The sequence below is a fragment of the Rhamphochromis sp. 'chilingali' genome, assembly GCF_963969265.1.
Source record: "Rhamphochromis sp. 'chilingali' genome assembly, chromosome: 12".
In the NCBI taxonomy this organism is placed as follows: Eukaryota; Metazoa; Chordata; class Actinopteri; order Cichliformes; family Cichlidae; genus Rhamphochromis; species Rhamphochromis sp. 'chilingali'.
The window spans coordinates 22,319,731-22,462,488 of record NC_137939.1 but is presented as its reverse complement, the minus strand read 5'-3'; the positions used below and the strand labels follow the sequence as shown (position 1 = coordinate 22,462,488).

The 142,758-nt window shown below is 40.6% G+C and overlaps 8 protein-coding genes across 11 annotated transcripts in view; 4 read left to right on the top strand and 4 right to left on the bottom strand.

Annotated features, from left to right (window-relative positions):
• Positions 1–14,991, bottom strand: part of LOC308406979 (acid-sensing ion channel 1-like) — a 73,062-nt gene extending 58,071 nt beyond the window's left edge. Inside the window, exons 1-2 of the mRNA XM_080898332.1 lie at positions 13,973–14,991; positions 8,091–8,286 (exon numbers count right to left, since the gene is read on the bottom strand). Coding sequence (XP_080754458.1) covers positions 8,091–8,286; positions 13,973–14,334 — 558 coding nt within the window. The 5' untranslated portion in view covers positions 14,335–14,991. The remainder of the gene's footprint in view (positions 1–8,090; positions 8,287–13,972) is intronic.
• A 6,412-nt stretch (positions 14,992–21,403) lies between these two features.
• spryd4 (SPRY domain containing 4) lies at positions 21,404–24,815 on the top strand. The gene is made up of 2 exons (XM_080900097.1): positions 21,404–21,570; positions 23,902–24,815. The coding sequence occupies exons 1-2, from the start codon at positions 21,438–21,440 to the stop codon at positions 24,441–24,443; spliced, it is 675 nt and encodes a 224-aa protein (XP_080756223.1). The 5' UTR covers positions 21,404–21,437; the 3' UTR covers positions 24,444–24,815.
• Positions 24,581–47,006, bottom strand: gls2a (glutaminase 2a (liver, mitochondrial)). The gene is made up of 18 exons (XM_080900096.1): positions 46,667–47,006; positions 44,955–45,042; positions 43,089–43,210; positions 39,078–39,207; positions 38,912–38,991; positions 38,605–38,768; positions 37,833–37,891; positions 36,006–36,038; positions 35,848–35,906; positions 35,697–35,763; positions 35,530–35,580; positions 33,530–33,706; positions 33,284–33,415; positions 33,006–33,104; positions 29,666–29,727; positions 28,413–28,489; positions 28,179–28,242; positions 24,581–28,083 (listed from the first exon to the last, which is right to left on the bottom strand). Exons 1-18 carry the CDS (start codon positions 46,876–46,878, stop codon positions 27,927–27,929), a joined length of 1,833 nt encoding a protein of 610 aa, XP_080756222.1. The 5' UTR covers positions 46,879–47,006; the 3' UTR covers positions 24,581–27,926.
• A 7,262-nt stretch (positions 47,007–54,268) lies between these two features.
• Positions 54,269–77,788, top strand: LOC308408040 (uncharacterized protein). 2 transcript variants are annotated; one of them, XM_080900094.1, is made up of 54 exons: positions 54,269–54,577; positions 56,363–56,569; positions 57,726–57,742; positions 57,852–57,884; positions 58,537–58,569; positions 58,696–58,749; positions 59,013–59,105; positions 59,496–59,573; positions 60,149–60,193; positions 60,300–60,353; positions 60,661–60,714; positions 61,386–61,439; positions 61,533–61,586; positions 61,693–61,746; positions 61,849–61,893; positions 62,031–62,084; positions 62,227–62,271; positions 62,368–62,421; positions 62,826–62,924; positions 63,028–63,072; positions 63,179–63,277; positions 63,379–63,432; positions 63,538–63,645; positions 63,766–63,819; positions 63,973–64,071; positions 64,210–64,263; positions 64,608–64,706; positions 64,839–64,892; positions 64,977–65,030; positions 65,131–65,184; positions 65,450–65,503; positions 66,052–66,096; positions 66,251–66,349; positions 67,162–67,269; positions 67,429–67,482; positions 67,629–67,682; positions 67,794–67,847; positions 68,418–68,471; positions 68,569–68,676; positions 68,992–69,045; positions 71,473–71,526; positions 71,632–71,793; positions 71,930–72,037; positions 72,343–72,450; positions 72,574–72,627; positions 72,754–72,861; positions 72,942–72,995; positions 73,124–73,231; positions 73,321–73,374; positions 73,921–74,028; positions 74,128–74,416; positions 75,332–75,519; positions 75,617–75,859; positions 75,970–77,788. In XM_080900094.1, exons 1-54 carry the CDS (start codon positions 54,484–54,486, stop codon positions 76,114–76,116), a joined length of 4,464 nt encoding a protein of 1,487 aa, XP_080756220.1. In that variant the 5' UTR covers positions 54,269–54,483; the 3' UTR covers positions 76,117–77,788. The 2 variants fall into 2 exon arrangements, with proteins under 2 accessions (XP_080756220.1, XP_080756221.1); XM_080900095.1 differs by lacking the exon at positions 56,363–56,569 and having other exon boundaries at positions 54,270–54,577.
• A 1,429-nt stretch (positions 77,789–79,217) lies between these two features.
• aaas (achalasia, adrenocortical insufficiency, alacrimia) lies at positions 79,218–87,488 on the bottom strand. Of its 2 annotated transcripts, none has more exons than XM_080898311.1 (16): positions 87,348–87,488; positions 85,588–85,715; positions 83,604–83,659; positions 83,402–83,493; positions 83,261–83,307; positions 82,905–83,003; positions 82,350–82,493; positions 81,634–81,754; positions 81,427–81,551; positions 81,149–81,209; positions 80,966–81,056; positions 80,769–80,865; positions 80,065–80,132; positions 79,903–79,984; positions 79,699–79,783; positions 79,218–79,455 (listed from the first exon to the last, which is right to left on the bottom strand). In XM_080898311.1, the coding sequence occupies exons 1-16, from the start codon at positions 87,456–87,458 to the stop codon at positions 79,300–79,302; spliced, it is 1,563 nt and encodes a 520-aa protein (XP_080754437.1). In that variant the 5' UTR covers positions 87,459–87,488; the 3' UTR covers positions 79,218–79,299. The 2 variants fall into 2 exon arrangements, with proteins under 2 accessions (XP_080754437.1, XP_080754438.1); XM_080898312.1 differs by having other exon boundaries at positions 80,769–80,862.
• A 1,426-nt stretch (positions 87,489–88,914) lies between these two features.
• On the top strand, positions 88,915–100,332 carry map3k12 (mitogen-activated protein kinase kinase kinase 12). Its single transcript, XM_080898310.1, has 14 exons — positions 88,915–89,117; positions 90,295–90,818; positions 92,020–92,203; positions 92,290–92,481; positions 92,568–92,726; positions 93,001–93,159; positions 93,361–93,469; positions 94,565–94,674; positions 94,924–95,040; positions 95,144–95,278; positions 95,379–96,102; positions 96,189–96,256; positions 96,414–96,711; positions 97,197–100,332. Exons 2-14 carry the CDS (start codon positions 90,356–90,358, stop codon positions 97,350–97,352), a joined length of 2,874 nt encoding a protein of 957 aa, XP_080754436.1. The 5' UTR covers positions 88,915–89,117; positions 90,295–90,355; the 3' UTR covers positions 97,353–100,332.
• Positions 100,333–101,616: 1,284 nt separating this feature from the next.
• Positions 101,617–108,220, bottom strand: LOC308407915 (poly(rC)-binding protein 2-like). 2 transcript variants are annotated; one of them, XM_080899887.1, is made up of 13 exons: positions 108,061–108,220; positions 107,170–107,320; positions 106,806–106,829; positions 106,684–106,716; positions 106,448–106,564; positions 106,223–106,354; positions 105,983–106,111; positions 105,795–105,869; positions 105,537–105,596; positions 105,107–105,179; positions 104,966–105,021; positions 104,642–104,811; positions 101,617–103,555 (listed from the first exon to the last, which is right to left on the bottom strand). In XM_080899887.1, exons 2-13 carry the CDS (start codon positions 107,236–107,238, stop codon positions 103,519–103,521), a joined length of 975 nt encoding a protein of 324 aa, XP_080756013.1. In that variant the 5' UTR covers positions 107,239–107,320; positions 108,061–108,220; the 3' UTR covers positions 101,617–103,518. The 2 variants fall into 2 exon arrangements, with proteins under 2 accessions (XP_080756013.1, XP_080756014.1); XM_080899888.1 differs by having other exon boundaries at positions 105,555–105,596.
• A 10,873-nt stretch (positions 108,221–119,093) lies between these two features.
• On the top strand, positions 119,094–121,508 carry LOC308406730 (uncharacterized protein; the record flags this gene model as incomplete). The annotated part of the gene is made up of 3 exons (XM_080897916.1): positions 119,094–119,759; positions 119,838–120,102; positions 121,219–121,508. 3 exons carry the CDS (start codon positions 119,094–119,096, stop codon positions 121,506–121,508), a joined length of 1,221 nt encoding a protein of 406 aa, XP_080754042.1.
• Positions 121,509–142,758: the final 21,250 nt, after the last annotated feature.

Sequence of the window (142,758 nt, the reverse complement as noted above, 5' to 3'; positions counted from 1 at the left end):
AAAAAAAACCCATCTGGTCCTTAGCAGAGTCTAAAATTATTTAAATTCGACCTAAGAACAACAACAACACATGACATATACTGTGCTGTGTTTATGTTGTGGCCTTTTATGCAGCATTTCCTGGTATGGTTACATAATTTAAGAGTGTTCAAACCATTTGCCATTTTTCTTGCAAAAGATAAAGAAATGAGGGGAAGTTCAAGACTTTTGAAGACTACTGTAGATAAATGGTGCCAAAATACAGAAGTAAATGTCATGATTCAGGACCTTTAGCAGCAATAACTTGCAATAATTGTTTTTTGTATGACGTTATCACTCTTGCACATCACTGTTGTGGAGGTTTGGCCCACTCTTTACAATGTTGCTTTAGTTCATTGAAGTTTGCAAGCTTTCATCTATACACAGCTCTGTTAATGTCCCGCCACAGCAGCTCAGTCAGGTTGAAGTCTGGACTTTGACTGGGTCATTGTAGCACCTTGATTCTTTTCTTTTTCAGCCATTCTTTTGTAGATTTGCTGCTGTGCTTTGGATCGTTATCCTGCCGCATGACCTAATTTTAACCAAACTTTACTTGTTGGTCAGATGGCCCCACTTTTAACTCTGGATTGACGCAGTGACTGCAGTGTGTTCAGGTAAATCATCACCCCTCGTGCTCATCGTGCTCAGCAGTTATATGAACAGATGTTATGTGCTGATATGCTTTGTTTGCTTTTTGACCAAATGGGGGAAAAAGTGGGGAAACTTGTCTTACAGCAGAATATTTAAATTAAAAAAGATATCTGCTCATTTTTCTCTTTAGGAGGTTTAACCCTTGTTCTGAAGTTAATTACTGATTTTTTTGTAAAGAATGTCCTTTGTGGCCATCCAAGAAAAAGCTTTTACTTGGCAAACCCTCCAAACAAACCAAAATTGTTCTAATTATAATGACATGAACTTTAAAATTTTAAATGCTAACTGAGCCCTGTAATGTCTGAGAAGTAGCTGTTTATTTTTGTTTTGCAGTTTTCCTAAGCATTACCTGATCTGACCTTGAGTTGAATTTGCTGGGACAGCCACTCCCAGGAAGACTGAATGTTTTCCATTTGTTGGGGGAAAAAAAAAAAAAAAAAATCACCCAAGAGTGATGGACTTCAAATTGTTTGGAAATGACCTCCCAGATCAGTGGGCAGCCAGAATTGCGCTGCTGATGTCCTTCCACCTTGGCATCATGTTAACATACAGCTGAATGAACCAGACCATCAAAACGTCTTCTTTTATAGAGGTGATTGATTAATCCAATGCATTTGATTAGCAGCACTTAGGCGTTACTTATCCCCTTAATTCCTATGGAAGCAGTGAGGTTATTCTTAAGTTTTTCACAGGATTTTGCATTATGTTTTTCTTAAACAATTAATGATATGACATATGACATTTAAGATTGTATTTACCTAAGTTAAAGACATGGCAAGGATCAAATGACTTTTTAATAATGACCTGATAATAATAAAATAAATAAAATTTTAAAAAAAAACCCTCAGAATTCAAATAAGTTTATTTTTTCAATAATTTATATTGACTATATATAACTATATATGAAGATTTGTTTCCAGGTGGCCTCAACCTAAACCTATAAAAAGTCAACAGGTTTCACACGCATACGTACATTAATGCCAAAGGGAACTTCTTATTCTTGTCTTGTTTTTGTTTGTTTTTTTGCCATTCATACATTATTAGACCAGCACCCAATGTAATGTTTATGCCATAGATGCCCTAACAGTACTGGTAATTACCAAAATCATTCATAATTCAGCACATTAGTAACATTAGTATTTTTAATTAAAATGCCAAATTAGTTATTTACTTGCATTATTGAAAAGCAAAAAAAAAAAAATGTTTTAGTGGTTGAATGTTGTGCTTGATTAACTTTTGATTTCTCAGTGAAGTCCTGTGTGCCGGCTCAAATTATAAAAATATAGTAGAAGTATAAAAATGTGCATACAGAAACAAGTTTTTGACAGATGCCATAAAAACAAGACAGCAAATATTTTAGATCGTTAATATAAGCACTTTGCACACAATATTACAACAGTAGATGTTCAGATTAAATACTGCCAAAGTCTGACATAATAATGCAAGCAAATAAACCTTATCATCAATGACGTCAGGTTACAGACAACTGTATGAAATGTCCCCCCCCCCCCCCTTTCTGGTCACTCTGTATAATGTCATATGGAGGGAATATAGCTAATAAAATCATCTCTGAATCTTGCTGTACGACGAAAGTTACAGTCATCTGCTTAAAAAGGGGAAAAGGAGCCAGAAAAGAGTATAAACTGAGGGTATGTAGAAAGATCAGGGGCGTAATTTACAGGGGGGTTAGGGAGGTTATGCCCCCCCCCCCGATAATCAGACCTAGCCAATATAACCCGCCAATAAAATTATGAATTATCTTGCATAAACAGGCTGTTGATTTTCTTTACTCATCACCAGCAAAATAGTTGCATGTTTAATCATCTGGGAATTTACCCAGATTTATTCATTTATTTATTTAGACAGAGATCTTGACAACACCAATGTTCAGCACAAACTTATGCCCATGAACAAGATCTGACATTAAAGATCATTTTGAACTGAGAACCATGCAAAGCTTCTCTGTCAGGGCTTAAGAATAAAAATACAGAGCCCAAAATGACATCCCCCTCAAAGCATTTTTAAAGGAGGGAGAAATCACTGTTTAGAGAGGAAATTACTGTCATGCAGAGCAAAAGAAACAGTCTAAAGAGTCCAGGAAACAGTTAAAGAATTAATTAAAACAACAGAATACAACAGAGATAAAAGATTAAGGAAATGAAGCACTGGCTTTAGAAAGGATATAGCACATCAAAATACTAATACAATTTGTGTAGCATGTAAATTGCTATTTAAATATTCTGTATATGTGCAGAAATAATTAGCGCTCTGCAGTAATAATGAGGTAGAAGTCAGGTTTTCATTTGAAAGAGAAAAAGACCTTAAGTCTTCATTTTTTTCCAGTTCTCCAGTTAATATAAAGTCATTGTTGTCTCATTAAATTCGGTATAATGCCAGTTTCCATCAAGGAAAGTTTCATATTAACAGTCTTGCAGGCTTCCTTTTAATGTGAAAAAACAATAGAAGCTTTAAATCAGGGGACTAAGAATATGAAAATATAATTTATGTTAAATGGAGAACAGCAGCAGTGTGGAGAATGTAACTGTTGTTGAACTGATGGACCTAATACAGAGGAAATGGGCATTATAATAAAATAATAAACTAAGTAATTTCACCCTCTTAATGTTTTTTTTTAAACTCTGTCTGCATTAGTGCGCTGCCCCTCAGCTGTTATTTCATAGTCCTGATTTGAATGCCCTAGGAACACATATATATATTATAGTTTAGATTTTTTCATGCAAGTTAACTTAAGGCTGCACCTGTAAGCTCAAATAGCTCATCTCTTTAGGTATTCAAAGAGAATTTCTCTCTCTTCACACAACTTACTGTGTTGGATTGAGGAGAAACATTTCCCACTAACAACTCAGCCCTACAATTTAATGAATTGAATGATGTTCACTGAAGTTCCTCATTAATCACATTTTCGTCATCTAGCATACAACTGTGTGTCTTAGCATAAGTAGCAGCGATTAAGCTACAAATATGCGACTCCTCATTACAAGAGTATTAAACATCGTCTGTGAAGGTTCTCAGTCATCCAGGTCATCGTAGTCAAAGGAGCTTGCAAAGAAAAGCGTCTGGACTTCTTTAAGTTGCTTGAAGACGTTTCACCTCTCATCCGAGAAGCGTCTTCAGTTCTAAGGTCAAGTGGTGGGGAGTCCCCACCTGGTGGGGCCAGGTTTCACAATGAACTCACCCGAAACTCTGGCTGATTGGGACCCACACCCATTTTCACACCTTGGCTCAGGCGATTAGAGGATCATCAGGGGGTCCCTTTGTCCCTCTTTGGGGGGGATACTCCCATTAGGTTTAAATCTGGGACTCCCCACCATTTGACCTTAGAACTGAAGAAGCTTCTCGGATGAGAGGTGAAACGTCTTCAAGCAACTTAAAGAAGTCCAGACGCTTTTCTTTGAAAGCTCCTTTGACAGTATTAAACATCCATTTCCCATTTGTTGCTTATCAAGCTAGGCTTGCAAAGGGCTGCAAAAGGCTGTTTTGAGCAAGAGTTGGTCTACACACTGGTCAGGTCACCAGACCATCAGCAAGCTAACGCAGAGAGACAATCATGCACGCCCACGGCCCATTGACAGTCACTAGTTGACCTAACAGACAGGTCTTTGGACTGTAAACTGGAGCAAACCCACACATGTGTAGGGAGAATAACACACACTACACACACCTCAGATCTAAATCCAGAACCTCTCACCTATGAGTGGGGAGCACTCACCACTGCACCACAAACCAATACATATTCATAAAATCATTTATTTGACCCCTACTGTAGAAAAGTGTGAAAGGACTATTGTGAGTGTGCCTTTAAGTGTGACCTCTTTGAACAACTATTTATAATACCAGTATAATTAAGCCACATTTAATTCCAAGCTTGATTGCACAGCATGACAAAGAGACTTCTTATTTCCTTAACACACCTGTCCCTTTAAATCTCACCACTATAAAAAGGTAAAAAAAAAAAACAACAACAACAACAACCAAACCAAAAAAAACCTCAAAGCAATAAAATTTATTGAAATAGGAAGGACACTACTCAAAGTGTCTCAATAAAAAAAAGAAACAGACACCAAAGTGAGGAGCTAAAATATCGGTTGTCATATGCTGCATGTAAAGTCCTTTAATTAAGGCAATTTGTCATTTGGGCTATATCAATAAACTAGACTTGATGCACAATACAAATAGTGTGGGTGTGGAAAATGAAATATGAAATCAGAGGTTTAGCAGCCACAATCTTAAAGGTACAGGCTCTTTTTGTTTTAAGTCTGGAGTGAGAAACAACCCAGAAGCTTGCTTTAGAAGATCTACTAACTACTCTAATGCAAGCAAGGAGAGCTGTGACTGCTCTGACCATGCAGAGATCTAAGAGGTTTTGTTTTTTTAAATTTGAAGATTGTTGAAAGAAAAGAGGGGAGATGAAAATAGATCAGAGCTGCTGCGACTTGCTACCAGGCATGTCTGTTTTTTAAAAAAAGACACTCTAGTAGTGCTGCTTCCAACTACATGTGGAGACTCAAAAAAAGGCACCCAGTTGCTTTGCTTTTATTGGTTTAGCAGGAAAAATGGCAAAATTGCCCATAAGCAGAAATATCACTTCAAAGCTACTCCAGTGCAGCTGCTACACTAAGCGGCAGCTTTAAGAGCTCCTCTCTGGTGTCATTGTGGATGAATGCATGTCATTATATTCCTCCTTTAATCTCTTCGGACTGCACATGCACGCTTGTTCTTCCTCAAATCTGCTGGTTAGATCAAGGTAAAAACTCTTTGACGACTCGTGCGCCCGTGAATAATATCTGCCAGATAGTAACAGAGATGCTCACAGAAAGTAAACGGAAATCTTGTTAGGAAAACAACTACAACTGAACTTAATCCAATCTACTCAGCGAGCTCGCCGTTTCGAATGATCAATGTTCAGCTCCAAATTAAAAACCATGTCTGCTGCCAGTGACTTCTGGCTACAGCGTTTGGGTGGGCCGGCGTCAGCAGAAGGTTTTATAGCAGAGACATTACAGTCGGGCAGCTCTGCTCCTGTGCTGCAGGGGAAACGTACTTTTCCAGTCAGTCAGGCAGACATATATAATGTCAGTGGACTGCTTAAACAAATTTTGCCAGCTCCAGTGCATTATTTCACATCCATTCTCCACAAGGACATCTGTGCACATTGTTTACTGGTTTGTTTTATTTATTAGGATCCCCTTTAGCTATAAACACAAAGCACATCTAGTCTTCCTGGGGTAAAAATATACAACACATTTTCAAACAATGCCTCCCTTTCATTGTTTAAAGGATAAAATTAAAAACACTAAAAACCATTTTTATTTTAAAAAGGTAGACGCGAACATTTTTTTTTTTAAAAGCTGAAGGGATTCAAGCGAAATAACTAAAAAGCTCAAAACAATGCTTGATCATTTACTTTAACAAGAACTTGTTAGAAGACACGGAAGACTCACAGAAGTGAAAATGGGGGTTTTAAACATCTGCGTGCACTTGGGATTAAAAGAAATGGCGTACATGCCCATACAACAACACGTACTGTGGCAAATTTTGCCACATATATGCTTTAAAATATATATATTTTAGAATTGATCTAAATCTTACAGTATAAAGCTGGTTATTTTATCAAAAGCTTTATTTTCATGTTGATCTCTGTAACGATGGCTTTACACTGGATTTACCACAAGGTGTTTGTTCTGACTGTCAATGTTGCATTTGATTGGTTCAGTATCTGTGTGTGCAGATATGATTAATGGTTTGCAATTTCAATTTAGTTTCATTGGCTACATAGCAATTAACTATCCGAGGTGCTGACTTCAGCTGTTGCTCATTCCCATCTGGGATTCGAGCGCAGCCAACACAACTCCGCGTCATGATCTCAGTCCCTGGTTGGCGACTTTTATCAGTCTGGTCATTTGCCAACATAACAACTGGAGCCATAAAAGAAAGACAGCTAATGCTTGACACCGCATCCTCTGTACTTTAATATAGGAGAAACAAAATAGGGGCTCTGTCAAAACAGTATAAAACATTAAATCCCAAAAAAGCACATAACTCAAGGGATGAGCCAGTGTTGCAGCCTGTTGCAGAAAACACAATTTGTTCCCATTTGTTTAGTTGACTGTCCAAAAAGAAAAAAAAAAGAAAAAAAAAGCCAAAGATAGCAAAGAGGAGGAGGAGTTGTTCAGGAGGGAGGTACAACAGTGGGTGTCTTCAGCTATCTGTAAAACACGGTGGAGGCTCTGTTATGGTTTGCCGTTGCATTTCAGCAAGGAGTGTTGGGGATTTTTTTCAAAATTGATGGAATTGGGAACAGAAGAAAGTACCAGCCAATTTTGATCCACCATGCAATACAATCTGGAAAACATCTGATTGGCAACAGCTTCTCCTTCTTCTTCTTTTTTAATGTATCGACCAATTTTAAGTGTTTTTTTTTCCCCCTTTATTATTTTTCAGTAGCAGAGTAGAGTAGACAGGAAAGGAGGAAGAGAGTGTGGGAAACAACAGAGAGGAAACAGCCCAGGTTGAAATCACATCTGGACCCCTGCTGAGCTATACCAGCACTTCAGGTAACACTTACAGCTTTAATACCAAACACACTACCAATGCAGTAAAGGCATACCTGGATAGAAATAAAGCACAAACACACACACCATCAGTGATGGACTGGCCTCTTCAGAGCTCAGACCTCAGCATTATCATCTTGACAGAAAACAAAACAAAAGGCAGCCAACATCCAAAGAAAGGCTTTAAATGTCCTTCAAGAAGCATAGAGAATATTCCTGAAGACTACTTAAAGAAATTACATGAAAGCTTGCCTAAGATACTTCAGGCTGTGTTGAAAAGTAAAGGTGTTCATACCAACGAAAGCCTTCTAAGCTTGTTAGAATTGCTTGCACATGTTTCATTTCACATTTTCCTGACAAAATATAAAGAAGTGCAAAAGTGAGTGATCATCCCATGCACAGTTACCATTAAAAGTTGTGAAATTTGTTGACACTGAGTGTAGTGCACTGCATACTGTAATATGCATGTATGGATGAGTGTGCAGAACTGCTGATGACTCAGTATGGGAACCACTTGGGTCAGCAGGCATGCCCATCAAAATGCACTGAGGAAATTGTTTTTTTTAAAGTTTAACACAGTAATTTTTATCTCTGTTTTGTCACAGCCTGTTTAATAAAGCACTCTATCAATTAAATTTCAGCTTCAAAAAAGCCTGGACTGACATAAAACATCAATGTTTGTTCACGGCTCTGCAGACAGTTATTCTGTCAGATATATGAGAGGTTTCAGAAAAATTCCCAGCTATAATTACAGCTCGGTTGTTGCAAACTAGCAATTATAGAAACAATGTGACTAGAGCGTAATCCTTTAATAATCTTCTGATCAAATCTTCTGGAGCAATGACTTACCACTTTGAAGTCCTCTGCTCTGCACTCGGTGCCGTGGAAGTGGCAGGAGAGCAGCATGTCACTGATATCGTGGCCGGTACGGTCGTAGAATTCCCGCATGTTGAAGGGTCGCGGTTTAAAGTTGTGGAAGTCGGCTTTGACCTTGAGACTCTCCAGAACGCTCTCCTCCACCAGGTGCATGTCTCTGATCTCATACCTTTGAAATCAGATAGAGAAGGAGAGTTCATAGAAATGTTTCAGCAATTGCAAATTTCATGTCTCGTAGTTTGGTATGGACTCAGCCGCTTGCTTGAGCAGCACATCCCAGCAGTTCACAATCACTCCCTTATCACAGACTTTGTAAAGGTGCCTTTGTACACTTCCAAGAAAATTTATGAGCGTCTACACCAGTGAACCTTTACTCTCCTCAACCTAAAAATAATACTGCACAATGAATCATAAGGTGCAGAAACCAGACGATAAAAATGTACAAGATGGTTTTTCTGTGGCATTTTCCACCTCTCAGATGACAAGGACTACCAAAGTGTAAAGCTTTATTTTATATTACAGTGCATTATAAAGTTGAGACAGGAGCTGTACAAGGCCATTAACCCAGTAGTCCCTTCACTGCAACAGTTCCAGGCTGCATGGTATTTCAATTTGAACCAACCTTATGTTGACTGGATTATGTTGCCTGTCAGAACATTTGGTTAAACTTTCATGTGAATTTTTAAGCTGACTGTCTCCTTCAGAAGTAAAAGTAACTAAATCTTTTAAATCCATGGCAGAGGTATGGTGAAAAAAAAAAAAGGGAATTTTTCAGAACAATGGAATCATTAATATATTTCTGGGTCACAGTTCAGCTGGTAGAGGAAGCCATAACAGAATTACCACCATGTTTGAAAGATGAGACATTATGGTGGGAAACGTGATGGCTTTTTGCTTCACATGGTGCTCTTTCTATCATTTTGACAGAAGCTCATTTTTGTTTCATCAATCAACAAAACTTAGTTTTGTTACTTAGATTATGGACATTAGCAAAGAAACATGTGCACCCACATCCCAGAGAGCATTCTCCAGCTAGCAGTTCATGAACATACTCAAATACAGTCATGGTCCCTGTTATATGTGCTGGTTTGCTGTCCTTTTGCTGAATTTTCTCCTTCCTTCTGTGCTTCCCCATCAGTGTAAGCTATTTGTTATTTCCGGTTTTACTTTGAAGTCTCGTTCTGTGTATCTCCATGCTTTTGCTCCTGAGCCCTCTGGCTCACCTTAATTGTGTCTCTTTCTGAAATCAGCCCTCTAAGTGTGCATACACACATACACACCAGCCAATTCATTAGCTACACCTTGCTGGTACCAGGGTGCACTCTTTGTCTTAAAAAGTGCCTTAAATTATTATGGCACAGATTCAGCAAGGTGCAGGGAAAATTCTGAGATTTTGATCCATGTTGACAAGATGGAATCACACAGTCACTGTAGGCTGAAGCATTTGAACAATGATCAACTGCCACTAAGGGGCACACCACCAAGAACCACTGGTACAAGGCAGGATGGAGCCATGCTTTCATGCTGACTCTACCATCTGAATGTTCCAGCAGAACTCGAGACTCATCAGACCACAACAGAGCACAGGTGAACTGTCGCCTCCATTTCCCGTTTCTGTCTGACATTAGTAACACCCAGTGTAATCTGCTGCTACTGTAGCCCATATCTTTCAAGGTTTGACTTAATGTACTCGCAGAGATACTCTTCTGAATAGTGGTTATTTGAGTTACTGTTGCCTTCCTAACAGCTGGAAACATTTTGACTAGTCTCCACTAATCTCTGGCATTAGGAATTCATTTTCTCCCAAAGCATTCCCATTCAATGGATATTTTATACTTTTTTGGGAGGGGACCATTCTCTGTAAAACCTGAAGATGCTTCTGTTGGAACCCCCCCCCCCCACAGCTTCTCAAAAACCCAGGCTAGCTTGTGTGGCACCACCAACAACGCCACTTTTGAACTTTTAACTCACGTTTCTTGCCCGCTTTAGCAAGTCATTTTGACTATGTCTACGTGCCTAAATGCAACGAGTTGACGCCATGTAATCTGCTGATTAACATTGAACGGGTGTATCTAATGAAGTGGCCAGTGAGTGCATAGTTTTGTCCTTTTATCAGATTGTCCGTTTACCTTCTGAATCTTTGTCTGTGCACTTCGTTCAATTATATCAAATACACATTTTAGTTAAGTTAGCAAATGTCAGCTAGCTAACAAGCTTAACATCAAAAAGTTTGCATAGTTATTGTAGCCATCTTGGAATATTAATAAAGTAGCATCCACTAACCAACCCTAGAGTGGCCACAATTGATATCTGTATAGTTGCTAATGGTGGGGACCTTCACAGGATGCCAAGGAAAAGTACAGTAAATAATAAAAAGCTAACTCTTTCCCCATAAAAACAGGTTCAGGTAGCAAACAATCTGACAATGAACAAAGGTAAAAATAAGACTACATATGCACAAAAAGCTGCTTAACCAAGTACGCACATGAGGAAACAATCAAACCAGGACAGACAGTCACAGGGGAAGGAAATCAGACAGCAGAAGGCAAGACACAGGCTGAAACAATCAGGCAGAAAGCGAAGATGCAGGCAAGGAAGTGATAAATAAATAAATGATAAATGTTAAACTAAGGTACGAGCATAGAAACAAGAAAGAGAGAGGCAAAGACAGGGAAACAGGAGACACTGGGAACATTAAAAGCAGAAGATAGTATATTAAACAGAAAAAAAAATCAAAAAGCCTAATTAGGTCTGTGTTTTAGCATTTAATACCCATATTAATGAGTTTCTCATCTGTAATATCATGTATGATGTTTAACATAGCTCTGCCTCACTGATAGCTTGGCATTCAGTTACATTTCTGTTGGTTTCGTCTGTTTCTCCTGACAGACTCTTAACTATAAAGGCCTATGTGTAACGTAGTGGGGAGCCAGACAACCCACATCATACGCAGCATTATCGGTAGCACTGGGAAATTTACTTTCATTTAATGGAGCTCACAAAAATCTGACCACGCTGCCTTGTATTAAAAGTGAGCAGAATAGCTGTAAATGCAGCCGCTCTCCAGCCTTGCTGTGATCTCCCACTGAGCTATTATTAAAAATGTCACCATTTTAATGGACTCACCAAAGAGCAGACTACTCCAGCCCCCCATCTCACCCCACCTCAAACGCTGCTTCAAATGAAAGGATTTTTTAGAAATTTCTCATATGAATGTACTGTGAATATGGTCTTTTATTGTGGCAAATACAATTAATACACACCATGTGTTTTATGTGCAACATGAATAAGAATGAGATCCAGTGGCTGCTTACTTTAAGAATGGAGTCGGTAATGTGCAATTATGCCAAGCTATTAAAATTTCTTATAAAAACAGGGTGCAGTAAATGCTTTTCTTTTCATTTTGCGGAAGGCAAAAGGGCATCCAACTAAGTGAAATCATCAAAACAACAGATCAATAACAACTAGCTTCATTCTGGTTTAAAAATAAGTTCATAGATTTTAGACATTAAGAAGAGCCTAACCTTATTAGGATGGGGCAGGGAGCGCTTTTGTTTGATTGAAAGTGAACTTAATTGAGGAGAGGCATTGACTCCCTGCTGTTTGTACTGTGGACAAACCTGCCAAGAAGGCACTTATGAGATAAAATCCCAGAAGTACAAGCCGACAGGATCAGCAGAGAGTGACACTTCAGTATGTGCACAGCTTAAATATCATGCCACAAGACATTTCCCAGACCAGTGACTCCAAACATGGGAAGTAGGTGGAGAATGATCTTAAATGGATTTCATGCAACGAGCACTTTCATTTCTGGCTGGGGTATAACAGCTAAGTGTGTTGTTGCATCGCCTCTCTACCTTGCCAAGGGAGGCAGGATAATGAGCACTAAACCTACTTCAGAGTGTAAGAGTTGAGATAAGTACACAAGGAAAGAAACTTAGAAGGAAATTCAACCCCTTTCTGATTTGGTGGCCAACTTTGACAAAAAATTCAAAGGGATTAGGAGATGAATTGATGTAGAAAAATCCAGATGGCAAGTGTTGATCATCAGCCACACCAGCCTCACAGGAAAACAAAGCTAATTTTACTCTTCAACTTCAATTTCTGTTAAAGATTTAGAATAGAAATTGTCTCCATCTCCATGTTAAAGTAAACCCACCAGATGCTGAGTCTTCTCCTTGATCTCTTTAACAGACAACATGTTCAAGCCTGGCATAATCTGAGGACACTTTCGTGTTTTTGATGACTCGGGTGAAACAACGGTCCAAACTCTCCTGAAATGCTCTCAAGCCCTGATTGTAGTGAATGTCAAAATCTTGCTAATTGTTGCATTATTGCTACCTCTGTTGACATTTGGAAGAAAAAAAAAATATTACAACACCACAGGGAAAGCAATCAAACAGCGTCTTAAGCAAGGATTAACGCAGCCTCTTGTTTTTGCCTGCCTCTTCAACAGCCCTGTGCGTGATCATAATCAGCATTCATTCTGAACACCTCCACGTAATATAACATTTAAAATCTACTGAGTAGATTTAATGTGCAGGAGGAGAATTTTTGGTGAGGTTTCACTGACATGAAGGATGTAAGTATGTGAACGACAAAAATAAATAAATAAATAAAAAAAAATACCCACAGCGTCTGCCATTTCACTTGCAATCAAAGGAAGCAGACTTTCCACATCTTTTCCTCCTGTGCATGCTGTACAGTACGACGCTGCTTCCAGCTCCATTACCCAGAGCCTTCAGCTGCACCAACAAGGCGGCTGGAGTTTTCTGATTAGTACGCCTTAGTTAATTCAAGCCTGCCAAGCATGCTCTCTCCAAGCCCTGAATCACTCAACAAGGTATGAACTATTAGGGCTTGCTGGATAAAGGAGTGCAAACTGCCAGTGGGGGATGAAGAACTCAATCCTATGCTTAAAACTGGGGTATGCTTTGAAGGTGGGGCCACTGGACTTTAAAAGAAAATCCAGATTAACCTTTCAGCACATTGTAGTTTAAGTGATCTAAGAAGTAACTAGACTACTGCACCTTCTCTAGCCTGTAATGCAAGAATTTGACCACAGAGGTCATAGAGTAGTAGAAAGTGGTAAGACATAGTGGCATAGTGGGTTAAGTAGAGTTCTTTCCACAGGAAAGCAGGTTTGGAATCCCAAGTGAAGCCAAAAGTCAGTGTAAACTTATTTTAGTGCATATGCCATGCTCATCAGGTGGGAGGGAATTTATTTTTCGTCTTTCTTAGACTTCTGCCAGTTTTCAGTAACAATGCTGCAAAATACAACCACTCTGTTACATTCCTGTATTGAAAATATCACCTAGAAGTATGTATGATTTATTCTAAAAATATGTCTAAATGGACAAAAAACAGAATATTAAAAGACAATTTGCTAATTAATCTGGAACAACGTTTGATAAAAACATTAAATGTTTTATCTAAACTTTGAAAGTGTGAATTACTTTACTAACTATCATAGGGTGAAAAGCAGGTACGCCTGTTGGGTGGTTGGTGCCTATCCCAGCTGTCATAGGACATAGTGTGCTACACCCTGGACAGGCCACTAGGCAGCACAGCTCATATTCACACAATTAACCTAGCGTGCATGTTTTTGCACATTTGTACTCGTTTGTGTGGGAGGAAGTCAAAGTACCCAAACTCCACCCTTCCGGAGTTCGAACCCAGGAATTTCTTTTTATGAGGCATCGGTGCTAACCACTGGTGCAGTGGGGTGTAAAATATGGGGCGTTTTAAATGCCCAGCTAAAAGGGCAATATTAAATGCAGTAATTCTCCTGTAGCGGAGGCAGAGTTGGAAATTAAATTCGGAGCGCTCTCTATTAACTTTTCTTTAACAGCTACCTTTGGTTGAGAAGGGCCAGCAGCTCCCCTGCGTGGTACAGGTCGTTGCGCGTCACGCGGCTGAAGCGGAAAGCGTTCAGGTTGCAGAAAGTGACGGCGGGGAACGTCATGATCGGGGTCGTGACCTCATCCAGTTTGGTGACGTGAGGGTACTCGAGGTAGAAGTGGATCCGGTCCACGCACACGTACAGCAAGAAGGTCAGAGAGCCCAAGAAAAACACGAGCCACAGGCAGCGTTTGACGCAGAACCGCTCGTACGTGAAGATGTGAGAGATTCCGTGCAGGGTCGAGCTGTGCGCAAAAACTTCTATGGGTGGAGGTTGATTTGACTCCATTTCTTCGGTTTCCACTTTGAGATCCATTGTTCACCGTGCAGCCCTCTCGAGTTGTATGCCAGAGTCAGAAAGCGGCTTCAAAACAGAAAATATTCATTCACCTGTGGCATAAATTCTCATTATCCACGCGAACAGGTCCAAACGTGCAGATAACCTCTCCGTCACCTGGTGCGGTTCGGACGCCATCGCTCATACACACCGACAAAACATTTTAAGCTTTAAAGAAAGTCAGGCGAGCGAGAGATGTGTGCAGAAGTAGCGCCTTTGAAAAAAAGCACAATGACTCCAATGCGTGCATAACCGAGACGCCAAAGCGAATGTCCATCACCGCTGCGCTACAATGATGTTTTGCAGGTTTCTCGCTGGGCTGCAGAAAAGCAAAGAACAATATAAGGGCTGACAAAGTGCTTCATCAGCCTGGAAATTCGCTGGTCGATTATAAGTCCAGTGAAGCACGCGTCGTTCCTGCGCGACAGCGAGAAGAAAGCCGGAGCTGTGGGAGAAATGGAAATCCTTCTTGGCACTTCAGCCCGTTCATAAAGAGTTCCTCTGTAGCTGCGCTGCACGCATGCCCCTTACAGTCAGTCCGCAGATTTTCAGGTCAGACCCGGAGATTTTTTTTTTTATACCCTACTCAGGAATCTGAAAACCTGTTTAGGAGTCAGACGGTTGGTTGTTGTGGTGAGTCGTGAGGTTTCCTCCCCCCGCGCGCTCATTTATGTCTGTCTGCAAGCAGCAGTGGACTGAAGCTCTGCTGTTCACCTGCGAGTTAGTTACTCCAGTTGTTTTTTATATGTCAGCACTACACAAGCTGGCAGCCGGGAGGAAGAAAAAAAAAAAAGAGAGCGAGAGGTGGGATTTCAGAGACTGTGCAGATTAAAGTGGATTTGTTATCTTGGGATATATTTATTTAAAAATATAATTGAATCAGTGATTTACACCCTATCGATATTTCAGGGATTCAATAGAATATTGAGCAAGTCATTTATACAGATTGTTAACTTTGGTCTAAAATGATCAAAGCATATCACCATCCTTAAAATATACAAACTTGCCTCGGGGCTTAAATGAGGCTTTGGTGATTCACTGGGCATATAAGAACAGCTACTTGGCATATATTTAAGTCAGTGACTGACTTAACTGTGCGTTTTCATTTTTATTTTGTCCTGGCTCTTAGACAAAGTAACGGACAAAACTTGTTTTTGTGTCTAGGAATTTTATTTTATTTTACTTTACGTTGCTGAGTTAAACTAACACGTTTCTAAATACTTAACCAGCTAGAGCAACCGAAAAAAGCAACTTTTTTCAACCCCCTTTGTTTTATCTAAGGGAGATGCAGTAAGTGCGTTGTAATATGTGTTGGTTTATGTGGCTGACTCAATTTTTGTATGTTTTTTTGTTCACATAAGATTACCTGTTTAAATGAGGGAATAAGAAGAAGAAGAAGAAGAAGAAGAACGCCCCCTCAACTTGGACTTGCAAATCAGAAAGTTGCAGCAGACCAAAGTACCCCAAGTTAGCAATCCAAGATAGCAGGACCGAAATAAACAGTTGTAAAACTGTAAACTTTTAAATGTGTACTGCAACTGTATATTTTTGACTCACTAAATAAGCCATACACCGAGCGCTGATCAGGCTCCATCCATGAATGTGTTTGAAACACAAAAGTATTATGTTGTACTGCTAGTATTACCCGAATGACTATTTTGCTAAGAACCAAAACAAATCCTTATTTTCTCACTTTTTCTAGAACAAGCTAACTCAGGAGTGACATGACTCCTGATTAAAACTCCCATGCCACTGGTTCAATCACTGTCTCATCTTGGACCACTTGCATGCCTCCCACCAGACACATTGTTAAAAGTCCTTTTTGAAGGACTTTGGTTCGAACTGGTGCATACATGCGAGAACACTCAAAATCCCCAAAACATGGTAAATGGCCTGTATTTATATAGTGCTTTACTAGTCCCTAAGGACCCCAAAGCGCTTTACATATCCAGTCATCCACCCATTCACGCAAAACATGCTTTTTTGGAAACTCTCTGGCCGAGTCATCCAGCAGTCACAGTTTGTCCCTTGTTTGTCAGCACTTCACAGATTCTTACATTTGCTCATTTTACCTTTTTGCAGAGCATTAACTTCAAGAACTGAGTGTTCACCTGCTACTCAATACATGCCTCTCCATGGCAGGTGCCATTGCAGAGAGATAATCAGAGTTATTATTAGCACCTGTCAGGGATTGTAACATTTTGCCTGATCATTTGGAAAACCTGAAAGGTGTATAATAGTAAAACTGACAAAATGAGTCATTTGGATGAAAAAAATTCTATTGCGATATTATGGCAGCATCCATCTGTCTGTCTGTCTGTGTTTTTTGTTTTCTTCTAGCTTTGTTTCTAGCACACTTGCGTTGTATTAAGAACTGATCAGCTGCTAGCTAAAATGGATGCTCTAAGCTGTGAGTCTACACAATACAGTACAACCTAACTTTTCCCACAGAATGGGAGTTAAAAGAAAAAGTTGTAAACTTCCCACTGTAATTGTTTAGAATCAAATGTCAGATCAAAAGAGCAAGACATTTACGTATTCAAGCTGAGCTGAAAGAAAGTAAATACCGGACCTATATTTGTCAGGCAAAATCCAAATGAATGAGAGAATAGTGAACAGCCAATTTGGCAGAAGGTTTTCAGAGAACATTATTTCCTGTTAAACAGAAACTATTTGGGTGCTTTGACTGTTTTTTGTTATAGGAGTAAGAGCTACATCTTCCAGCTTAAGGGAAGTGATTCCTTATGTGTACTGAAGTTCCTTTGAACTCTAAAAGAAGAAAAAGTTTGGGAGAAAAAAGGGGAGGGAACTGCATAATCAGTGAATCTTTGAAGTTAAAGGAACAAAGTGATTTGAATCTGCAAAGATATTCATGATTTCCACCTTTATAATATCAACCTAGAAGGTGATAGTTAACGCCATGTACGTTATTGCATTTTTAAAGAGGACAGACTCTCACATAGCAGATGACTTCACTCACCCTCTGTAATTTAAAGTCAAATTCAAAGAAAATAATTTCAGCACACAAAGGAGAAAACTGAATTTTCCACAGGTTCATTCCTTACACAGACAATCCCAACGCCAGGATTAAAGTCATATTACTCCTCATATGAATTAAAAAAGACATGAGCAGTTCTTTTGTTTGACTGCAGCCTCAGAGAGAAAAGAGCCTGTTATCCCTGTAGGGGATAAGGATATAGTGGGGTACATTACAAGGACTGAAATACAGACTTAAAGATTTAGAAAGATTGCTGAGTTTTGAGGCCAAAAACGCAATAAAGAAAGTCAATTTCAGTGGTATTTGGAACTAAACAGACCATACAAAACAATACAATAAAGTGCAATACGTTAAATAAATACTCCAGCAATTTAATATTCTACTTTCATAATAATACTGGTGATCTCCAAAGATGCAACATTAAAAAATAAAAACAAAACAGAGGTGAAATTAAGATGAAACTCAAAAGCATCTTTTATTAGACAGTCTAAAGATGTGGAAGGAGACTCTCCCCAAAACAGGATCATTATGAGCTACACAGGAAGGAAAAATAATGATATGTGCCACGTTTAGATTGGACCCATGAATAAACAATGACATTTTATCCTCAGCTGGATGTTGGCGTGAAAAATAGATCCGGCTGTGCAACATGGCTGAATCAAGCTTTGTTAATATCACAAAATATTTATCACATGTCATGAAAGATGCATTGAGCTCCCTAAATACCTCAGCATGAGAAGAAAAAGTCCTCATCTCTGACATTAAATGTCCTGTAACATTCGGCACTGTGCCTTGGAGCAGTTCTTATCTCAAATAAACAGCTATATGTGTTGCAGAATGTGTATTGAATTAAATATATATATATAGACATTTTTATGTGATTCAAGCAAAGCCTTTTCCACATGTTTACAGTCATGACTGCATGATGTCTCTCTTACGTACAGTCATATGGTGGAAAGAAACTGAATGTTTTATTCATGGACTGTACTGTACTACTCAAGAATAAGAACTGTAAGTATTTTACTTTAAATGGGTACTTGAGTATTTCCAATTTTCTGCTTTATATCCATATTTTTTTCTAATCAAATATATTTAATTATAAGGTTTATTTGCTTTAGTGATTGTTACTTTTGAATTTTGTCTCCTCCTTTGTAAATCAAACTCTCATCTGGTGCCTCATAAAACTATATATGAACTAGCTTAGCTTCCTACTACAGGGAGTGTCAAACATGTGGCCCAGGGGCTAGGAAAGGCCCACTAAAGGCTTCAATTTGGCCCACTGGATGGCTTTAGAAAATAATTTAAATAAGAGAAAGGAATACATTTTCCACTCGTAGCTATATTTTGGTTAGTTTTACAGTCTTCTCATAGCCTGGCAAGCTACACCAGAGTAAGTAAGTAAAAGATAAACCATTATAAACCATTAAAAAACAGAAAGGACCCTGTTTGTTAATGCTTACTTTAGAAATTTCAGTTGTTGTTGTTGTTGTTTTTTGTTTTTTGTTTGTTTTTGGGTTTGTTTGTTTTTACAGTGGTTCCATTGTAAAATATTAAAAGAGGGATATTTTCTCTGAACTAACAGAAAATTTCAGATTTTCTTCACAGTAATTAAAAACTGAATGGGCTGCCAGGTAATTATGATTAAAAAAAATCATTAGTAAAAGTCATGAAGGACCTTCACTTCTAAACAAGCTCAATGCTCAAAAACATGAAAGGAACTCGTCACAATATATCACAAAGATGATGCTGTTGGCAGCATATTGTTCACCACAGCATCTCCAGACTCTCTCATGTCTGTCACACGTGCTCAGTGTGAACCTGCTGTCATTTCTGAAGAGAACAGTGCAGTGCCAGTGGCAGACCTGCTGACTGAGCTGCATGCCACTGGTTTATGAGCACAGGTCCCATCAAAGGACATTGGACTCTCATGTCATGCTCACTGAGTCTGATTCTACTGCTCTGGCAGTGATCTTCCTCTTCCTCCTCGTGCAGTGGAGCAGATACAGGTCCCGCTCCTGGGCTGAAGCCCTTCTATGGCTCTCTTCCACTCACTCATGTAGCAGTCTGTCTTCTGGCATCTCCTCCACACTCTTGAGACTGTGCTGAGAGACACAGCAAACCTTATTGCAACAACACATATGGATTGTGCCACTCTGGAGGAGCTGTGAAACCTGACTAAGCTGCAGGTCTAATGCAACCTGAAGTGACAAGGGAACTAGCAAAAGGCAAGGCTAAAGAAAAATCAGTCAGGAGGGATAAGAAGAGACCAATGTTCTGTTCAAAAGCATTCCCTTTTGGGGGGATTGCCTTTTGTTGCCTCTGCAGTGCACCTGTTGTCACTTCCATTTGCAGCAATGTAGCTGAAATTGATGCACAGTGCTTTATACTTCCCTGAAGTTTATCTGGCCTTGTGTTACACTGTGATGGTCAAGTGTTCCCTTATTTTTATTTTTTATTTTTTTGAGTAGCATAGTTTACACTCTTGTAGTGGTCTTTTTACTTACATAAAGGATCTGAATATTTCATGTACTGATTCACTGCCTGGTTTGAAGCCGATGTTGTACAGAGGATATTTTTCCTCCATTTACTATTCTTTAAACAAATTCAGCTGCCACCAGAAACTGAAGTTGGCATTTGAGAGACGTTATATTTCACAATACAATCTCATATTATTTATGCTGTATATTAAGAGCTCATTATTACATATTTATATTACAGGGTGATTCCAATATGGTAACTGGTATGATTACTTTTAAGCTGTGGAAGTGGAAAATGGGAGTGAATAAAGAATTCACTATTTACCAACATGGAGCTCCTGGCAGTACCATCTGCATATCCTCCTTCACTACATCCATGAACACCGTCCCTCCTCTGCAGTTGTCCAAACCATCTCACCCTAGTCTCTTTAACTTTGTCTCCAAACTGCTCAACCTGAGGTGTCCCTGTGATACTCCCTCTGATTCTAGTCCGGTCCATCTTGGTCACATCAAATAAATAATAATAATAATTACTGATATATGATCGGAGTATCCACCTCCTGTCTTTTTATTAGTGACACTGTCTCCAAAACACAATTCCTAGCAGCTCTCACTACCATCTTGTAAACCTTCCCTTTTCCTCTTGTTGCTATCCTTCTGTCACAAATCACCCCCGACACACATCTCTACCTCCTCCACCCTGGCTTCACCTCTCTTTTTGTGCAATTCAATTAAATTCAGTTGCATTTATATAGCACCAAATCACAACCAAAGTTGCCTGAAGGCACTGAATATTGTAAGGTAAAGACCCTACAACAATACAGAGAAACCCCAACAATCAGATGCACACTGTCCCTATGTGTCAATTTGTGTGCTGTATTGTAATAATGTTTGCATAAAATGTATTTTGTACTAGCTCTTCACTGAAGTCGTGTCAGGTTTAATAGACCTTGTGGTCGGTACTGTATATAGAAACACCCGTCCATCCATCCATGTCGTTGCAAAGGCTGTATCCTGTCCCAGCTAGGCTGTTGCTGAGCCACTCCCAGAGTGACCAACAACCATTCATGCACACATTCAATAATACTAATAATAATTCAGTAATACTGAAATACATACATGTATTATCCATGCCACGCAGTGGGCTAAATCCTGTAAAAGTAGATTGAAAAATGCATGGAAGAAAACATGTTTGCTCTTATATACATCACAACTGCTCATAGAAAAAATACAGCTAGGGCCATAAATCACCTACTAGGCTGTTTAAAGGTTAAACTAATAATTAATATTGAAAATGTATTGTTGTGAATCTAATATTACTAAAATATTCCAAAAGTGTTGCTCCCTTCTGTTAAATGCTTTATTGCATGATGTTTATATTACTGTATGTATTATTTATTATGGATAGAATAAATAATATATAATGCATCAATTATGTAAGGATAATTGATAATAGGCAGGCTGCTGTCCGTGGTACTGATCAATGTTTTGGCCACGCGGGTGTCGGTGCTACTCTCCAGGCCTGCAGGGGGCGGCAGAGCGCGCAGCTGCTACATTTGATGAGCAAAAGGAGCTAAAACGTGAACAGCAGCAGCCGCAGCGAAAACATGGCGATGCCCGTGAGTGCGGCTCGTGTCTGTCGCCTGGCAGGACGCACTGTTTCCTCCCTGTCAGCCGGACACAGACGGGCTGTCAACCTGCCAGCGAGGACCTGCTTCATCTCCACATCCACGGCCAGCAGTGAGTTAATGTAGTGGTTAAATAAAGGTTAGCTTTTGAGCCCGCCCCCTTAGAGGTCAGTGTCTCAACAGGCGTAACCTGACAGCTAACGGGTTATGTTTGTTAGTGTGGATTCTCCGTTATGGCCTACCTTTTCTGTAGTAGTAAGGGCTGTAAGTGGTCATAAAATCCGATTAAATTTATATTTAAAGCAAAAACAAAAAAACAAAGAAAGCTGTGCGGATACGCCTGACTGATGTTTTCACACGGAGCCGTAGCTGTCTTTGTACCTTGAAATGCACGCCCATTGGGACTAAAATTTTAATAAACATAGACCATAGTATGTGTGAACAGTGTTGAAGTAATAGAAGTTTAAACTGAAATAAAAAGCAGCGAAACAAGTACTGTCCGAAAATAGGTGCATTAAACTCCTGCCTTCAAATGTTTTTCTGAGGAAATGTACCTTTAAATGAGCAGTTTTATTACTTTTCTAATGTCCATTGCATTCAGAAAACACTTGAGCACCTGTGCATACTAAGATCTACTGTAGTCAGGCTAGTAATTGTACGATAATGTACAACAGACCGATGGGCTTAAACCTGGGAGAAAAATCAGGGTTTTTAACATTTCGAGTTGCCAAGTAATGCACTGATAATTGTTGGCAAGTTTAGAAGATGTCTAAATGCAGAATGAATGATTTTCAAATCTCATAAACCTGTATTTTATTCCTAATAGAAAAGAGAAAACATATCAAATGTGTTTGGGGTTTTTTAATGAATAAATATTAGCTCACTTTGAAGTTGATGCGAGCAACGTATCTCAAAAAAGTTGGCACAAGGGGTGCCACTTTGGCTCAGTGGGTGAGTAGGTGAACACATAAGAAAAGACTAAGAAAGTAAGTGTTCATTAAGGGCATCTTGGAGAGGGCAGTTTCTCAGGAGTAAAAATGTGTAGAGGTTCACCAGTCTGCAAAACAAATCAATCTACACGTTGTGGAACAATTCAGGATAATGTTATTCGACATAAAATTGCAAAGACTTTGAATATCTCATCATCTACAGTGTATAATATCAAAAGATTTAAAGAAACTGGTGAAATCTTTGTGTGCAAGGGACAAAGCTCAAATTCTGTATTGGGTGCCTGTGATCTTCAGGCCCTAAGGCAGCAAAAAAACAAAAACAAAACAGGCATGGAAATCACTGTGAACACAGTTCACTGTGCCATCACAAATTCAGGATAAAGGTCTGTAAAGAAAAAGCTATATGTGAACGTGCACCAGGAATGCTGCTGTTTTCACTGAAAGCTACTTTAAAATGGACCGAGTCAAAGTGGAAAACTGTTCTGTGATCACCTGAATTGAAATTTGAAGTTCGTTTAGGAAAACATGGACATAACATCCTTTGATCTGAGGAGAAGAGGGACCGTCTGACTTTTCATCAATGCTCAGTTCAAATGCCTGCAACTCCGATGGTATTAAGCTGCTTTAAGTGTATATGGATCTGACAACTTGCACAGCTGGAATGCCACCATAGGTATATACAGGTTCTTAGAGCCAAGTATGTTCCAATCCGGTGACGTCTCTTCTTAGGTCTCGTATATTTCAGCAAGATAATGTTAAACCACATTCTGCACCTATTAAAACAGCATGGCTTTATAATAGAAGATCCCGGGTACTGAACTGGCCTGCCTTCAGTGATGCACATGCATTTGCAAAAGAGACGTACAGCACCTAGTAACTGAAGCCATATATTTTTAAAGCTGTCAACTTATTTAATCACTTCTCAGTGGTGTGTGTGTGTGTGTGTGTGTGTGTGTGTGTGTGTGTGTGTGTGTGTGTGTGTGTGTGTGTGTGTGTGTGTGTGTGTGTGTGTGTGTGTGTGTGTGTGTGTGTGTGTGTGTGTGTGTGTGTGTGTGTGTGTGTGTGTGTGTGTGTGTGTGTTCAAATACTGTTGGCCCGCGCTATCAGTGTCCCAGAATTGATTTAAATATTACTTATGAGTTGGGACTGCTTGCACATCTGGCCCCCCAATCTCAGTGTAACCACAATAAAGTGATAATTAATAGTCCGGATCACAGCATCTTCTGAGAATCGAATTCAACAGTATTAGAAAAGCTGGTATGCAAAGCGTCCAGGTTTCTTTATTGATATGAAAGAAAGGAGAAGGTGGTCAACTTTTTTAAAGGATTCACGTCTCTCTTACTTAGAACTTTTCTTGTAGCCCATGCTCTTTTGCTTTCTTTTTTCACAGGCAGGCAAATCACAGATGGAAGAGACTTTTTTTTTTTCCTTCCACTAAACTGATATCAAACTTGAGTCATGTAAAGATACATTCCTGTTGTCTTTATCTCTAGGTCTGCAGTTCAGGCTCGACGAGCGAACAGCCCACAGCAGTCTGGACCTCTTCAAGAAAGACACAGGCGTCATCTATCGCATGATGGGCCTTGACCCCAGCCAGGTCCAAGATGACCCCGAGCGTTTCCGGGACTGGGCTGTCGTGTTCGGCGACAAGAAGATCAGCAGCGGACGACACTACTGGGAGGTGACGGTGAAAAAGTCTCAAGAATTTCGTCTGGGCGTGGCCGAGGCGGCGATGTCCAGAGACGACTGCGTGGGCACCAACAGCTCCTCCTGGGTGTTTGGTTATGCTCAGCGGAAGTGGTTTGCCATGACCAGCAATAAGATAGTTCCTGTGACACTGGTGGGCAAGCCAGACCGTGTTGGGATCCTTCTTGACTATGAAGGGGGTTTCCTGGGGCTGGTTGACGTGGAGCAGCCCAGGATCATTCACACTGTTAGGGGTCAGTTCAAGGCCCCCCTGTGTCCGGCGTTTGGACTTTGGGATGGGGAGCTGCTCACACACTCGGGTCTGGAGGAGCCCGAAGGCCTAATGTGAAGCTGGATGGCGTGATCGTTGTAAAGGTCGGGGAAAAGTAGCAGGCTAGGCTTGTTACCATGGCAGTACTTATGAGAACAGTATCTTTAATAAGTGGAGAAAAGAAAGCAATATCTTTATGCATCATGTCTACCTTAATTTGTGTGTGTGTGTGTGTGTGTGTGTGTGTGTGTGGTCCAGATGTTTTCTAACCATCCAGTACTCTGTATGTCATCAAGCCTCAGGCAATTATAAGTGTACCTCATGTGCTACCTCTGAGAGGAACATCAGCTGCCAAGTTTTTGTTTTGTTTTTTACATTGAATGTGCTGGCATTACCCACCTTTGCAAACTTAAGTCAACACAAAGCATTTTTCAAGCTCATGTTCACACTCAAATTTAATAAAATAACTTCACTGATGCTGCCTCTACATTCTTTTATTTACAACAGTTTGTCATTTACAGTGACCTTAAGGCTTTAATACAAATCAGGAAACTGCTTTTTCATTGCAGGTAAAGCAGTTTTCACACATGAACTTTTCAGCAACAACACAGTCACGCTCGTCATTCAATCCCTCTTTAGAATGAGGAGACTGTGCAGGAAGCACCCTCACTTAAACCAGAATATTTCCAGAAGTGAGAACTGTCAGGACATGAACTTTCTCCTGTTGAATGCGGCATTTGAGAAAGGAAACTGGACATCATCCCAACATTTTCCAGACTTCATGTGTGTGAAAACAGTTCACGTTGCAAATGAAGCGCAGTGAAATCATCACAGGTCTGCATACTGATAAAACACAAGTTTGCGTTCATATATGTGCACAGCTTATATTCACATTCACATATTGTGTCAGCCCAAATGTACACTGTTCCCAGCACCTGACACATTCAGATATTTGTTTGACAAGAATATCCAATGAGAAGTGTTTTTCAAACTGCAAAAAAGAAAAACAAAAATCACATCACAGTCCATCAGCAGAGTAAACTGAAGCCTTGACAAAGAAGAGTGTTTCTCATGGGCATTAATACCCGTTTTATATGTTTCACATATAATCAACATCCTGGTTTTGAGAAACATGGACAATCCGCCTGACGTACTTCAGCAGAAACTTGAACAGTGTGGCATGTCAAAACCTTTTCTGAACATCTTGTGGCTGAGAAAGAAATCAAAACAACTGCACAAAGATGATCAGAAATTACTGCATGGTCATGTACACAGGAAAATAGGGAAAAAAAATAGGTTACTCATGTTTCCTATAAAGACTAATTTGGACATACAGGAGTCTGATATGAAACTGACTGAAACGGTACTTTTAGTGTTTCAGACATTAACTACAGTCATGGTAAAAAGAAATTACAGCCCCCGTCAGTTGTATGGTTTTTTTGAACAGTTATGGTCAGATGTTTACATAACACTCATTGTGAGCATGAATGATTTCTTCCAACTGTTCTTTTTCAGGGTGGAATAACTATACAGCACAAATCTTTAATGACTTTAAAATCCAAAAACTGGATTCACGAGTTGAAGTTATTTTGGATTATTTCTAATCCACACAGGGTCAAATATACTGCTTAATGTACTACAGTGTCTTGACTTCATAAGGCCTATTAACTTCTCCTTAGTGATCATGATTGGTCATTGATATACAGTCTATTTGACAGCACTCATTGAACTGACCAATACTCAGAACAATGGTAAAGTCCAAAGAGCCCAGTGAAGCTGTAAGAAGGAGAAACACAGATTTACAGAAACTGGGAAGGTATCTGGAGCCATTTCTAAAGAACTGCAGTTTCTAAGATCATAAGTTCAAACTGTACACAAGTACAGGTTATTTGGATGTGTCACCACTTTGCAAATGGTAGGAAGAAGATCCAAACTGTCACATTTAAATAAAGGGAAATTAGTTAGGATGATCAGGAAGAATGCAGGAACCACCAAGTCTGCCATGAACTGGAAACTGCTGGAACACCAGTGTTAAGTTCTGGACTTTGGATCATTGCAACATCTTCATTCTTTTCTGTTTTTTTCAGTTTTGTGACCTGACATTTAGCCGTCAGACTGACGGCCTTACACTTGAATCGGAACACTTTGGTATACAGAGGAGTTTATGGTCGACTCAATGACTGCAGGATGCCCAGATCCTCTGACTACTAAACTAACAAATCATCACCCCTACATTATCCAGCTTAAAAGCTAGTATGAGGTTTGTGCTGGTATGCTGTGTTTGGTTTTTTGCCAAACACAGCTCTTTGCTTTTGGACCGAATATCTCCATTTTGCTGTTGTGCTCAAAGGACATTTGTGGGTTGTTCAGATTAAATTTTGCAAACTGAAGTTGTGCTGACAAGGTCTTTTTAGGGAGAAGAAGCTTTCTCCTAGAAACCTTTCCAAGACATTTTCTGTCATTTTCTAATTGTACTGTCTAACTGAGGCCTGTAGAGTCTTGGCACTGTGTTAACACACCTGAATGCTTCACACCTGCAAACTATCTAAACATCTGCTTTTACAAAAGGTGGTCAAACTTGCTGATCATCAGTTAATTAAGTGCACTTAGCAGCGCTTGGCTGCCATTTACCCCCTTAATTCCTATGGCTGCAGAGAGGCTCTACTTAGTTTTTCCACACACAGCTTTTGGATTTTTTGTTTAGTTTTTTTTTAATAACGTCCTTTCACTAGCTGGAACCACATCACATTTAGGTTTTACAGCATTTCAAGTTGATAATGGCAGATGGTGTGAATATGAATTGAGACTGTGGTTTGGGGAAGGCCTCAGATGGGACTGGCAGCAGGGCAGATGCCAAGGTAAAAATGAGGAGGGCATGAACTGAAAAAGAGAGGAAGGCTGGGAGACAAAATCAAGAACAAACAGCTTGTAGTGTAGGGGTAGGGGTCATATAAAGACAGAACTAGAAGGGGTGTGTATAGAGGTGTGGTCCTACTCCAGAAATTATCTACAAGATATTAAAACCTTATAATTTAAAGAGGACGTCCCTTCTTTTTGCCATGACTATGAATCATATCCTGTCAAGGTAGAATAATTATTAAAGCAGCTTTAGGCATATTTACAGTCATTTCAGTAGAAGCATAAACCTATTATTATGATTAAATTACTCTCTAATAAGGCAGATGATACAACATCTCACCGTGTTAAAAATAAATAAGCACTTTAGATATTTACATCTCATTTATCTATCGGAAGCTGAGCATAAAAAAAGCATTAAAGTTTCAACGCAGTCCAAATCACAATATAAATCAATGTAATTTTTCTCCACACAAGCCTGACATTGCTTGTTTGTATAGCGCTTTTCTGATACAAACCTTCTGTCTGCAAAGAGATACAGCTTTTCACAGTCTATGAGACGATGCTCACGTAACATTTCTACCACATTTAAGTTGAACTAATTCATTCATCACTGCTCTCAGTCTCACTTCTCTTTCATTCCTCTCAGCTACATAATAAAAAAAGACTAATTTTCATTGCAAGCTCTCATGATCCCTAGTAGATTTAAACAATGCTCTTCAGCGTATCAAATGCGGCTTTCTGCTCATCTGTGTTGCTCAGTGAGTCGATGTCATCGTACACACGCTGGTACTCTTGCAGGAGCGAAACAACAACTCCATGGCCAAACTGCATGGCGTCATCTAGAGGTGTATTCCCCCATCTAACAAGTAACAGGGCACAAAATGGACATAAATGGTTTTTTTAAAGTTAGTGTTATCGCTTTCAAATGAAGGAGAGGACAATTTAAATTCCTACCTGTCCTTCATGTGAGGATTCACTTTACATATCTCGGTTAGAAAGATTATAGCTTCCACTTGACCTGAAAAGAGAGGAAAAAAATAAAAAAATAAAATAAATAAATAATGCAGCAAGCCCAACGTCAGAGCCCAAAGAACAGAAGACTAAACATGCTGTAGTCAATTTAGACTTCTTTGAATGTTGAAGCCAGGATTTTCCAACAATGAAAGAAATAATAATGAAAAGTGTCACCTTCTGCAGCAGCGATGTGGAGCACTGTGCGAGAGTCGTAGTCCCTCTGCTCCATGTTCACAGCCGAAAGGGCAAACCTGGGGGGATAACAAGGACACGGGAAGGCGAGATAAGACGCACACGAAAAGGTTATTGTAACTCCAGTGAAGGACAACTGTCAGAAACCATGATATGTGAGAAACAGTTACATGATGAAATCACATTTATATGGCAGCTAACATGCTCTTTAATGTTTTTTCCCTTTCTTTATGGAGAATTAGGTAAGAAGACTGATACCGCCTCATAAAGGTCTGTTACAGCCAGCAGACAAGCTAGCTAGACATAAAGACTGTTAACATACAGTAGGGGTGGGGGGAAAAATCGATACTGTGTAGTATCGTGATATTTTGTTTGCTAATAATGTATCGATACAGGGACAGCAGAAATCGCTATTTTGTTACAAAAAAAGTTTTTGTGCTCTGACTTCAGAGCATGTTGATCCTTTTTCTGAGCAAGAATCCTGACATTCCTTCACTGTCCAAATGTATTTAACTTTTTTTTGGCAGCAATAAACATGACAGTTTACTTATTTTAATTTAAGACATGTTTTATTTTAATTAAGTTTAAAACTTTTTTATTTAATGTTAAATTATATTTTGTTTTAATTTACTTTCAAATTCTTCAGTTGCTGAATGGGCTGCATAGTTTTCATAAATTGCATAGTTCAGAATAGCTATAATTGTACCAGATGGTTGCATTCAGTTAAGTTGGACTAGACTGTAATACAAACCGTTCAGTTTGTCAACAATAAAACTGACTGAAATGAGAGAAAGACTGAGTGCAAGACTTTGATATTAGATAAAATGAATATTGATAAAGTTTACCTTTATGTACAGAATCTGAATATCGCAGATATTTAAAAACAAAACAAAAAAAACCCAAAAAAACAATCGCAATAATATCGTATAGTGCGTTAAGTATTGTGATAATATCGTATCGTGGGATGTATGGTGATTCCCACCTCTAACATACAGTATGTTAAAATGTATTTATTTAGTATGACAACAAGAAAACTTAGCACAAAAAGTGATTATTTCTTTGTTGTAACAATGTGACACTGTTGTTTCCTTTTAAATGGTGCCACATTATAAGGAAAATGCATTTGCATTGATGCCCAAAAATCTGCTTATGTAAGAATGCATCATACAACAGTTTGTGTTGTGTATGTGTTTCTGGTAAAAACTAAAAAACGATTATATCCAGGTTTTACTTACCTTCTTAGAGCAGAGACGTCACCATTGTATGCTGCGAACATCAGGTTTACCACTGACTTGTTCTAATGGATCAAACAACAAACACTGTGAGAGTGGTTGTATCTGCTTTGTTTTGGATGCTCATACTAAACATGGCCAAAGTATTGCATATTAAGGCAATCTGTATAATGTTAAAGCTCAGCCTTCAGATTGCTCTAGAATCTTAGTTTCAGATGCATTTTGTCTCCTTTAGGCTCAAAGAAAGGGAGTCCTTAATTATGTCATCTCAAACACAGATGGTTGAGAACAGTTCCAGTCAGTCACAATCAAGATCATGCAACTCATCAAAAGTGTACAAGGTCGCAACAATAATGGAGACAGGAGAAAAACTCGGGCACCTAAATACTTAAACTGGTCCATTGTAGGTGATGTGAAGCGATACAGAAAGAGTGTGATTACGCAAATACCACATCCTATGTGTGGTATAAAGTGTTTACACAAATTAGTATTTCATGCAGTGAGTTGTAGTTAGAAACCTCACAGCTTTAACAGTGTTAAACGAGTACATTCTAAACACCTTTAACCTCCTAAGACCCGAACTCTTCCATGGCATGCATTTTTAATTTCTCTTTGATATTTGGGCTGATTGTTTTTACGTTCATCAGGTCCCAAAGAATTGCCAGATTTTTCTTTACCTAATCTTTGTTTCTAAGAAAAATGAGATCCACATATGAGGATATTCATATAAAATTTCGATAGAACAGTAGCAGTATAATGTCCTCGTAAGTGGATATCAGGCCCTTGTAGAGCAAAATTGAGTATTTTGGTCTAAATAACCCAAAATGTGATGTCCACATATGTGGATGCCAGGTTCTAGGAGGCTAAACAATCAAACCTTTAAACAATCACAGATCTTGCTGTCCAAACCTTCTGTTTTTGAGAGCAGCCAATCAGAAGAAAGCTTGTTTAAAGAGACGGGTAAGGGAGATAAATCTGTTTGTTTAATGGAGTGGATAAATAAGGACTATTTATCCTTATCCTTGTAACCTTGGACTCTATTTGAGACCAAGGTTACAAATATGAACCTTGATAATGAGCATAACAGGGCTCCAGTATATTGTTAGTAATTCATGTTCCTACTTCTCTGACATCATCACCAAAACCAGTCATAATGCTCGGGTCTTATTTTCTACAGTTGACAGGCTAACAAACCCTCCTGTGTCAGTGGCAGCTAAACTTCATTCGACTATGGCCTGCAATGACTTCGCCAAATTCTTCACAGACAAAATCCAAAAGATTAGACAAGCAATTGGTACATCAACAGCAGATTCAGGATATGTACTGTGTCCACTGAAAAACTGTTTAAACACCATCAAACAGTTTCACCCTATTAACAGCAAAGACCTGGAGGACATCTTAGGTCAACTGAACACCTCCTCTTGCCGTTTAGATGTCCTGCCAACAAGTTTTTTCAAAAAGGTCTCAAAGACTTTGGAGTCAGACCTGAATAACTGCTATGATGCCTTCCAGTCAGGTTTTAGACAGAACCACAGCACTGAAACCGCTCTGACCAAATATGTCTGAATACAGACAGTGGAAAAATGTCAGTCTTAGTTTTGCTGGATCTCAGTGCAGCATTTGATACAGTTGACCACAACATATTACTCAAACGACTGGAGAACTGGGCAGGTCTTTCAGGAACTGTACTAAACTGGTTCAAAACATACTTAAAAAACAGGAAATACTTTGCATCAATAGGTAACTTCACATCTGTGCAGACAAGTATCACATGTGGAGTTCCCCAAGGTTCCATCTTGGGACCCCTTCTGTTTAACATTTACATGCTCCCACTGGCACAGATTATAAAGAACAACAAAATAAACTATCATAGCTATGCAGATGACACACAAATATATATCACAATGTCACCAGGAGACCGAGGCCCTGTACAGGCTCTTGGTAAATGCATTGAGGAAATTAATGACTGGTTATGTCACAATTTTCTCCAGCTAAACAAAAACAAAACTGAGGTAATAGTCTTTGGTGCCAAAGAAAAACGATTACAGGTCACCAGAGAACTTCAATCTATACATCTAAAAACCACAAACCAGGTGAGAAATTTGGGTGTAGTGATGGATGCAGACCTAAACTTAGAAAAACCCATTAAGACAATAACAAAGTCAGCTTACTATCACCTCAAGAATATATCAAGGATAAAAGATCTGATGTCTCAACAGGACCTGGAAAAACTAGTCCATGCATTCATCTTTAGCAGGCTTGATTACTGTAACAGCATCTTTACAGGTCTACCTAAAAAAAAAAAAAAAAAAAAAAAAAAAAAAAATCAGTCAGACAACTACAGCTCATTCAGAACTCTGCTGCTCGAGTCCTCACTAAGACCAAAAAAGTGGACCACATCAGTCCAGCTCTGAGGTCTTTACACTGGCTGCCTATCCGTCAGAGGATAGACTTTAAAGTTCTGATGCTGGTCTATAAAGCTCTAAATGGTTTAGGACCAAAATACATCAGTGACCTCCTGACCCAGTATGAACCTTCCAGATCCCTCAGGTCATCTGGATCCGGTCTTTTATCAGTTCCCAGAGTCAGAACCAGACACGGAGAAGCTGCATTCAGCTTTTATGCTCCTTATATCTGGAACAAACTCCCAGAAAGCCTCAGATCAGCTGAAACACTCAGTTTATTTAAATCCAGGTTGAAGACTCACCTGTTCTCAGCTGCATTTGAATAAAGCACCAAATCCACACTTTTAAGCTTAAATTTCAAAACTTATATTTTAACTACTGATTTTATCTACTGTTTTTTTAAATCAATTTTAAATCATGCTTTTTATTGTTTGTTTTTTAATGTCTCTGTAAAGCACTTTGAATTACCTTGTTGTTGAATTGTGCTATATAAATAAACTTGGCTTGCCCTCTGCTGTTTAGACTGCTTACATTGAACTCTGGTTCTCTCTCTCTCTCCCTCTCTCTTCGGTGCAGTTTGTTTGTGCAGATGTGAACATGGTGCAGACCAAAACTAAGAAGTTGGCAACTGACTGCTTCCAAATATGTGATGATGTGTGATGCTTTATTTATATTTGGTCAGATAACCACTTTTGTCAGCTCTTTCCTGTATTTACTTTTGTTGCGCCTTCCACAGATACATTAGGCTAATATAAGAGGACTGAAAGTCCATATTTGGCTTGTTCGCTGTGAGTTTTGTGAAGTAACCAAATGGGAAAGTTTACAAACTCATCCTCTGACCCCAGACCAGAGGAAGCAAACTATCGGTGTGAAAACACCCTTAGTTAGTCAGTCACCTGAAAAGAAAGCACTGGCTACACTTGTTGCACTAAACTCACTGGATCATCATCGTCATCTAATCGTCTCCTCGGGTCGTGTTTCTTAGTGAAATGCCTCAGGTTGTCGTAATTGTGGAAGTTAAAGCAAGACACGAGATCCTGATGAATCAACAAATAAAAGACAATAATTAATATGACATACATAACATGTGGTGAATTTGATCTTTAACTTTTTATCATAAAAACACAAAGAAGACATGAACATTTAGCTTCTGTTACAAAATGTAAATATTTAAGACTTAAAAAAAAAAAACTGTCATTATGTTTAAGAAGCATACCTGACAGAAGTGAATGCCACGAACACTGTTTCCAAGACGATCTAATGGTGGGGACCAACACATCATACCCATGACATTGGGGACCACCAGCAGTACAGCACCTGAAACGCCAGATTTAGCCGGCAAGCCCACCTAGACAAGGACAACCAACAAAACATCTGAAATCTCGATGCAAACATCTCATGATTAGTACTCTATGATAAAAAAAAAAAAAATCAATTTTCTTCCTCCAGTACAGGGACTCACTTGGAAGGCAAACTGTCCAGAAAAGTCATACATGCCGCACGAATGCATGAGACTTAGGGTGTTGCGCACTGCCTCGGCACTCAGCACGCGGTTGCCTGTGATTGGACAAATACCCCCATTTGCCAGCGTGGCAGCCATGACGCTTCCTGACTCGCAGGTTACCTCTATGGAGCACAGCTGGAGTTTAAGAGAAAAAAAAAAAGATTAAATACTCACAGAATTGGACTATATTGTTCTTACTGTATTATTCTTACATTACAGATTTCTTTTGCAACGTGGAAACTTGTGAGGGAAATATTTTGCTCTATAGTAGTTTTAGTGTTTAACCCTTCACTTTCTTGATCAGCTGGTCGCCAACTATGTCAGTTTCTTGATGCAGAAAAGATTGTGTGTAAAGACTGCTAAGAGATGAGTCCGTAAACTATAACAGAAAAAGATCAATTAGCTAAATCATGTAAATTTCAGGTGTTAATTCTGGTCGCCATGATTGACTTTTCATGGTGCACATTAAAATTTGATCTTATTATGACGAATCTATCGACAGTAAGAGATGAGGGTGTTTTATTTTATAGCTAAATGCTAATGTTTCGCTGATGCTTAGCAGGTACAGTTAGATCCGTCATTTGTTGGTCAAAAACACAATTTCTGTAGTTTTGCCTCTGTGTACCACCACAGTGGATTTTAAACCAAACTTCAGCTTTAATTCAAGGTTTTTTACAAGAATCTTGCAATAACTCTTTAGTAAATACAATTTTTTTATATATAGGCTCTGATTTTCAATAGCTTAAAAGCAACTGAACAATTCACTGACAAGTTTCAGGGTCGGGTGAGTGTTGAATGGGTATTTCATGGCTTTTTACTGATATTTTAAATATGAGAGCTGCAGACTTGTCAAGTGAGGGAGGCCATCATTTGGCTGAAAAAGCAAAATTAACCTATCACAGAGATGGCAAAACTTTAGAAGTGGCCAAATAAAAAAATCTGACAGAAGGAAGGACGAAAGAAGAAACTAGCTTAATCGTTTCTGACCATTAAGGACCCTGAAATGTACTTTATAGGTTTTTTTGGTTCACTACAGACTTCTTGGCTTTAAATATATTATCTGCCCCTGCTGGTAATGCAACTTCTGCATGCATGCCCATTTCATGTTTCGGAGAGGCAAAGTATGACATTGACAACTAACAATATCTAACCAGGAGAAAAACATTTTGCAGGAGGTAGGAATATCATAATCAAAGTCTATAACCAAGAGACACTCAAGAACAGGAAGGCTAAACTTTGCCAAAAAAAACAAAAAAAAAAAACTAACACTCAAGCCTGCAAAATTCTGCAAAAGCGTAGAGGGCTATGTTCTGATTCAGCCAAATGCTGCAAAACAGCATGACAGCACTACATAGAGCAAATCGATAATGACCCCCAAAAATGCTACATAATCAAACAAAACGTTTCTTAACGTAAAGAAATGGGATAATCTTCAGTAGCCAAGTCAATCATCTCAACGCTACAGAGCATGCTTTGATAAAAATGTCTGTAGTACCTTAACAGTTAACGGAAAATTGTTGTAAAACCCCTTGAAGTAAAGCGGGAAGTATGTACTTCAATCACATATTGATAGTTTGATTTAAAATTCACTGTGATGTGATGAACAGAGGCAGTGAACTGTAGCAGAGTGTAGATTTGCCCTAGAAAAAGAAGTTTCACTGTCCAGCAAATTATCGACCTATAATAATCATGAGGTTTCTAATTACACTGCTTACTTAGCTAAACATTAATATTAAAGCTGAGGTTAGTGGGAGTGATACTTATTTAAATACTTGCAAAGTGTCATAGATTATTGGACAATTGGAAACTTGAACAAGGGGTAAAAAGATTCATGACTGGTGCCGCCATCCAGTTGTGTTTAATCTGGATCAAATTGTTGGACCAACTGACAGGGAGCTGCTCTGCTAGCATACACATGCTAAAATATTGTTTCCAACAACTTTAAAGGACAATCTCACCTGAAAGTAAAAGTCAAGAGCTGCAATCATATCTGCATTTTCAGGAAAGCACTGCAAGGAATAAGATTAGAGTCAGCATATACTGTTCAATTAAATTTAAAACCTCAATTCAATAACCCCTGAAGTAATTAATATTGTATGCAAAACACCAAAAATAATAAACGCACCTTTTTCTCTTTGAGGTAATACCCAATGGCAAAATTCCTGTCACCAGTCTCCCTCTCTGACTGGAAACTGCCGGCACACAGCGATATGAAAACCATCATTCAGGGCACAAAATGACAATAGTTTTTACATTTCTTGCAGCAGGCCACTCACGTTGCATTGCTGAAGCCCACATACTCTGTACCAGCCATGCTTTTCAAGAACTCCATCACCTGCAGTAACATCACTTTTAGAGACCATTGAGCAGGAAGAACAAATACCAGAAAAAGGGACTAGATATAAAAATTTCTAAAAATAAAACATTTACTTACATAGTCAAACCTCTCAGCCTTATTTGAATGAGGCTGTAAGAAGAGAAGAGGAAAAATAACTTTCTGTTGCCAGCTCAATAGAGTCAGTAAGTCCCTACAGATGGCAGTGTTTGAGTGCTTTGACACTGAAGCATACTTTTGATCTTGGGTGTGTGTCAATATCTGATGTGCACATGGTGTGTTTGAGCGTGTCAGCCCTCGTGGCAATGTGCTCGCTGTGACGTGAGGGCTGCTTATGGTTGTGCTTGAATTTCATGGACCAGCAGATGATCATTACCGTGTTGTAGAGGTACCAAAAGGGGATGGCGCTACATTCATATTTAATGGCCTTATCTCGAAAGGTTAAGGATGATAGCAGACATCACTGAGTTCAAGGAAAGACCTGAGGACTAAATCTCATGACCACTAAAAGAGTAGGCTTTATGTCTTTCAAGGGAATTTATCTCTGGTGTGCTACCTAATATGAAAAATTATTTTTGACCAAAACATACAGATGTTTGATGTTAAACTTTGATATGTAAACCTTAGCAATATTTATGCACTCCCGAATGTGCACAAATGTTGCATCTTCTATATACTTTGTAGTTTTAGCCTTTAATTTCCTTTTCTGTGTCTAAAATAAATGCTTTTTAAGTATATAATCTCCTCAGTGTAAATATAAACTATATGCAGATACACTGAATAAACTATGTTGACACAAGTATTGCCCCCTCTAAACACACTGAGCTGTGAGGCTGGCTAACACACCTTCAGTTCTGGGGGCCACAATTGGCCACAAGCATGCACACGCCATGTTGTCCGCCCCAGACCGATTCCCCTCCCTTGCAGCTGCACTTGGCCCACATATGATAAGAGTCAGCTGTCAGACTTCAAAAACCAACACAAGCAAAGCCTCTACGACCATATATGACTGTATGTTTTGGAGTAAAGGCAAAGATCACAGATAAGTCACTATGGGGGGCATATAATCTCAGCCAATAGATAAGGATGTCATGGCTGTTGCTGACGTTATCCATCAGGAGGGAGTTTGTTCAGTAAACTTCAACCTATTTGGTATAAAAGTGTTGCTTTCTAGAACTTTGCATTGTAAATAACATTACATCACCAATAGTTTGACCTTTAAGAAACCAGCAATCTGTGGCTTTCAGCTGTGTATTTCTTTAGCGCTTCATACCCATGAAAAAAGCAATTTTCTAAACTAGTTCACAACATTTAGCTCACAATTGTCTTTATATTGAATATTCTACCGTCCAAAGTACCACTAAAGGGATTTGCTTGCTTAGGTCACACACAGATTGCAAACTGTGGCACAATCAGGTTTCATAATGACTGCAAATTTTATAAGATTGCAAACCATACAGGGCTCGTCCCTACTCATGCACTGGCTACAGGAATAAAAAAAGAGTTTGTTTGAAAGAGTTATTTTTTTGGCAACTTCAAGCTCGTGTTGAGCCGGCAGCTAAAACCCAAGTGAAACCATACATTATGAAAAAATCTTTTGCAAAACCTATTTCACTCCTGCTTTGTACAGACTTTTAAACAGGTGATTACCCCTTTGAACTGTGAATCTCTGGAGAGGCTACAGAACACTATGCTGCACTGTACTAATTCAAGGGAAAACATTTAATAAGGACTGGGTTTAAAAATGGAAAGCCTATTTTTGGTCATGTCCAGCTGCCTCCTAAGAGACTCCTCTGTTTTGCCCCAACAACCTCATATAATGACCGACAACTACGTAGTTATTTTATGTGCATATTCTTAAACACAGACATGTGCATTCAGTAAGCATCTATTATCACATCAATGTATTCAGGGCTTAGATTTTACCTTAATTAAAGAACTGATGACAATAGCTCCAGCATTCACCATGGGGTTGTGTGGTTTATCTGCACAAGAAATGAGAGCAAGTTATCACTGATTTGCCCCTAACCACAAGAATAATAAACTGAGACTGCTGAGACTGGAGAATAAATTTCATCTTGGGGGCTTAGGATGCAGCGACGGCTAATGAACTGAAGACATGCAGTAAAATCCAATTGGCTTTAGAGATGAGCAGGTACTTTAATTGTAACCCAGCTGGCAGGAAAATTTCATACAACATTTGTAAATGTTATACCTACAAGCTCTAATGATGTTTCCGATTGAATGTTCAAGGAATATTTCTAGGTTAGAAGTTTAATGCATTTCTGACTGCAATGGCATTCCTTTAATGTGATGGAAAAAAGATAATAAGCAAAATAAAAACAAACAAAAAAATACACAGCCTGTGTGGGTTGACTCTGGGTACTCTGTTGGGACATTAGGTTAACTGTGGTTCTTAACTGGAAATAGGTGGGAATAACCATCAAACCCTCTAACTGCAGCTAAATACACAGATAACTGTTTGTTTTCAATTCTGAAATTGCGTAGTAATGTTGTTCCCATCCACATAATGTCCTCACAGAGACCACGCACGTGCTGATCGCTGGGTCGGGCAGAATAATATGTGCAGCAGTGTCTGGACATTTGAAAAAAATGGAGGGACAGATGTTCTTGTAAACTCTGACTCATGTTATTATCGCAGGGAGCATAAATGGGGTTCTTTACGCAAATCACTTGCCTTCCTCATTTAGGGACAGTTTGTTGAACTTGAGACCACTTGGCTCTTTGCCCACAAACTGGTGAACGTGCTCACTGCCAAACTCGTGCACAGCGATGGCGTACTCCAGAGGCTTCACACATGACTGCAGACAGAAGGGAACCTTGGTGTCACCCACAGAGTGTCTGCATGACATGAGGATGTAATGGAGAAAAAAATAAAATAAAATAAAAAATAAAATAAAAATGGAGGCGTGTTAGTGAGGCAGTACACACGGTGGAGGTTTAGAGAATGGAAAGACGTAGAACAAGTGGAACTGATACTGCACCTCTGTCCGTCGATTGTGCACAGAGATACACCCCACAGGTCAGGGCTGAACTTAGCCAACTGTGGAATGTAGTCAGCCACCTGCATAAAGACAAGAAACATGTGAGTGAGCTAAAAAATGATGACGCACACGCTAAAATCAATACGCGTGTTGGTCTGGCACTTACCTGTCCCCCCTCCTGCTGATGCGCACTGTCGTACATTGTATCAATTTGGTGGACAAACTTTTCAAAGTCTGGGATGATAAATTTTTTTCTGAAAGCCTTAGTCAGCAGCATGATGTTGTTGCCCACACACCTACGAAAGGACACAATTACAATGAGGTCAAGAAACCCTTAAAAGGCGCGCTTTAATTAGTAAATTTTGATATTCCTAACTGTCACTGAAGCTACTTTGTAGCAAAAACACTGCCCATAAAACCACCCTTCAATAGGAGGAGCCAAATAAAAGCCTTTCAGTGAGTAAATCCAGGTACCGATCAGTGTTTTCATGGCAGACATTATGACCCTTTACAGTTAAAAGACATTATATATATTAATGCAAAGATGGTTCTGTGCCAGGGAGCCGTGTCAATGTGACAGAAATGCAGCATGTACAATTCCCACAACTGAACCAGACTAATGGATTTAATAAATTTTATTATTCACACCAGTGTGATAAAACAGGACTTTTATCCCATGTAATAAAGTGTAATGGAGACTGAGATGTTTTCATAAACAAATAAAATCCCTTTGACTCTGCTGTGTTAAGTTACAGCAGAAATTGTGGGAAATATTGGCTTACTTGGATTATTAATATCAGACGTATTCTTTGTGATGTGAGACAGGCAAGCAACTACACCTCAGCTTCACACGTAAGACAACAGAAAACGCTGAACAGCAGACACCAATCATAAACAATTAACAATTACAGGGCCTCTTGGGTACTTCGCTAAGCCAAGTCGAGACGAGCTACGTGATTAAAGTACTAAGTTAAATTTAATGAAATTTGGTGGAGAGGTGGAGCTTTGTGAGGTTTTTGATGACTGCGGTCTTGGTCTAGGATATTGTTTCAGAGTGACTCTCAGGACGATTAATCAAACAAAGAGCTGTACAGCTAGCAGGTCCTCAAATGGAGCCATATAATACTGTGCAAAGGTATTGAGCTTTCACTCATGTCTTGGCATTTTGCTTAAAAAAGAAAAAAAAAAAAGAAAAAAAAAAGGGAAAAATATGTGCAGGATTTTACTGAAACTTGCAAACAAATCAAGCTACAGCACGTAAGGCAAAAAACAGAGTTTCTGCAATTCTAAATAAGCTTGAAAGCCAATATTTGAGATCAGCACCTTGCGTGTATTAAGCAGTAGCTTGAGTGCAGGAAGCTGGTGAGGAACTTTGTGGAGAGGTCTGGAAGAAATCACCTCCTTTTCAATGTCAGCAAGGCAAATTGTAGACTGCACTATTTTTCATTCTTAACCTGTTACTGTAAGACAACAACTTCCCTTGTAAGGATCAATAAAGTAGCTATCGGTCTATTCTTTCACATAGCCTGAACTCTCTGAGGCAAGCTTTTGCTTTAACTTCTTTAAGTAGTCTTCAGAAATAGTTATCCAGTCTTCTTGGCCAACCTGTGACTAATAGCGTTTTATTGTGTTTCATATTCAGGTATGCTTTTACTGCACTGACGGTGTTTTGGGGAATGTTGTTATGAAGCTGTTGCCCGTGAGACACTTTGTAGATAGTATTGCATCACAATGTGACTTTTCTGAGTTCATAATTAAATCAGTTTTCAAGATCCTCAACACCACTGGCTGAAATGCAATCTCATTTCAGCCAGTGGTGTTTTCAGCCATGACAGAGACTCTGCTGTGTTTTGAAACACACCATTCACTTTTGTAGTTTTCTAATGACCTTCCCATGACAGTGATTTGAACTACAAATGCACCTTTCTTAAGAATGTTTCTTCACGGCAGCTTCAGTGAACAGCAGATGGATCAACTGAAGGTCCAGATCCATCCATCATGTCTCGTATCAGGTCTTTGTTGGATTTCTCTCCCATTTCTTAAGGACATGAATTTCAGATACGGTTCATCTTTTGCAGATAGTTTTTCATGCCTCCTACTTCTTCTTTTGTACTCCATATTTCCAGTTCCCTTAAAAAAATTTTTTAAGAGCACACTATGCACTGTACATGCTTATATTTTCTACAAAAAGTCTTTGGGAATCACCTAGTTGGTGCAAAAACACTATCTTAGGCCAATCAAACTGTTATCATTAGCATTTTTCAAGGATTAATCTAAAGAAATATGAAGAAACGATTAGCTTTTGCTGCTAGTAACAGTAAAATCTTTATTTATTATGGGTTGTTATGTGTACACTCAACACTAGTTCATTACTTGAGCCTTGCATGATTTATAAGTCAAATGGCAAAGAAACAATTCCTCTGAAAAAGGTTAACGATTGGACTGACTCAAGACTTTTTGCACAGTACTGTATAAACTGAATGGCTTATACATCAGAATGGCTGATTGCACCTTTAAGCTAAAAGTTATATTAAGTAGTTTACTCTGAGTTATATGTAGTTGTATTACTACATAACCGTTTTTGAGAATTAGTCAAAACACTCCTCTGTAATATGAGCGTCCAACCTTAAACCCTTAAAAACCTGAACCATGAAATAAAGCATTTATTGAAACTTAAATAACATTAATTTGCATATATTTTAGTTCATCAAATGAGTATAATATTTGTTACGTTTGGCTTTTTTTGCAATTTTGTTTTATTGCAGAAAAGAAAAACTCATTGATGATGTAAAAGTCTCAAAAAAATGATACACTTGGCTTTACAAGATAAACCTTTGGCTTTTTTCAAAGAAAAGGAGTCCAGACATTTTCTTTAGCTTCTTTGATCCAAGCGGAAAATCCTGAAGTTATTGAGAAAGGTGGTGCCTGAAAAATTGTTTATATAACTAAAACATCAATCAATAATTGAAATCTTCAACACGCAGGCTTCAAAGTAACCCGTTTCAGGCCAACTGACATTTAGCTAAAAGGGTAAACAAACCTGCCCATACCAACTCATCCAGTAGTTATTATAGATTTCCATTGCTGTGTGTGTTAACTGCTCAGCAATGCAGTATGCTCTCAAGGAAAGGTATGCACATTCTGTCACAGCTCTGAACTAAAATATCTGGGCCCAGAGGCCTCACTAATCCAAGACGATGCTAACGTGAGGTTTGGGACACCAGGAAAAGAGAGTGGAGAGAGCTTCCATTATTCATACGGGTCATATCTTTAAAAAAAATAAAAGCTAGCTCTCTCCGTTTCTAGTAGCATATTTATAGTATGCTCTTGAGTGTTCTTCAGGAACAGATGACCTCACAAATTTTAGAAAACAAGCACAGAAAATCAGAAATGACCAATTAATTTTAACAGAGATAGTCAGACTATTTAACCCTGTGCTGTTCCAGGCCAAAGGAAGAGAGCGAGTGAATTACACAAGTCTGCTATGAAATGATATGTCTGGTCAGCAGCCTGCATAGCACTTACGGATCTGTTGGGCCTGCTAATGTAATTGCCACAGTCTGGAGCCAAACCAGAATGATGCCCTTTCATTAACAGCCCCAGAGACCCCCTGTCTTCCAGCACACTCCACTGCTTTGGCTGGCATGCATGCACGTGAATTTTGTTAGCTGCAGCTGTCAGCCATAAAACGCCCGTCTCTGTCAGGCCCTTGGACTCAAATAGCACTGATCACAGATCACTAACAAACACTCATGTGAAAACTCAACCAAACTTCATCATTTTCCTCCCATTTACTCAATCTTTATTTGAAAGATTATAATTAAATATATTTCACTCAAGGTCTTCTGACTAGTTTTCAAGTATTCAGCAACTGTGTCCCCAAACAAAATCAGTTTGGCGATCGTTGCTCAAGAGTTGGCAGTTTGTCTTGTAATCAGAAGGTTGCCAGTTCAAGCCCCAGCTTGGACAGTCTCGGTCGTCGCCTACTGGTGACGGCCAGAGGGGCCGATGGCAGCCTCGCTTCTGTCAGTCTGCCCCAGGGCAGCTGTGGCTACAACTGTAGCTTGCCACCAGTGAGTGAATGAATGGTGGAATTGTAAAGTGCTTCGAGGGTCTCGAAAAGCACTATATAAATGCAATCTATTATTATTACATCACTATACACAATGTTTTTCACCTTCTGAAAAGTTTCTTATCCATCATGACTATCCCAATGGAGTCACGGGTGGATTGTCGCATCTGATGGACACAATCGCGTAGCCGAGGGTCAGATGTTAACAAGCCTGTTTTTCTTAAAGCCTGCAGAGAAGGGAAATAAGAAGCACAAGGGAGAAAAGAAGGGAGTGACCTACTGACATATTCTTTCACACACTGAAAAAGCTTTTTATGTAAGAATATTAAACATGTGTCAAGGACATGTACAGTGAAAGAGCTGCAAAGCTTCAGGTGTTGCCACAAGGGAGAGAGGCGGAAATACAGGCATAGACCAGATCACTGGAATCCATCTCGCAAGTCACAGTGACAGCCGCTGTATGTGGGTCTATTTTGGGGACACCATGTGTACAACCCTCCTGACCAGTGAGACACCTTTTGACTGGTAAGTAATTCTGTAAGCAAGCACGCGGCTCCAAACATGCTCTTGCAGGAAGTGCTGAAATTAGACTGTTGTAGTGTTCCTGAGTCTATTTTAGAGTCGAGCCCTTCAGTTGACTGTTTGAGGGTTGGGTTTGTGAGCACAACAGACAGAACTTTTTATAAATATATGTTAGCGAAAGGCAACAGCTTTTAAATGAAGCAGATTGTTTTTTTTAACAGCAACATGACGTTCAGTTGTGCATTTAACAGCTTGTTGAAAATAAAAAATAAAAAAGAAGAAAAAATTGGGTCAGTGGAAAACACACTTATAATTAATTTTTACAAGCTGTTCATCATCACACACAATTATCTCCTTTTCATTCACAAATGATGGCCCAGTGTATCCTTTGCTAAAGAAGGAAGTAAAGGAAGAACCAAAGTAGCTTTTTTAGTATTTAGAAATTTCAAACATCTCTAATTATGGCTGCCATGCATATACTTCTGGGTCACTTTACTCACTTAGAAACCTTTCTAAGCAAATGTAACTATTTGACTGCACTCAAAGTCCTGACTCTGCCTTTTTTAGATCACCTGCTTTAGGTTTCCAGTGTTTTATGACACCCTGAGGGTCAATGTGTTTTGCAGTTGTTATTTCCATTGCAGGGACACCGAGTACCACTTTCCCGTTCCATCTCCGCTCCAGTAACCTCTACAAACACACCAAGTCATTTGTGCTGTCACCTGTGTTGACACACGTCTCTCCTTCTTAATGTACGTTCTGTTTTAAAAAGACTGAGTCGTCATAGACACCGCAGTCACCAGCTGTCTGTATAACATGTCCCATCACAGGAGAAAAGGGAAAAAGACTCCGAGTTTATGTTCTATGCTCTAAGTCTATGTTCTACTTCTCAGTAACCTGAGCTCTTGTGAGACTTTTAAGATATGAAAAGGTTCATATCTGTTCATAGAAGCATGACTTTTTTGAATGTGTGAGCTTAGTGGGACCTCATGTATCTGACAGGAACCTCATAATGCTCCTAAGATTAAGTAAGGAAATAGTAGGTGCTGGTTCCTAAATTAAATTCCTTTAATCTACTAATATTATTAAATCGACCAGTACAACATCTCAACTGTAAAGTCCTGTTGTAATTAAAGGCAAAATAATAATTAAAAATTAATGTGAACAATTAATATTGCTCTCTGATTCTAATTACTTTGGTCCTTAGTGCCACAGCTACTATATATAGTCCTATTGCATAAGAAAGTCCCTAGACACTTTTTAAACTGGACTCCTCAGTCAGGTGGAGATACTCTGGATTCCTGTTGTGGGATAACATGGCACTGCCAAGGGTGATTTGGTTAAAGTCAACGGTGTAGTCGAGTGTGTTTGTGTATGTTCACATGGGCCATGAAAAGCCAAAACAGTGCTCAGTGTGACAGAGGAAGTGTAAATGTGCTGCTGACGTACAGAGATGAACTGGGAGAGAGGGATCATCTCTTTGCCATCAGTGATGGTGTAGAAAAGCAGGTCCTCCATGCTGGACATCAACCTGCTTCTATAAAAACAAAAAACACACACGCAATAGGTTTTGATGTTTAAATGTGGACAAGCTTCAATGTCAGAACTTGAGCAATGAGTCAAAGTTTATGTCAACATAAAGCTAGTGTAAATACTGGCATTTTTCCAGTGATCTACTTTGATCCTAACATAAACTTTGTTTTAGAGAAGGCTTAACTACATGTATATTTTTAAAAAAAATCTACATAAAATATACAGTGTAGTTTTTGGAGTGTTGCATACAATTAATATGCAGACAGATATTTTAAAATATAATTGAACTTATCAATTTTCATCTATAAGAAGGGCAAAACAATTAACCTGCTTGTCATGAAGTGTTATAGAGTTAGCAAGGGTGACTGAATCAGTTTCCAAAGAACCCAAAGTAACAGCACCATAGTCATTTTAAGATTGATAATGGTGTCACTCCTTTTTACAGCAATTTTTGCATCTTTCCTGCTGTAATTATATACATAATAGTGATCACTTGAGATTTACAGAATATGCACTTTAATATAGTGTTAATCACTGCACTTTTAATGTGTCTGTGTTTAGGCAATTAGCAGAATAAAGAAGGAAATTAACTGCTTTAAGTCTGGCAAGTAATTTGGTGCCAATTAAATAAAAAATACTGTTATATCAAATAATATGAATTCAGTGCCTCAATTATGCCATATTTCTCAATTGAGTAACTTTTATCACTAGCAAATACTTATTATTTAATCTACAAATTACTTTTTTGTATACACAGAGATTCTTGTTTTGTTTGACCAGGAGCCCAAATTAGAGATATTTAGTTACTCGCTATACATTCCTTACTTAAATCACTGAAGGTAAGTGAAAAGCATCAAATCAACATATTTAAAAATTTGAAACAGTGAAAATGTGAACAGCATAAAGAGGAAAAAGGGGACCAGGCAGAGTGATGGCCTGCTAATTAAACACAATATGTGTTATGGTAGCCTAGCTTTATATGTATTTTTTTACATTTTTTTTTTTTTTTAATGTATTGGGTTTGCTCATTTCAGTTTAGCTTTTATTGTTTAAAAATGTATAATTTTAGTTTAGGATACGGGTCATGTCAAATAGGAACCCCAGTCTCAGTTAGCCTGCATTAAAGCCTCCTGATGTAGTAACCACACCGACAAAAGTTTCAAAATAGCCTTCAGTGTAGTTTTGTGGGAAGCAGATGTTATATTGTTTCTTGACCTGGCACACTGCCGTATTGTTAGTAGTACAACTGTTTTGTCAAAGTTTGCTTTCCATGCATGTGTTTAATTGCTTTTATTAACCTCTGGACAAAAGCAAACCAACATTTTTTTCCAGCTATTAGCAAACATTAGCTGCCTGCAAGCTGCAGTTTTACATCTTACAGACTTCATTGGTGAATCTTCCCAGCTTTACATAAAAGGTAAGACTATTTACCACAAAATAAGAAACTTTTCTGACAAACTTTACTTTAGTTAGTGTGGCCACCTGTTACTACAAGCTTGAATAATGAGGGGGACTTAAGCAGCTAATGCTAGTAGAATTATTACTCTTATTGTGAGAGTACTGTAGTAAAAATAAAAGTACTGAATGATTTTTTGACTAATTAATGATGACAGTCTTCTGTGACCTACTTGGTGTGTCCTTGGTCCACATCAGGGCCCTGCTGGTGATGATAGGCTCTGTGGGTGTGGGGTGATGCTGCTGCCCAGCAGGGGAGAAGAACAGGTTGCTGAGTCCTGGACAAAACCATGCTGTCAGCTCCAACTCTAGCAAAGATCCCTGCATTTTTAAATAGCTGCAGGATTCCCGGGTTAGCTGTCCTCAGACTTTTCAGGCAATGCATTGTGATAAGTAGGGCTCAGCGTTTAATAATTCAAAGTAGTTTTTTTTTTCTTTCCTCCAGTAGCTGATCTTGAGAGATATCTGTGACCTGCGCTCCTTGGTCCTCGGAGCTTTAATAGCAGCAGCTGTCTTACAGACGGGATCAAGTAGAGGCTGTTGCTCCGGGGCGGGGCTGTGACACCGGCAGCATGGTGGGGTCAACAACCAGTACCTATCGACATGAAACTGATGTAATTTCGGCCAAAGTTAAATCACTTCCATTTAAACAAAAGAAAAAAAGAGAAAAAGATATATTCTCTATACTTTTCAGGGATTTATATTTTCCCCCTCCATTGACCATCCAAAAATATTTATAAATTGAGATTAAATGGAGTTAAAACCTGAAATGAGCTCATAAACAAGCTTTGCTTTCGTTTTTAGGCATATATATATATATATATATATATATATATATATATATATATATATATATATATATATATATATATATATATAAACTTACAGAAAACAATCTAAAATGGTTTGTTTCTTACTGCATGAATAACACATCCAATATCCAATGCCTAATATTGAATTCATATTTGATTGTTTATGCAAAATCTTACATATATTTCTCCTATTAAACTGTTATTTTTGTTTTTATTATTACTAATAATAATGTTGGTGATGATAGTGTTTAACAACAACAACAACAACAATAACAGTGTTTTCCACATTTTATATGAAGAATATAGGCAGTGTTTCATTATAAATGCGTCAGTAGGACAACTGGCTCTTCTATTAGTCATGATATGTAAATATGGACTGATGTAAATGACCAACTGTGTTGTGTTTGTCTCCTACATACTTCCTGTAAGGTTGCAGTCAGGTTGTCGCTACGGTATTTTCTAGTGTTGTGACATAGTGACACCACCTGGTGAGTTTCCCACGCTCATGGACTGAAATCTTACGGTCCTGTCCGCTAGGTGGCGTACTCACTCCAGGACCTTCAACTCAGGTCAGTTTCCCCTCTCTAACTCTGTAGTTTTACTGAGTACACATCACAGTGAGATCTTTCCTCTCCAGAGGGTTTCTCAGCATGTTTCCTGGTGCTTCAAAGACACTTTAAAAAGATCCCTTCTTATTTTTTTGAGTTTTGGACTTGGCTTCCTGTCTTTGATCTCAGCTGCTATGTGAGATGTTCACTGAAGAGTATCACCAAAACTTTTACTCCTTAGTAAAACTATTTCTCATCGTAGTGGAGGATTCTTCCGAATTGCAGACATCACATGAAAATATGTATATTTTCTATTTTTATCTATTCATATTTATCTATTTATTATTAAGGCAATCAAATCATTGAAATACAGTCTTTCTCACGCTTTCAAACTGTGCAGTAACACTTTAATTGTAGACTAAAGGGACAAGATATTATCTTTATTACCAAATAAACAAGGCCTTGCTAGGAATGGCCTTCTCCTTCGCATTTCCAGCCATATCAGTTCTCTAAAGAAGTATATGCTAACCCATGGTCCCTCTGTGCTACCTCTGCCGGTTGTAGCTTCTCTGTTTTCAGCAGAAAATGTTTTCCATTCCTGGGCCAATGAATGCCACCTTTGTCCCTTCATCCTCCGTGTTGTGTGAGAAAACCCCCCTCACTGCACTCACCAAGCCTGCACAAACTTAACCTCTTTCCCCCTCCACCTCACACAGGAAAAGAAACTTACCGGCTCTGGAGCTTTGATTCCATCTTAGTAATCTGGAGGTCTGGCTAAAGCCTTGCAATAGAGGCCACTTTGGACAGACGTTTTTAAGTACCTTAGGGAGGAAAAAAGGTGAAATGTGATTGGAACAATTGTTAGGATACTCTGGATCAAAACAACAAATATAGAATAAAGGCTGCTATATAAGAACATAGAAAGAGCTAGAGAAAGATGTTGGTTATAGCTGTTTCGTCAAAGTGAATTGTGTAGAGGTAGTTCATACAAAAAAGTGTGGTAATTAACAGGGTAGGAGATATCTATTAGTTCAAGGCTAATTTAAAGCCCTGGGAAATCCTCATTATCAGCCTGTCCTCACCACATTACCAATTACACTGCCATTTTCACTGGATTGGGGCATGCTTATTTTCCTGAATCACTCAAAACCGTCCAAGCCCTGAAACACATTTTACTCATGCTACCACACACCACTCTTGTTCGGATATTACCCCAGAAACAAAGGATGTAAAACGCCTTAATTTAATCCATTTCCAGTTCCTGTTAAACTCAAAGCCTCCTACACCGCCTGCATGGCAATAATATGATATTAGGAAGAGGTATTAAATAGGTATAGCACATTGTGAAATAAAGCTCCTCATTAGAAACTATTGAAACCTTGTAGAGATTTAATGCATCGTTTAATGCATCTCTCAAATGAAAGGATAAGGGCCATTATCCCTGTGCCACCCAGGGTGTAAGGAATTCCATCTCTTCTCTAAATTGAGTCTTACCCACATAGCGACACACACACACACACACACACACACACACACACACACACACACACACACACACACACACACACACACACACACACACACACACACATAGAGGGCATAAAACTGAATTATAATACATTCATTTCCTGGAGACTTATCCTAACCATCCAATCCAGTATCATAGGATGTCTTGTCATATCTGTTGCTCGTCTGTCTGTCATAATATTGCCCCCAAAGTGGCAGCAGTAACACCCCGGGATGTTGTAGTGAGCATAATACTCATTAAAAAGATATCTAAGTTGAAACTGTTTTTTTTTTCTTTCATTGTAATATTCTTTCTCTCTGTGGTGACCAAAATCAATCGCAGTCTTTGGTCTGTACAAAAACTACCAGCTTATGTTTAACTGAGGCTTGATCAGATGTATCTGGTGGCTATAATTAAAACTGACTATCCTTTTAATTTGAAATTCCTTTTTTGTGTTTCTCTGGGGTTTGTGTCCTTATCAAGCTACGCTGTTGGAATAGTAATGCAAAGTGAGGATTTTATTTAATTCAGCCTCCTGTTAGCTTATTGGCCGCATCACATTAAGAAGAGATTACTAAAAGTCCAGTATGGGTATGATGTTTGATTACAGCATTATTCAATCAGACTTGATCAAATCAGAGCCTGTCTTTTAAATCTGTAACTATAACTGTTCACCTTGAGCTCTAACCTTTAATAATAAGCATACTTTTTGACAAAGCTTATTATGACACTGTACCCTCCCTGATGCATTGACCGTTTCTTCTTCACTTACATATTTTCACTCACTGTTATTATTAAACTCTGGCTCTTTTCCACAGTCTACCTTTGTCCTGTCTTCCTCTCCTCACCCTCAGGTTGTGGCTGATGGCTGCCTCTACCAAAGCCTCGTTCTGCTGGAGCTTTCTTCCTGGAGAAAGGGAGTTTTCCTTCCTACAGTCACAAAGTGCTTGCTCACAGGGATCGTCTGTTTGTTGGGGTTTCCCTGTATTATCATAGGGCCTTTACCTTTAAATACAAAGTGCTTTGAGGTGACTGTTGTTGTGAAGTGGCCCTATATAAATTAAATTAAATTGAATTACTATAGCAACATACAGAAGTTCATATGTCCATATGTTCATTTGTCACTAGTTCAATGTACAAATGAATCACTTTAATGGATGTCTATACTGATATGAAATAAAATTATTAGTAGCTTACTAGCTTTGAATATAGCAAAAAGTAAACAAGAGATAGGAACGTTTGACTTCAACCAAAGTCCAGCAGCCAATCTGGCATATCAGTAAGCCAGCGGTAAAACAAGGCCAAGTTTGTTCATGTTCAATTCTTAATGACTTTATTCATTTATTTAGATTAATAGTACACAGCTGGAGGGGCTTGATATGAGCCATGTAGGTCTGTCCTTCTATGCTAACCACCACTAATGAGGTTCAACAAAAATAAGACCGCAATTTTCAGTCATCTAGTTTTTTGTCAATATCAAAGGGAACCATTAACGACGGGTAAAAAAGTTGCAGGTTTGATACCACTGGCCTAGATGTTAGACTCCAGTGATTTGTGGGGACGTATTGCAGTTTCTATAGACATTTTTACAGATTTCATGAATCGCAGAAATTCCTCATTCCTCTCTAAAATTTCTGATTGAATTTCTTATTCTCTCTACTAACTCATGACAAAGGTTGAAACGCTGGTTCAGTGTGCACAGACTAAAACCCTGTCTGTAAGTCTCAGATGAAGTAAAAACAAGATAAAGATTAATGTGGTAACTTTAACTCACATGTAAGCTTAAATGCTATACATTAAGGTCTTTATGAAGTGCACTGGTAAATTATAATGCACACTGGGGATGTGAACATCTCAGTATTCAAGAGTTGGTGCATAAGCACACAACTGGTCAGCTACAAAGAAGAACTTGAACTATTAAAAACTGAGTCAAGTCTGAGGCTGACAGGTTGGATCTTAATTGACCCAAAGTGGCCAGTGCACAGCAAATCTTTGTTAGTAGAAACATGACCCTTTCTGTGGCACCGGTAAAGCTACACATTCCACCCCAACGAGACAAAATCAGGTATGTAATGAGCGTTATAGCCCTGTAGGACAACTGAATTTTTGCTGCATATGTTTTTCCTCCTCATTGAAATTTGGCATCCTTTAGTCTCAACAATGGCAGAAACATTAAAGCGGAGTTTCTTGCAGCCACTACTATCTTATGTGTTCTTCACAACCAAATGAGGGACAAGATATGTTGTGAATAGGGCCTGTTCATACTCTCTTCTGCCCTAGGTGGGTGCTAATTATCACCACTTTGCCTGTACACAGGGCTACATCCACCCCCTCTCTTACGGTCACTGTGCCGAAACCTAGACACCCTCTAGACCCCAGGAGCCTCAGTGCACCCGTACAGTACTGAAAGATCAGCCCCCCATCACCACCACCTTCCGCCTTCCTTACCATCTCTTCCCCTTCCCTTTCCCCTACCCCAAAACCAACCCCTCCCAGTTTTCATCCTCCGAGCACCCACACCCTTCCTCACCCTCCAACCCCCATCCTCACCATGTAGCTATCCCACTGCCCTGCCATCTCGCAGCATTCCGCGGGCCGTGCACACAGAGGCCTATTGTGTGGGCTGGGAGACGGCAGGAGGCTATATACAGTCAGAGCACCAGAGAAAAGGCATGTGTAGGGCTGAACTGGGCTCAGTATTCCTGCTGTACTTTGAAACAGATCTGTAACTGAAATTGTGCTGGAAATCAGCGCTATTCCTGTAACATGAGTTTAAAGAGAGCTATATCAATGCAACACTGATGAATGTCAAATGATTGCTACACAGCTCTCTTCTGCATTCGTGTTTGGAGGTTATACATACTCAGCACTTGTTGGATGCTGTAAATGGTGGCAGTAATTTCTCTAAACCACCAGTGTTGCTTCTCCTGGCATTGCATAAACACTTGATATTTATAGTTTTATCACTGGAGTTTGTTGTCTATGATTATGATTTGAGGGTTATTTAGAAGATGTAATATAAAAGACTCAGAGTTATTTTCCAAGTAACCAATGAAGCTTCACCACATCTTTCTCTGTGTGACACAGCAACATTGACTTGACACCACAGTGGATAGAGTTAGTGCAGAGTGGCACTGTGTACTCCTTCTTGTGTTAAAGACTGGTGATTATTGGTTCAGCTGGACCGTTAAATTCCTGAAATGTCTTTGTTGTTGGACTCATTAGCTTTATTGCTGGTTTGTCCTGTCCTGTTAAACTTGATGACTACATTTTAAAAATCATTTTAAACAAGCATCTGTTTTCCTAGGTATCAGCTGTACTATGAAAATCAAACTTTATAGTACAATGAATGCTTCTGTGAATACTTCTGCTGCATCAATTTTCTTCCTCGAGTGCAATTCCAATATACAAAATTGCTCACTGCTCACACAGGTCCAGGTAAGAAGTCAGTTTCAGATCTTTCTTTTCTCTGTGTGGAATGAAGTGGGGCTCTCTAGAAGGTCATGACCCTGGAATTACTGGTCCTTTGCTCATGACAGACTCCTTTTCAAGCTCACTAATCTGGGTCTATCCACCAGAGAGATATAGTAAAGATCATGCAGATCTTTCATCTCTATTTTATTTCAGCTTCACAGGAGATGCTGTAAATCTGGTATATATTGGATTTTTGCATGAACTGTTGCCTCAAGATCAGCTAACTCTTGATTGCAGAACCTTTTGCCTTAACTCAAAGGCCAGAAGAATTATCCATTTAACTGGATAGCCACTTGTTACTTGTCTTTGTCCGAAGAGAGAAGCCTCTCAGAATGTCTGACTGTAATGAGAGCGTGACATAGCTGCTGATTGGTCAGCTCAACACTTAAAGGTTGTCTAAAGTCTGCAGTTTAATCCATAATCCAAAAGGCTAAACTGACCCAAACAACCCTGCTGACCCACTATTGAGTTGCCATAAACTGAGAGTTTAACTGCAAGTAGCGGTTCATTACTCAGAAAACAAAAACATGTATTCTGTTCTCTTTTGCAAAGGTTAGATGCATTTCTAATATTGTATATGTTGTATTGTATATATTTTTCAAATAAATACAGCAGTCTGGTGAAACGTTACTGTCAAAGTGCTCACTAAATCACAACAATATGACCAGAGAAAATTCAATGTGGAACGCTTCATGACTTTATGGGATTATTCCCAGAACTTTTTGATTGCACCTTACGTGCTGAATGAATCAACTCTCTATTTACCTCCTCTCCAAAAATCTTATGATCCAAATAAAAACAACCACAGGGCATCAATCAGTCACCAATGCACATGCAGAGCCTGTGCATTAAAAAATATGTTTTTTTGTGTGAATAAAAATAAATTTTTTGAAGAAGGGATTGCTGTATTGTTGATATGTACCAGGATGTTTGCAACCCCCTTAACCATCAAAATGAGACCCCCCTCCCCCCTTTGGATCTGTTTAATTCAGTTGAAGAATCATCTGAAGAAAATGCTATAGTTTGTGTGTAGTCATTTCCCATGTGACCAACATCATCATATATGTTCCTATTAAAACATTTTTGGTGTATATCCTGATATTAATTGATACTTTCTTTAAGTTTGTTCACAAGACAGAAATATGAGTCACTCTAAAACAGGCATTTCATAATGCCCTGACACAGTGGCATGTGACTGACCTGTGCTCTGCTTCATGCAGCCTCCTTTGTAATGTGAAAGTGTAGGTGCGTCTCCTAGCCAGGCCAGGCCAGGCCAAGCAGGGCAAGGGAAGAAGGAGGGCTTGAGTTAAAAAAAAAAGTCCCAGGGAGAGTCGTCGGTGCTGGATTGTGGGGAGGGAGATGAGGTTCAGGTTACAGCCTGACAGGGGGTCTGGGGGAAGGACTGGTATTTTGGAATATACGAAGATCCATACAAGGCACAGTGACATAAAACCGCGGTGCCTGCACTGACACAGTGGGTGCAGAGTGCCAGCTGGGGCCCCGTGGTGGATTCCACTTAGATTTTGGAGGGTTTGACTGCATGGTGCCATAAGTCTCCGGGAACACACTTAACATACCACTGACTGAAAGCCTGGTCTCCTCCATCCCTTTATTTCTCACCCAAGCTCTTGCATGTCTAATTTTTAGACATGTTCAGCTTTGTGGACTCAAGGACTGTTCTGCTACTTGTAGCATCCCAAGTTGTTTTACTATCCGTGGTCAGATGTCAGGAAGAGGATGACCGTAAGTTGCAGTATTTTTCTTTTGCACTTCCTTATTTATAATTGAATTGTAATTCTGATTCCATCACCAGTCTTTTCTGTTTCTATCTTTGTAGATCTAGAAAATCCAATGAAAGTTGTCTGTTTTCACAAAAAGAACTGTGGATACATGTTTCTGTTTCTATGTACACTTTTTAGACAATTTTTTCAAAGCAGTAATTAAATGTTATTGATGCTGTCTGCTTGTAAAATATCTCCCCAACAAAGTTAATAGATTTTTTTTCAGTAGATAGGTAAGGTTGACAAGGTGCATCTGTGTGGGATGGAGGACCAGGTGAACAAGTGCCTGTTTGTCCTCACCTGGGTCCTACAACTCAGCCTTTCATGCTCTGTTTGATTACTTTGTAGTGAAAGTTTTTAGCAAAAAAATTAAGAAAAAGAAAAGCTAATAATACAGCATCTAGCAGCTGTTTTTTTTTCTAGTATTGAGCAGAAACACTTTGGTAACAACACTTAGCAAATAAAAAACTAAGTTTACTTTTTCTTAAGGACTTGTAGAAATAAACCTTCCCCACAGATTTTGGCCGGAGCAGTCTAAGATTTTTTTCCACTATGTTAAGTGACAGTGCCAGACAGTGCCTGACCCCAGACTAGCAGGCTCAAAGGGTAGCAGGACAGTGTGCACAGCAAGGAGTCAACAGATGATGGACATATAGGTGTATTTATAGCAAGACAAATTTCACTGTAACTGTTTTTATTTCGACATCTTCTTGTTTTAATAGCTTTTGCTTTAATTCCAAAGTTTCATTTTTTACAATTTAGTTCAGGAGGTTTCATTAGCAAGTAGCCAGACTAATCAATCCTGACTTAAACATTCATGTTACATATATATGCTATATATATACATATATATAAGTATCACTTTGACAAATAGACCTAAAACACAGATAGCAGGAGTTAGTAGGCCCAGTTCTAAGCTGTATAAGCTGCATGATCGAAACAAATCACCCATTCTTAATTCCCCAGCGTGTTTGCCCTGGCGCTTAACATAACTATGGGATCCAGATGGAGAAATGTAGAAGGACCCTCTGTTTACTTAAAGCAGCAGCGTGTCAATTGGGCATGCTGTCCCTATAAGAGAGGGTCATTCATTCGAGCAGCAGAGCAGGCCTGCAGGTTAAATATGCTCAGCCAGTGATGTGAAATGCCTCAATCAGGGCTTCAAACATAACGGCTAACTGTGGCTTGTGTTTACATTGCACTTTACGCTGCTATTACGATAACTTAGAGGCATTTCTTTACATACATTGTGTGTTAAATTGAAAACTCGTGAATTACTGTTGTGCTCCACAGCTACTGATTTACAACAGTGTGTTTTGGGGTCAAATCAGCACTTGTTCATCTGTAACAAAGGAGCAAGTCTTCTCACTCCACTTTTTTTTTAAATCACTAAAGCACATATTTTTTAATCCAGTTTTGACATTTTTTTAATGGTCAACCACCCAGTGTTACAGTGTTCAGAGTTTTTGTTTGCAACCAAATAACTTTTTTTTTTTGCTTCTTCCATCTACGCCTATACTCAATAATCCCTCCTCTTCTGCTGTTACTCCTCCCACTTCCTTGCCTTGCCCCTCGATCCCTAACATCCTCTTATCCTTGTCTTAAACCAATTTTTTTTTTTAAACATCTATTATGCCAACTCACAACATTGTTCAAATGCTGTTACCTCCCCCTGTCTAATTCTCTCTTGAACCCTCTTATTGCTCCTATTTCTGCTTTGCCACCTGACCCCTGCTGGCCACCACAGAGGAGTCAGGGGATTGCATCCAGGATGGCCAGCTGTATAATGATAAGGATGTGTGGAAGCCAGAGCCGTGTCGTATCTGTGTGTGTGACAGCGGAGCAGTTCTGTGTGATGAGATAATCTGCGAGGAGATCAAAGAGTGTGCCAACCCTATCATCCCATCTGGAGAGTGCTGTCCCATCTGCCCTGCTGATACCAGTGCCCCCTTTGGTTGTAATTTATTTATTCACATACCCATAAATAAATTACTCTTTTAGCTTGCACTCATCTCTTTCCTGGCTAACACTTTTGAATGGGGAACTGCCACTGGATCCAAATAGTCTGCCTGATCAGGACTAGAGTGGTTACTGATTTGTGGCCAAGAGCAGCTACAATTTCTAGTTTTATAATTTCTATTTTTTATAAATTTTGACATTTCTAAAAAGAAAAAGAAATCAGTTGCCAGCCAATGTTCCCTGTTCCAGAGTGACTTTTTTTTTTAGATGGTTTTATAGAAACTAGATAAGCAACATGATCAGGATTTTTTGCAGTCCCAGTGAAAGTCTTTTCATGTGGGATTTGAATCCTGTCATGTGCTTTCTGATCCACACTTAAACCAGCAGAGACACTTCTGCTCAATTTAACACAAAGCTGAGATGAAGTCCTCATATTGTGCAAGAACTCAATGATTCATTTGACCCATTTTGAGGCTTTCTACAAATTTCAATAGTCTCTTGAAGGTCTTTCCAACCTTTCATGTCAAAATGACTGTAAATATGTGTTTCCTCAAAGTTTCAAGTTTTTGTGAGCAGCTGCTGTACTCCAGCACTGTCTTCAAAAATCTGCTGTTAAATTCATATTGTGATCAAGATGTTGAAAGACAGAATATTTATGATTTTGTAGAATTGCTTCTTCTTTTGCTAAAAAGTTTGGGAATGTAATGGGCCTCTTGGGCTCTAATGTTTAAGGTCCTTTCCAGATTGGTTACAAATTTGCTATAAAAAAAAAATACAAAATTTGACAATACAATGTAAGATATACATCTTAAAACAAACACACTAACAGCAGTTGCCCTTCTTTATTAAATAAGCTCACTTTTTTTTCTATTATTTACATTTTGCATGATTGAGTCTAAACCTTCATTTCTTAGTCTGAGCTTGTTTCTGCTTCATCTCTTGCATCAGTAATATAATCTGGATGGGTTTTATGCGTTTGGGTTTGGTAAATGTTATTTGATCACTTCAGCATCTTTGGATTTCCTTACAGGTCTCCTTTCTAAGAATCACAGAGTAGCTTTTAAATCAATCATATGTTTGAAATCTCACTTCAAGGTATAACTTTTAATAATGCTCTTTCTTTCCTCTTGTTCCTCCTTCTGCATCATCAGAAACAATTGGTGCTAAGGTGAGTCAGTGATCTCCAGCAACTTATGCACAGAAATTATATTTCCTTTGTAGTTGTGGTGCAGTGAACTGTCAGACGACTCATACAGTTTGATTCTTTTATCATTCAGGGCCAGAAAGGAGAACCAGGAGACATTGCAGATGTAAGTATGGACGCTCACGGATATAAAACTGCTAAATAAAGCTTTAAATAATTGTTCTAACAGTTCCTCTTAGATAATTCTACCTGACCAAACAAACATTTTGGGCATCTTTTGTTCACTTTTATTTGAATGGAATTACAGGATTTAAATATCTGATCAACTGTCCATCTATGTTCATTATGTTCAGCCTAAAAGAAAATCACGTTTTTATCACTGGTTCTATCTTTTATAACCCACTTTTGCTTGTACTTTCAATGTGTTTTCCCTTAAAAAATGTGGCAAAGTTTCTAATGTTTCTCATGAGTGAGAAACTCTGAGAAACTGTGAATGTTTCTGACTTTCTATTAAATGAGGAAAAATCCTGCATTCCTGGGACATAATGAACCCAATCAAATCCTCTTAGATCTTCTCAGCAACTTTCCTCCAAGTGCACATGTCAGAAGAAAAAAGCCAGCCAAATTAGAGGTTAAAGGAGGTGGTGGTCATACAAAAACTTGTCCTGTCAAATCAAATCCTTTTAATGTTCACCTCCTACGAAGCTGGAATGTTTTCTAATTTTAGGAAGTTCAAACTAGTACAAAATCATCGGTTACGACACCAATGTAGAGTCAGTTATGAAAACAGCCTCAAAAACATTTTTGTCTCTCTGTAGGTTGTAGGACCAAGAGGACCACCAGGCCCTATGGTAAATATCAAAAATTTGGCTATGTTCTCCATATTTATATGCTTCACAACAACGTGACCTTTCTTCTGAATAGGACGTTCAGCAGTTTTGTGAATGCTACTGAGGCTTTTATGTTTGTTTCTGTAGGGCCCCCCAGGTGAGCAGGGACTACGAGGGGAAGCTGGCGCTAAAGGTGATAAGGTAAGAAACAACAAAATGTGTGCAAAAAAAATCCCTTTTACCAATCTTTCAGCACTGGGTCCTTAGATACTGGGTGAAGCAGCATTATCAGAACTAGGAGAATGGCCTGTAGAGTTTGCACTTATCTTATTACTACTCATGTAAAATCTTTATTTATTTGGATGCAGCAGGTGGATGAAGTCACACAGATGACAGTTTTTGTAAAATCTGCTTTATTGCTTATTCTGGTAACTCCTTTTCCTTCCCTACTCTCATTTGTGTAGGGAAATCCTGGACCTCGAGGAAGAGATGGTGAGCCTGGAACCCCCGGAAACCCCGGCCCACCTGGCCCACCTGGACCTCCAGGACTTGGAGGGGTGAGAATAAGGACTGTAAAATATGGCATATGCAAAATTTGAGCAATAGCTGCTTTTTTGCAACACTTTATTATTAATGTGTAAATCTTTTATGAAGCTTCTATTTGGCTGCACTTAACTTGTTACAAGAGCGCAAAACAGGCCACACAATTTATAATGCATGAAAGTAGAAAGAGGAAAAAAGAGGTAAAAGTCACAAAGAGGTGAACAGACAAACAAACAGGTGGGCACACTGACACCTGTTTTTGAAGCAAGATGAGTGAAAAATAGAGTGACGGTAACAGGTGTAAACCCCCATTCATGGCACAGATGTACCATTCACATTACTATTTGTGGCTCACTTTGCTTAGGCAGATAAACTGACTCTTGGTCTATTTTGTGTGTTTACAGAACTTTGCTGCTCAGATGGCTCAGGGTTTTGATGAGAAGGCTGGAGGAGCTCAAATGGGTGTGATGCAGGGACCAATGGTATGTATCGCTGGGTGCATCTAACAGGGTGACTGTACTGTATGTTTACAGTTTCATCGTGAGAAAAAACGTGAAAATTTTTTGTTGCAAATATTCATCTGGTCTGCAAATCACTGCTGAAAATAATTACTGAAAAATAACCAATACCTCACTCAGATTGCTGCAGTGCTGCCACCTTGTGCCTCAATAATTTCATCCCAACAGAGAGCCTTACTATAACCTTTTAAAATCCTGCTTTCTGAACTGAATGCTGAATCTGCACACAAATAGAAATAGATTATAAAAATAGCATGTGGGAATGAATTTGCCTCAGTGGACACATCACATAAAATAATGAAATCTTTCTATGAAAGGTTTTGAACTGGATACCAGTCTTTAACCTCAAATATTTTTCTTAGCTGGGACAAGGTTTAAATTTGACTTTACTCTTACTAGTTCTGAATGGTTAATGTGTAACTGGTGAAACCTTTATTTACTCAGGACACCTGTATTCATTTGGTAAATTTGTTCCACTACTTGTTAAAATAAATGATGCCAGACTGATGTTCTCTGTATTTGTTGTGTTTCTTTTGTAGGGTCCTATGGGTCCACGGGGTCCTCCTGGGCCTAGCGGAGCTCCTGTAAGTACTCTGATCACAGCCCAAATCATTATATGATTGGGTTTTATAATCAAATAGCTTATTTGAACACATTTCTAATGCTTTGCATTATCATCTGTTACAATAGGGGCCACAAGGTTTCCAAGGGTCCCCCGGAGAGGCTGGAGAGCCCGGTCCCGCTGTAAGTATCAGTATCAATCCCAGAATGGATCTGTATGCCTTACAAACGAGCTGAGCTGCATATGAGGTGTAAATCTTGGGGTTTGCCAACAACACATACACTGTCAAAAACAATACTGATTATAAATGTCATGATTGTTCATTGTAAAAAAAAAAGAAAAAAGATCTCTATTATTTGCTCAAAATTTAATACCAAATTGATGGCCTTAATGGCACTTTAAGGCAGAGATATATTTTACATAACATATGAATTTTTGTCTTTATATGTTGATTGTCAGTATTAATGCTCTTGCTTTGCGTTGATACAGGGACCTATGGGACCTCGTGGACCACCTGGACCTTCTGGAAAACCAGGAAGTGATGTAAGTCATATTCATAGCAAAATTCAAAACTCTTAAAATACATGCAGATTTATATATATATATATATATATATATATATATATATATATATATATATATATATATATATATATATATATATATATATATATATATATATAGATAGATAGATAGATAGATAGATAGATAGATATAGACATATACATATATGACCTTCTTAGACGGTCAGACCACATTTTTATTTGGAAAAAAACAGGGATAGCTCAGTAGGTAGAGTGGTTGCCCCATGATCGGAAGGTCGGGGGTTCGATTCCCCTTAACAGCTACCCTGGGGTACCCCTGAGCAAGGTACCGTCCCTACACACTGCTCCCCGGGCGCCCAATGGCTGCCCACTGCTTCACTGAGTGAATGGGTTAAATGCAGAGAGCAATTTCCCCACGGGGCTCAATAAAGTACAATAAAGTACACACTTTCTTCTTCAATAAAGTACACACCTCCATAATGTACTTCAGTTATACACTCCATGTGCCACCAGGGGGCACTGTGTATCTCCAAAAATTACCAACGAACATGGTGACTTCACAATACACAGCCTTCAAACACAGAACAGTGAAGGGCCATTGCAGCTACATCTTATCTTGCAGCTACAACGCTTCAGCATGTAATCCTGAATTTTGCTGCTGGTTTTTAGGGTGAATCTGGCAAACCTGGCAAACCTGGTGAGCGTGGACCGGCAGGGCCTCAGGTGAGCAAATAATAATTATTCAAATATTTTTTACTTCATACTTAAATCAAAAAAAAACTTTAATCTATTGCTGCATGATTGTTTTTATTTCAGGGAGCTCGTGGATTCCCTGGAACTCCTGGACTTCCTGGCATCAAAGGACACAGAGTGAGTGTTTCAGTTCAGTCACATGTTTCGCAAAACTCTGGCTGCTCATTGATTGCATGTGGTGACTGACTGATGTCTGAGTCCTGATTATGAGCTTTCTTTGTAGGGTCACCCTGGTTTAGATGGAGCTAAAGGAGAGACTGGTGCAGCAGGAGCTAAGGTAAGGTCATCTTTTGTGACAGTGTGGGTTTTCCAGAAATAACACTTTTTCAGCTTACTTCTGCTATTTTGTGCTTACTCATGGTAATTTTGTTCCTTTCAGGGTGAGGCTGGTGCTCCTGGAGAGAACGGTGCCCCTGGACCCATGGTGAGTTGCCACCATCGCTTTTTCTAGTCTGCGATGCTCTGAACTTTCTGACAACATCAGTAAATTTGCATAGCATATTAGGCTCCAGCAATAAAATAAATAATGAAGATATTTATATATAAATCATTCTTTTATAGGGTCCACGTGGTCTGCCTGGTGAGAGAGGACGTCCTGGAGCTGCTGGAGCCGCAGTAAGTAACATTTCCGCAGCTGCTTAAGGCTATTCAACAGGAATTTATTTCTCATTTGCTATTTATTATGGTTTTGAATCTTTTATTAGATCATAACACTGTGATGAACCAAACTAAATTGACCTGTCTTTGCTATCCTTAGGGTGCCCGAGGAAATGATGGCTTGCCTGGCCCTGCCGGTCCACCTGTATGTATCATAGTCACCGCTATGTGGCCATTTCGTGTTGATTTTTCTTTAATCTGTTGCCTTTGATCTGATGATTCTTTTTTTATTTCTCTACAGGGACCAGTGGGTCCTGCTGGAGCTCCTGGTTTTCCAGGATCCCCAGGAGCAAAGGTTTTTACAGAACATATCATCCAGGAAACATTTGCTGTTGAAGAGCTTGTGTATTAAAATAAAACAGAAAAAAAGACTTACAAGAGCCACTACATCAGTCTTTGTTCACTCTGGTTGTAGGACACTAAATTCCAGTTTTCCACAACACTGTATGTTTAGTTATTGTTATTTTTTCATAGACAAATATACAACTATGTCAAACTTCTCTTTTTGCTAAAGAAGATAAACTGGCCTTCAAATTCTTTTTAAATTTAGTTGACTTATTTTGAATAACTCTCATAGACAATGAAACAACAGTATTATATTCAGCTCTATGGCAGGGAGGCACCAATACACAGCTCAAAGAAATCTACAACCAATACAGTTTTACTATGTTAATGATAAATTTGTTGTGCCTTTTTTAGGGAGAAGCTGGTCCTACTGGCGGCCGTGGCCCTGAAGGATCCCAGGGGCCACGTGGAGAGGCTGGTACCCCAGGATCGCCCGGACCTGCTGGAGCATCGGTTTGTTTGCCTTCACTGTTCATAAACATTCAGACTTTGATTTTGATTCATTTTCATTGGTTGATCAGGTTGTTGTTAATATAATGCTTCTTGTTCTATGCAGGGTAACCCTGGTACTGATGGTATTCCCGGAGCTAAAGGATCTGCTGTAGGTTTACACTTTTGTTAGTGGTTTTGATGCCTTTCTTTAGGTTAAATTTTATTCAATAAATATTTCTCTTCATTCTGATATTTGATTATTCCTTTCAATGAAGGGTGCTCCTGGTATTGCTGGTGCTCCTGGATTCCCCGGCCCCCGTGGCCCACCTGGACCTCAGGGAGCAACAGGACCTCTAGGGCCCAAAGGACAGGCTGTAAGTCAGCTGAGATAGTCTGAAGTTATGCTAAATTTAAATATTTTGTAATGTTGTGATTATTTATTATTGTGGCTGCCTTCTTTTCTTGTGTTGTTCAGGGAGACCCAGGTCTTCCTGGATTCAAAGGTGAAGCTGGACCGAAGGGAGAGCTTGTGAGTTTCAGTTTTTTGTGATCATAAATATACATGACCACATAAAAATTTTATGTGGAATTACTCCCTAGAGTAGATTCACTGAAATATCTTTATCTTTTCCAGGGCCCTATTGGTCCTCTAGGTCCCCCTGGCCCTCCAGGGGAAGAAGGAAAGAGAGGTGCCAGGGGAGAGCCTGGGGGCGCTGGACCAATTGGACCTCCCGGAGAGAGAGTAAGTGATCAGGACATGCATTACATGTTACTGGTCACATCTGACTAAAAACAAGGGTAAACATGGTTACTGTATTCACAGTCTAATCAAATATATCTTGATTTCTGTGATTCCTCCCAGGGAGCCCCTGGAAACCGCGGTTTCCCTGGACAGGATGGTCTTGCTGGTGCAAAGGTTGGTGCCTGCAAAATGAGATCTTTTGAAAAGTTATAATCATTTTATCTCAGTGATACCACAGCATGACAGTGCTGCATGAGAAAGATACTACAACAAGTGATTTTTCTATAACATATTTAAAGTTTACACCTTTGGTCTTTTCTTCTTCAGGGTGTCCCTGGAGACCGTGGTGTTCCTGGTGCTTCTGGGGCTAAAGGCGCTACTGGAGAACCTGGACGCACAGGAGAGTCTGGTCTCCCTGGAGCCAGAGTGAGTCTTGCAACTTTATGCAGTGTTGCACATTTTTATGGTTTTTGTAGGATGTTTACTGTGGCAGGTTTTTTATGACTGATTTGATTTTGATTTGAATGGAGCTGACAGTCTCTGTTGCTTGTGCCTTTCACGCAGGGTCTTACTGGTCGTCCTGGAGATGCTGGTCCTCAAGGCAAAGTTGGACCTGCTGTAAGTACAATATTAATTACAATTACATTGAATGTGATTTATAGATTTACTTCCATGAAATTTGAAATTAAAATAATAGAGCAGCTGATCCTGTTCTAAAAAATACAAGCTTTGCCTTCAGTAGGGTTACTAACACCATGATCTACAGTTTCATTGTTGCTTTATGGAAATCATAAAGATTAAACAGAGCAAAATGCTTACAACCTTCTGCTGCCTGTTTAGACTTAAGAAGAATTTTTCATGGCTGGTGCAATAATCCTCAGAGTAAAATCATAATAACATCCAGGTTTTAGCTTCCAGGCTAATACCTTCTGATTTACAGTGTTTATCCGTAATTTTGACAGGGTACCCCTGGTGATGATGGCCGCCCTGGCCCACCTGGTCCTCAGGGAGCCCGTGGTCAGCCAGGAGTGATGGGATTCCCTGGACCAAAGGGAGCCAATGTAAGAGTCTGAAGGTTTCTACAACAACAGACAAGCGGCACTTCCACATCTTATGATGCTGTTCTTATCCCTTTGATCCCCAGTGCTAAAGAAACTTCCTACAGTTTATAGTGTATGATTTCTCTTTGACAGGGTGAGCCTGGAAAGCCTGGAGAGAAGGGACTGGTGGGTCGCCCAGGTCTGAGAGTAAGTATAGCTCTCCATAAGTGCTTAACCATCATTAATTTCTCTCTCTAGGTCCTTTTTCCTAACTAAAGTGCTCTTAATTAGGGTCTGCCCGGAAAAGATGGAGAGACTGGTCCTGCTGGCCCTAATGGGCCTGCTGTAAGTATTCTGTATAATAACATGTTTTGAGACACTTTTATAGCCAGCAAACAGACTTTTATGTTTGATTGATCAAATGTGTTTGCGTTTATCATCTTAGGGACCTGCTGGAGAGAGAGGAGAACAAGGATCTCCTGGACCTCCTGGCTTCCAGGTGAGATAATTTTCTGACCCATCCCATCATATGACTTTTGGTAAAACCTAAACATGTGCACAATGTCCGTGCCTTAAACATTAGAAGCTTTAGTAATTATGAGTTTCAGCAAGTATTTAAGCTAAAGAAGGATCACCTTTTATGGATTTCGACATCACATCTTTCAAAGACACCTCAGAATCATGTATTATAAAAAACTTACAGATAATATTCTAGTCCATGCTTACTGATGGCATTTCAATAACTATTTTGCTATTATGGGCAGGGTCTACCTGGACCATCTGGTGCCCCGGGAGAAGCTGGAAAATCTGGAGAGCCGGTGAGGTTTTACTCTATCCAAATAATTTGTTGCACCTGCACTTCTCTGTTTTCTGACAAACATGTCAACAACAGTGTATTCTACAGTACATGTGACGCTGCCTACATGCAAAATACATTCAATGGGAAACTTTCTGCTAAAATAACACAAAATGGCTTATTAAATGCCAAAACACTCGAAAAACAGATGTTGTTAATTTGTTTTATTAAGTATTGTAATGTTTTATTTAGGCTGTTTTTATAGTGTATAATTCAGTTTTTACAGTTAAGTGGCTGCTGTAACAACTTTTTCATGGATAAATATTCTCTTTATTTAAAAACCAGAGTGGTCTATGTGATCATTGGTCCTTTATTTATCGAGGTAAAAATCTAATTGAGATTAAAATGTCATTTCCAAGAAAGACCTGGCATCCTGGCAGCATCATCTTTAATTACGTAGCATTTTTAAATTTTAACGTGAACACGTAAAACTCGTTCTGTTGTCAGGTTTTAAGTGTTAAAACAAAAAAACAAACAAACAAAAAATGATATAGTTTGTCCTTTCTGCAGGGTCTTCCTGGAGAGGGTGGAGCTCCTGGTGCTGTTGGACCCAGAGTGAGTTTCCACTAATTATGTGTATCATATGTGTACATAGAACTAAAGTTTGCTGTTGGTTTCATACATGTAATCTTTTTGTTTTGTCTTTGCTGAGCTATTCCTTATATGCTTTGCTTCTCTTCTTATCCAATATCGCTCTGTCTTATTACAGGGTGAACGTGGTTTCCCTGGTGAGAGAGGTGGTGCAGGAACCCAGGGTCTTCAGGGACCTCGTGGACTTCCTGGAACACCAGGCAGCGATGGACCCAAGGTCAGTGGATGACTCAGACTAATTTCTGGTTGCAGGTTCAAGATTCTTAACTGCTCTTCTCAGATGCAGATGAATACCCACAATAACATCATCTGCTGATATTTTTATTATTCATGCCTATAGTCAATGTTCAGGTTAAAAAAAAAACCCACACAAATCTGTGCTGACTACATTTAAGGTTGTGACTCCAGAACAACATAATGTCATTGCTGTCACCTGTCTAGTCTCTACTATTTGCCTGACAGCCTCATAGCACCAACTAGACTGACAAAAGCTTTGTCACAACCCACATCAAACCAGGATGTGTCACTTTTACGTCACAGTTTCTACTCAGCTAAACAAAAGAGATATGATCTCCTGATTAGTCAAATTTGAATGTGCTGACGTGCAGATTTTCTTACCTTTGAACGTACTAACACCGTCTGTTCCTCCATATTTTCCAGTCTTGGTGTGATGGTATCACATTATACGTTTTCTTATCTAACTCTCAGCAAGTAACACAGTAAGCACTTTTCTCAAAACATCAACTTTTCTCTACATGAAATAAGAAGAATTAAATAAAAAAAAATATTAAAAATCAAGTCTGTTGAATTTCAGGTGGAAATGTTTAACATCTGCAGCCTTGGTCAACTTGTTTTCTGCAGCACAATATAATTTGAACGACTGAGACTTTTCCAGATGTTTTTTAATCTAAGGAGCTTGGAAAGTTTTATTTAATTTTTTTTTTCATAACATCATCAAATAGAGAGGAAAGATGAAAGATTTGGATTGACAAGTGCTCTCCTAATTGTGGTCCATCTTGCTTTTATCAGGGAGCTATTGGACCAGCTGGCTCTCCTGGAACCCAGGGACCCCCAGGCCTGCAAGGTATGCCAGGAGAGAGAGGAGCTGCTGGTATCACAGGACCCAAGGGAGACAGAGTGAGTGATAGATTCTTTATTTTCACTTTGTGAATTGCTCTCTAAGTTAAAATGTAGCTTACAGTAGTAGTGCATAAAGTAGTGTAAAAAAAATACTGCACTGTAAATATTGCATTCTGTTCTGTATGATTAAAACAAAGCTTATCTTTTTGCCCACAGGGTGACAATGGTGGAAAAGGAACTGAGGGTGCTCCTGGAAAGGATGGTGCTAGAGTGAGTTCAAAAATATCTTTGATCTCTTCTTATGTTTGATACATCTTTACAGTTTAAACCCTGTAAATCATTCATCAAACAAGTGTAACATTCAGTGACACCTACACTATGTTCTAATGTGTTTCCTCCTCTCTCCTCTTTCTTAGGGTTTGACTGGTCCTATTGGTCCTCCTGGCCCAGCTGGGCCCAATGGTGCCAAGGTAAGAATAATCCTTTGCTTTGTTATGTGAATAAACAGTGGTTTAAATTAGAATTTATATTGTATTATTAACCATTTTAGTTGTTTGAATGATAGTTTCTCTTTTATCCAGGGTGAGACTGGACCTACTGGGCCTGTTGGTGTTAGTGGTGCTCGTGGTGCTCCTGTAAGTACTTTTTCTTGAGTTTAAGTATCAGTATCAGTAGCACAGAACAAGTATACATCAGACTGATCAGGTCTGATACAGAGGCCTGGGTTTATAATATTAGAGCTCTTTCTCAATAAAAATTCTACTCTTCTAGAGAAGAGCACCAATAATAATAATAATGATGGATTGAATTTATATAGCGCTTTTCAAGGCACCCAAAGCACTTTACAATACCACTATTCATTCACTCTCACATTTACACACTGGTGGAGGCAAGCTACAGTTGTAGCCACAGCTGCCCTGGGGCAGACTGACAGAAGCGAGGCTGCCATATCGCGCCATCGGCCCCTCTGGCCAACACCAGTAGGCAAGTAGGGTAAAGTGTCTTGCCCAGGGACACAACGACCAGGACAGAGAGCCCAGGGATCGAACCGGCGACCTTCCGGTTACAGATGCGATTACCAACCCCCTGAGCCACGGTCGCCCTATTATTATAATAATTACCATCATTATAATAAGATAATGGGTGGATCAGGATGTAGGATTGCACATCAGAATAACTAAGCATCATCCTTCTTGTGCTCACAGGGTGACCGTGGTGAGGTTGGTCCTCCTGGGCCTGCTGGTTTTGCTGGACCTCCTGTAAGTAGAGTCCCCATAATTCATTCTTTACATATGGAATTTAAAAAAAACATTTATTGATGTTCAGCTTCTATCTTTTTCTGATGAATATATTTAGGGTGCTGATGGTCAGCCTGGTGCTAAGGGAGAGCTTGGTGAGCGTGGACAGAAAGGAGAGTCTGGTTCTCATGGACCTCAGGGACCATCTGGTGCTCCTGGACCTGTGGTAGGTATTTAAACCAAAAATTAAGTCATGGAACTTGTTACTATGTATCTACTATCTGTCGAATCGAATTACATAGTGAAAGAAATACATTGCACAGTGTTGCACAAACACCTTTACACTATTTTAGAGCAGGGTAAGTTTTCATGACGGAGTAGCAATTTATGAAGCCCATATATGTGACTGGGCCAAACAGAAAAACATTGCATGTGAAATACTTTTAGTCAGTGCTTGTATGGTAGTTTCCATTTGTCACTTTTGTCACTTTTTTAAAAGTTATTCTACTGTGACATAAACATGATCATTCCCCTTTTTCAGGGACCTACCGGTGTATCTGGAGCTAAAGGAGCACGTGGCGCTCAGGGACCTCCTGTAAGTAACTCCTACATGTCATACAGTGCATATATATTTATATATGTGTGTGTGTGTGTGTGTGTGTGTGTGTGTGTGTGTGTGTGTGTGTGTGTGTGTGTGTGTGGCACATTTGGGTTTTTTGGGGTCATAAACAAGAAGTAAAACTTAAAAAAATATGAAATCATTAAAGCTCCCAAGGTTTTAACTTGGCTTTTCAATCATAAATCAATCATTCAAAGGTTTTCAATGCTATCAATATTGAAAAAAAAATCAACCTGACAAAATTAGTTTTCTCTACATGCCATCTTGGACACAAAAAAGACACATTTTAGATAAGTTCAGTTAGATCTTTAGTAACATCCCGTAGCAACAGATACACATATAATAATAAGACAAACACAAAACAAAGCAAATTGAAAAAAAAGTCTAGTAAGTTGTGATTGAAACTTCCTAAGATGGAAAATTTTGAACTCTAAAATATTCTTAAGAAGTTTTTATTAACAATCAGAGTTTGCTGGGAACATATGAATATTTATAGCAGTTACTCTTTATCTTTGTGCAGTCTAAAGCGTGAGCCTGAGGGCCAGATTGCTGTGTGAGAGCACAGTTTGATTTTAAACATTTCTGTCAAACAGATCAAATAGGCTTCTTTGTTTGTTTCCTATAATCTTCTCTCTGGTGAGACAGTTTTGGGGGCTGCTGCAGCTGCTGCCTGCTGTGAATAAACATCAGATCAATAGAAGATTATAAAACAAAAACTGCAGCCTTAAATTTAAAAGTGATAAAAAAAACAACTATTTTTTGGCCTAATGATAAAGTTTAAGAAATCAATCGGTTTTACGTGAAAAACTTTCTAACTACCAACAGAGATGTGCAAATGTCTTTGATATCCAGGCCATAAACATAATTCCTATTCAGTGTTGAGATGAGCGTATAGACTCCATCAAGTAAATATCCAGTTTGTATAAGAACTAAATCAAGTTAAATGAAGAGTATTTGCAAAACACACTGGACTTTACAGAGGACTCTGAAAAGCCACCCATCCATCCATCCATCCATCCATCCACCCATCTATCCATCCATCCATCCACCTATCCATCCATCCATCCATCCATCCATCCATCTTCTGAACCTATGGGGTCTATCCCAGCTGTCACTGGGCAAAAACAGCAAGACAGACCTTCAATTATACTCACAGTGACCTACAGCCAATGTAGAATCACCAGTTAACCTAAAAGGCACATTTTTGGACTGTGGGAGGTGGGCAGTTTGAGTGCCCAGAGAAAACCAACACAGGTACAGATAGACCATGCAAGGCTTGTTCTGCGTATACTTGTACCACCTATACCACTGCACCACTGCTGCCTGCCTCTGAAAATGAAGCATGACATTTCCTCTGAAGGGAAATATGGCTCAGCCATTTCTCTGTTTACTATTACATTTAGACCCTCAATCAATCAATCAATCAATCAATCAATCAATCAATCAATCAATCAATCAATCAATCAATCAATCAATCAATCAATCAATCAATCAATCAATCAAAAACACAAATTTAAAAAAACCTACAAAAAACTAAACAAAAAGAAGTTTGTGACTCCCTGTTATGGTTGATGATGGTGGCATGGTTTTTGGTCTTTGGGTTCCTTTAAATTGAACTTGCCTGATCACCAACCATGCCATCAAAACATGAAATGAAGGGAAGTCACTCAAATGGATATTGTTATGCCCTTTCAGCAGCATCCCAAAGAACCAATCCCAGAGTCCACTTGAGCTGTTTTGTTGGTCTGTGATGAACTGAATTCTACTCAGATACGATGCCTACATCTAATATCTATTTTTTACGTTAACTTTTCATCTGTCTGCCGCAAATACATTACATATATATACTGCCATGGAAATAAATGCCATGAAGCTCCCAGGAGACAGTTTTCGTGCTGATTTTAATGCAAGATGAAGTTTAGAACAAATTATTCAATCAACAGAGTAATGGTGACTTGTACACACCATGTGCCTGCAACTTTTCATGGTCTGCAGTTTGATGGCTTAGTTGCTGTTCCTAAATCTTTCTATTTTTACAATAATACCACTTAACCACAGTTAATTGTGGAATATCTAGAACAGAAGAAATTTCACAGACTGGTTTGTTGCAGCCGTGGCATCCCATTTCAGAACCACACCCAAATTCAGTTTGCTCATTATAACGACCGAAGGCAAACTGGGTGGTTTGGTGGTTGATTTTATAAAACTTTGGCAATGGAAATGAAATGGAAGCTCCTGTTAAATGTTTACTATCAAATACTTAATACATCATAAGAATTAGGAGAATGTTCTCAACCAATAAATCTTAACATTTTAGAAAAATTCAAATTTAGGATTACCATATTAGAACAGGTCAGTGGGCCAGGACAAATTCATGTTTATCGATCTCTTTCTCCTTGACAGGGTACCACAGGTTTCCCTGGTGCTGCTGGCAGAGTTGGACTTCCTGGTCCTAATGTAGGTATTTTGTCAATAATAAGCTGCACAAAGAAATTAGTCTCTTTTTGTTTGTAGATTATGTGTATTTTTGCTCTTACTCAGTGAAATTCTGTCTTTTCAAAGGGTAACCCTGGCCCTGTTGGTCCTCCTGGCCCCGCTGGTAAAGATGGACCAAAGGGTGTTCGTGGTGATGCCGGCCCTTCAGGAAGACCAGGAGATGCTGGGCTTCGCGGACCACCAGGCCTACAGGGAGAGAAAGGAGAGCCTGGAGAGGAAGGGAAGCCTGTGAGTTTATTTTTGCACTTCACAGGAAACCATAAGTACCCGACACTGAAGCCAACATCCAGTCTGAATCACCTGCAATATTTGCCAGATATTGACTGTATTTCATGACTCAGTCATCTCTGTCTTGACTCTATAGGGTACTGAAGGGCCCTCGGGTCCCCAGGGTTTGGCTGGCTCCCGTGGTATTGTTGGTTTGCCTGGGCAGCGTGGAGAGAGAGGCTTCGCTGGTCTTCCTGGACCTTCTGTGAGTGCTTTGGCTTGCACACAAAACGTTTAGCTATGTTTATCCTTCACGTAAACTGTGTGAAAAACTGACGCTGGTCTAATTTTGTAAATCTGGATGTACATTTTTCCAGAATTACAGCTATGGTTGGTTTTATTTAAGACTTGTCTTAAACTTGTCAAAGATAAAACCTTGTTATTTGCAGTACATTCAAATAAAGTGTGAGCTTTCTGATAACATAGTTGATTTTCAAAGTCAGAGGATTATTTTGGGCCTTCAATGTCAAATGCTAGATTGAAAGATAAAAATATATCCTGTGTGTGTAGGGAGAGCCTGGTAAACAGGGTGCTACTGGTTCTGCTGGTGACCGCGGACCTCCTGGACCAGTTGGGCCTCCTGGACTTAGTGGACCTTCTGGGGAGCCTGGTAGAGAGGTCAGGAACTGAACTTCAATAACAACAAAATAGCAATATTTACAATGCAGGAAATAATACAGTCATCTTCATCTATCAAATCAATGCACGTTAAATAACAAAAAACATGCTTTTATTTCTCAGGGTACCCCTGGATCAGATGGACCCCCTGGTAGGGATGGTTCTCCTGGACTCAAGGTAATGGACGTCATCCTCACTGAAATACACTAAATCAATTTAGCAACTCATTGTTTAAAAGACTTTTCAATGCTCGTTAACATAAATTGTTTTTAACCTGCATCAACACCTTCCGTTCATTTGCAGGGAGAGCGAGGTAACACCGGTCCTGCTGGCGCTCCCGGAGCTCCTGGCCGCCCTGGTCCCCCTGGCCCTGTAGGACCCCTGGGCAAGCAGGGAGACAGAGGAGATGCTGTAAGTATCACAAAACAACGTAAGAACCCCAAGCACAATGTAATTTTAAATGGCACCCACACCTATTATTTCCTTTTTAGGGTACTCAAGGACCTGCAGGACCCCCAGGACCAGCTGGAGCTAGAGGAACGGCTGTAAGTATCATTAAATCAAAATGTATTTTATCATTAAGTTGTTGTTTTTTTTTAGTTTCTGATTTTATTTGATTAAAACTGCCACATGTACAAATCCATGAATGTTAAAAGGTGAATCTTTACTTCAGGGACCTCAAGGACCACGTGGAGACAAAGGAGAAGCTGGAGAGGCTGGAGAGAGGGGGCAGAAGGGACACCGTGGCTTCACTGGTCTGCAGGGTCTTTCCGGACCCCCTGTAAGCACTTTAATACACATCTAATAGTTCATCCATTCGGTGCCGCTTTCCGTCTTTCTCCTGATCTGTTATCATCTTTGTCCCAATAGGGCCCCTCTGGAGATTCTGGACCTGCCGGACCTGCAGGACCAAGCGGCGCTAAGGTGAGCAAACGAAGCAGAAGAGATGAAAAACTATATTTCCATCCTGCACCTTTAACACAGAAACTATATGATGGTAATGAAGGGCACAGGTTAGCATTTTTGTAATTCTCCAATCACCTAGAAGAAGATGGGGACAGGAAAGGCCGTGTGCTTTAATTACCCACCGCTGTGATAAGATGGGCAGCTGAGGCATTTTGTAATTACTCTCTGTGAGGAAAAGTGGCAGACAGACAGGGGGGACTGTGATTTGTGAAACCCACTCCCACTGAGATCCGAAATGGGCTTCAATCTCTGTTCTTGATAAGCTAAGCACTGAGCATGATAAGAAAAATGAAGGGAAATGTCACCATACAAATATTCTTCATGCATAATAAGGCAAAGGGTCTGAGGGTAATAGAGAGAAACTGCTGGTGCATTTGATTTCCTTTATCAGATTCTCTTATCCAGACTTCACTGTGGATCTGAAGAAATAACAAAGTTTTACACTTTGAAAAAAAAAGCCCAAGCTCACTTAATGAAACTGCTTTTCATCCTCTCGTTCTGTAGGGACCCCCTGGACCAGCCGGACCTGCTGGCAAAGATGGAACTAATGGACAGCCCGGCCCCATTGGACCTCCTGGACCACGTGGACGCTCTGGAGAATCTGGTCCTGCTGTATGTAACATGTCACGAGAATAATAATCTACAACCAAATGAGTCTGTATGCTATTCTATTTCAGTCAGGTCTCATTTCTTGCTTTTGCCTTCTTCCAGGGTCCTCCTGGTAATCCCGGACCACCTGGTCCTCCCGGGCCACCTGGCCCTGGCATCGACATGTCTGCTTTTGCTGGCCTGGGTCAGGTGGAGAAGGGCCCCGATCCTCTCAGGTACATGAGGGCCGATGAGGCATCCAGCTCTGTGAGGCAGCATGACATTGAGGTCGATTCAACACTAAAGTCCATCATCAACCAGATTGATAACCTGCGAAGCCCTGACGGCTCACAGAAGAATCCCGCTCGCACCTGCAGAGACCTCAAACTGTGCCATCCTGAGTGGAAGAGCGGTAAGAAAACCAGACACTAAGGTCTGACCATATATCATGTATCATACGGTATAGGATCCCTGATTGCGACTCCATATTTTTATTATTTGGCTAAAGTAGAGTAACTTTGCACGATTCTCAATTTAAAATCATTGTTTTTTATTTTATACTGAGCCTCTCAGTCCATCCATATCTGAAACAAGCTGTTTTCCTTTCCTTCCTCTTCCTTTAAACCACTGTTCTTGTCATTGGCTGCCCCTGGCAAACAGGTAAGTAGGGCTTCTGGGCCTTCAGCTAGAGCTGTGTGCCTGAGATGATAACAAAAAACCACGGGAAATGATCCACAACTGTAACAATGACAGATATAACAGAAAATAAGGAAAAGCATAATAGGGTGGCCTTTAAGTGAAAACCCAGACTGCATGAACAGGTGTTATTCTGTTCGTGTAAAATCCTTTCAGTCCTTGTATTCCTAGATCGCAGCGCTGCATTTGGGTCGGTGTCTCTATACTCAAACACACATTCTGTCTGTTTTGTTATCAGTATGAGAGAAAGAGCTCAATTTGTGGCTTTCTTTTACCTTCAGTTCACCCCCCACTGCACCCGCCCAAATCATTAGTGACACTAATGGCTTAGTGTGTCAGGACAACTTGTTCTGCCTGAATAGGGACAAGAAGCAGCAGACCTTGATAAATCCTTCACACCAAGACGGGAGCAAATCTGCTTTTCATACTTTTTATGTATACTCTTTGATGGACCATTCATATTACAGCATTGCTCCTGAAAATGTCATAAGCCTGGCTTTAAAATCCTGCTGCATCACTCTTCTTTATGATAATTAACTTTTCTTCTTCAGATATGAGCAGTTGAACAGGCTAAATCTTACATTTAGTGATTAGGATTCTCCTCATTAACTCAACTGTCTCATTTTCTCAGGTGAGTACTGGGTTGATCCTAACATTGGCAGCACGGCTGATGCCATCAAGGTCTTCTGTAACATGGAGACCGGAGAGACCTGTGTCTATCCAAGCATCGCCAAGGTACCAAAGAAGAACTGGTGGACGAGCAAGAGCAAGGAACGCAAACACGTCTGGTTCGGAGAGACAATGAATGGAGGATTCCATGTGAGTGCACACATACATCATTAGTGAACATCAAACTCCTCTTAAAGAGTCTAATGTACAAGCTGCTAACTCTCCCACCTGTTGTCTGATTCCACAGTTCAACTACGCTCAGGATGGCATTGCTGGCGTCGCTGCCAGCGTCCAGCTGACCTTCTTGAGGCTTCTGTCCAATGAAGCATCCCAGAACGTCACTTACCACTGCAAGAACAGCATTGCCTACCTGGACCAGGCCACCGGCAACCTGAAGAAGGCTCTGCTGCTACAGGGTTACAATGAGGTGGAGATCCGTGCAGAGGGCAACAGTCGGTTCACTTACAATGTGTTGGAGGATGGCTGCAAGGTGAGTGTGGGAAAAGGACTGAGAAAATAACTGTTAATTCAAATCATGTTAGAAATTTTACTATGCAGTAAGGCTGAACTGTAACACATTCCTTTGGTCTCACTCAACAGACACATACAGGCCAGTGGGGCAAGACTGTCTTTGAGTATAAAACACAGAAAACCTCCCGTCTGCCAATCACGGACATTGCTCCTTTGGACATCGGAGGAGCAGATCAGGAGTTCGGAGTGGATGTAGGCCCTGTCTGCTTTATCTAAAGCGGAGTTTCACGATGGCCCCCCATAAAACAGGAAATAAATAAACTAAACCATGAAACATTACACACATGCCCACAATAAAGAAGACTGGAAATTATAAAAGAAAATTGATCGTTTTTTTCTCTCACTACAAAGTGCTCTCCAAGGTGTACTCCTTGGATGTTAGCACTGAAGGGCACCGGCAATATCTGTACACCACACCAGCACTCTCTGTCAACCCGCTTCCTGAGATCCAGTCATGTTTCCCATGGCCCGCTGTTGACAGGAATGAGTCAGAGCCAAGAGGAAGAGGCACAGAGCGAACAAGTTATGAACAGAAACATGGCTTGATGTCACTTATTTATTGTTTAACCTGAATAGGAAGAGCTGAGGTAGGACTGGACGGGTTTTCTCTGTAAGTAAGCCAAGCCCCCTTTTCCACTACAACCTCTGTCGCAGTCCTACTCCACCTCCCTCCCTGTTTCTCTCCTGACACACAAATATTGCATTTTGAATCCGTGTAGACCAATAAAAAAATAAAAATCTCAGTAGGTGAAAGTGTGAGCTCCAGGCCCGTCCATCGTGAGCGGGAGCAGAAGCTTTTACTGTGTATTATAAATCCTTGGTTCCATTGTTGTAAAAGTCTGTGTTTATAAACAACCAGATGGTTTTATATATATTTCCACATTATGTGTGTACATGTGTCTAGATGCGCACCAACACTTTTGGGAAAGTGAGGTTACATTTGGGATGTATGTTTCCAGTGTCCTGTACCCCTTGACTGGCCATCACAAGAAGGCCCAGTTTGTACCCCCCCACCCCACCCCGACCACCACGACCCAAGAAAAAAAAAGAAATTTATTTTGAAGAAGAATTTGCTTTGCTTTTTTTTTTCTTATTGTAGTCATCCAGATTGTTCAAAGCTACCTCACACTGACAAACAAAGTGAAAATGTTGAATTCAAATCTGAGCTGACCAAACCTTTAGCTTTCAGATGGATCTAGAGCTTGAACCGCCATCTTTGTTTTGGGTTGCTCTGTATTCGGAAGGTGCTATGACGACTCCTGCGCCTGAGACGATAACAAAAAAACAAAAACGAAGATCCATCACTGTAACAGTGACAGATATAACAGAAAATAAGGAAAAGCATAATAGGTGGCCTTTAAGTGAAAACCTGGACTGGACAGGTGTTATGTTGTTTGTGTAAAGTAATTTCAGTCCTTGTATTCCTAGATCGCAGCGTTGCATTTGGGTCAGTGTCTCTATACTTAAACACACATTCTGTCTGTTTTGTTATCAGTATGAGAGAAATTTGTGGCTTTCTTCTACCTTCATTCACCCCCCCGACACTAATGACTTAGATCTAGAGCTTGAAATCACCAGTCGCATCTCTGACCCTCCCACTAGCTTCACACCACACACTCAAACTCCACCCTGAAGGAGGGGTGCAGTCATGTAAAGACAGGAAAGACAGGCGAGCTCAGAGGCCTCCTGTGGTGTCCACACCTCCACAGCTGAATGTGGACCTCCAACAACAGCTCCTCAGAAGCAGCCAGGGTGGGTTGTCTCTGTGTGTGTAAAGGGTGTGTACATTAAAAAAAAATTTTTTATAATGACCATGATCATTTTTGTTTTTATTTTGCTACACCTCAAATTGATGTAAATTGAATAATAAAAGGAAAACCGAACTGAGGATGGCGTTTATTTTATTCAGTTGAGTTTCGAATAAAAACGCAAATGGCGCAGGGGATGGATTTCTTCTTTTAGCAGAGCCAGTCACGTGTGCTCAAATGTTATTTTTCCTTTTTAAACTTTTTGTCTGTGTGCGTGTGTGTGCGCGTTTTCGCATGAGCAAATCTCATAACACGAAGGAACAAAAGTACTGTATTTGTTTCGGGGTGGTGATATATTGTGAGGTAGTGGCACATTGCGAGCTGCATCACTGCCTCAGAAAAAATATAGTTTAGAGTTCCTAAAAGAGCAGACGAGACCTGATTTTACACAATAAAACCATTCATTTACCATTTAGAGTTGTTAGGATTTCATTTGTCATTAAAAATCCAAAACTGTGAGTTGAAAGTAATTTTTTTTGCTGCTTTAAATACAATTTAAGACCAAAAATGAGATGGGAATACACATCACAGTAAGTATGCGGCTGAGTGTAAGGACAAGCTTAATAATATTGTGATTTGTCCTGAATTTGCACAGCACAGCTTGCTAAATTAGCATATTCAGTTGCTAGGATTTAACCACCAAGAGTAACTGGCTTTCTCAAGAAATTTGTCTGTAAATCAAGTCAGTCTGGCCTGTTCCACAAATAGCATGGTCTCAGTGTAAGAGCTAATTGTGTAGGAGGGTGAGAAAAAAGCAGCCGAGAATAAAAAAACAAAAACAACAAACATCTAAAGTGGATTTCAGATCATATCTTCTGTTTTAAGACACATCTTAGACTTTATAAGCATGAGTGTGGTCGGACCTGTTTATTTACAAGAAATTTGCACAACTGAATGTCAATTATAATATTTCACAACTCTAATTTTCTTATTTTACACTGGACTTGAAAAAGTGTTTCAATTTTCTGCTGCCCATTACAGAAACCTCTTTGCAACTGATTTCACCCAGTGTCAGCCAGCTACCACCATACATTTAATAGTGACTGCTATTCAAGCCTGTGTGACTGAAGCCTGAGATGACCACAGAAGAGATCTTCTCTCAGTGACATCATTAAACTGCCTGGCAGCTACCAGTCCTGCCCATCGGCCTCCTAGCAAATGAGACTGTGGAATCAATTAGAAAATCTGAGGTGACATCTTTCTTGAACATCGCATTCACAGGATGTTTAGAAAACCTGAACTCGGACCTTGAAATTAAGGGCACCAAATTTTGAGGAGAGATTCATCTATGGTGTCAATTCAAAATCCTGAGTGACATTTTTCTCGAGTTATCATGTTGACAAGATCTAACCTTGACCATATGATTTATACTTGTCTGAGATCTTTAATACACACCTCTATAGCATCAATTTGAAGATCTTAGTTTGAAGTATTGTCTTCACAAAGTCATAGATCACCTTTAACCTCAGCTTTTAACAAATATTTGAGAAATAATGCAGCAAGCGTGTGTTTATTTAGCACTTTCAACATATTTATTAACAATCCACAACAAAACATGATGAGTGACCGTGTGATGGTGGGTGGAGGGCAGTCAGGAAATGAGCTCTGTAAAGAGAGACTGATTGGCAAAGTCGGCGGGCCTTTCCTGGACATGAGGCAGTGTCGGACTGCCGCTGGGGCCCAAACGCGGGATGCTGGCACTCAGGAAATAGAAAGGCACATGGGTAATTCTTCCACTGGACCAGCACTGAGAACAAAGAGAGAAAACATCAACAGTAACATCAGATACCTGGACTCAGATAACCAGCATCAATAAATTATATTTTAATGAACTTGATTGATTTTTTTTTGAGGAAATGGATTTTGATGCTTTGACTTTCAGGGACCGTAGGATTCCCTAAGGCTGACATGATTAAGGTGGAGTTTAAAAAATAAAGGATGAAAACAGCATAAAGGAACTAAAACAGGAATTTAATATTTTAAGACTGACCACAGTGAGCAGAGCTCCGTGTCGGAAATTTGGGTGGAACTGCATCAGTCTCGGTTCGGCTCCTGGCTCCCCTTGAACAAAACCGCTGAACAAGAAAAACAAATCAAACACATGCAGACAGGAAGTACAGCAGTTTCACAGAGAAACACATTAGTGTGAGCTGTAATAAAGCTATGCAAGTACGACATGAATAAATATACAAACCACGGCAAAAGCTCAAAGATGGGGCTGACTCTTGTCTTGAACACAGCAATGATTGGAGACCGGTCGGCTGCCCGTGGATCACCTGAGAGGAAAAAATAAGGCTGAGATGAGTTACTTAAACGCTAACAAAGTCCATGAGGGTGAAGAGAAATGAGGTGATACCTTTAAGAAGCACTGCAAGCCTCTCTCCCCTCGGATCCCAGGCTAAGGACTGGATCTCTCCACCAACACTGGCAAACAAATTAGACATGAGGTGACCAACATTAAACTGCTTGGGTCACTTCCCAGTAGAAATATGTAGAGGCTGTATTTAAGTAAAAAGGGAATTACAGAGGGAACACAGTGTACTTGAACTATTAAAAAATATATATATTATGGAGAGTGCCGTTTGTCATTGCTGCACCAAATCATTTCTATGGATGCATATAACAAAGTACGTAGTGGATTTTTACTCCTTGGAATACTGCTGAGGAATGTAATCTGTAAAAAATGGATCATGTTTTATAAGCTGATCACTTGTTTTGCATGCAAAAGGTAATTAATAACTAAAACTATGAATTTAATATACTGCAGAATTGAACTATGGTAGCAGAAGAAGTACCAAAGATTGTACCTGACCACAGAGCTACATTTATGGTGAGAACTTAAGTAAAAAGGCAGTAAATGAGCATTATTTTTTACATTTAAAATACCAATAAAGTATAAAGCTACACTAAGGTTTTGAGCTCAGTCATTTTCCTGCTGGATTCTTCCTGCGTGCTAATTTTCACTGTTCTTTTTGGGTCTTTCAGGAAGATCAATGTACTCGTTTTCATGTAGTTAGACTGACAGATAGCCAATTAGCCACTTTTTTTCAGAGTTCTTACACGATGTCTCCATCTGGTGTGTTAAAAGTCGTCTCTGACAGGTCAGCCACCACAACTGCTGCATGCGGCCCTTTTGATGTGCCTGAAGGCACGGCTGCTGAATAATAAGAACAGATATTTTAAAAACTCCATAAAGTAAGCTGTCAAGTTTCAAAAGTTGTAAGAAGTATCTCATTAATGCCAACAGTTAAGGTAACCTGGTGTGTTAGTGAAGGTCAGAGCATAGATGACCGTCTCGCCCTGCACAGTGAAGAGAAGTCGACTCCCATCTGGACTCCAACAACCAGACTAACCAAAACAGACAATAATGCCTATAAAACATGTTGTATTAAAGAAATGCGTCACCTATTTAAACATCAAACATGATGACAATGTTTCACCTGGCAGCGCCCTTTTATACACGGCCAGCGCTCACAGGTCCACATTCTGGTCTCCCAAACCCTGGGAAGAGATTTTTTATTTTAAAGCTTTTGTCCTTTTATAATCTTGTATTAACACACGCTAAACTCCAACATATGTTGCTAATCCCCCACATGCTCATAAATATTCATTAGGATGAACAGGCCTCTATTATAACACAGCAGATGTACTACAGCAGCTCCGAATCAGCGAATGAGAGATGTGTAAAACTTCTGAGCTCTTAAGTTTTGTTTCGCACCTGAACAGGGCTGAAGGTGTAGAAGCTAGGACATGGCTACCGTCAGGAGACCAGGACAGGAAAGTAACCCCACCGCCGCCAACACGCTGAAGTGGTACGCAGCTTTCTGCAGCCACGTCCCACACCTGAAAGATGCATTTGAGGTGAATTTTAGTCATTTTGCGAATCACCGTCTGCAGTTCAGAGATGAAGTTGCAGCCTTGTTACCATCATTGCCGTGTCCATGGGCGAGGCAGAGAGAAGGAGAGATCCGCTGGGAGACCAAGCGATGGAAGTGACAGGAGCGTGACCGGGATGAGACAAAACATGAGCACACCCAGCTGAAGGCCTGAAACGAGATGACAGGAAGAGTAATGGGGTATATTAGAGAGCAAATACAGCTCCGATAAGGAAACAGTGAAGGTGCTTAATTCAAGGTAAAAATGAACACTATTAAAAAAAGGGCGACTTTAATATTACACAGGAAGGCAAATGTACAGTGGACGGTCTTAAGTCCAAAACCGCAACACTGAAACTCTAATAGTCAAAAATGTAATTTAAGAGATTTAATTTAATGTACTAATATAGATTATAATGTACGGCTCCAAAACCACCATTTCATTCTTACTGAAATCCTTTTTTTTTTTTGCCAGAACAAAGCACCTGAGTAATCTGTGATTTAAGTTTTTACTAAAACTCTTTTAACACTTAATGAGCCAGCCTCCTATTACAGGTAGCAGTATTGCTATGTCACAACATATCACAACAATGCCACTTTTAATTTTATAAGTGCCTTCCAACAGCTGTAGGGAAAAAAACAAAACAAATGTTTTGCTAGCTAACTACCAAAAAATTCAGCACCGCATTAAATGTAAAACTTGCTTTTCTGGCATTTTTTAAGAGACCTGAATTCAATGTTTCGTACATGACCTGAATTTACATACCTGGTTGACAGTGAGCAAGGGTCCACATGCCAAACCAGTAAACAGTTCTGACACCCGACTGCGAGGGCAGACGCACACAGCGGCTTCCACTGCACTACTGCAACGTTCCTCTGTAGTCGGTGCTTCAGTGTGGGAGTTGTGGCACTGAGGGAGAACAAAAGGAGACAAAGCAATGAGAATAATCTCACAGAATGACTCAGAGAACAAACCGAACATGGCTCGATGAGGTTGACACAGTTTAAGATTTCATTTTTCCCTGTAGAGCTTTGATTGACAAATATTTTCATCTTTGTGTGTGTGTATAGAGAATATTAAAATCCAAGAAACAACTAAAAGCATTTAGACTTTCGTTTACCACCTGAGACCTTATCTATGAGCTGGCAGAAGACAAGTATGATCTAATGCTGTAAAAATGTTTTAAAGCTGATAAACCTGACACGACGCATTTGAAGATTGTGTTACTCTTTGATCTCGAACAAAATAATGAAAGCAAGTTGCAAAGAAAGCAGGAACATTTTGGTACCAGCGTGCTTTCCTCAGATCTAGTTTCGGTACCTTTTGGGGTTGTAGATCTTGATAGAGTCATCTAACAGGGCCACAGCAAATTTATCTGTATGTGGATGCCAGGCAAAGGCTCGCACCACACAGTCCGACCTGGTAAAGAAGGTTGAATATCAGGATTTGAATTAACATTTTTAGAGAGAAAAAAAAAATTCTAAATATTTATTAAGATGACATCGTTTTTTTTTTCAGAATGACACATTTACCATAAAAAGTGAATAAGTCAGCCAGGTCTTGTAGCTTTACATTTGTTTATTAAAACAAAAAATTATTAATAAACAATAAAAAAAAACATAACTGAATGCTTTAACTATGAGAAAAAATGAACAGTTCACCAAGTTGGTGCTTACCAGTTCAGCACTTGTGAAAATTCAGCAATCATGTCTTCACTGCTCAACTATTAAAATATAATTAAATAAAAACACTTAAATCTGAACCCAAAAGCGACTGATAATCAAGTGGAAGATAATTAACGAGCAGAGAGAACTTACTGTGAGATGAGGAAACAGGGAGCCGTGAAAAGAAGAGACCCATCGGAGCAATGCCAGGATACAACCAGAACTCATCGACAACCATTTGGGCACTGCAAAATCGCAGATAACAGGAGAGTCACCGTGTTTGCGCATTACTGTGTGTGCAGGTTTAGGGATGTATGTGCTAAAGCAAAACACGAGATTTTGGGGCATCACGTACCGTGTGGGTGGGAGTTGGTAATTTCATTCAGTAACCCTGTCAAACCGCCATCCCTCCTGGAACACACGGACAAGATCAACACATTTTCTTTGTCTGTCATACACTCAGTACAACGTGATAAAATCGTTCCTGAAACACTTTTATCAGCTGCTCTGTATCAAGTAAGAAATAAGGTGCGACTTTTCAGGCAGATTGAGATGCTTTGCATGACTATGAGGTGCAGCTGCTGCCTTCTGTTTAAGCTGTAGAGATGTCCTGTTTACTAATTCGTGGCTGTTTTATAACTGACAGCACGTTCGCAGATTGCTGTTTGCTAAAGGTTAAACATAACTGATTACTCTGAAAAACACAGTGATTAAAAGCTACCGAATTAATTTGGTTGAGAATTTTGTCCAGAGCAATTTAATTGAACAGCTGCGAACAGAAATCCTTCCTGTGCCCTTGAAGCAGGAAGGTTTTAAAAACATCCTGAGGATGAGAGGCTGCGTTGATAAGGAGAGGTGAAGAATGAATTACAGTCTTTATTATTGCCCAATAAATGTATCTTTATTTAATGGGATGTCTGTTAAATAAATAAATATCAAGAAATATTTTACGGTGTCAATAAAGAAAGAATTAAACAATCTAATTTAAAAGGCTATACATTTTTTAAGAAGTTTGTGGTAAATTTAAAAGAAAAAAAACAAAACATGGGTGATTATAAAGTTTTGCATACGAAAGACACACGGCACATATCCATATGATAATCAAACTCTTCCCATACTTCTGCATGTCTGGAGTCACTGCAGCCACCACTGCTGTTACGTTACCTATGGGCAACCACGTGAAATCCTCTCTTTCTAAGAATACATATTTTGATCATTACTGGTGAATGGCTGTGCATTTAAAGCACGCTGAAATCAGATGATTTTTGATACATCCTGTATATTGTGTAGTACATGTGTTGTTTTTAAGGAAGCCCCCTTTTGTTTCTAAAGCTTGGAGAAGACATCAGGTTAGACTATTTGTTTAGTTGCTCTGATTTCTTGCTGCTGCACTGACTGTTTCAGAGTTATTTGGGATTTTACTTATTGCTATCAAAACAACTGCATGTAACCAGAGGAGAAGAGCGAGCACACCACAAACCCTTTGGTTTAAAGTTGTGCCACAAAGATCAACTTAGACCTGAAATTTAGCTGCTGTGGCGATTCAACTACAACAGCGGTCCCCAACCTTTTTACACCACAGACCGGTTTAATGTCAGACAGTATTTTCACGGACCGGCCTTTGGTGTCGCGGATAAAAACAACAAAATAAAATGATACAACCAAGACAAAAACTGTGATATTTTGTAAATATAATAATAAACACGAACTCACTGTGTAATTGTGTAATTTTATTAGCAGCGTCCTCCTGAAATGCGCCGACAACATTGAGAGTAACATCCTCCTCTCTGCCCTTTAATGCTCTCTGGTCGCTATGGTAACGTGTAAATATTTCTTTCAAAATAAGACACAAAACTACAACAAAAGACCCAGGGAAACTGAGTTAACGATAAAAATCCCCAAAACCATAAATTTCACACCCAAGCCTCAACTCTCGCGGCCCGGAACCAAACAACTCATGGACAGGTACCGGTCCGTGACCCAGGGGTTGGGGAACGCTGAACTACACAATATATTTGCACGCTAATGTTTTCATTTTAAATGAGCTGTACAGCAATACACTGATTGGTGATTTTTTATTTTATTTTGCCCAATCCATTGATATCAATGAGCGTACACTAAAAAAAAGAAACAGTATTGGCAGCAGTTTAGCAGGGCTACAAAGGCAACACACTTTCAACAGAACTTGAAAAGTACAACCTTCATGAAGGTGCAATTTATTGCAGGATTGTTAGGCTTTAAGTTTATATATAAGTTTACATTTAACACAGGTGTACTTAAACAGCTGGTAAATGATTGCACGGCTTTGTTATCAGGTGGTCTATATGTTGGCTACGTACCATGCTGCTGCACTCCTCATCCACAGGGTTTCCGAGTGGTCCAGGAAAGCTGCCTTGCTGCTGTTTTCTGTGCGGCTGTGAAGTTTCAGAGACTCTCGAGGGAAAGACAGACTAGGAGGACTAAAGTCCTGCAGAAAATACAACAACATAATGGACATTTAGGAATGAGCTGCCTCTCTACATCAGCCTGACCCCAACAAGTGAGGTTTTTAAATCACATTTAAAAACCTTTAATGTGAATGAGATATCCTGATGGCAGTAGCCTTTGTGTATCGGTTAATTCACATCACTTCTGCACATACATGTAACTTGTTGAGTGTTAGTTTTTTTTTCTCTCTCTCTTATTTTCTTTTCTAAATGTACCTGTCTATTGTTTACATGCTTGAAATAAATTACCAATCAATCAATCAGTGTAGCTTACTTTGGTTATACTACTAGATAAAGTCTGTCAGTAAGGCAGTCCATTGTACTGCACGCATTGAGTTGAAGATGAAAAAATAAATTAATAAATTAATAAATGTATTTGCAGGTTAGTTATCACTAAGAAACCTAAATCAGGAAAATTAATTTCATTTTGATCTGCCTAAAAGCGTAAGTGATTGATACATCTCCTTTAATAGACTATGGGACTGTGTCAGAGCTGAGCACACTGAAGGGATTATAATTTAATTAAAATACAATGAAGCTCTTTTGTGTGAACACAAAGAAGCTAAATTTATATATTAACTTATGAATTCATAAGATTAATGATTAGAGCCAGAGTTGCTCTTTTGCCTTATTTGCACCACCTGTGTTTGCTTTGTTGTTATATTGTTTTTATAGATTTCTATTTCTCTTTACATCTGGTGCCTCTGAAGTATGGGGCACTTAAATTGTATATTTTGATGAAGACTGAAGCAACCACTCCTTTTTTGTGAGTACACACAGAACAGAAACAGAAAGTCGGAATTAAGAGTAAGCTGATAACCATTGATTTTACACTGCTTAATAACACAAAGAAAATCTGTACACAGTACACTCCTGTGGTTCAAAATGAGGATGAATAACAACAAAAACGCAATTAACCCACACAAATACCTACAAGCCTGAGCTAAAATGCTGTTAAACACTTTATTTTATGGGAAAGGAATTTTTCTTTATTCTTTTCCATCTCCAAACTATACATCACAACAGCTCTCAGATCTGGTATTTCTTCCCTTTCACTCTTGCTGCTATCCTTCAAAATCAGTAGTTGGGGCTGATTTAACTACTGATTTTGAAGGAGTTGAAGGAGCCTGCACGTCACCTCATTTGTGCACTTCCTATTGCTTTACCAGGTATTTAAACTTTCACTACCTCTACTTACTTGCAACTTCAGGGAGCACCAATACTAAGGTTTATTATAATGAAAATTAGAGTAAAATCTACTTGGGAAAAAGCAAACTATTTAAGACTGATATTAACTTACAAGACTTACAAGGAATCAGTCTGTCTTGAACGTCTTAAATCTTGAATGTCATAAGTTATATGGTAAAATTATATGGTAATGCTGAACCAAAAACAAACAAAAAAAACAAACAAACCCTAACTCTTAAATGTTTACCATTAATTGAAAGGGGCAAATCCTGCCGTAAAACTAACAAACTAAACTGAATTGAAAAAGCAATTACAAAAAACAAATAATAATTAAGACTACAAAATGACGCTTAATAAGTTACCCCACTGGAAACATGACTGTCTGTCTTAGCTGAGACTGATAAGTCTGTAGGTTTGAGTCGGACCTGCTTCAGCTGGTCTTCAGTGCTGCTCCCCGACAGCAACTCGTTGTTGGACTCGCACACAGTGGTCTGTCCGTAGGGCAACGGAGGGGGGAAAAGAGCCAGAGAGCACATCTTCTACACGGAGAAATTATTCCACCGGACCCTGCAAAAACACAGTGGATTCGTCAGGTAAAGGCAGACACAGAAGTAGTGGACGCTGTAGCTTTTAGAGCGTGGGAAGCTAGCTAACATCACCAGCTGAAGAAAGTTAACTAGTTTGTAATCTTATAATGCTTTGGCAAGAGCCTCGTTTGTATTTAGTGGTCCTTACCTCGTAGTGTGTTTTGTATAGTGCTGTCAATTCTCATTCGTTGTTTCAAAAACAAAGTCAAAGTACATGCTAGTTTGTTGTGACGCTCCTTCAAGTCAATCCCGCCGCGTAAGCTACGGCAACACGGAGGGACAAACAGTACAATTTTTCCTGCAGTGCACAAACTGGGAAAAAATGTCGCACTGCCCTCTTCAGGACAGAAAGCGACACTGGAACCATACACAGGCAAACAAGTACAATTTATTTAGGTCGGGAGTGTCAAATTCACTACTTGATCTTAACAAAAATGGCGTATTTAAAGAAGTATCATTTCAAGGCGTTTACCTGAGCCATGGAGCCTATATAGAGATTACAAAACAAAAACAAACATCAAAATAAACAAGCATAAACTCAAGTGAAAGACACTCCTCAATCCAGTCATCATAAAAAATGCCAGAGAACAGAAGGTAGTACTTCTTGGTAAGGTACTTTTCTAATTTATTCAATAATTCACTTACAAAATATATAAAATGCCCAAAGTTCTTTAGGCAAAGTAAAATTCAACAGTATCTCTGTTCTTTTTTCCACATTTATTTAATCTACTGTAACTGCATGTGCATTGCAGTGTACTGATCACAAGGAAAAGGCACAAAGCATTCACACACAGTTTTTTCCAGACATTTTCACTCCTGTAATAATAATAATAATAATAATAATAATAATAATAATAATAGCGCATTTAATTAAAAACACTGGAGTAATTAATTAATGTTAACACTTTGCGCCATCCAGTGGGCCGAATTACGCCGTTTGGTGGGCCAGATGTGGCCCTCGGGCCGCGAGTTTGACAGCTCTGGGGATAGCTACAATACAGGACTCATATAGTTTGTCAGGAGAGGTTTTCACCAAACAGAGCACAGTTTATGAACAAAAACAAAACAATAAATGAATCGGGGCGTACGGTCTGGGGCAATCCAGAGTTCCTGGACTGGTCTTGCTCAAAGACACATCAGCAGCAGCAGCCTGGCTCGATGCTGCTCATACAGGACCTTCTTCCGGTTCAAACTCAAGCACAGAAATCAGTGAATGGCGTGCGTGCATAATTATATATTTTGGGAATGATAGATAAAAACTGCGCTTAGTTCCGTTGGTGTCTATGTGTTTGCAGAGGGAGGAGGTGGCAGCGCCCCCTTGCGGCGTAACACGCATTTCCGTGACGTCAATTCAGCACTGGGAAGGAGACAGCTCCCTCCCCCCCAAAAAACCCAGCGCGCCTCACGTTGCATGGGTCCCCGGTTATTGATAACACAATTTACCCGCTGGGATCTATCCCAGTAACGTGAAACTCGTGGATATCGGCGCTGGAAATACTAGAGACATCCCGGACCGAATAAAAAATAACGATCTGCTCATTATCGCCGGCAAATAGAAAGCCGAGCCCACCCCTTCACTTGACAACGCGACATCAACCAGGCAGAAAGGTATGGGAATGTCATACTACCCGGTTAAATGCTTAATAAATGTGATATCAGGTACGTTTAGGCAGGAATCCGTTGCTTGGTGGGGTAGCGTTCATGCCGCTCACACTGCACCACTGAAGTGATGCTGCCAAGAAGCGAATCATCGTCGATGAATGCTACAAAATCATATTTGTGCAAAGAGAAAGCTCACATTACGAAATACTCGCGTTGGTACCAGCGCTGAGTAAATGTACATGTACTGCGGCAGTTTGACTTGGCATGGAGCATAGTAGGCATCGGGCTTGCTATTCATGCACGTCGGCTATGATGCTGCTGAGTGTCATCATCACATCCTTGGTTATTTAAAGATTGATCTTCCTGCGTGTGTGTGTGCGTGCGTGCGTGTGTGTGTGTGTGCACTACTCCTTCGCACAGGCCTGGTGGTTGTTTATTGCCCGTCTTTTACGCTCTCATTTCGCCCAGCCGTTGTGGCTCTTCTTGTGCAGTGGTGCAGTACAAGACACGGAGCTGGTGTAGGATACATGAATTGGGTACATGTGGTTCCTCTCTCTGGCTCCCACTCTTTCCCCCTCTCTCCCTCTCTAACATACACATACATGCACGCACGTACGTACGTACACATGCACACGCGGAGGTGGTTATGCAATTCGTCATATTCTTCATCACACACAATGCTCTTCTTCACTCAGCAAATGATGGGCAGCATATACCAGCTGCTTCGCTTGCATCCTGTCAGACCCTGGTGCTGCTCAGAGGAACAATTAAAGCACAGGGGACAGTCATGGCTGTGGACTGTACAACAGCCTGTGGTCGATTCATTCATAAAGCCAGTTTCCACTCTGGGTGATGGCTCCACTGGGCCGGCTGGTTTTCCCATTCACAGACACAGAGATGAGGCTCTACTACATGATTCAGACAGAATTTAGTTGTGGGACTGGAGTGGCTGTGGATAGACTGGGAGACTGGCTCGCTGCCCAACTCACAACACGACTCCCTCTGTTTTGGTGTTTTGTATCGCTTGTAATGGAAGCCGGGTGCCAAGTTAGCCTTTAATTCAGCGCTGAACAGCTTCATAATGCCAGTGTATGGTTTAAGTCTGGAGCTGTCCAGTGCTGAAACGAACCTATACATCAACATTTGTTCTAATTCACTTCTTATCACAAATCTTCTCCTCCAGGCTTTCTTCTCATCTGTCCATCCTCCATCCACCCTGACCTGCTGTGTTGGGGAAACCCCTGATGAGTGGGACCTGTATCCATGAGCCCCGTGCCCCTTCCCCCTCCCTGTCAGGCTTCAGTACCCCCATCTCAGAACCTCCCTATCGAAGACTCGATGGAGACACCCCTGCCTGCACCCCTGAAACTGACCTGACCCCCACACAGTGTGTCCTTCGTAACGTATTGTCCATTGACACCGGTGGACAGGGAGTGCCCGGTGGAAGCAGCCCCACTCCCAGTGATGGACCCTCAGCCCACTTTGACAACAGCGTGCTAAAACTAAATGAACATGAGGCCTGCCAGTGTGGCGGTGGGGCCGAGGCGGGCCACAGTCCGGAGGCTGGTGCTGTTCGGAGCCAGTCGGAGAACATTCGCCTACAATCAGGAAGTGGAGGTTTTTTGGAGGGACTGTTTGGCTGCCTGAAACCAGTCTGGACCATGATTGGAAAGGCCTACTCCACTGAACACAAACATAATCATGAAGGTATGTGCAGATAAGGCGCCACTGTGTCTATGCTCTCTGTTCTTCCACTATGCATGTTAAACATGGCGATTCACCACAGAAAATGAATAGTTTAAGCCTCAACTTGACAGTGGTGGAGGAATGAACCACCAGAAGCAGAGCTGTTATTAGTATTAATTTTGCTTCTTACTTTTTGTTTTCTTGTAAAACATTGGATAATTTGTCCTGGGCCTCATCTGCTTTAATAAAACATGATGAGACAAACAGGTTGGTAGTTGCCGTGTTACCCTTAAACAGTGGATTACATAGCCTTTTCATAAGTTTCTGTGTCAGGTCCTTAACAGTAACTATGGCTGTTGTTAGTTAAATGTGGTGCAGGAAAAAAAAAAAGATATTTTAGCCCGGGAAATCTAGTGGAGCGAAAGGGTAAAGTGGCAGAAAATAGAAATACTCAAGCATGAGTACCTCAAACTGTACTTAAGAACAGCACTTATAAATGTACTTTTGTATTTTGCAAACCCAGAACTCCATTATTTCCTGCGCTCCCTGACTGCCACTTTGTCCTGCTGGCAGCACGACTGTGCTCGAGTCTGTCAGCCAGGCTCACCCACAGTCATCAGCTAAACTGAGATCTCACAGCTGGTCAGGTGGGAGCATCATGTGCATCTGGCTCCACTGCTGCTGCTGCAGCTCTCAAGAGATCTAAACACTTCAGTGGACCTCATGAAGAATTGATCCAGCTGTCTCTTTTATTCTGTCAAGCTCGTCCATCTTTAGTGACCGTGCTTTCACAGTCGTTTAAGTAAAGTCAGCGTGACGGATGACAGGCAGATTAGACTACAAGTGCTTTCCCCCTATTTTTCTCCTTATCTCTGGATACAAATGCAATGGCCTAGTGGATATGTTGTCAATATCCCACTTGTTTGACCATAGCAGGCACTTTGTATGATGTAACTGTGTCCTGCCAGTTTATTCTAATGTGTAGCATGGATGCACCCCCCCCCCCCACCCCCCAAAACAAAACAAAACAAAACAAAACAAAACAAAACAAAACAAAACAAAACAAAACAAAACAATCTCTCTGTCCAAGCTGAGAGTAGGTTGCTTTGCCATTATGATGGGTGGAAATCATCTGCTGCAGTGTCTTTGGTATTGTGAATAACTTTTCTGCAGTTGCATACTTGATGAGGTTCACATTGTTTACTTGTTGGTCTGAGTTTAGAGTCCTGGGAGGTTCCATTTGAGGAAATCTCTGACCTGCAGTGGGTGGGCAGCGGTGCACAGGGGGCCGTCTTCCTTGGAAAGTTCCACGGAGAAGAGGTGGCTGTGAAGAAAGTGCGGGACATCAAAGAGACTGAGATCAAACATCTCCGCAAACTCAAGCATCCCAACATTATTACTTTCAAGTGAGGAAGCTACATCCTTTTTTTTATTATATATATTAGGATATATATCTCCCAGTTATTTAACTCTGATTGCACTTCCCTTTCAGGGGTGTATGCACCCAGGCTCCCTGTTACTGTATCTTGATGGAATATTGTGCTCAAGGGCAGCTGTATGAGGTGCTGAGGGCAGGCCGTAAAATCACACCTTCCCTCCTGGTTGACTGGTCCATGGGCATTGCAGGTGGCATGAACTACCTACACCTCCACAAAATCATCCACAGAGACCTCAAGTCCCCCAAGTAAGACTCAGAAGCACAGCTGGTGTACTGACAGTTTCTTTGATACTAGAGCTTAAATTGTTTATTATGTAATCTCACCTTTCCAGCATGCTGATCACACATGATGACCTGGTGAAGATCTCTGACTTCGGGACTTCAAAGGAGCTCAGTGACAAGAGCACCAAGATGTCGTTTGCCGGCACTGTAGCCTGGATGGCTCCTGAAGTTATTCGGAATGAGCCGGTTTCAGAAAAGGTGGACATCTGGTAAGTCTGGTTAACATTCACACTTTTTTTCCTATAGGCTAGAAAAAGTTGTGCTTCTTCATCGATTACATCGATTTAACAATTATCTTTAAAATACTACACTAAAGAAAATATGCAGATAGCTTGTTGGTATTGTGAATTAATAGTTGAGATATGTTTGAAGCTTGTTTAAAATGCCTTGTTGTGATTCGTATGCATGCATTTTATCTTTTCGTTAAGATATTTTGACCTCAGTGAGATTTCTTGAATAAATAAAGCTTAACTCCTCTTAAAGGTCCTTTGGAGTGGTGCTCTGGGAAATGCTTACAGGAGAGATTCCTTATAAAGACGTCGACTCATCTGCAATCATCTGGGGTGTGGGAAACAACAGCCTTCAGCTCCCCATACCGGAGAGCTGTCCAGATGGCTTCAAGATCCTCCTCAGACAGTGCTGGTGAGCAGCGTCTGGAAATGGGCAGTTGGAATGAAAAAAAAAAAATGAGCACAGCAGGGAGGAGAGGACAGATGAGAATAGTAGAGGCGAGGGTTGAAAGTAGTTGTACAGGGAGCTGTAAGTCTGTGGTTTAAGGATTTTATTGATTTTACAGTGCATTGTAAATGTGCACAGCTGTGTTTTCCCATCTTGGATTTGCAGGAACTGTAAGCCCAGAAATAGACCTTCTTTCCGCCAGATCCTTCTTCATCTGGATATAGCGTCAGCCGATGTACTGTCGACTCCTCAAGAAACATACTTCAAGTCTCAGGTAATTTTCAGCTGAATGGAAGGACTTTAAAAAATTAATTACATTTTAAGATACACATATATATACAGAGGTGTGAGCAGTTAAATGAAAAACCAATATAAAGTGCCTTAGTAAGGTGGTGAGCCATTATAATCCACCAGAACTGCTTTAATGCATCTTAACATTGATTCTCAGTTAAATAAAATTCAGTTGTATTTATATAGTGCCACTGTACAAAAGCAGTCTCATCAAAGTGCTTGATGTTGTAAGTTAAAGATGCTGCAATATTAGAGAGAAAATCTCAACAACCCTATGACCAAGCACTTGTGACGGTGGGAGGGAAGAACTCCCTTTTGACAGGAAGAGACCTTAGACAGAACCAGGCACAGTGAGGGGCAATCATCTACCTTGGCCAGTTTGTTGGGTGAAGGTAAAGAGAATAGGAAAAAAAAAGGAGAGGGTAGAAAGAGACCAAAGATTAAACACAAACTGTGGGAGAAATAATTGAGGTTGGTGAGATGCAGTAGCAGATTATAAACACATCATGAGTGCAAAGAGGAGAGTGAAATGAAAAGAAATGGATCATGGGACGTTCCCCAGCAGCTTAAGCCTATAGAGGTGTTAACTAAGAAACTGTTCAGGGTCACATAATCAAGTCTTAACTATAAGCTTTTTCAAAAAAGAAAGTTTTAATCCCTTTAAAAGCTGAGTGTCTGTCTCCAAGTCTCTTGAACTGTTTTAGACTGATAGAGCACTATTCTGCCAAAGATATTCTCTCATTCGGTGTTTTGATGATGGTGGTTGGAGAGGCTTGTCTACCACACTGGTAGCCCCTCATTGTGATGCTGTAAGAGACCACGTCTGTCACGATATAAATGTTTCACCATGCCACCAAAATGCCCATGCATAGCATAGCAGAACCATCAAATCCCTGCTGTAGGCATCAAGGGTTTGGATTTTTCTTTTAATTTGTAGCCCATCTGCATAGACGTAGACAAAGGGACACAACTACATGTGCTTGCAAAGCAATCAGACATTAAATGTACAAAAGAGACCTGATTTTTGAAGTCACCTCTGAGGAGACAGAGCTGGTTAACAGAAATGTACTCTCATCAGGCTGAATGGAGGGAAGAGGTGAAGCAGCACTTTGAGAAGATTAAATCTGATGGCACTTGTCTCCACCGACTCGATGAGGAGCTGATCAACCGACGCCGAGAGGAGCTCAGGTTTGCTTTTTACTGTTAAAATAGTTTCATGCAAAATCAAGGCTTTACAATTAGCAGGCTAAAGATACTGATATTTTACTATGTTAGCTGACATGCAAGAGGCCGCTTCCCCTCTGTCCTATTTCTCGCTGTCAGTCCTTAGTCTGCCCCTGTGAATGAAATAAGTGTCTTGCGTTCACATCTATTGTAGAGCTTTTAGATTCTCTCATGCGGATGCACAGTGACATCAGCAGCTTCTTTTCTTCTCAGGCATGCTCTGGATATTCGTGAGCATTATGAGAGAAAACTGGAGAGGGCTAACAACCTTTACATGGAGCTCAGTGCTGTCATGCTGCAGCTGGAGCTGAAAGAGAAAGAGTTGCAGAGGTGCAAATAAATTCATGAAACCACAGTATATGTTTTTGAAATGCGAGCACCATTTGCAAATAAGCCTTAGTGCATTTACACTTTGGTGGCATTTTCTTTCTAGGAGAGAACAGTCTTTGGATAAGAAGTATCCGGGATTGTTCAAGCACCATAGTTCCAGACAGAGCAGCTCGTCAAATTCCATGGACAAACTCATCAAGAAGAGAAACGTCCCACAAAAACTTCCCTCGGGAAAGAGGTGTGAGATTTCATTTTATTGGGTGAAACTGGAATAAATCAGTGAATATTCATCAGCCTTGTGGATTGTAGTTTTTGACTAATCCTTCCCACTCTTTCAGGCCAGACATTCTTAAGTCTGAGGTAATCATTCCCAAAATGGACTCATCCGTAATGCAAGTCACTATTCCAGCCTGCCCTAACAGGAGCTCCACTTCTCCCAGCCGGTCTCGGAGGGTAAAGACCCGCCATCGTAAGCCCGGTAAGGGCAGCAGTGGGGACCTGGCTGGACTTAAAGCCAATCAATCCTCCCCTAACCGGGACACAACTGCCCAAGTTAACAGTTCTACCACTAACACCTCGAAGCAGCTCCTGGAGCCTTCCGCAGCCCTGCGGGGCCTCAGTCACGAGCAGCAACAGAGGCAGCTATCCTCCTCCAGCCCTGACCTCATCTGCACCACGCTAGAGGCAGACAGCCAAGGAAAAGGGGAGCCCTCTGTGGGTGGGCTGGAGAGAGGAGGGAGCCTTAGTGCCTCTGCAGGTTTAGGGGGGTCAGAGGGAGGGGCGGCCGGTCTGGATGATCTCACAGAAACCCCCCCACGCAGTGACACTCCCAGCGAGGATGCCGCATCATTCCCGTTCTCCAGCAGCCCGGACTCACCGTGTGGGAGGGGGGCGGCAGCAGGACGGGGCTCTCTGGGATCTCCACGCCTTCCTCACGATGGGGAAGATAAAGAGGAGGGAGCAGGTGTTGTGAGGCTGCCCCGGGGAGCATCAGGTGGAATCGGGAGTCAGCACCTCACACCTTCAGCCATTCTGTACAGGGCAGCTATCACACGCAAACAGGTACGGTGCAGGATACCGCTCCTTACTCCTCACTGTCCCCTTGGTGATCGTTTTCACTTGTGCATTTTTCATGTTTCTGACTACAGAGGCGTGGAGTGTCATCAGAAGAGGAGGAGGGTGAAGTTGACAGTGAGGTTGAGTTACCACGGAGACGGTGAGTAACTGTCCTTCATTACTTGAAAATTCCCTCCAGCCATCTTCCCTCTTTAACAAGTTGCTGTTTTATTCAGAGAGCAAATTTATGTCAATCTTTACCAGAATCAGAGATTCTTTTTTTGTTTGTTTGTTTTGTTCCTTCTTAATCGCTCCAGACGCCCGACCAGCATTACCAAGTGCCAGTCGGTGTCTACATTCAGTTCAGAAAATCTGTCTGTATCGGACGGTGAAGAGGGCCACACAACTGACCACTCTCACAGCGGTACTCCCGATGTTGTCAGCACTAACACCGACGACAGGTTGGATGACCGCAGCGACGACCTCCTCTCTCAGGGGTCGGAAATCCCTGTGGACAACACCGACCCTGCCCAGGCTTCTGATGGCCTGTCAGAGAGAGACGGAGCTCTGGGCCAGTCCAAGGCTCAGCTGGATGCCGGGCAGAATCCTAATGAGGTAAAGAAGCTGCACAGAGGACCGCATGTGTCAGCTTTGGTCTTCTCCTTAGACGAGTGTAGCCACTGGTGAAAAGTACGACTCAAAACCTGTACTTGACTATATGCATTTTATTTTATTTCATGTTAGACTACCCTGATACAGTTCAGGGTTATATTTTACTTTTTGCGCAATACAGACTGCCAAAAAAAAAATGTCACACCCAGTGGCAGTGAAAGCAAGGCAACCAGTCTCATCACTTAGCACTAAATGTGCGATCAACTTTTTCATCATAATGATCTAGTTAAATAAAACAAACACACAAAATGAAACTGTCTAAATACAGGGTCTCCCACCACTGCTAAAATTACACTCCAAATTCCGGGTTCCCGTCTTTTATTTCACGCTTCCATTTTTGGATCATTGACACTGAAATTAGGTTTATGCTCATGTCTGCTGCTGGTCATGCATCGCACACTTTTTTCCTCTTCCTGCTCTTTTTTTAGAGTCGAGCCTTGTGCGATGATTCTGACTGCGACAGTGCTGAGCTGGATCAGTCAGGTAGTGGTGAGCTCAGCCGTCCTCCCAGTGCCGGAGCGTGGGCGCCGCCTTCTCAACCTTATCAGGGGTCTCCACAGGCTCCCCATACAGGACCTCCATAGATCACTGGACACTAGGAAAGATCCAGCTACTCTACAGTGAGCAACCATCACAGGCGTACACCGGTCTGTCAGTGCAGTACATTACTGTTGTCATGAGGGATCACACCTACTACACCACTCAGACTATGACAAGTTGACTTATGGTGTCTCATAAGTTTGTTGGCTGGCAAACCTGCACCAGATGACATAGGACATTTGTCATATCCTGACTTCAGATATTTTGGCAGCTTGTGACATCAGATAAATATCATTTAGGTTCAGTAGGGTTTGATATTTTTTTTCTTTCAGGCAGGATAGTTCCAGTTTGCAAAAACCCTTCCACAGATGCACACGCACGCACAAGAAGATACCACACTCTTAGTCCTTTAAACACTCTAACCTTCACTCTGGGAGCATCCTCCATGGTACTCCACACACTAATGCATTAAATACTAATGAATAATAAATGTAAATATCCATGACATACCACATGAGAAATATCTAACTTTATTTTATTTGTAAGATAAAAATGTAAGACTTAACAGTATGCAGCCCTGTGAACAAAATGCATGACTACATGTTTATAATTTATGGTTCGAATGTGTCCGTTTTATATTTTGTGAAAGTTTACACTTTTTTAATCCTGAAAGTATTAATTGAGTTTTTTTCTCTTTTGTTAATAAATGTTATCACTAAAAAAAAAAAAAAAAAAGAGTCAAAAATGGAATGAAAATACTCATATTGATCGATCATGATGCATAATTTGGGTTCTCAGTAGCTAAAATTTTATTTATTTTTTAAACCCTCCTACTACTGAGTTTCAAATACACATATGACACACTCGAGGTTTTTATAGAGTTTCTAAAAATTTTTGATGGGGTGGGAGGTCTTTTGGTTCACTCGAAATGCACCTCTGCTATTGTATATACTCAGTTAACCAGCTTATTTAGTACATCGAGCTAAAATTCTTGCAAAGACTTCCTTGCAGCACTTTATGGGGTTTTTGTTGAAACTGTTTTCAAAGGCTGTGGATTCAAGTGGAATATCATTGTGGAGAATGTAATTTGTTTGTGGTGTGGGTAAACTATATTTCACTAAAGTTGTGCTTGTCATTTAGCCGGGGTGTATAAAATTATGTAGAAGCGTTTTGGAGGTACCGTCGCCACAAACTGACACAACCAGTTGAATCAGACCCTCCCTAAAACAGTTTTAATATAAACTCAACATTCTAACCTCCAGTAAGGTAGCATTTATTGCAGGACTGTTGCATAAGACTGCATTTGTTTTAGCTATTTGTTCTTAATAAACTGGCAACATATTACTGCTATACCATTTTATGACATTACTGGTGCTAGCAATGTCTGCTTTTAACCATTTCAGCAGTTAAGTGCAGAAGAAATCCACTGTTTTAACACCAAACTGTAGCGCAATGAATGGAGTCGGACTAGTTTTAAAATGTAATTAGTTCAGACGAATCATTTTCTATTTCTACTTCTCAGTTGTTAAAGGCTTATATTCCACCTTTGGCAACATAACAGTTGGCCAGAGAGCTAGGTGTTCTTGTTAGCAGCTGATACCTTTGAAATGAGTTTTCTGGCCTTCTGCAGGTATTTCTTCTTCTGTGTTCACATGACTTGCTGAACCAGAATTAGAATGACTACATGTGATAGTTTTCTTTGATGCTAACTAAAAGCGCGCCCTTGAGGTAGTGTCTTGTTTAAGTATAGGATTCTGCATTCAGGTCATACTGAATAAATCTTATATGTGCAGACATGCATGGAAAACTCCTGACGGTTGACCTAATGTGGAGTCATAAAGAGTTTGATTTAAGCCTGTTGGTGTGACTGCATGGTTTAGCACCAGAGGTGGGGATCGCACAGTATATTACCGTAAGATACAATCATGATACCAGTTGTATCGTGAAACATTCTGCAATACTTAATATGTTGCAAGACAATCATCTATGATACAGGATCATATCTGTGTAAATCAGAAAGAACTAAAGAAAAAAAATACCCCCTAAAAAATATCAATCATTCACTTGTTTTTAGTTTCTAATAATTAGCTTTATTACTTTAATAAAGTGTCCGTTTATTTGAGTAGCTATATGATTTGCTTTCCTCTTCTGTTATTTCTCCTAAGTTTCTTTTCATTCGATAAGCGGCATCATGATGAGTCACGAAGGACTCCAGTGTGTCAAACGACTGAGCAAAATCCAGTTACAGCGCCTGCATATGTAATTAAAAAAAAAAATGCTGATATTTGTGGCGTTCAAAACGGGCAAAAATCTCAGCTTTGTAGTGCTTCTAAAGTAGCTAATGTTGGATCACTAAATAAACTACAAATAGTAGCCCGATGTGTGCACGTTCTGTGTGACAGATCTCACTATTCATTAGGCGGTCCAACATGCTGGCTCACAAAGCAGCGCACTTAAAAATAAATAAATCATCCATTACACACGGTAGCTTCTTTCAAACTAGTTCATCTTTGTTTAGCGTTCTTTCATCAGGCATAGTTTGCACAATACTGTACTATACCCCATGGAGGTTTGGTGGCAAAGTGCACAAGAGATTATATTATGCATAGATATAAAGGAAAATAAATAGGACTTATCACATCAAAAATTTAATATTATTGTTTCAAATACTGGTAAATATATTTGTGACCCTTACAGATGTGACTTTTTTTTTTGCCTCTTTAAAGAGAGCCCCCACCTAACTCGAACCCAGGACATTTGGTTCCAGTGAATCTTTGACTTGTAAGAGAAAGCAATTTGATTTGTTGCTTGATGTGTAAATGCAGCAGAAAACCGAAAAGCAGCAGCTCTCATCCACGAAACCTAAATAGACTGATTTGTGAAATCGGTGGAGTACCATGCAGTAATGAACCAAAAGGCCTCCGGTTGTTCAGGATGTTGGCAGGCTTCATAAAAACCTCATCTGTTCCTTTTACCCTTTAAGATTACTGCAGAAGTACCCAGATAAAGAATAGAGCACTTCTCTGTGATGGTTACTAGTAGAACAGTAAGTATCCTTTGGAGTTTGAATAGAAATGTTTTGTTTTTATACAGCATTGCACATTGTACTTGTAACATAGGAATTATATCAAAAGCAAAATATTATGAGCAACAATAAATAATGTATTGGTTACAAAAAACAAAGCTGGGTGTGATGTTTGTTTTAAAAGACAGGTCATGCTATAGCTACAGTTTGTGCTGTCGTTGCATCAAAGACTGCTCAACAAGAAATAAATGACTTTTCAATCTCTTTGAGCATGTCCAAAGTGTGCCCATGTTAATTTATGACAAATTCGCTTGCTCGCCTCTGTACACCACAGTGCATTTTATATCATAATGTAGTATAGACTCGAGGGGTTTAACAAAAGTATTGACCTCAACATCAAGGTGAAGAAATTTTGCAAATGTGATAACTCAAGAAGGATGTCACCTAGCATTTTGAAACAGATACCATAGGTGCTTCTACTTGGGAGGCTGAGGGGAAGCACTGACCAGTATTTTCATGCAGTCTTTTATTTCAGTGCATGGGAAGAAGACCATCAACGGGCTGAAAGAAAACAAAACTAAAAAAAGAAGAATGGGCACAAACTTTAGCAGTCATCAAATCAAATCAAATATTTGGTCAAGAAAAAAAAAAAAAAAAATTGTCTTGAAAGAAAGAAAATTGGGCATTTATTAAGGCCTAAAATCAAGAGATCGCATTAAGGTGCAAAGCATTTGTTATACTCAAAAACAGCAAGGCCAGATTAGATTTAGCCAGAAAACTTCTAAAAGAGCAAACACTTTTGGATGGGAAAAAAAAAAAACCAAAAAAAAAAACCCAAAACAAAAAAAGTCTGAAATGAAACCAACTTGCACCAGAATGATGGGAAGAGAAACAGGTGGAGACAGTGTTATGGCAATGACATGAATGGCTCCCAGTGGAACCGGGTCACCAGCGGTTATTAATAATGTGACTGCTGACAGAAGTAGCAGGATGAATTCTGTAGCATACAGGGCTCCACTCTTTGCTCAGAACACAGCACGGTATACTTTGTGCAATGACTCAAAAGTAAAAACACCCACAAACATGGGTCAACTGAAGGTGGCTGTAATAAAGGCCTCTCAAGGCATGACACATTATTTGGTAATGCCCATGGGTTCTAGACTTCAGGCAGAAGTCCCCCCCCCCCGATCCACCCCTTTTCCCTTTGATTGCCTTGTATTTTAAAAAAAGTCTCAATCCCCATGAGATGGTACCAAAAAGGAAAAAGAAGAACAAAAGGACTGTTTAAGCATTTCACATCTTTTATTTCTGCATTTCATTTCTTCAACAATTTAATTGCACCCAGATCTACAATATTTCGAAAACGTGCACAAAAACGTGAGTTTCTTCATCCTGCAAAGAATAATAAAAAATAAAATCTGACCCAGGCAAAAAAGATAGCAGGAAACTAGTGTTAATTCTATAATTCTCCTTCTAATTAATCATAATTTAATACCTCAGCATAATATACTTAAAGACCAATATGTCTTGTAGTTTTGCCCCTTGCAGCATTCCCCCTCCCTGCAGTTAAAAAAAATATTTCTCTATTTAAAACAAACATTTCAATGTTATTATCATCACCACCATGGTCTTAGTAATTTAAGAGAAAAGAATATATTTTCCTCTTATTTAAGCCCACTCCTCATAACCAAAGCCCACCCACCCTTATCAGAATCCAATACACAACAATGCTCAAAATCCCAGGGTCTGCACTACGAAGCAGGTTCAGCATACCTACGATGCCTTCTTACTGTCCGACTATAACAGACATCATGCCACGATATCAATGTGGTAAGTCAAAGCTTTTTCTGAATATAGCAATGAGCCACAAAATTCTTAACTATAATCCCCAAACAAATATGTGAGTTTCTGCAGCCAAAGCCGGTAAAAGCTTTGTGTAAATGAGTAAGATAGGCTCATTAATATCACTGCCCTATCATTAAGGCACGAGTAGATCTATCATTACAAATGTTTATTCCAATAAACTGATGTGTTCCTCAGACGTCATCTTATGGCAAATGAGACATTTTAGCATTTTTGTTTCAAGCTGCAAACCTGGTGGCATCAACAAGCCTTGGAAGCATGTAAAGCACAAACAGAAAAACATAATTCAAACCTGTATGTGCGCTGTACTCGTCAGAAAACGCTACTGAGGTTAGACCGTCTCAGAACACCCCTTACCTCATAAGATCCAGTCTACCCAAAGGTATCTTCTAAAACCAGTTAATTACTCAAAACCGATTGACCAGTTGATGCTTTTATATATGCTGATCTGTTACCTCATGCATGTGTGTGGTCCAAGTTATCACTGCAATGTGTCCCATTAAGGAACTGAACTACTGTGTAACCTTCAGATCCCAAGATTACCTGGCGTTATGACGCTAACCACAAATCCCGCTTCGTAGTGCAGGCCTCTGGTTCAAGAAATAAAACGGATGGAAATACAGGAATGACACAAAATAATTACTCAGCAAATTAGAGGTGAGACATGATGTAGCTTAAAAAAAAATTCTCATCTGAACCCGCACTAGACAAGGGGTAAATTACCTTCGGACTAAAAGGTTTTCCCTGCATACACCTTCAGCTGAAGATCACTTAGACCCAGTGAGACCCGTTAAACCCACAATGCCTCATTCAGGAAGTACAGCCTCAAACAGAAGATGGCAAATACCAACAAATTCTACTCATTCGAGGAGCTGTGTATTAAATAAAAATAAATAGATATTTAAAAGGAAGGGAAAGAACAGTCCATCTATAATGTTATTGTGTGTTTTTTTTCTTCATTTTTACATTTTCTAAGAAAAATCTGACATAAGAAAAACATTATTTATGCCTTTTCAGATTTTTCTAAAATTTTACCTACAGTATATCAAGAAGATCATACAGATATACAGCAAAATAAGAGGGAAAAATACAACAGAAGGAGTCCTTAAAAACTATATGCAAAGGGAATTTAAAAACATAATAAATAAATAAAATACCAATATCATGATAATGGTGTAATTACAACTGAGTAGGTGTCTAACCAAAGCAGAGGAGAAAACAGTGAGTTTATAGTACTTGGTTTTTGCATTAAGTTCAATAAGGGACCTCTTGGTAAAAAGTAGGGGGAGGGGTTACGTTAGGTGCTGATGAAGATCTCCATGTCAGTTGGCTGCGAGTCCAGTAGCTTCAGATGACAGCCTGAGCAGAAAACAGAAAAATCCAACACTGTTTAAAACAAACAAGTTAGATTATCAGTAACACATGTTGCTGTATCTGAAAACTAATTTAAAAAAAAGTCTCAGACTTGTGGACAATCTGAGTGAGTGAAGATGGACGATTTCTGCTATCGTTTTACAGAAGGTCTTTTGACTGGCAGTTTGAGTTAAGCAGGATGAGATTTTTCCACAGAATACACTTGATTATCAAACTGCCCATCTATCAGGAAATCAACACCTGCTTCCAGCAAACTGATGTGCTATATGTCCTGATAATGAACTGTGTGACCCCACTTCTTACTTAAAAAAAAAAAAAAAAAAAAAAAAAATCACCCTGCATCTGTACAGCAGGCTTAGCTGCAGAATTCAAATACACTGCTGCTGGAGAATTGGGGGTGCGAAAAATGATTTTAGTTTACCAATTACAGCAGGATAATTGGACCGTTATTGGCTGATAAACTGAGGTAAACTATGTTATGTCACAATGTTCTTTGAAAACATAATAAACAGGAGCCACACTGGCTGCAAATAAAATGTTGGTCAGGCAAAAGCGAATCCATCAATAATTGTGTGGTAGTGATGGCAGTGATCAACCCAACTCTGCTACAGATTTTGTTTGTTTGTACATTTTAGACTACATACACTTATATCTCATGGGTTTGTGCACATAATGGACAAACAGCTGTTCGAATGGTAAAATCCTGTGTTTTTGGCCCGTTCTGTCAGCCCTAGATTCTAGTGGGACAGTGTCACAGCTGGAAGAGGGGGTAATGAAATTATTACGAGAGCTGTAGTAATGAAGTGACTGTTAAAAACTGCCAGTAGTCCAATTCTAATAAATCTTCGGTAACCTAATTAAACGAGAAGCACTCCTCGTCTTTCCTCTTATGTGAGGAATCCATTGCTTCTGATTGATACTAGTTGGTCAAGTGGACAAATGGTAGGAAAACTCAATCTCCATTAATGTGTTTCAAAACTGACCAGCTGCACAATGTCAGAATTTAAAAACAGACAGCGAGAGAGCGCCATCTTCTTTCCATTTTGCTCTAGCCTGTGGCTATTTTCTTACCGGGCATTGATCAGGTACTCAGCCAGGCTGATACTGGCGTGGGAGCCAGTAATGGTGACCTGTCTGTCAGTTGAGCCCTCCACAGGGTTGGCAATCTTGATCTGAGCCCCTGACATCTGACGGATCTCATTGATCTTTGCGCCCTGACGGCCGATGATACAGCCAATGAGCTGGGGAAGAAGAATTACGTGACACTATGTCAATACTTTCACTGCAATAAAATAAATAAAAGGTTGCCAATTCAAACAAAATGAGCTACTCAGAAAATCAGCAAGTTTCTCTGTTAAGAAAAAAAAAATTAAAGTCACATTAATTTTGACTTACATCGTTTGGAATGGTCAGCTCATGAGAGCCAGTTTGTGCAGAGGCATCCATCCCAGCTGAAAGAACACAAGAGTGAGTTGATTGCATGGATTAACAGAAACAGACAGCAATCAAATTCCTCCTCACAGGAAGTACACCTACCCTGGAAGCCCTGGTTGCTGTGTGCAATGGGGAAGGGGCTCTGCTGCATGGCCAGCTGGTGAAGTTTGGTGAGCTGTTGAAACAAAAAAAGAAAGATACGTAGAGCACAGACAGACAAGGATGTGTTAAGAAACACTGAAAATAAACTTTAAGACTGAAATGTTCTTTCCCTTGTGTAAGTGGTGGTTGTGATAATGAGTGGAAATCATGAAATTGTGAAATGAAAAATGGGATCAATGATTTTGCTTTAAGATATTTATGTTAGGATTTGAATCTATAATCTTTGGAACTGTTAAATGGATGTGCATCTCAAGCAGTGGTGGCTGTGGGAAGGGCAGCAGGGAAAAAAAAAAAAAAAGTCAAGAGGGATGAAATAAAAAGGTGGTATGGCTTCCCCGGACCGAAGTTGCAAATATATTGGATCACTTACAGAGGGCCCCTCACTTACATCAGGCTGTGGAATGGCGTGCTGCCCTTGGACAGCGTAAGCCTGCAAGGAGAGAATAGCACTTAGGAGGGTGTGGCAGTGTGACATGGTGCACTCCAATATCCATCAGTCCTCTGTTCTTGCTACAAGGAGCAATGCCAGGCATGCTACTAGAATAGCATTTCCATAACTAAACTCTGTTAAAATAAAAGTGTTTAAAAAAAGAAGAAAAGAAAAAAAAAAGTACTTTTATTACTTTACCTGACCACCTGCAAAGATGACAGGAGACCCTGAGGGTTTGGGTCTGTATGGGATGGTCACTCCTTTTGGTGGAGACTAGAAAAACAGAAATATTCACCTTTAACTATCAATAACTACGTAAAGTATCAGTGTCCAGAGCCCATTTACAAAATCATAAAAATCAGGATTACATTAAACAATGTTTGTACCTCAAGCATGACAATGCAGATCTGCTTGACACACTCAATAATGGACTGTGGAGTCCCTGCAACGGTGATGGCACGTTCTGTTGAGTTGGGTAACATGTCCCCTGCTACTTGTACCTGAGCTCCTGCAGACTACAAAGTCACAGCAAGAATTACAACACCGATCAGGGGAAAACAACAACAACAAACAAAACCCACAACAGGATCTGAAATTCATACAAGACTAAAATACAGCAGACAAACCTCTCTGATTTCTTTGATCTTGCAGCCACCTTTACCAATGAGTGAGCCGCACTGGCTGGCGGGTACAACGAGGCGCATGGTGACTGGTGGTTTGCTGGTGGCTGTACTGTTAGTCATCGAAGTGCTGATGTCCTGTAGGGGAAGCGGATACAACAGGAGGCTTTAGAAAGTGGCACTTGTATAGCCGCTACGTCTTTAACGTAAGATACAACAAACAATTCTAACCTCCTCCAGTTTCTCTATGATCATGGAAAAGGCTTTAAAGATAGAGGTGGTAGGTCCCGCGAGAGTTATGATCCTCTCTGGGCAGTTCCCCTCTGAGATGTTGATACGTGCACCACTCTGCAAAGAGACAGGGAAAAAAAAAAAAATTGAATCAGTTGCTTTGTTGTCATATGATGCATGCGTCACAGTAAATGTTGACATGTTCTTTCCTGATTGTTGGAAAAAGACAGACTTACCTCCTCTCTCATCTTTTTAACAGACTCTCCTTTCTGTAGATAAAGAATACAAAACAATATTTACAAAACACACCAAGGGACATGCCACAGTTAGCATCGTTCTGGCAGTAAAACCAGCTTACCTTGCCAATAATGCTTCCAACCTCCTACAGAAGATGACAACAAAAGTTTGTGTTAAAACAATACTTTGCGGTTTTCTTTTTTTTTTTTTTACTACAGCTAGATTAATTTTAAGGAATAAATGCAGACTTTAAGATCCTTATAGAATCTAAACCTTATATCAGTGCTGGAATGTTGGGGTTTTTGCACACCTGAATCACATGCAAGCCTTTACAGCCATATAAATAGTTACAATAATCCCAAAAACCTGTGCTGACCTACTTTTTCACCCAACACACCAAAAACTGATCTGCAATCAATAAGGGGTTTGATAACAGCTTTTGATATCTTTTCAGTCTATCCATAGTTGCATGCAGTCACACTCACCTTCCCATGCATGAGAAGCCTGATGGTTAAGGTGACATTAAGTCCTCCTTCAACCAAACTGGAGTCCATTGCTGCAGCTGAATCCAACACACACTCGCACGCGCTCTCAACACTGGCCAACAAAGTGAGTCTTTGGTCACTGGCTGAACGTCTGCAACAGAGTGGGAAAAATTAACAGTCAGAGACAAGCGTAGTTGGTGGAAAGTGTGAGGCCATCTGCTGTCAATGCAAATCAGTGAAGTGATGCGGGCAGTGCACATCTTGTAGACTTTAACGCCGTTTTCCAGCCACGTCGAAAGAAAGACGTTTCAGTTCGGTAATTGACATTAGACTGGCCCGAGTCCACTCATTCACTGTGCACAATGACCCACTGTCTCTCGGCGGTCGTGTCTATTTTCTGGCATTCTACAGCGGTGGCGACATCTCTTTAACTCTTGTAGTCAACACAAGCTGCTCAAAACAATCATTTAAAAAAATCACCGTAGCTTTAAATAAACTTCACAACCAAGCTAGCAAGAGAAAGCTAACAGCGTGACGTTATGGCATCAAATCCTGTTTGAAATGAGCATCCCAGCTAGTCACGCAAACGAGGGTAAGAGGAAGTTAGCTGCACCAAAACATTTTTCCACTCAAAACACTCGCTTTTAGCTACATGTACAGATTGAGTGCTAACAGATTTAACCATTCTATCTTAAAAAATATATAGCATTTCGAAGCTAACTCCTGCTCCACCATCAAGCTAAAAATACAAATCAGTGATTTTCCATCCAGCACGCTAGCGTTAGCATTCAGCAACTAGTCGGATCCCGCGGCCTACGAACCGCACCGAGTTATCCCTGTCCTTCACTCCTAGGGGAAAAACACACATATACACAAAGCTGGAAGACTTACCGGAACCGTCCCTGGAAGTGTGTTCAGGGGGTGGGTAGGGTGGCAAGGGTAGAAGGGGAGAGGTTCGGGAGGGAGTTTTAAAAGGATCTGGGGAAGAGGGAAGCGACGCCGCTTTTCGATCGGACTCCACTCTCCTCCTCTGCTTCGCACAAAAGACGAAACGCGTTCAACTCTGACCCCTTTAATGCCCCGCCCCCTCAACTAGGTCAGCCCCGCCCATTGACGTGATATTCACTCCGTACAGTACAAAACAAAAATATAACTAAATAAAACGAAAAAAGCAAAAAATTCTTTTATACTACATATTTTCCCAAACGCAACAAATACCATTTATTTATTTATTTGTATACATTCACAATGTGTACATTTCTCATTCACAAATAAGTTCATATTGTTTCTGCCAAAATATCTATAAATTAATAACCAAAAGCAAAAATAATACTGAAAAAAAAACATAAATAAAAACTAAAAACTGTAGTAGTAGAATATACTGGTAATATCTTTGCTAATATGGTAATTACTGGTAATTTATTTATCCCATATTTGGTAATTTCCCTTGTCACAGAGGTTGAAATACTACTAGTCCTACTAAATGTAATAATGACAACAATATAGGATTCATTTTCTCCTTCCTCTTTGCTTCGTCTCTCCCTTTAGTGAGATCGCCACAGTGGATCATCTCCTGCAACCTTATCCCTATCCCTAACATCCTCCTCTGTCACACCAACTGTCAAATGAAACCAAATTAACCAGGTAATTTAACCACATACTTATTTGCAATCCCTGGTTGTCATTCTTAGTAAGGAATTTGACCACTACTGTACTTGTTGAAACTTCGTCAGAATGCTGTAGGACTGGTTCTCAAAGTCTGTCTTCTGAAGGTGTGAACAACATTCTTCCACAAAATATTTTAGTGTTTGGGATTTTGATGATCAAGGCAGAGAGCTATGGGAGATCCAAAATCTCCAGCAGGGATTCAGCTGGACTGAGAAATTGTGAGTTTGAAGGCCACATCACATAATTACATGGTTTTTTATCTTTATTGATCTGCGCAGTGATATAAATGGCAAATATTTCCTTTACAGAAGAGGTTACTGTGGCATGTTTACATCGCAGCTCATTTTCATCAAATCTGATGGAAAAAAAAAAACCAAACCAGAGGAAAAGGTGATGTCTAACCCAGGGGTGGGCAACTCCAGGCCTCGAGGGCCGGTGTCCCTGCAGGTTTTAGATGTGTCCTTGAACCAACACAGCTGATTTAAATGTCTTTTTGTCAGCACCACCATTTCCAGCGATACAGTACCATCCTGTAAACTCTTGCTGCTATCATCCCTGAATCTTGTCTTCACCGGCTCCACCCGCTCTCTTCTGCACCTCTCTTGTGCACTGTGCATTGTTTTGGACAGAAGACCCCAGATATTTAAACTCATCGACCTACTATCTAACCTGCACCTGTCTCCCTCTCATTCACATAAATATTTTCTGTATTGTGTCTGCTGGCCTTCATTTGTCTTTATTGGCTCAGTTGAGGCAGATGTTGTCAACACCTGGCCAGTGCAAACTAACTGTAATGTGTGTATTCTAAATAGTGACTTATGGAGACAGACCCACGGGAGGTTTTGAAAGACTCTTCGCAGTTGTCTGTAAATCCAACAGATGGCACAATAACACTGTGAACGTAGCTGGTGGCCGTTCTCTTCAAAGTCCTGCATCCATTCTGCCATTGCTCAAAAATACTCATTCATAGCTCGATGAGTTGACCGAGGTGTCGTGACTGTACCACCTAAAAACGAGAAGCACTAAAATTAGCCATGTGAAAAAGGCATTTTGCCCAGTTAGAGATATAAAATGAGCAAAATTCCTTTGCGAAATGAGTCAGCACTCTAAATTTAAAAGAGGAGCTAGAAACTGCATGTTTTAGTTGCTGAATTATAAACATATCAACTAATAATTTATATTACTGCAGTGAATGTCTCACTACTTGACTCCAGCTGCAGTATTTCTATAAATTTCTTATTATGAAGAGAAGACTGCTAATAAATAGTGTGATTTGTATTTGCTGTGACAGATCATTAAGTGTCTTTAACAATCTGGGAATATATATGTATTCTTCGGCGTATCAGTCTGGTGTTTATACATATCTATCCTTTTACCTCTGATGATGTTTGAAAACCTGTCACAGTGGATTTGGCTGCTACACCGCATATTTTCTTTTTCTGTTGTCATGCATACATAAGCAGAACAAATAAAAACCAAAACGTCATGAAATGTGAAGACTTGAAAGCCTGACCTCTTGACCTGAAAATAATGAACCCCAGTCATTCATATATATTTTTTTCTATACGCAGAATATGATTGATGACTTTCTGCTTCACGATGGATTGCCTTGTTTTCTGCAAGTCTGTTATTTGGTTGAGATGATTGATGGGATAAACAAGCATCTTAATTGTCTGCTAGTGTTTGTTTTGAATTAAAAAGAATACAATCAAAGGCACTGCTGTACAGTTAAATCCTCGCAGTTGTGATTCTTATTAAAGCAGAGTGCTATATATGGCCGGAAAGCAAAAGAGATAGATACAATGGAACAGTATAACCCTATAACCATGTGTTCATGGTCTGGTTGACAGAGTATTCTGCCTGAACTCACTCACCACATGTTCATTAATCTGGTGCACATCAGAGCACCCACAATACAATTAGTCAATGGTCAGAATAGCTCGCTATTGTCTGTAACCAACTTTCTATTCTCCTCATTTGTAAATCTTTAATAAATCCAATTCTCTGATGTCCCACACAGTGTGGCTTACACCTTTGTGTTTACGTGCATGAGTCATGAATCATGTCTGGCTCAGTTTATTAGGTTCAAAATCGCTCTGCTGTCGATAGATTGCCCCCACGCTCGATGCAGTGGAGCTCTGCTACTCTAAAAAACAGTTTGTCTCAACGTTTCCTGTTTTTTTTTAATTTCAAAAATGAATCCAGGCAGTAGATGTTTGCTCTCGCTTTAAGAAGCCATCTGTAGTGCTGTCTGAATGGTGGCAGGCTTACAAGGCTGGTGGTGTTTTTAAATTAGAACCATGGCTGACCAGATTTACTCCTATCCAGAGATTACGACACGCTGGCTGCGAGTTAAACATCTGATGTAGGCAATAACCCCTGCAGAACACATTAACACTGTTTGGCTTTTCCTAAAGGGAAGGTAAAGGGTAACTTAAAAACCCATTAAGTGAAAGACATAAAACAACTGTTTTTGTGTGAGGACAAAAATGTGTTTAATTAGTGTAAAAATGCCTGTCTCTTTGATCTGAAGCACAATCACTGAGAGCCGGATTATACAGAGGAGAGGAGGTGCGAGCTCTTCAGCCTTTCCAATCAGCACATGGTCTCCCTGGCCTTTCATGTGTGTCTCCCCCGTCGAACAATTGCTTACATAATCATCTGCTTACTTTAATCTCTGCATCTTTCCCACAGTTTGTGCTCTTGTATACTTCTCTCACTTTTCTCTGTGGTACCCCCATCAAATTCAGTGCATCCTCCCATTGTACACAGTGTGTCTCCTTCAGTGCTTTTATCTGACATGCCCACTGGCACTCTCACTCTCTTGTCCCTCTTCCCTCCACTGGTGAGTGTTCATTGATTATTGTACATGAATTGTATGATGAAATGCCACTCGCCCACCCGGCAACCTCTCGTCAGTGGCCCCTGACATCCCACTGCCTGCGAGCGATCCAGACTATCTTTGCCTTTGTGTTTAATGATCTGAATGTTAGATTACCTTTCTCTGATATTCATACCTGGATTAATCTTTTTTAAAATGGCGTGTGTTTTAGTGGTGTGGCATATGTCAGTAGTACGCCTTCGACTTTTAGCAACTGCAAATATGGAATGCCAGTGCAATCTTTTACGGTGGAAAGTGATCGTTTACAGCGATAAAAAGGGAGACTAAATCCAATTTATTCTCTTCAGCTGTAAATTGTCTGCACATATTAAAGCAAATTATCTGGATTACAGTGTGAAACCTGATGACACACTCGAAGCCAGAGAGGCGAGTATCCAATTAGTCACCTAATTAGCAAGTGAATGTTGTTGTTATAAAAATTAAAGGTCTTGAAAAGAGAAGGAAAACAAAAACAGCGGAGACAAACCTGGCGTCTTTTGAATATGATACCATGATTTAACTGATAAAGCGAGGACACCTGTCTTTCCATTTTTGATTTGTGACATCTGACGCACACGGTGTGACTGTGTGATCAAGGCATTCATTTTTTGACAGAGCCGTAGGCGCGTTGTACAGATCTGTTAACTCACTAAACTGGAGATGCGGGGTTGCACAGTGGGGCTGAATTCTCTCTGCAGGGGTGTGAACGGATCCAAAAGCCTGAGCTTGTATGGTGACTGCAACGTCACTACCTTTCCACAGCCAAAGTTAGATGGCCCTGCAGGGTCACAGCAAGAGGTGACATGTGACCATGTAAACTGTCCAGTCAGGAAACAGAAAGGATGTAGAACAGCTGTGACTTCCCACTTTTATTTCAAGACAATCTTCCGCAAATAGGTTGCCCCTGCTGAGACAAATAATTGGCGTGATATCTTGGGGGCACGAGCATGAGGAGCAGTCTGCATTTTAATGCCAGTCCTCACAGGAAGAGCCCAGCTATGCATGCCACTGGGCATGATCTGTGGACTCTGTACATTCAGGGAAACGCATACTGTACTATTGAAACTTAAGACAGACTATGGCTTTTAGGTGAGTACAACAAAGAAAAAAAGAAAAGAATGACAAACAAATTTTTATGTGGTGAAATGTTTGTTGTTCTACTTTAAATGCATTTAAAATTAAATAAACAAAATGTGCAGATCAGTTAAAGATATTGTATTTTACTTCTTTATGCTTCTCCAGTTCATTTGTATCTTTTTGAGCATTAAGAGTACAGTTGTCTATGATGTCCCAGTTAATATAAAACTCTGATGGCTGCTAAAAACATAGATCTTACGCATGGACATCAGCTACCTTTGTTTTATTAGTAATGGGATTCAGACCTGTGGACTCCACTATAAAAGCTTTGCATGATTCAGTTCAATTCAATTAAATTCAATTAAATTAAATTAAATTAAATTCAATTCAATTCAATTCAATTCAATTCAATTCAATTCAATTTATACAGTGCCAAATGACAACAACTCAAGGCCCTTTATATTGTAAGGTAGACCCTATAACAATACAACAGGAGAAAATGGCAACAATCAGACGACCCCCCTATGAGCAAGCACTTTGGTGACAAGGAAAAACTCCCTTTTAACAGGAGGACTCCAGCAGAACCACCTTCAGGGAGGGGCAGTCGTCTACCGCGACCGGTCGGGGTGAGGAGAGGAAGACAGAACAAAAGACATGCTGTGGAAGAGTTCCAGCGATTAATAATAATAATTAATAATTAATAAACCAATTCTGTTTACATTATACATGCTTCCCTTAGGCAGTATCATCAGAAGACATAGTGTACATTTTCACTGCTATGCTGATGACACCCAGCTCTATCTATCTATGAAGCCAGATAACACACACCAATGAGTTAAACTGCAGGAATGTCTTAAAGACATAAAGACCTGGATGGCCGCTAACTTTCTGCTTCTTAATTCAGATAAAACTGAGGTTATTGTATTCGGCCCTGAAAATCTTAGAAATATGGTATCTAAGCAGATTCTGACTCTGGATGACATCACCTTGGCCTCCAGTAACACTGTGAGGAACCTTGGAGTCATTTTTGACCAGGACATGTCCTTCAGTGCACATATTAAACAAATATGTAAGACTGCGTTCTTCCATTTGCGCAACATCTCTAAAATTAGAAATATCCTGTCTCAGAGTGACGCTGAAAAACTAGTTCATGCATTTATTACTTCTATGCTGGACTACTTTAATTTATTATTATCAGGAAGTCCTAAAACTCCATGAAAAGCCTTCAGTTAATCCAAAATGCTGCAGCACGAGTACTGGCAGGGACTAGAAAGAGAGAGCATATTTCTCCTGTTTTGGCTTCCCTTCATTGGCTTCCTGTTAAATCCAGAATTGAATTCAAAATCCTGCTCCTCACATTCAAGGTCTTAAATAATCAGGCCCCATCTTATCTTAATGACCTTGTAGTACCATATCACCCTATTAGAGCACTTCGCTCTCACACTGCAGGCTTACTTGTTGTTCCTAGAGTATTTGAAAGTAGAATGGGAGGGAGAGCCTTCAGTTTTCAGGCCCCTCTTCTGTGGAACCAGCTTCCAGTTTGGATTCGGGAGACAGACACTATCTCTAGTTTTAAGATTAGGCTTAAAACTTTCCTTTTTGCTAAAGCATATAGTTAGGGCTGGACCAGGTGACCCTGAATCCTCCCTTAGTTATGCTGCAATAGACATAGGCTGCTGGTGGAGTACCATGATGCATTGGGTTTGTCCTTTTCAGTCACCTTTTTCACTCACTATGTGTTAATAGACCTCTCTGCATTGAATCATACTTGTTTTTAATCCCTGTCTCTCTTCCACAGCATGTCTTCTATCCTGTCTTCCTTCTCTCACCCCAACGGGTTGCAGCAGATGGCCCCGCCTCTCCCTGAGCCTGGTTCTGCTGGAGGTTTCTTCCTGTTAAAAGGGAGTTTTTCCTTCCCACTGTGGCCAAAGTGCTTGCTCATAGGGGGTCATTTGATTGTTGGTTTGTTCTCAAAGCACCTTGAGGCGACTGTTGTTGTGATTTGGTGCTATATAAATAAAACTGAATTGTAAGTAAATAAAAATAATTCAGTGCAGAGAGCCTGGTTGCTGCTAGCAAACAGAAGCTTTGAAAAGTAAGTAAGTGGAGCATCTGTGCTCACAGCCAGGGCTGTGGGCTTGACATGACCGTGGGGCGACCGTGGTTTTTTGATTGATTGATTGGTAATTTATTTCAACATGTGAACAATATACAAGTACATTTAGAAAAGAAATGAGAGAAAAAAAATATACTATACAAATTACATACAAAAAAACATTCTGATTAATTTACATGTTGAAAGGGAGTGGGAAGAAGTATACACTTATTTAATCCCACCCCTGTCCCATAAATTATCAGTGAATATTTAGTCAGCTTCCTTACTGATATAATTTGTAATAAAAATAGTGAACAGATTTCTGATATACTATATACTATAATATCACATCATGAATTTTTTGTTTGTTTGTTTTTAAATAGAGACATTCACTTAATTTAAATATTTTCCTTTTCTTTATAGATCGAGAAGATCATATTTTTATAACTCTTTTTGAACAGTTTTATGTTTGGACATTGCTTTAATTCCATATTCAGTTTGTTCCATAGTTTCACTCCTTGAACAGAAACACAAAAGCCTTTTCTTGTAGTACGTACCTTCATTGTTTTGAAGTTACAAAAACCCCTTAAATTATAACTTCCTTCTTTCAAAAAAAACATACTCTGAATATTACCTGGCAGTTCTTTATTTTTTGCTTTGAATAGAATTTGTGCTGTTTGGAATTTCACTATATCGTCAATTTTCAATATTTCAGACTGCAAAAATAGTGAGTTTGTATGTTCCCTATAACCTGCATTGTGGATGATTCGAATTGCTTTCTTTTGAAGAGTAAAAAGTGAATGTAATGTGGTTTTATAGTTATTGCCCCAGACCTCTGCACAATAGCTTAAGTATGGTGAAACCAGTGAACAGTAGAGAATATGAAGTGATGTTCTGTCGAATACCTGTTTTGCCTTGTTTAGTACTGCAATGCTTCGTGATACTTTGGAATGAATATATCTTACGTGAGCTCTCCAGTTAAGTTTTTCATCTATTATTACCCCCAGAAATTTATTTTCACTGACTCTTTCAATATCAACACCATTTATTTGAATCTTTGCATTTGTATTTAAACTACTATTTCCAAATAACATAAGTTTAGATTTATTCAAATTTAATGATAATTTGTTTTTATCAAGCCAGAACTTCACTTTACTTATTTCATTAGTCATATCCTCCAATAAATTCTGCAGATCATCACCAGAGCAAAAAATGTTTGTATCGTCAGCAAAGAGAACCATTTTTAATACTTTGGACACTTTACAGATGTCGTTAATGTACAAGTTGAAGAATTTTGGACCCAAAACTGACCCTTGGGGTACACCACAAGCAATGTCCATACATAAGGAGCAACCACCATTTATTTTCACAAACTGCTTTCTGTCACTTAAATAACTCCGGACCCAATCTAAAACTACCCCTCTGACACCATAACGTTCCAGTTTTCTTATTAATATATCATGATCTATAGTGTCAAATGCCTTTGTCAAGTCTATGAATAACCCAGCCACATATTGCTTTTTGTCTATGGAATTTGTGATGTATTCTATTGAATCTAATAGTGCCGATGATGTGGTTCAGGGGGTTGGGAAGTTCATCTTGTAACCGGAAGGTTGCCGATTTGATCCCCTGTCTGTCCTGGTCGTTGTGACCTTGGGAAACCCTACAACAGTGGTTTGTGAATGTGAGAGTGAATGAATAGTGGAATTGTAAAGTGCTTTGAGTGTCTAGAAAAGCGCTATATAAATGCAGTCCATTATGACCATGCCATGGATATCTTAGTGACACTGCACAGATCTAGATGTAGAAAAAGGTGTCTGAAACTGGACATTGAGGAAAGCCTCACAATTGACTTGTTTATATATTCTGTTTATAAACATTTACTATTGCAAAAGTCCATCCATCCATCTTCATCCGCTTTGTCCGGGGCCGGGTCGCGGGGGCAGCAGCCTAAGCAAAGAGGCCCAGACCTCCCTCTCCCCAGCCACCTCCTCCAGCTTATCCGGGGGAATACCAAGGCGTTCCCAGGCCAGCCGAGAGATATAATCTCTCCAGCGTGTCCTGGGTCTGCCCCGGGGCCTCCTCCCGGTGGGACATGCCTGGAACACCTCACCCAGGAGGCGCCCAGGGGGCATCCAACTTGCATAGTTCCCATTTCTGTATAGCTGTATATCCCAGATTCTGTAAAGTTATTTATTTCATATTCTGTATAGTTTTTCATATTTATATCCTGTTCATATCCTGTACATAGCTTGTACTCACTACAGCCTGTACATACTTATAGTTATAGAATATTCACAACATACTTCATACCGTGTACATTATAACATACCATAATAGACCCATTTCTGTAATATACTCACATATCTATATTATTGCTAATATATATTGTAATATATCTATATCACTAAAGCACTTCTGGATGGATGCAAACTGCATTTCGTTGCCCTGTACCTGTGCATGTGCAATGACAATAAAGTTGAATTCTATTCTATTCTATTCTATTCCTTGTCAGATGCCCGAACCACCTCAGCTGGCTCCTTTCGATGTGGAGCAGCAGCTGCTCTACTCTGAGCCCCTCCCGGATGGCCGAACTTCTCACCCTATCTCTAAGGGAGAGGCCAGCCACCCTTCGGAGGAAGCTAATTTCTGCCGCTTGTATCCGCGATCTCGTTCTTTCGGTCACTACCCACAGCTCGTGGCCATAGGTGAGGGTAGGGACGTAGATCGACCGGTAAATTGAGAGCTTCGCTTTTACACTCAGCTCCCTCTTCACCACGACGGACCGGTGCAGCGTCCGCATTACTGCAGCTGCAGCCCCAATCCGTCTGTCGATCTCCGGCTCCCTTCTCCCATCACTCGCGAACAAGACCCCGAGATACTTGAACTCCTCCACTTGGGGCAGGAACTCATCCCCGACCCGGAGTGGGCACTCCACCCTTTTCCGGCTGAGAACCATGGCCTCAGATTTGGAGGTGCTGATCCTCATTCCCGCTGCTTCGCACTCGGCTGCGAACCGTTCCAGTGCGAGCTGGAGGCCCTCACCCAATGAAGCCAACAGAACCACATCATCTGCAAAAATCAGAGATGAGATTCTGAGGCCACCAAAGCGAAAGCCCTCCGCCACTTGGCTGCGCCTAGAAATCCTGTCCATAAAAATTATGAACAGAACCGGAGACAAAGGGCAGCCCTGGCGGAGCCCATCACCCACCAGGAACGAGTCCGACTTATTGCCGGCAATGCGAACCAAGCTCTTGCAACGGTTGTATAGGGATCGAATGGCCCGTAGCAATGGGCCAGACACCCCATATTCCCGCAACACCTCCCACAGGACACCCCGAGGGACACGGTCGAATGCCTTCTCCAAGTCCACAAAACACATGTAGACTGGTTGGGCAAACTCCCATGCACCCTCAAGTATCCTGGAGAGGATAAAGAGCTGGTCCAGTGTTCCGCGACCAGGACAAAAACCGCATTGTTCCTCCTGTATCCGAGGTTCGACTAACGGATGAACTCTCCTTTCCAGCACCCTGGCTGTCACAGGCTGGGTCTCCGACCCAGCACTCTGAGTTTTCTTTGTATTTTTTGATATGTTATTAGTTTGTGTTATTTCCTATTTTGCCTTTAGTTTAGGCAGTTATTGTTCCTGGGTTTTCTATGTTTTGGGGTTTTCTATTTATTTCATCACGTATTAGGTCTGTTAAGTTGTGTTGTCATTTCCTGTTTTATTCTGACAATGTCATGTGTTCTTTGTTCATTGTATTTAGCTTTCCTCTCCTGGTCCTGTCATTAGGTTTATGTCTGTCAGCTGTTTTCCCCCATGTGTCGCCACTTCCCCTGATCACCTCATGTCTGTATTTAAGCCTTTTGTTTTCTTCATGCCATTGTCAGTTCGTCTGTTTATTCTCACCAGAGTTACAGTCATAGTCATAGTCTTAGCCTGTTTATTTTCCACCTCGGTCATAGTTATAGTTTTTGGTCTTAGTACCTTTAGTGTTTTGTTTCTTAGTGTTTTGCCAGTTCAGTGTTTTGTTTCTTAGTGTTTTGCCTGTTTGCTTTGGTCTCTTGGTTCATTTCCTGCCGTCATCGCAATAAAGGTTCACTTTTCTGTTAATCATTACTATTCCTCGTCATCATCTGCTTTTGGGTCCTGTTTCCGCACACATCGGCGCACCCCGCCGTGACAGAACGAACTGACCAGTCATGGACCCAGCGGATTCTGCTCTCACCGAGTGTCTGGAGGAGACTGCTCGGATCCAAGCGATCCTCGACCGCTTCTTTACAGCGCCCGATTTGAAGAGCAAGCTGGTAATGATTAATGCTGCTGAAGCTATTATGGAGAGGGATCCCCGCCTTCTCCAGCTCCCGGACTCACCTGCCATAGTTGATGCCTTTACGAGGATAAAGGAGATGCTGCAGGCCCAGGGACTGTCGAGTCAGGAAATGGCTTCCAGCACCCACCAGTCACAACAACCCCACAATCAGTCATCTCCATTGCTGCCTCCGGAACCTGAGTGTGTTCGTGTCGGTTCGCTGAGATTCGCCGCAGCGTCACCACCTCTCAGCTCACCAGTTTCCACGCCCTCATCACAGTCTCGCCATACTCCTGTCACAGTTCAGCGCGAGGAAGCGCCGCACACCATAGACTTGGACGACGACGAGCGCCAGTCTATATTCTGCGCTCTCTTGGAGGAGGAGCTCCGGTGGAAGCCGTGGCTCATTCCGGAGCACGAGCACTCTTTCCGGGGAACTCGACTGGCTCTCGGGGGACCTCGGAGTTACCAGGGACTTCCACCCATCGCTCCGCCGTCTTCCACTCCTAAGAAAAAGCGGCGTGCGCGCCACCGACGCTCCGTATCACAAACGCAAGTGAGTGATTACATTTTGGCTCCTCATGTTTTCTCTCAGGAAGTTGTTGAAATTGACACTACTTTTCCGGTTAATGAGCCCGGCTATACAGAGACTGTTTGCCCTGGAAAAGCTAGCCATCAGGCTCAGCTAAGCTGCTGTGGGACTGCTATCCAGGCCGGTTTGGAGCCGGAGACGGAGGTACAGCTGGTGCAGCCAATTTCAGTGTCAGCCGGAGGGCCCGGGGAGCCCGTCCGGCCTCATGTTTCGTCTGCTGGAGGTTCAGGAGAACCCAGCCAGCTTCATGCTTCGTCTGCTGGAGGTTCAGAAGAATCCAGCCAGCTTCAGGCTTCGTTTGCTGGAGGTTCAGGGGAATCCAGCCAGCTTCATGCTTCGTCTGCTGGAGGTTCAGGAGAATCCAGCCAGCTTCATGCTTCGTCTGCTGAAGGTTCAGGAGAACCACACCAGCCTCATGCCTCGTCAGCTGGAGGGCCCGGGGAGCCCATCCAGCCTCATGCCTCGTCAGCTGGAGGGCCCGGGGAGCCCATCCAGCCTCATGCCACGTCTGCTGGGGGGCCCGAGGAGCCCTTCCGGCCTCAAGCCACGTCTGCTGGGGGACCCGAGGAGCCCGTCCAGCCTCACGCCACGTCAGCTGGCGGGCCCGAGGAGCCCGTCCGGCCTCATGCCACGTCTGCTGGGGGGCCCGAGGAGCCCTTCCGGCCTCACGCCACGTCTGCTGGGGGGCCCGAGGAGCCCTTCCGGCCTCACGCCACGTCTGCTGGGGGGCCCGAGGAGCCCTTCCGGCCTCAAGCCACGTCAGCTGGCGGGCCCGAGGAGCCCGTTCAGCCTCATGCTTCGTCAGCTGGAGGGCCTGAGGAGCCCGTCTGGCCACCTTCTGCTTCACCACCTGTGGCTGCCTCACTGTCACCTGGTTCTGCCTCTGCTACGCCAGGACCAGCTCCGGTCTGTGCTTCGCCCGGTCCAGCTCCAGCCTGTGCTTCGTCAGCCGCAGCTCCAGCCTGTGCTTCGTCAGCCGCAGCTCCAGCCTGTGCTTCGTCAGCTGCAGCCTCAGGGCCTTCATCCTCGCCCGGTCCGGCCTCTGCATCAGCTGCTCCTGCTCCACCTGGTCCGGCTCCGGCTTCAGCCTCAGAGTCTTCGTCTTCGTCCTCGTCTGGCCCAGCCTCAGAGTCTTCGTCCTCGTCTGGCCCGGCTTCGTCAGAGTCTTCAGCCTCGTCTGGTCCGGCCTCGTCAGAGTCTTCAGCCTCGTCTGGTCCGGCCTCGTCAGAGTCTTCAGCCTCGTCGGGTCCGGCCTCTGCCTGTGCTTCTGCTACGCCGGGTCCGGCCTCTGCCTGTGCTTCTGCTACGCCGGGTCCGGCCTCTGCCTGTGCTTCTGCTACGCCTGGTCCGGCCTCTGCCTGTGCTTCTGCTACGCCTGGTCCGGCCTCAGCCTGTGCTTCTGCTACGCCTGGTCCGGCCTCAGCCTCTGCTTCAGCGTCACCTGGTCCTGTGCCCTCCAAGCCTCGGCCGGTACGCCTGACACTTGGGCGCCGCCGCCGCCTTCCGCACGGCCGGCCCCCTGAACGGTTCCCGCCCCGTCGCCTTCCGCACGGCCGGCCCCCTGAACTGTTTCCACGTCACCGCCGTCGAGGTCGGCCCCCTGAACCGTTTCCGTGTCGCCGCCGTTGCCGTCCGCACGGACGGCCCCCTGATCACATGAACTATGACTTTCTGGACCGTCACCCTCCGGGTCGGCCCCCTGAGGAGTCATGAACTGTTCCCTGCGCTCCTGTGATTTTGATGGACGTTTTGTTTTTGTTTTTTTTTTGGCCTTGTTTCTGGCCCTCCGTCCTGGACCCCCACCGCCCGCCCTTGGTGGGTTGTTTTTGGTTTTGTTTTTCGAGGTTTTAGGGCGTCTGGAATCCGCCCTTAAGAGGGGGGCTCTGTCACAGGCTGGGTCTCCGACCCAGCACTCTGAGTTTTCTTTGTATTTTTTGATATGTTATTAGTTTGTGTTATTTCCTATTTTGCCTTTAGTTTAGGCAGTTATTGTTCCTGGGTTTTCTATGTTTTGGGGTTTTCTATTTATTTCATCACGTATTAGGTCTGTTAAGTTGTGTTGTCATTTCCTGTTTTATTCTGACAATGTCATGTGTTCTTTGTTCATTGTATTTAGCTTTCCTCTCCTGGTCCTGTCATTAGGTTTATGTCTGTCAGCTGTTTTCCCCCATGTGTCGCCACTTCCCCTGATCACCTCATGTCTGTATTTAAGCCTTTTGTTTTCTTCATGCCATTGTCAGTTCGTCTGTTTATTCTCACCAGAGTTACAGTCATAGTCATAGTCTTAGCCTGTTTATTTTCCACCTCGGTCATAGTTATAGTTTTTGGTCTTAGTACCTTTAGTGTTTTGTTTCTTAGTGTTTTGCCAGTTCAGTGTTTTGTTTCTTAGTGTTTTGCCTGTTTGCTTTGGTCTCTTGGTTCATTTCCTGCCGTCATCGCAATAAAGGTTCACTTTTCTGTTAATCATTACTATTCCTCGTCATCATCTGCTTTTGGGTCCTGTTTCCGCATACATCGGCGCACCCCGCCGTGACACTGGCATAGACTTTCCCAGGGAGGCTGAGGAGTGTGATCCCCCTGTAGTTGGAACACACCCTCCGGTCCTCTTTCTTTTTTTTTTTTTGTGATCAACATTTTATTGATTTAAAACGGGGTTGGGGGGGGGGGGGGGGTACAGACATATACAGCACAACTGTAAACTGCAGTAGCAAAGCAAACATTAGCAAACAAGGCATAGGGACAGCAAAGAAAAGACACAAAAACACAAAGTTAAAACCAATTATTGCCTCTTCCAGGAGATAACTCTGGATGAGAAGATTTTCCAAGCGTCAACAGTCGTGGGTCGAGCTTTATTTAATTTTGCTGTGGTATGTTCAAAACCAATAACACGGATAAGACATCGTCTCCAGAATGATTCCATACAAATGTCAGGACAGAACCATTGCTTTGTAATAGTCTTCTTTGCGGATGTAAATCCAGCGAACAACATTTTGCATTGCATTTGTTTTAAGGAGATTTCAGAGGTATCATTAAGGAGACAAAGACCAGGATTGGGAACATAAAAAACTTCCAGTACCTCAGATAACACAGAGTTCACAAAGACCCAAAAATCGGATACCACAGGACAGTCCCAAAACATGTGCAAAAACGTGCCAGGTGATGAATCATTGCAGATGTGACAGTAATACGTAGCCTGTAGTTTCATCTGGAACCTCCTATAGGGCGTAATGTATGTTCTGTGTATGGTTTTGAAATGAATTAATTGATGCGCCAGGTTCTTAGAAGTCAAACTCAGATTAGACCACACTGTATCCCAGTCTATATTAACCTGTAGTTCTCCCAGTTCCCTGACCCAAATAGATTCAATGGGCAGGGACTTCATACCATGTTCAGCTAATTTGTTGTAGATTTTGGAAACAGAGGGTCTGCCAGATTTAGGCAGGATCCAGTCCAACATGGGATGAGAGGGAAGAGGAGAGTCCCAGGGGACACCGTATGCTTTTAAAGCTGATCTGAGCTGCAGATATACAAAGTAAGAAGATGCGGGAAGAGAAAAACGTGTCCTTAAGTCCTGAAATGAGCAAAGGCCATGGGCGTTGAATAGATCATCAAAAACGTTTATCCCGAGTGAGAACCAAGAGGGTTGAACAAATGGTCGGCTGCCACATAGTAATTTTAAATTATGCCAGAGTGGTGAGCTTTTACAAAATTTAACTGGAGCACCCAGCCGCCGTTCTATCTTCCTCCATACCTGTATAGAGTTGGCAATAATAGGTCCAAATTCGTTGTTGTTGTAGAGCGTATTGGCGGGAACATTAGCAAACAGAAGATCTTGTAGTCTATGCGGTGCTGCCTTGGCGGATTCGATCATTTTCCACGCAGTAGTAGTCTCTGGGTTGACCCACGTACTAAGCGCCCTGATTTGGAATGACCAGTAATAAAACTCAAAGTTTGGTACTGCCAGGCCTCCAAACAATTTGGGCCGCTGCAATGTTGACAAACGTATCCTAGGCCTTTTGCCATTCCAAATAAATTTAGACACCGCAGAGTGTATGTCTTTAAAATAAGTTAGAGGAGGAGAGAGTGGCAACATAAAAAAAAGGAAATTAAGCCGTGGCAGTATGTTCATCTTTACTGTGTTGATTCTACCCTGAAGCGAAGTTTTTAAATTGTCCCATCTTTGAAAGTCGGATTTGATCTTATTTAGCATAGTAGTAAAATTCTCCTTGATTATCTTTGGAATACTATTATGAATTGAAATGCCCAGATAAGTAAAAGTGTTTTTGATCTGAACACAACTGGGTAAGGAAACTTTCGTAGCTTTATCGTTCAAAGGCATCAAAGCAGATTTCGACCAGTTTATTTTGTAGCCAGATAGAGAGCTGAAATGGTCAAAGTTTTTAATCAATGGATGGATGGACGTCTCATAGTTGTCCAAAAACAGAATAATATCATCCGCATATAGAGATATGATATGATTATGACCACCAATTCTTATGGGAGAAATCGTGGACTGTCTAATGGCTTGTGCTAAGGGCTCTAGAGAGAGGCAGAACAGGAGAGGAGAGAGAGGGCAACCCTGCCTCGTTCCACGCTGCAGCGTGAAAGGGGGAGAGACCAGGTCCCCTGTTAAGACACTAGCAAGAGGTGAGCGATATAGTGTTTGAATCATAGCAACAAATTTCTGCTTAAACCCAAAGTGTTTTAATACCATCCACATATAGTCCCACTCTAGCCTATCAAAGGCTTTTTCTGCATCAAGTGAAAATACTGCACATGGATTTTGATAGCTGTTAGCGGCATCTATGATGTGCAACAGTCGTCTTATGTTATCAGATGCAAGCCGCCCTCGGATAAATCCTGTCTGGTCTGCATTGACCAAAACATGGATAACTCTTTCCAGGCGCAATGCGAGAGCTTTTGCAAATACTTTAAGATCAGTTGTGAGCAGAGATATCGGCCTGAAACTAGAGCACTCAAGAGGGTCCTTTCCCTTTTTTAAGAGAAGGGTAATAAGTGCTGTTTTCTGGTCTCTATGGAAAGACCCGTTCCGGATTGCAAAATTAAATGAGCCGAGCATGAGCGAGCCTATTGTATCCCAAAGTTCTAGAAATAGTTCTGGCGGAAGGCCATCCAGTCCAGGTGATTTACCTTTGTTAAGGTCTTTCAGCGCTCTATGCAGCTCATCTAGAGTTAATGGGGCCTCTAGCTCATCCTGATCTGCTTGTGGAATACGAGGTAGATCCAGATTCTCGAGAAAGCTATTACAGATAGTATCCTTAAAATAGATATCTGATTTATACAGATTTACAAAAAATGACGAGAAAGTGGTGTTAATGGACTGGGGATTTGTCGTAATTTTACCGTTTGCAGCTGTTATAGCTGGAATATGTGCCCTTGTTTCACATTCTTTAAGCATAAGTGCCAACAAATGACTAGGACGCTCTGATTCAAAATAGTACTTCTGTCTAGTTCTATGCAAGATGAACTCTGCTTTGGACAAGGTTATTGCATCATATTCTTCTTTTAGTGAAGCTAGGAGTGTAGACTGATCGTCTGACCGGCTTAGTTTTTGCAGATTCTGTAAAGATTCCACCTGATTTTCTAGATTGGACACCTGAGCACGTTTTGTTTTTGCCAACATGGAGGAGAATGAGATGGAAAAGCCACGAATGAAACATTTTGTAGTCTCCCATAAGACTTGTGGGTCGATATCCTCATTAGCGTTGATATCCAAAAAATCCTTCAGCTGGAGCTTAAGCAGGCTGAGAAAGGTAGAGTTTGTTAATAGGGACGTATTAAAGCGCCACCTGGGGGCCCTATTCTTTAAATTGGGCAGATCGACAGAGCATAACAAAGCTGAATGATCCGATATCAAGATTGGCTGAATAGAAATAGATGTATCACCTGAAACTAAGGAAGGACTAACAAAAACGTAGTCTATCCTAGAGAATGTCTTATGTCTATTAGAAAAGAATGTATAATCCCTAATGCCGAAATTCTGCATCCGCCAAAGGTCGATGAGATTAAGATCTTTTATAAGTGTATTCAACAGAGAAGATGAGAGATTAGCTACTGCATCTGGATGAGATTTATCTAAAACGGGGTTGACGACAGCATTGAAGTCTCCACCCAACACTATGGAATAATCATTGTATTCTAATAGTGTATTGGCAATATAAGTAAAAAAGTCCCTGTCTGGCTCATTTGGACAGTATACAGATACGAATACCAGTTTATGGTTTAAGATACTGCCACTTACAAGTGCCAGCCGGCCGTTTTCATCACTCGTGCTATACCTGGTAGTAAGGTCGAATTTTCTCTTCAGCAAGATACAGACACCCTTGGTTTTATTTGGGGCAGAGGACGAAGCTAGTAGTTTGTAGTGTTTGTTTTGAAAACGTGCCACATCACCTTGTTTCAGATGTGTTTCTTGGATTAAAGCAATGTCAGCGTTTTTACGGTATAGGTACTCAAGGACACGTGTCCGCTTAATAGCGGAGTTAAGACCATTAACGTTAAGTGACAGAATAATCAATGGTAGCATCGGTACGGCAAGTGTCCAAGAATGGTCCCAATGTGAAGATAGCAAGAGAGGAACGTCAGTGTGTAGTAAAATACAAGGCCACCATACCCCTGCCAGGTACTGCAATGTTTCACTAATGCCACTGGAATTATAACTTTGCATAGAGATATGTCTGCAAGGGAGGGGACAGGGGAGGAAAAAACTATATACAAAAACTGGTGCAGACCGCACAGAGCTCCCTCCATAGGTCTGCTAAAACACAAACTTCTGATTGATTCGTAACCGGTCCTTCCACTCCAACACAAAAAACTTGAGGGTCAGACGTGCACACATAGTCAACGGAAATTAAGTGGGTAAGTATATCCCACACCCTCCCGACTGAGTGAAATTATCTTATTTAGCGAGAAGGAAAAAAAAAAAAAAAAAAAAAAAAAAAAAAAGAATATAAAATATGAATATTTGCAACAAAAACAAAATAAAATAATACAAATGTATCTTATATACGTACAGTAACAACAGCCAGCAAATATGTGACCATGATAAGCTCAAAGAAAAGTAAAATAAATAATTAAAAAAAAAAAAAAAAAAAATACATATATATAAATATATACATACATGCACATACACATACACATGCATATACATATATACACACATACACATATACATACATACACATGCATACATACACAAAATAAGATAAGATAAAATACAATAAAATAAATAAATAAAAAAAAAGTACCCCCGGTAGGGGCGAAGCAAGTCGCTAAATTAAATGTAACCAACCTTAACCCATGAAAGTGATCCTGCCGTCAACCTAGTTGAGGCCTGCTGCAACTAAAACAGGTCAACTAACCGGCGTTCAGTCATTCATGTCCACTAAGTTGCCTTCTCCTGCATGCTGATTGCCAGCGTCGTTGGCCGCGCTGTTTAGATCGGGAGGAAAAGCGGGGGCCCCATCAACACACTGCGGCGTTGCAGGATTCAGCTTTCGCGGCAGGGAGTTAATGAAATCTTCTGCCAGTTGAGGGGATTCGAATGCCATCTTCTTACCACCGTGCTCTATCTTCATCACGGCGGGGTAAATGAGAAATGGTTCCAGGCCCATAGCCGTAGCCTTCTTCATGACAGGAGAGAAACTCTTCCTCTTTGCTGTTGTAGTCGGACTGAAGTCAGGGAAGAAAAGAAGAGCGGTGTTGGTGGCATGCTTCACTGGATATGCTTTGCGTGCCCCTTTGAGAATTGCCGATCTGTCCTGCCACCGTAATAATCTGAAGATTAGGGTGCGAGGCTTCTTGGTATTAGTATCGCGGCCGTCGTACACCCGATGCGCTCGTTCGATGTCGATGTCGCGCCCCTCCAACGACGGAATCCACTTGGGGAGATTAGCCTTAATGTAGCCAACTGTATCCGAGCCCTCCAGCATTTCAGGTAAGCCAACAAGCCTGATGTTATTCCTGCGACCCCTGTCCTCCAGATCTGTAAGCTTTGTCGTGAGAAGGTCGAGTTGTTTCTTCAGATCGATAACCGATCGTCTGTCCTCACGCGCGGCGGCTTGCACTGAGTCCACTCGGTCTTGAGTGCGTTTAGCCATCGCAGCTACCCTCTCGATTTCCCCGCTAACATTATTTACCACTTCATTGGTCTTTTGAAGGTCTGTGCGTAAGTCGCGCAGAGCAGGAATCAAGATAGAGTCCATAGCTTCCCTGACTGCCGAGGCAACCACTGAATCGAGGGACTTTTGTTGTTCCTGAAGTGCTAGCTTCACACCGTTAGCAATAGCCTCGTCGAGGTCTTCCTTAGTGACGGAGGAATCTTTAAACTTTTTCTTTAAGGGAGACTGAGCAATCTCCCTTTTCCGTGAGTCTCTGGTTGAAGAGGTGTCCATAGTGGGATCGGCGTCGAGATAACTAATTTATATGACAGGATAGTGATAAACAGTGACAATGTGTGCAGAGCTAAAAACTACGCTGGCATTCCTGCCGACGGGTCACGTGATCCTCCCCTCCGGTCCTCTTTCTTAAAGATGGGGACCACCACCCCGGTCTGCCAGTCCACAGGTACTGCCCCTGATCTCCACGCAACATTGCAGAGGCGTGTCAACCAGGACAGCCCTACAACGTCCAGAGCCTTCAGGAACTCGGGGCGGACCTCATCAACACCAGGGGCTCTGCCACCAAGGAGTTGTTTAACTGCCTCAGTGACCTCGCCCCCGGAAATTGGCGGGTCATTCCCCTCATCCCCAGACTCTGCTTCCTCCTCGGAAGACGTGTCAGTGGGATTAAGGAGGTCCTCGAAGTATTCCTTCCACCGCCTGACAATTTTCTCAGTCGACGTCAGCAGCGCTCCGCCAGCACTATACACAGTGCAGGTAGAGCACCGCTTTCCCCTCCTGAGACGTCTGACGGTTTGCCAGAATCTCTTCGAGGCAGTCCGAAAGTCTTTTTCCATGGCCTCTCCGAACTCCTCCCACACCCGAGTTTTTGCTTCAGCCACTGCCCGAGCCGCATTCCGCTTGGCCTGTCGATACCCGTCGGCTGCCTCCGGGGTCCCACAGGCTAACCAAGCCCGATAGGACTCCTTCTTCAGCCTGGTGGCTCCCTTCACCTCTGGTGTCCACCATTTGGTTCGGGGATTACCACCACGGCAGGCACCAACCACCTTGCGGCCGCAGCTCAATGCAGCAGCTTCGGCAATGGAGACGCTGAACATGGTCCATTCGGACTCAATGTCCCCGGTCTCCCTCGGAATGCTGTTGAAGCTCTGCCGGAGGTGTGCGTTGAAGATCTCGCGGACTGGGGCCTCTGCTAGACGTTCCCAGCACACCCTCACTACGCGTTTAGGTGCACCAGGTCTGTCCAGCGTCTTCCCCCGCCACCTGATCCAACTCACCACCAGGTGGTGATCAGTTGACAGCTCAGCCCCTCTCTTTACCCGAGTGTCCAGAACATATGGTCGCAGGTCTGCTGATACGATTACAAAATCGATCATCGACCTACGGCCTAGAGCGTCCTGGTGCCACGTGCACTTATGGACACTCTTATGTTCGAACAGGGTGTTCGTTATGGCCAAACTGTGATTAGCACAGAAGTCCAATAACAGAGCACCGCTCGGGTTCAGATCAGGGAGGCCGTTCCTCCCAATCACGCCCCTCCAGGTCTCGCTGTCGTTACCCACGTGAGCATTGAAGTCTCCCAGCAGGACAACAGAGTCTCCAGGTGGAGCACCCTCCAGCACCCCCCCCCAGGGACTCTAAGAAGGCTGGGTACTCTGAACTGCCACTCGGCGCATAAGCGCAGATGACAGTCAGGACCCGTTCCCCGACCCTAAGGCGCAGGGAACAAACCCTCTCGTCCACCGGGAAAAACCCCAACGTACCGGCAGCAAGCCGAGGGGATATTAGGATACCCACCCCAGCCCGCCGCCTCTCACCAGGGGCAACTCCAGACTGAGACAGAGTCCAGCCCCTCTCCAGGAGACTGGTTCCAGAGCCCAAGCCATGTGTAGAGGTGAGCCCGACTATATCTAGCCGGTACCTCTATTGCAAAAGTAAATATTATATTTAAGAAAAAAAGAAAAGAAGGCTTAATAGGTCCTTTTTAATGTCCCAACCTCTTTTATCTTCCATCGTCTTTGAATGCAGCACATTATAAGTGTATTATTTAACCAACTTCAGGATGCCTGTATGTTAAGCAGCTGTGAAAGACACAAACACACCTGGAGACAAGGCTTTCTGAAAGACAGTTTGGTATATGTTATTCCTAGACGCAGTACTGTATACAGAGATTGTTACATAAAACAGATTGTGAATGAGGGAGCGGACTGATCTGATCAAGCTCGCTGCAGAGCTTGGCAGCTGATGGACGAACAGCTTTCTCCCTCCTCCAAAACAGTCACTGTATACCGTACTCTACTCACTGGCTTCAGTACACACAAGGAGGCCAAGACAAAGCAAAAACAATCCCAAGTTTCACTCGCTTTGCCAGCAGTGTGTCACGATTTTGTATGGGTTAAAATGCTGAAAAGAGCCAGTCACAAACTTCATCTTGTTACAAACTGCATGGTTGGTTTCTGTTTAAATTTCTCCACTAGCAAATCAACCAAAAAAAGCACATCAAGAATGGCAAATGGATTGTGAAAGCTATTCATTTTTCTGAATTGCCATTGTCAAAAAAGAAGGAAAAAAGAGAAAAGAATGGTAATGCTTTGCTTAACATCATTATCTTTCTTATTCAAACAAATTCTTTATTGTAACAGACTGTAAAAAAATTAAACATGGTCTTTGTATCTCTTAAGTGTTTCGGGAAAACCTTTATTGAATAAGAAAATAATGTACCACAATAAAGCTGCTGGACAGTGTCTAACATGTTTCTCTCTTTTTACTATAGCAAAAAAAATCTAGGTCTGCATCACTCTTTATTATAGCTGCTCTTGGTTTTATTATTCATACAAAAATAGGAAAATAATAATTTCTTGCATTATTATTTCCTTATGAGTAGTTTTGTCTTTACAGAAAAAACAGCATTGCAGGAAGTGTCACTGTTTGATCGACACTTATTCACAGATATGCACGACAACATATTCCAGTGCTACAGCACTAAAAAATGTTTGGGAAAATTGATTTACAAACAACAGCATACACGTACACAGATATAAAGTATATATAGGTCAGGCCAGGACCCTTACTGGATACTGGGTGGAAATCAAACTTGCGACTCCCGCTCCAGAGGTGTGTAGTTTTACCACCACACTATCCAGCTGCAGCATTATTTTAATAAATAATGCTGTACATATGCAATATCCAGACACTATGCAGTAATAATTCCCCAATGAAGTGTATATAATAGACATAGGAGAACATTTTAAGATTCCATGACATAAAAGTTATGAAATTATACATACATGAAAATATAGATATCATATCGAACAGCAGGATGCAAACATATGGTATTACATGATATATGGTATTTTTGAAAGGGTGTATTTTGCCTTTGATTACTTTCATTACTTAAAGGCATTAACAAAATGCAAAATTATGCCATGACTGTTTAACCCCTAGAGGGCTCAATTTACCCCATCCTTGTGCTCATTATCCCTCTACATCGGGGCATGTTGTGCAGTAGGACTAACTTTTTTGACAGGTCATTGGTGTAAAACTATAATAACTAGAATTTGATAGATACAACAAAAAAATATTATTATTTGAATATTATTTTTATTATTTTTAACAAATGCAATTTTATTTGGCATCAAAATCAACTGTAAAAAGTTGCTCATCATACCTTCTTTTCTATAGAGATAATAAGGCAATGCAATGTGGATGTATCACTCTGGTGACTGTGGAGATGGTTGGTTTAGGACAGTGGTGGGTGGAGATGCTCATTCTCTCCTCACATTGTCTTTGTTTTCACATAGTCATACATTCACCTATTAAACCACAGTGACATGACAAACACACAGCCAAGTGGCCATTTAATTGGCTTTAGTCCATAGGTAGGATGGTACACATGCCACTGATCCAAATCCTGTCAGGCCTTGTAGGGTGTTCAAAGAAAAAACAGATGTTTCCACTAATATCTGAAATATAATCGAGCAGGTAAATTTACAGTCCATTATGGTTGAACTGGGAACTAACTAGCCAACTTGTAAAAAAGCAATAAGTCAGGGATTACTGCCAGATACCTTACAAAGAAGAAGTACACACAAAAAAAAGCATTCAGTTTACAACACAACCACTGGCCGCCTCTGTGCCCCCTTTGGATATCCATCCTTGGATCAGGAGCAGAGTTATTAGTCATGGTTTTATCCAATCAGCCATCCTTAATGCTTTTGCTACTGGGCATTACTCTGGAGAGGAAAGATTGTCTTTCATTGTCAGTTTGATTTCAAACTGGAGATTAGTCGTATTCTTTCAGTTGCTTGTGGCACAGACCTATGTGTATTTGTGTATGTGCGTGCTTCTGTGTGTCTAATAATGTTTGCATTTGGGCATACAAACATCTGTGTCGAAATTATTCACTTCGGGAAACCTTCATGAGCTCTTTTTGTGTTACATTCTGTACATATGAAGATTAATATCTGTCAGTCAAACTGTAGCGGTGGGTCATCTCACAGGCAAAAATCTGGTAGTGATTCAGAGACTCCCCAGAATTTCGCTATAATCATGCGTATTTTATATGTGAAATTGGAGACATTAATATTTAAAACCTGACCTTCATATAATTATAATTCACTTAATTTAGGATCATAAACAAAGAGTTATTCACCACTTAAATCACCATGATTATATACAGTCTACATATTTAAAAAAAAAAAAGGTTTATTACAGTAACGATTTTAGTTAACAACAGTGGGCTTGCTGGATAACAATCTGTGAACACAATTTTAGAGCAACATTATAATACATCCGGACTTTCTGTCTCTGAACTCTCTGAACTCGTGAGGACTCAGTTTCATATATTGAGACTGGGGATAGCTATTTAACATGTTTGAATCAATTTACAGCTGTTCTGAGGGTGTCTTCAAAGTCTCCAAAGACCTTTCTAAACATCTGGATTAAAAAATAATCCAGTGCAGTGAATGACAATAAGAGATTTCCCAAGATAAGCCCGTGTTTGTGAATCAAAACAAAGAGGGCAACACCATGGCTCAGACAGAAAGCAGAGTGGCAACATGGTAGATGGATTTTGCATTCATACAGCTAGAAGTGTCTGACATTTATGTAAGCATTATCAGAATAGCCAGAGAAACTGGTAGTTTCCAGTGTGAACTGAAACTATGCTAATGCAGAAAGGCACAGACTATGTGAGTTAATGTCTTTCTTTGGTGAAATCAGATACTGGAAGCTGGAAATAACAGTGTGACTGAACCAAAACAGCATGATTAAGGCCAGAGAGTACAAACAATAGGCTGAAAGATGCTATAAAGAGCTTCACAGTGGAGTAATAATTTAATATCAGAGTTCCCGAGAGAGACCAGTCTCTCAAGAAATAGAAAAATTAGATATGATTCAAATATTGATTATAGGCCTGCATGTGCGCGTGTTTGTGCAAGTGAGCTGAGTCCTTTAAGAATCTTTGTATTTGTTTATATAAACAGTTCTACAGCACATGTACTGTACAGGTATTTTTTAACTAATCTCCAAATGCAATTACAGCTGAGAAAATGGTTTGCTGATGCAGCTTTTATCGTGTTGTAGATGTGTACCTGTGTCTTTAAACTCTCATTTACACTGAGTTAGCCACTCCAATAAAAATGAAGAAGAGTCATCCTGGAAGTGAGAAAAGAAAGAAAATAAACAGGAAGAGGATAAAAAAAAAGTGAGACAGAGGTGAGTGGCGTAGATAATAATGATTAACACCAAATAACCAAACGCTGCACATCTGATCCTAAATGTGGGAGAGACTTGACTAAAGTATCTTACTGTGGCTTAACTCGACTTCTTTTGTGTATGCTGAAGTTTAACATCAATTAACTTAGACGGCAGAGCAGCCTATGTGCCCAGCTCTGCCGTCGGTGACATGACCCAGTAATATTATAACTGCGATGGGAGGCTGGTTGGAGGGGCCCACTGTGATTTTTGTTGAGGTCCCCAGCAGACTCTGGAGTCGCCACTGAGCTCATCCATCTAACTTGGATGTAGCAACTGTAAATCAATCAGTTGATCAACTGAGACTAATTGATAATCCGTTTATTCTTTCAGTCACTTTTCTAGGAAGAACTCTAGGTCCAGCATCCCAAAAATAAAGATTTCCCCCCCTGTTTTCTCTTTTTAATGGCTGAAAACAATTGTTTTCTGTCTTGTGATGTTAACAAATTACGTGGATATTTGTCCTTTGCTTTTACCAAATCAGAATGGAAAATGAAAATAATCGGCTGATTAATCAGTGATCGGAACGATCGTATCTGCTGTTTCTGACCAACTTTAAAAAGCGTCATCCGATAAAATCACCAACTCGATGTCAGTCAAAGCTCGGGCCTGCGGTCTGCTTTTTGAATGAATTTTTCCTTTAAACTCCCTCTTCTCTCTCCTTGAATCATCAAGGAGCATCACTCCTCACAAACGGAAAGAATAGACATCCAAACGCACGCACGCACTCACGTGGCCTCTCTCTGCGCATAATGATTCATCAACCACCGTTTGCTCATGAAACCGTGATTTCGGGTCCGATGAGTTCATTTACGGAGCTGGGTGGTTTGTCGTGGGCCCTCGGATGCCCCCACCCCCACCTCTCTCATCCCGCGTCTCGACGGACCAAACGCTGCTGCTGCAGCATCACCGGCAGCCTCCAAACTGCGTTTTCCCTGCCGCGATGGATCCCTGAGTAAACCGGCGAGCTGCTGTCAGAGAGACACCGCTGTAGCTGCTGTGGACAAGGACCGACACGCAATGACCGCAAAGAAATGGTGCCATAGGCTCCAACTAAGAGATAAAGAAAGACAATTTTATTTTTAGCGATGTTATAGGATCGCCTTGTTTACCTTCTCGACAGATAAGCAGCCGGGTGACTGTGATATTACGGCATGTAAGAGCTGGATAACTATTCCTGTGTGACCGACACCCTTCTGCCGCTGATTACAGTGAAATGAAAAAGGTAAGCTTGTTGACACGTTCAGGATTTACATCGGGCGTTGCGGGTTTCAGTGAAGAAAAAAAGAAACAACAAACAACAAAAAACCTGACAGCTCAAATGGGAGCTCATCAGGCTGCATTGTTGCATCGACAATTCCAGTCTTCTTGAGTTGAAATTGACGATTGATTTGGGTGTTTGGATTAGGTCGATTTTCACCTGTCGAAATACGAGTGTGTTTTTAGCGCAAAGAGCCCTGTAAGTAACTTGACATAAATCAATGTAGGTATTATGCCAGCAGCTTGATTTATTGTGAATGTAACAGTTATTCACCTCAGGATGCCTGGACTACCTGGCTTCAGCCTGCCAAAGCCAAAGTCGGTTTATCCTGTAAGATAGTGGTGCCTGAAATCTTTCTTTCCCCTTTTTAGTCTTATGCGCATGATTTGTGTTTGTCAAAGTTATCAAATCTTTGCTTTCATCATTCCTGCAGGGAGAAACAGCCACTGAATTCAGAGTTTGGATAGGGAAAAGCATGTCTTTTGAGAACAATTAGGTGAATCTCTGTTAGCTTTTAACTCAGATTTTGAATTAATCAGAACCATATATATATATATATATATATATATATATATATATATATATATATATATATATATATATATATATATATATATATATATATATATATATATATATATATATATATATATGGTGGCATTGCTTTTTCTTTTTTTCTCTTGATCTTTAATGAGTGGAAATAAAACCCCAAACTAGCAGCAAAAACTCAGGCTATCCTCGAGTTTCATCATTCTCGGTCCTAAAATATTGCAGTTTTTATTATCGAGTGTGTGAAAGACATATTTCTAAGGGGCCCTGTCCTCTGGAGGGAGCAGGAGCTGCCTGCTAAATTTTTTGTGTGGACAGAAACAAGCTCTCTTCTACTGTAAAGCTGCAGATGAGTCCGTGGGGGATGATCGATAGCCAGTTTGTATCAAGGCTCGTGTTTCAGCTGTCATTGTCGAACAGTGGTCTCTACAATTAAAAGCCCATTTTGTTAGTGAAAGACTGATTAATAATTCATCCGCAGCTCAATGGAACCACAAATCTGTGGATGGCACACTGAAGGATGCCTGTGGCTTCACAGTGGCTTCAATCTAGTGCTGTGCAGGCTGGAAGGTTTACACATCACTATATAGGCTGGATGGTAAATACACACTTTACTGTTTGCTGACTTTTAAATGTGCACTGGATTGTTTGCTCTAAGCAGAAAACTAAAAGCATACACACTCAGTGTTGAGCAGTACAAACAAAACATCTCTGGGTATCCAGTGTCAAACAGCTCTGTTGGTGGTGGACTGTAGCCTCTAACTGCGGTGTCAATGTCATATCTGCTGCCAGGGAGCCAACAGCCATGATGATACTGTACCACGGAGTTTGAAGGAAACCCAGCTGGCTCCGGTCCAGGATGGTGGGTGTTTTAAAAACCGGCTTAGTCAGGGCTACTGCAGGGAGTGATTAGAAAAGATAGCATACAGTATCACACACATCAGTGTGACGTCAACAGGACGCAGAGCATTAGAAGTATTTTCACACCAGGACCCGGACGAATCCAGAAACTGAGCCAGAGTTGCAGAATCCATCACACTGAACCCATTATGTGAATATTTAGAGAGCTGTCATGCAAACTATCCAGGCATTATTATTTTTTCTTAAATCTGAAACAATCTCAAAGATGAATATTTGTAGTATCTCCTAGTGAAAGAATGTATTTAAGTGCACGGAGTAGCGTGTAATCTTGAGTTCAACTTGTATGCTACATGAGTGCTTCCATTTTAAGTTATGTAACATTTCTACTCACCCACATTTCAGTACGAAACATTGTACTTTTTACTCCACTACATTTATTCACTGGTGGAGGAAGTGCTGAAATCTGTTACTCAAGTTAAAGGAGCAGGCTGGAGTGTAGAAATATACATCCCTATAACTAAAAGTACTGCAATTAAAATATATTTCAAGGTAAAAATGTAAAAAAAAAACCCAAATGGCTTTTTTTTTAAAGAATAACATAAAATAGTCATTGGTTTGATGCATAAATGGGTAAATATCACCTTAAAGGGGTTGTTCACTCCAAAATCAAACAGATATTTTTTCTGTCACCTGCAGTGGTTTTTCCCATCTATATTTTTCAACCTGTATCAGAGATATGTGCTATAGAAATGTTTGTATTTTCTTAAAAAAACACAATTTAAAAAAAAACAATCCACAAATCGTGGTGCGAGCAGTTTCCTGTAGGAACATTTTCCTTTCTGCTCTCTCCACTCTCCAGCCAACCAACTATCCAGAAGGAAGCCGTTCACCCGTGATCACAGACTTGTACTCGAGACAGTGTGACAAGATACAAATATTAATGGCGTTTATTTATTCTGAGCTGTATTGTTTGCCAGCATGGCTTGTGTTTTAATACGGTAATCTGATAAATGTAGTGGAACAAAAAAGTATCTGGTCATTCAGGTCAGCTTTCACAATAAAGCCCCGAACAGTAGATGTAGAGATACTAATGAGTACTTCCTTAGTTAATAAAGGTAAAGACCAATACACCAAACCAAAACAGTCCAGTACAAACAATAAAAGCTGGGCCTAACTGCATTTAACAGACACAAAGCAACATTTTTTTTATCTCTGTTTTGGTCTCTAGCAGTTTAAACATCGAGCAATTAACCTGCTAAATGTTCAGCCAGCTAGTCGCTAATCATCAGTTTTCTATTGCAGAAGAAATAATGTTAAATAATCTTTTAACCTGAAAATAGTTGTCTGCTGTTGCTGAAAGTGTCTGGGAGTAAGAGAGGTGGGAGTAAATCAAAAATGAAGTTGTGGACAGGGAGCTTCACCTCACTGTAGAGCTACATAAAACAGTGGGAGCCTGGAAGCAAATGGAGCCGATAATTCTCTCCAGTCTCTTTTGCTTACAGTTCATAAGGTTTCCTGAAGTATGACTGGCCGTGCTGGTCATTACCTGTATCATCAGAAGAGACAGAAATATCATATAGCATTGGCCTAAAAAGCATTTCAATGCACAAGCAAAACAACGTTTTCTTATTCTGTCTCCTTTGTTATTCATTTGGCTGGATTTCCTCCTCTCTCATCTCACTCTAGATTATCAGCTGTATGTGGTGGGAGTAAGGTCAGGTGACAGAAACAACAAGTTAAATACAGTATAGCAGCTTCACCAGCCTTTATGTCGCACTGTTATATTGACTGATGTAGTACTATAACTGACAGCAATATAGTTTGCTGAATTTAATATGTCTGTTGTTATTAAAACTACTGTTTGAGGTAGCCTATTGATGCTATTTGTTCCACATTTGTAATGTCAGTAAAGGCAAACCTGTAAAGGGAAAATGCACTCACTGGACCTGAATTCTAGAAATGGATGAATTTGGAGTTTAGATACAGAAATGGACTACATTTAGACTGTTTTAAACTATATAAACAAGACAATCTTAGTGAAAAGTTACTTATCTGTTCGCTGTAACCTCATCAAAGTGAAGTTACTGAGAGACTTTTTAAAAATTTTGTTTACTTGATCCATTTCAACATGGCAACCTATACCAAGTGCAGTCATAAAGTTAAATCACTCCACCAGACAGCTATACCTGATTTACATTTGGCTTATGTTTACTCCAGGATGTTTTCTTATTCACATCTGGACTGTTTTGAACACAGCTGCTATTTTTAGATTGCTCAGAAGAGGTCCCATTCTGTCCCCTTGCACTTTTGTGAGCTTCTCCGGTGTGTCAAATTGATGATTGTTCAGTTTGAGTAACAGAATGAAGTCTCGTGGAAGCAAATCTGCTAAACAGCGAGTGAAGATTGTATTTAGCAGCTTCATATTTTGTTGGGGTTTGTTGAGGTAGCTCAAGTTTGGTTTGGTTTTTTTTGGCTGCTCTTGTGCATGCTGCGGAACTGAACACATGGCATCATATATTTTTAACATAAAAATTTATATGGGCGTCATCGTAGATGGCATGATATATGACAACCCATAGTTTGGACCCAGCTCTTATCACCAGCGATGATCCTCAGCATGTGGGACCAGTTAGAAACACAAGCTGATCTTTTGCCCTTGTACAAGTTTGAGGTCCACAATGAAAGTGGCTAGAATGGAAATTCTCTCCTTGGAAATCTTTGCTTATACTATTTAGTAAAAAGGCAGGGATTCATGAGATCTTCAAGGTGAATTCTGTGTGAAGTCTGTATGTTCTCCCCGGACCTACTTGGGCTCTCTCCCAGTACTCTGGCTTCCTCCCACATTCCCAAGGCATGCATGTTAGTTTAACTGATAATTAATTGGCTGTAGGTGTGACTGTGTGTGAATAGTTGTCTGTCTCTCTGTGTTAGCCCAGCAATTGACTGTCAACTTGTCCAAAACGTACCCCACCTCTCACCTAAAGGTAGCTGGGATACACTCCAGGCCCCCTCTGTGATCCTAAACTGGATCAGCAGTTAAGATAATGGAGTTTTTGTTAACATTTTGATGGGTAAAAATCAGTCAGACTGATGGATGAAAATCATTTGATTGAATATAACTTGAGTACAAAAAAAAATCCTCATTGAAAAAAAACTCGCAAAAAACAGACATGGATAAAATAAGAATTCAAAAATGTTCTTAAATGAGACCCGTTGTGTTTGCTGTCTGACCGGGAGAAGAAATCCCATACAGTATTTCAAGCTGTTGTTTCTTTGTATTTACCATAGCAACAAGCCACCGGTGTAACTTCGGTTCATGCAGAAGAATGGCGCTCTCAAGCCAGCCATGTGTACAGTTCCTTCTTATCATTGATGAAGTGTCTTAGTGCTCCATCTGTTCAGCTATTGTCTCATCATCACCCTCTTAAATTTTTTGAGAAAGACGGCTCAAATTAAGAGCAAAGATGGCGTGATTTCAGCTCCGAGGAGGTGCGCTCATCTCATTCTGTACGTCCGAAACAGAGAGAGATTTTATGACCTTGGTAATGCTTCTCTCGGTCCATCTCACACAGGAGCCGATGAAGCGGCTGAAGGTGATTAAAGTCTGCCTCCATTGATGGTCCTCTGTGCTGCTGAGTCAGTGACCTTTCCTGCCATCGGGTCACTGTGCTCAAATAGCTCCTCTGCTTTCCTCTCCCTGTCTCCTACCCTCTTATCCCTCTTATCCTGTTCGCTTCCTTTGTGCCCTCTTCTGTTTAGCGGCTTGTTTCACGCAGCAAAAACAACCCCCAAGGACAAATCAAATGAAATGATAAACATTCCGCTACATCGCACCAAAAAAGCTCTCTTTCCTCGGCATACTTCAACTGTCTTTCAGCGTTCATCAAATTCAAGTTGAAACATCTCATACTTTCCACTTCTTGCGAGCCCCAAAATAGAAATAACCGTTTTACAGTATGCCCCTGACAAGTGTCTTGTTATCTTCCTGCATGTGTCATTTTACAATAAGTCCCTGCCTGGGCTGCGTCGCTGAATGGATCCTCTGACACAAATTTGCATGTTATGCTTAACGTTTTTCACCAGGGACAATTTATCAGAATGCAGCAATTAAGGAGTCTGTGTCCCCTGGTGATTAATTATGTCTCATGTGTCCACAGCAGAGACAATCCCAGGAACAGTTGTTTGTTCAGGCCAATGTGTGTGCATTTTATTTTTTAATTTTTTATGTGAAAAACAGTTTTCTTGGTGTTGAACAAACATTTGCTTTGCTTTTTCCTGCACGACCAGTTTGCAGCTGGATCCAAATAAAAGCTAACAGACAAGGACAATTGACAAACCGTGATCGAGAGACGTCTTCTGTGTGAAAGGTAGAAGCAATACTGTAGGAGACAGAGAACAGGAATAATGCAGGGTGACATTCAAAGCTCAGGGATATTTTGTTTTGGAACTACAAAGAGAATTTCTTCATTCTTCGCTTGCATTTCTGGGGCAGCTCTCGATGATTGTGTCTGTGGGTGGTTTTGTGTATGTAAAAATACTTTTTTTGGATGAGGACTGAGCTCACGGGTATTCATTGTAATATCCACTGCCCTTGAATCAGAAGTCAGCTTTAATTACTTCTTTGTAAACATAAGAAAACTGGTGTTCAAAACAGATTTTGCCTTTTGGAAACCTGCTACCCTCCAGCAGGTCCAAACCAAATGCATAAATTCACTTACATATTCCAGAGAACAGTGGGATAACAAATGCTCATCATGCTCTAATGTGTTGCTGGACAACATTGTGGTAAACAAACACAAGCATGCAGAAAAAGTGTTAGTTGCATTATCCGGGGAAAGATCCACTCCTACCTTAAAATGCCTGCAGCAAGATTTGTTTGCTTTAAAGCCAGTGTTAAATTGATAGAACTATTATTAACTTGCTTTACTAGTATACAATTGTTTGGGCCTTGATATTCATTTTACTGCAAAACAGTGGACAGACAGTGAGCTTAATAGGGATCCAGAGAGCAGATCTAAGCCCTCTGCAGATTAACACTATGGGTTGCCTGCCTTCTGGCTCTTGCCGCCAATTACATTCACTCAAACCGAGACCTGACCCCGGGTGCGTGCTTGTGTCACAGTCTTGGCCCCCGGCACCATATGGACATGGCATTGCATGTTATCACGTGTGTTGCTAGCACTGCATCTCATCACCTAAACACAAGATTATTTTGACCTTTTGGCATGCATGGCTTCCCCTGATTTCATGCATGCAGCATCAGGGTCCGAGTGTGAATAGAGATAATTAACACTTCTGACCAGGACTGATCTCTGCAGCATCTTTTTAAAACGTAACAATTAAGAATGCTTGCTGAAATAAATACTCGACTGGACTCTAATTTATTCAACGAGATACTAGAGATGAAAAATTCATTACTGACGCCAAGCTGCAACTGTTTTGTTTATGGTCTATTAGTGATAAGAAGAAAAATGGAGCCTCTATTCTTTGTGAAATTTAGACATCAAATCACCTATTCTGCAGCAAAGTTTTGCTTAAGTTAGAATCATTTAGTCCTGGTGAATGTGGTGACACTTATGGTGACAGCAAACACTTACCCCCGAGAGCACACTGGGTGCATGTCTGTGTTGTCACGTCTCAGACGAGGTTCGTTCCGTTCTTTGCACGATTTCAAATTACACTTGGAGCGTTTCAGAAGCGTTTGGTCTGTAGGAGATTGTTTGTGCTGTTTCTGTTCTGACATCCTGCTCTCCTCATCTGCTGTTTGGGCAAAAATACAAAAGAAGGAAAGCATTTGTGTCAATGCAACCAAATAAGCATACAGTACATTGTTTAAGCGCAGAAGTCGGTCATAAAATAATTTCAAACATGATCAGGTTTGCAGATGATTTGCATGCACACAGTACAGTTTTTTTTTCCACACAACAGCTGAAGACAGTGAAACCAGTTGGAGGTGTGCAGCCTCTTGCCTGCAGCTTTTCTAGCAGCTCATTGTGGCTGTCCATTCTGTTTCATGACACTCTTTCGAAAATTAGAGTGTATCGATTCATGGACTAATGCCACAAATGATTGTTGTCTTGTTTCGTACATACACTTCTGGCAAATGATCACGGTCACCCTGTTTTTGACAGCTGAGTGCTTTTTAATGTGATCCAGGAACAGTTTTTGGTCCACCGCACAATGCATGACGTAAAGAGAGGCTAACTAATAAGGCTGTTATCAGGGAGATTTAATTCTGCTAGATGACATGTAGATATTATTAAGTTTCCCTTTGTTTAGGTAGGTTATCTTGTTGTAGTGCTGGGAGGGATCATAGACTGCTGCTACTGTGCCAGTCAAAGCTGCTATACAAAGGTTGCATCCAGTTGATAGTGAATATTTACATTCTCTTTCTGTA

What these genes read in the sequence shown, in the direction of transcription:
- LOC308408040 (XM_080900094.1), top strand. Translation starts at nt 54,484, where the DNA reads ATGTTCAGCTTTGTGGACTCAAGGACTGTTCTGCTACTTGTAGCATCC. An exon ending in AAGGCAAAGTTGGACCTGCT is followed by an intron (nt 64,264 to 64,607) that starts GTAAGTACAATA and finishes TAATTTTGACAG; the next exon opens with GGTACCCCTGGTGATGATGG. An exon ending in CTGGGCCCAATGGTGCCAAG is followed by an intron (nt 67,683 to 67,793) that starts GTAAGAATAATC and finishes TCTTTTATCCAG; the next exon opens with GGTGAGACTGGACCTACTGG.
- aaas (XM_080898311.1), bottom strand. Translation starts at nt 87,458, where the DNA reads ATGTGCTCTCTGGCTCTTTTCCCCCCTCCGTTGCCCTACGGACAGACC. An exon ending in AAGATCTACAACCCCAAAAG is followed by an intron (nt 82,494 to 82,904) that starts GTACCGAAACTA and finishes GTTCTCCCTCAG; the next exon opens with TGCCACAACTCCCACACTGA. An exon ending in ATCTTTGAGCTTTTGCCGTG is followed by an intron (nt 79,784 to 79,902) that starts GTTTGTATATTT and finishes TTTCTTGTTCAG; the next exon opens with CGGTTTTGTTCAAGGGGAGC.
- map3k12 (XM_080898310.1), top strand. Translation starts at nt 90,356, where the DNA reads ATGAGTGGGACCTGTATCCATGAGCCCCGTGCCCCTTCCCCCTCCCTG. An exon ending in AGAGACCTCAAGTCCCCCAA is followed by an intron (nt 92,482 to 92,567) that starts GTAAGACTCAGA and finishes TCACCTTTCCAG; the next exon opens with CATGCTGATCACACATGATG. An exon ending in TCAGAAAAGGTGGACATCTG is followed by an intron (nt 92,727 to 93,000) that starts GTAAGTCTGGTT and finishes CTCCTCTTAAAG; the next exon opens with GTCCTTTGGAGTGGTGCTCT.
- gls2a (XM_080900096.1), bottom strand. Translation starts at nt 46,878, where the DNA reads ATGCATTGCCTGAAAAGTCTGAGGACAGCTAACCCGGGAATCCTGCAG. An exon ending in GTGGGCTTCAGCAATGCAAC is followed by an intron (nt 35,764 to 35,847) that starts GTGAGTGGCCTG and finishes GTGTGCCGGCAG; the next exon opens with TTTCCAGTCAGAGAGGGAGA. An exon ending in CTGGACAGTTTGCCTTCCAA is followed by an intron (nt 33,416 to 33,529) that starts GTGAGTCCCTGT and finishes GTCCTTGTCTAG; the next exon opens with GTGGGCTTGCCGGCTAAATC.
- LOC308407915 (XM_080899887.1), bottom strand. Translation starts at nt 107,238, where the DNA reads ATGGACTCCAGTTTGGTTGAAGGAGGACTTAATGTCACCTTAACCATC. An exon ending in TTGGAAGCATTATTGGCAAG is followed by an intron (nt 106,717 to 106,805) that starts GTAAGCTGGTTT and finishes CTTTATCTACAG; the next exon opens with AAAGGAGAGTCTGTTAAAAA. An exon ending in TTAAAAAGATGAGAGAGGAG is followed by an intron (nt 106,565 to 106,683) that starts GTAAGTCTGTCT and finishes GTCTCTTTGCAG; the next exon opens with AGTGGTGCACGTATCAACAT.
- spryd4 (XM_080900097.1), top strand. Translation starts at nt 21,438, where the DNA reads ATGGCGATGCCCGTGAGTGCGGCTCGTGTCTGTCGCCTGGCAGGACGC. An exon ending in CTCCACATCCACGGCCAGCA is followed by an intron (nt 21,571 to 23,901) that starts GTGAGTTAATGT and finishes CTTTATCTCTAG; the next exon opens with GTCTGCAGTTCAGGCTCGAC.